This window comes from Nipponia nippon, unplaced genomic scaffold (assembly GCF_047370975.1).
Source record: "Nipponia nippon isolate SJK-2023a ecotype South Korea unplaced genomic scaffold, ASM4737097v1 scaffold_32, whole genome shotgun sequence".
NCBI lineage: Eukaryota > Metazoa > Chordata > Aves > Pelecaniformes > Threskiornithidae > Nipponia > Nipponia nippon.
In genome coordinates this window covers 186,749-287,811 of record NW_028262350.1, presented here as the reverse complement: position 1 = coordinate 287,811, position 101,063 = coordinate 186,749, and the positions used below count along the sequence as shown (strand labels likewise).

General features: G+C 45.2%; 1 protein-coding gene and 2 long non-coding RNA genes across 4 annotated transcripts; all 3 read right to left on the bottom strand.

Moving 5' to 3' along the window:
* Window positions 1–1,875: 1,875 nt before the first annotated feature.
* On the bottom strand, window positions 1,876–28,168 carry LOC148054226 (uncharacterized). Its single transcript, XR_015707475.1, has 4 exons — window positions 27,994–28,168; window positions 11,634–11,772; window positions 8,639–8,784; window positions 1,876–3,770 (listed from the first exon to the last, which is right to left on the bottom strand). It is a non-coding gene; the product is annotated as an uncharacterized LOC148054226 (long non-coding RNA).
* A 15,548-nt stretch (window positions 28,169–43,716) lies between these two features.
* LOC148054225 (uncharacterized) lies at window positions 43,717–58,157 on the bottom strand. The gene is made up of 3 exons (XR_015707476.1): window positions 58,030–58,157; window positions 45,570–45,655; window positions 43,717–44,120 (listed from the first exon to the last, which is right to left on the bottom strand). It is a non-coding gene; the product is annotated as an uncharacterized LOC148054225 (long non-coding RNA).
* Window positions 58,158–70,377: 12,220 nt separating this feature from the next.
* Window positions 70,378–98,866, bottom strand: MRC2 (mannose receptor C-type 2). 2 transcript variants are annotated; one of them, XM_087770120.1, is made up of 30 exons: window positions 98,809–98,866; window positions 86,747–87,145; window positions 86,306–86,479; window positions 85,909–86,073; window positions 85,607–85,720; window positions 84,685–84,828; window positions 83,940–84,128; window positions 82,588–82,742; window positions 82,208–82,315; window positions 79,612–79,727; window positions 79,308–79,456; window positions 78,968–79,185; window positions 78,582–78,724; window positions 78,062–78,164; window positions 77,809–77,947; window positions 77,546–77,581; window positions 77,019–77,179; window positions 76,639–76,706; window positions 76,302–76,402; window positions 76,037–76,182; window positions 75,579–75,693; window positions 75,332–75,495; window positions 75,008–75,116; window positions 74,294–74,532; window positions 74,040–74,208; window positions 73,692–73,841; window positions 73,290–73,409; window positions 72,695–72,874; window positions 72,252–72,278; window positions 70,378–71,735 (listed from the first exon to the last, which is right to left on the bottom strand). In XM_087770120.1, exons 2-30 carry the CDS (start codon window positions 86,991–86,993, stop codon window positions 71,515–71,517), a joined length of 4,170 nt encoding a protein of 1,389 aa, XP_087626246.1. In that variant the 5' UTR covers window positions 86,994–87,145; window positions 98,809–98,866; the 3' UTR covers window positions 70,378–71,514. The 2 variants fall into 2 exon arrangements, with proteins under 2 accessions (XP_087626246.1, XP_087626245.1); XM_087770119.1 differs by lacking the exon at window positions 98,809–98,866 and adding an exon at window positions 98,526–98,737.
* Between the last annotated feature and the right edge of the window lie 2,197 nt (window positions 98,867–101,063).

The following is a 101,063-nucleotide window of genomic DNA, read 5'->3' as shown; positions in this document are numbered from 1 at the left end:
AAAATAGGTAGCTGAGTGAGATTCCTTAATCCACGAACGAGATGCACACGCCTCAGTCCAGAATTCTGTGTCTGTTTAACAGAAAATACCCATTATTAAAAGAAGAACATTGTATGTCAAACTATAATTGCAATTTTGAAGGAGAGGATGTATTTATGCAGACAATAATTTAGCAACAATACCAATCCCAACATTTTCCTCTTGAGAGGCACTACAGGAGCTTTCATGATTGCATGTGATCGAGATAACATCTTGACTGAAATAATGCACCTCTGGCACACTGGGGTACAGCTATCAGAGGGCAGACAGCACTCAGTTGTAAACAAAGAAAAATCTTCATAATTGTACCTTCTGCTTTGTTAAAATGTTACAGAATTAGTATGGTCTTTACAGACAAAAGATGCCAGAATTTGTATATACGCTAGACCAAACCGGAATACCAGCTTTGGGTATTTCCCCATTCGATTATGCCAGGACCAACTTAGCTCAGTTTTTAAGAGTTCACAAGATCACTGTTCACGACTGCAGATGGCAATCAGACAAATGTTCATTTGGGGTAGGAAATGCTTCATACCATTTTCTACAGCTTTGGCACAGCTATTTATAGGCTGTGCTCAGTGGCTACTGTCACAATTTTGGATTACATGTGATGTTTATGGTCCTGAATAAAGATAAAAGATACACTGAGAGCAGCTAAAACTGCATTTCCAGTTTGTCTGTCCATTAATTAAAATTCCAGCACATTATCCTTTGTAACTTCTGTTCCAGCATTCTGGAAGGATACTATATATGGACTGGTACTTTTCTGTGATGGTCTCAGGACACAGGCAGGACAAGACTCATTGGCAGACCAACTAGTATAGTTGGAAAAATTAGAAAAGCTTTTCTGTTTTTTTTTTTTAATTTTTGCTACTTCTGCAGAGTTCAGACAAAGTTTGCTGTTAAAGGGGTCGTGCACCCCAAAAACTTGCCTCACAGTTCTAATTACTCCAATCAGTTTAAGAAAAGACATTACTTCTACTAATAAATCTTGTCCAAACTGAAGTGCCAGAAAAAGACAACCAGTTGCTGTGTTATTTTCTGCCTATCCCACCTATCCTCTCATCCCCTGGGAGAATGAGCAAGTTAGCATGTTTAGCCTAAAGAAAAGATGACGACAAGAACCTTCATATATACATAGGTCAACAGGAGACACAAGGGACTGTTTATTCTCCATGACTGCAGTGAACAGGACAAGGGCTTAAAAGGCAGCAAGGATGACTCTGATTGGAAATTAGGACTAATTTTTTTAATTGCAAGGATGGTTAAGCATTGAAATGGACTGTGTGTAAAGACTGTGATATCGCCATCAATGGAGACCTGTAAGAACAGTAAGCATTTGTCATAAATAAAATACAGTTGGGCCTGGTGTGGGCTATTGGGGTAATGACTTAGACATGCCTTGTGAAATTCATAGCAGGCCCATGAAAACAGATGCAACTTAGGAATCGGAGCAGCCGCATTTTGTGCACAGGATGAAGTAAGACACAAGGCCTGCTGCAAATTAGTATTTTCTAGATCAGCATGTCGTAAGCTTTCGGGGATATGGAAAATTAACTCTAAAAATTTCTCCCAGATGATCATGAATCTTATCATTAAAATGTTTAACTCAGGACATGATAAAGTTGATGTAAATCATATACGTTCTTTTGCGCATGCGTCAGTAGGCCATTGAAACAATTTGCAGCAGACACCTGAGGTATCTGTAAGGAAGATAACATTGCTCACCTTCACAATCAGGCTTGGGAAATCGTTAGAAAAATACCAGTTCTAAAGCAGTGATAATTATTTTACAAGTCAACAAAATTAGTAAGGCTACTTAAAGTAAAACTCTCAGAAGTTTGATAAGGTGATTTAATATGCTGTATTTTAAAGAGTACAGTTTTAGTCATAGTCATTTTTATGAAAGGGAAAAGCTTTGGTTCACTCAATTTGTTTCTGTCAAATACACTGTAACTCTTAGCGGTGATGGAATAAATGATATTTAGTGAAACTGCTAAAATAGTCCCATGTATTGCATTAACCCCTAGCAGTGCTAACAGAACATGTCAGGTTCTTTTCCAGCAGAGCATGCCTCCTGTGCAACTCACGCAATAATCAGTATAGACTTTTTTTTTTTTTTTTTACTGCTTGCCTACACCAAAATCCAAAGCGCTGTATGAGAGCGCTGGTCTGAGCAGTTATTTTGTTAACTGAACAGCAACACTGATGAAGGGGAAACAGCACAGTACCTTGTTCTGGACGTAACAGCACTGAAACGCTTCCATCCCTGTATTTATGGGTTTTAGTTTACAATAGTGAACACACTGAAATCAGTCAGGGTTTTCTCACCATCCTCAGTGGGTGAAATACCTGACCTTTAGCAGTTGGTTTAGATGGAGCTGATGATCTCAACTAAGATCTAGCAAGCACCCAGGTCCACAAAGTTTCGAGATCCCTCAGCTCCCACTGAAACGAGTTAACAGTGACAGAAACTGCCGCATTTTGCAGAAGTGAATCTCACAGCAGGAGATAGGGAAATGCCTCCCATCTGAAAATTGCTCCAAGTCAAACTACCATAAAGAGCGAAGAGGATGTCTCCATCCAGAGTTTAAACACAATAGCTGCTGAATTTTGTGTGAGAATATTTTAAAATTAAATTACTCCTATCTCCAGTAGTTCATTATCATGAACCACAGCAAAGCTCCAAATCCTTTTTTCATGACATTCCTAACTGTTTGCTCCACCCTGATTCATTTTAGGAAACTGATAAGACAGCTGTGAAAATACACCATGTAAAGCACTCTCATATTACAAACCAGCTGGCAGAATTTGCACTTTTTTTTTCTCCCAAGGGAATAAAGATTGTTGTTTATTCCACTTTTCAAAAGGCATATGAACCAAAATGTAACCTTCTCTTCATTAACCCAACTGGTATTGTTAAGTAGGTGTGTACTGATATAACATTTTGGCTTGCAATACTCAGCAAAGCAGCTGCCTCCAAACCATGTGTGGGCCATAGTCAAAAGATTTTCTTATTATGGAAGGGGGTGTGGGTCTTTCCTTTCATGATAATGCTCATCATTTCCACCGTTCCTCTTCAGTGTCTACTGTAGCCATTACCGCATTTCTCATGTGACAGCTTCCTGTCACCAGGTGATAGCTATAAAGATCTGCAAAGCTTGTGTGTTCACCCCAGTGCAGTACTGGTAATGCTTAATGGCAATTTTTTTCAGAATCATGTATCTTAAAGGCAAGAACATGATCAAGATGCAGCTTGCTTGGCCTATTATGCTTTGTTCTGTTTGTATACCTTTCCTACAGTCCTTCCCAACTGCTCTGTTATTTTACTGAAACTTCTTTCTTGCGCTTTCCTGAACTGCTGTTGTGTGCCATCAAGCTGTTGCTGTTTTACACCCTAGAGATGCCTGCAGTTCAGTGACAGATCCCTCTGCTAGAGACGTTAGCACTCTGTGATGCAGCACAGGAATCCAAATCTTCAGGACAAATGACACTATAGACATACTTGAGCTGAATTTACAAAAGTGAAAAATGATGCTTTGATGCTGCAATTCCTTTTTAACTGTTTCCTTATTTCAGTTGATCCCAGCTGTCTGCTAGCAGTCATTATTCCAACCCTTGCCTCTTTCTCATCTCTTGTTTTTTGCACTGATACTTAACAGCAGCCCACACATGAGAGAGTCATTTCTTCATCTTGGTCCAGATGTGATGCCTGCAGCCTAGACCTGCAACTGAGAAACAAAGTTTAGTAATGGACTTATAGCTTAACGAGGCAACCCTGGAGAGCTACAGATTGCTTCTGCTACCACCAGATTCGCTGTGTGCATGCTCCTGGCAAAGGATCCCAGGAATAGCTCCAAACTATCTGCATTAAAATGCATCCTGGGATGGGAAGGGCTCTCTGCCACAGCTTTCGGTCCCTTTCACTACTATTTTAGCCAGCAGCAGTGAGTGAAAATGTTCAGCAGTGAGTGACATGTTCACCTAAAGTAAATGTATCCCTCCCTTAGGATGCAAAAAACCATGGAATGCAGTTTCTACATCACCGTGTCCTCAGGATCCTGAGAAAAGGGAATTTGGGGGCTGGGTGCTGAACTGGAAGAGATGTGCTAGAGGTGCTCTGCAGCTCTGTCCCTAGGAAGGATTTCCATGCGTAAATCCCTCTGGGAATATTACTGCTTTCCTCAGCATCCCACCCTAGTTGCTTTTGAAATCTACAAAGGATTATAAGAGAACAGAACCAATGACAGCATGGCTGTCTGAAGCCTTTCTGTGGGTTTCTTTTCTGAAAGAGGGTGACTTGATAGAACAAGCCCCTTTGTATGCAACCAATTATTGCCTGAGTGCTCCAGAAGGAGTTGAAGCCCGGATAATTCAGAACACCGCTTGAGCCCTACAACTCGTGCCTGTAGCTTTGCCATGCCATTTTTTCCTTTATGAGTATCTGTTGTGTAACATCAGATACTTTGCAGTTAATTTTTTTAAGGTAAGTCATATTTGAACAGAATCAAAAATAAGCAAGAGCTAAAATATCTGCAGTGCTGGGGCTGTGCCAAACACCCACAGATTCTGTACTCTGTACTCAAGTCTTGTCAAGTAGCTCAGCACATCTTTATTCTAATCATTTACTTTCATTTTATGCCTAACAGAGAATTGTCCTGATTACTCAAGCAAAGCACAGCAAGAAAAGTACAGAAAACATTTGGTTAGCATTGGGCACTTGGTGCTGCTATCAGTACTCTGAACTCCACATCACTCTTACGTTGAAATATGTAGGCATATGTGCAATGACGCATATAGCTCCCGATTCTTCTTCCACAAAGTCTTTTAAATAAGTAGTCAGATAACTCTAAACAGAGAGGCAGCAAGAACTGTTCGAGGTTATAGCATGACTTGTACAGCTGAGAAAGGCCAACGGTTAGTAACTCTTTCTGGAGATGCAACTTGGTCCAGGATTTTCAACCTATGACCATTTACTGTCATCCTCGTGACCACGGATGTCTAGGTATTGCAGAAGATAACTAAGCAAATGCTTTTCTTTTACGTGGACAAGCTCTGCATATCTATGTAGACAGTGTCAGGTTATGTGATAAAATGCTCACCTCCACACAAAGAAAGGAGCACAGAGGAAAACTGCCAGGCAGAGAACCCCTCCAGTGAGCTAAGGGGAGAAACAGAGCACCCAGACCAGCTCCTCCCAGCGCTACTGGCTGCACCTGGGAAAGGGAGCTGCAGCAGCCTTGACTGTCGGGCTAGTGGATTTGGCCCTGTAACGGGCACCAGCCTCTGCAGACGAGTCCATGCAGCAGTCTGCTTACATGGCATTTCTCAAGGGACCATCATCACTACTGCAACATTGCTGAACTCCTTATAAAGAGTTCAAAAATCACTGCTCTAATCAGAATGGGTACAGGGTGTGAGGAGACTCTGTCTAATGAAATAAGGTCTTCAGAAAACTTAAGCATTAACAAATGCTTGTGTGTTGTGAGGAACTGAAGTGACTACTTTACTCATGTTGTAAAAAAATTAGCAATTCACCAGTAATCTGCATGCCATTTTCAAGCATGTAAAAAAAAAAAAAAACCAAAAACAACCCACCAAAAAAAACCCCAACCATAGCTTCAACACAGTGCTGTGATCACGGATGATCACTGTACCTATGACAAGTGTTGCTACACTGGGTGTTTTGAAGGCATTTGAAAGTAAGTACTCTGGCAGAGCCAGGATGGTAGTATGAAGGGAAAAAGGGAAAAAAGAAAAAAAAGATGGTAAAGGAAAAAAAAAGGTGGCAAAAAAACCTATTTGATAGCTCTCACTACAGCTGTAGCCATGGGGACATCTGCTATTATATCAGTTGGACCTGATGCAGCTGAAGCTGTTTTTTTTTCCCCAGGAACTTTCTGATAATCTCTCTGCCACAATAAAACACTCTAAACTCATAACAATATGGTAACGCAATACCCTTTATACAATGCCTTCAATGCACTGTGGCATAAGTGACTTTGCCCAAAGATATCATCATAAGCTAAAGGAAAGAGACTGGCTGCTGTGTCTAGAAAGCGCGAATTAATGCCAGCCAGGTTTTCTCCTCTCCTGTAAAAGGGCATACTGCAAACTGCTTCCCTCGAGGAAGCTCTGCAAGTGGAATTGCTGTTTGTACGCACTCCAGTTTGAAATTAAGAATGTTTCTATACTCAGTCACCATAACAGAAGGTCATCATATTTTTTCCACCTCTTCTTTTGGTGCAAATATCAAACTCAACAACAACAGCCCCTCACAAGAAACATCAGTCAACTTCTTGCTTGAATTCATGTCTGTCTTTTATAAATTTGTACTGTTGAATAATTCTTCCTATTTAAGAAAGATTTTAGGAGCAGATTTAGGGAGACAGACTTGAATCTTTTAAGAAGAAAGACTTTTAAGAAACAAAGAGTTAGCTAGTGGAGGAAGTACAGCCCAAAAGACAGCAACAACACAGATGCAGAGGAGAAGCCAACACTTTCAGAAGCGCTCAGTATTTACCTTTTCAGCTAACGTCAACACAGTACGTAGATTTTTTTTCCCCCAAGGGTTAGAACAAGTCTTGAGAATGACGGTAGAAGACCAGATTGCATGCACAAAGTATTATCAAGAGTTTGATTTTAAAGCCCCTATGACACTAGGACACTGCTCCCAGAGGTGCAAAAATGCTCGTCCAACAGTGTTCTGGTCACTCAAATTTAGGAGGTATCTTTCAAGTAGGACTTGAATACTGAGAGTCACAGTAAAGGACATGAGGAAACAACAGGGTATAGCACAGAGGCAACAAAGTTGGGCAGAGCATGAGACATGGTAAGAGCGAGTTTTAAGCACACAGAGATTAAACTAATCCAAGGGAACAATTACTCTTCCACCAAGGAAGCTCCTTGTATGCAAATGAAAAGATAATATCTTTTCTTTGCCACTTGCAGAATAAAGACACTTCCCTTGACTAGGTGATGTGCGAAGAGAGAATAAACATCATTTCTTCATCTGGAGCTCAAACAGACAAGAACCACCCCTAACTAGTTTGTTCCAATCAGAATCAGAAGAAAAACAGTAAAAGACCAGCCTGTTTCTCCCATAGATTCACTTTCCCCACACCCCAAATTCTGCTCACTTTTATAAGAGATGGAGATCATTCACACTCTTTTGCTGAATGAAAAACAGCAGCCAGGCCACTGGTATGAAGGAGAGGTGATCTGTCCGATTTGTTCCAACAAGCACCCATGATTAGGATGCACAGGGAATGTTGACCGTACCAAAACAAAGAATGTTACAATAATATGGTCAGCTCAAAGGCGGAGTCTGGAACAAGGGGAATGGCAAGACCAAGGCAAAGTCAAACAGGAAATTTATAAACTGTCCATGTTAGGGAAATGCTGAGGACTCCTGTTACCCCAGAGCAGCAGGTATACTGGACCGGTGGCTAACAAAGGTCACCGTGAATTGGTCACGATGAGTCCTCACATCTAGAGATCTGAGAGTATAACCCCCACTGCAACACTACTGCTCTTCTATGGACAGCGCTTGAAGTTTGTCTCTATCCTACCTCTTAGGTTGTCTACCCTCAGACAATAATTTACAGCAGAGGTGGCTTGCATTCTAATACTGAGTTAATGATTGAGTCTTTAAGTGTTCGTGAGGCAAGTGTTGATAAATCTGCAAAAGAGTGTGACCTGGGAGGCAAAAGTAACCTTGTAGTCCAGCTTTTGGAACAGTAGCTTCAGGAGTTGTGTCCTGAAAAAGTTTGGGTGCAGAAGATTAAAAGTTAAATCAAAGGTGAGAACAATTAACTTGAGAGGGAAAAAAAAAAAAAAAACCAAAAAACAAACACCACCAAACAATTCCCGAAATCAAACCATTCAACAGCTTAAAGTTAAGGTAGTCCTGAAAGGAAGAAGCCTGAAATAGTGCTTAAGAATTCAGATTTGAGCAGGAACTAGAATATTCCCATAGAATAGAGAATAAGCTGTGATTTCAATGTGTCCTGGTGGAGCATTACCTCTGCTTTGTTCCTTACATATGGGTAATAAATAGAGACTCCTTGTAGCTTGGTGAGATGATTTGATCAAGGCTGGATTTATTAGAATAGGAAAAGTAAGCAAACTTAAAAAAACACATCAGAGTCCAAGCAACTCTGATGGGAAACAGTCATTTGTCGAGGCAGCAGGACGATTTTTCTTTGTTGGAGGAGGACAGTGAGACCCTGGCAGGACGTACAGGGAGCCCAAGCTGGATTTATGGGAGAGAGGAGGTTCACTGAGAGGCGCACAGGGCCAGTTTTTGCTGGAAATACTTTTTCAATTATTACTCTTTTGAGCATAAGGCAGATAATTCTTACACCCTGGCGAAAAGGGACTATCTAAACTAATGGCTGGGTACCAGAATTTTTGGAAAGCCACAGAGCAGGGTACAATACATGCTGGACCTAAACTAACACAGAAAAGAACTGACCCAGGAAGTTTAAGATTTAGATACATTTTTTGTATGGCAAAAAGATACACTTAGAAGTTTTAATGTCACCTTCCGAAAGCATTCTTAATACAGGCCTTCAGTATTCAAGTTATCATCCCTTACCTTATACCTCCCTGGAAATTGCTTTTGGGGCCTTATACAATGTCTGATGCAGTCAATGGGAGTGGTTTTTGAACAACTTCCAGGACAGCCATTTCAGTTCCCTCTTGGCTGCCTTCAAAACATGCTGCAAGTTTCAGCTATGAAACCTGTGTACATGAACAGAAAAATATCTGAGCAAGTTAAAGAGGAAAACATTCTTCAAACATGCTTTGCACAGTCCGCCAGTAAGGACATAGCACAAGAGCAGCAAATGACTGAGAACACAGAAATTATTAATTCTAGTAATCCATTTCTATAGAAATAATATTTATGATATTCAAGAAGCTTTAAGAGAGAAAAAAAAAAAAAAAAAAGCTCAGCACCAGGAAAACCATTTACAAACTGCAATATTTGAGAATGATCTCATATAAAAAAAGATTAAGTGCAGCAAAACGTGTAACTGGAAATGAAAGGAAGACTGAAATGTCTTAAGATTTAGCATTTGAGGAATATATAACAGGTTGTGCCAAGAATTATTCACATACATCTGCACAATCCCCATCCATCTATTTTTATTTTTTTGTGGGCCAATAAAGAGAACTGTGTATTGTCAATCCCAAAAATAAGTGCTTAAGCTTTAAAAAACATTTGTATCACAGTACAGAAAAGAATTATTATGTTCAAGTTAACCTTTCTCACAGCTTATGCAGCTTCAGCTGTATTAGACTGAGCGCACAGCATAACCTTTTCCTCACCTTCATACAGGAACAAGAAAAACACAGAAGAAAAAGCACTGGATGATCCTAATCAGAGACCACCTTAGCCCAATCTTCCTGCTTTTGCATCCTATGAACTCTTCTCCAGGGGTTTTGCATCCTAGGTAAGCCGTTCTACCCTGTAGTATGCAGGTTTTTCAAGAGGTCACACTAGGTACGTCCATGGTCCCTGTTGGCCTCAAAAGCTCAAAGTGAAATCCTGGCTCCATTCAAATAAATAGCAAAACTCCCTTGCCTTCGAAAGACATTTCCCACTGTAAATTCCAGAGTCATTTGCAGAACTGTCCATCTGCTTAATTGTTCACCTCTGTTGTTGGTTTCTGTCAGCGTTACCTTCCCTGCATACTTAAGAGTGGATTTGCTCTAGTTACTTAGTTAATTAGCTTTCAGAGCATCTACTGTATACCAGGTAGGGGTACTTGAATGGCCATCCTATAAATAAGCTTAATAATGGCTAAATAAAATAAATGCTGAATTCTTTCCCTACAGGCAAGCTTCAAAAATTAGGGACATTTCTCCAAAGCAAGTTCTCAAACACACATTTACAACTGGCCATAAAAACCCAGAGGTAATTTTCCTGGCGGGACAGAGATTACATGGGCTAAGATTAGGCACTAGGTCTTTCCAACGTAGGCTCTACCTTTGCCACAAGATAAACGCAACACTGTGCAACCCGCTCCTCATCATGTGCCTCCTAGCCACGCAAATCATGCTTTAATTGTCCTGCATCAATACTGGCTCTTTTATATTCCCTTTCAATACAGGAAAAATCCACAATCTGACAAATGCTAATACTATAGTCCTAGACTCTCCTTATTTAAAATACTGGAGTATTACTGGTATTGACAAAACCATTCTCCAGTGGATGCCATTAAACTAGTCATTTATTCAGCCAACGCTATTTCAACGCAGCTTGTTTATTCAGTTGCCATTGACATTTCCTATAGTTTGTTTAATTCACGGCAGTGACATCTACAGGTGAGAGCGGGGCAAATTAACCCGCTTTTGAAGCTGCAACTGGCCATCAAAGCCAGCCACAGCTCCCACAGCTGTTTGCATTTGATTATAACAAAAAGGATAACTTTAACAGATTTCATTTTGGTTTTCTCTCTCTTTAGAAAACAAATGCTAAACTTCCTGGGGAATATTCAAGAGCTCACTTGCCATTACCATGAGCCATACATTAACCTCACCAGCAACAACAGGACTAAAAATCATGGTTTCTGGAACAGAGAGCTGAGCAGATGAGTGTTGCTGAGCTGTCGGGACAGTTGTTGAGAGTAGGAGCTGCCAATCTAAGGAGATTTTTGCCTTTCAGCTAACAATTTTGTTCACATGCAGTAAAGGTCCAGCCCTTTTTCCTTGCTTCCAACTGGCCTTCCAGATGCTATTTTTGCTAAGAGTTCATGACAAATCTATTCAGTACTGTAAAAAAGCCAAAGGTTCTTTACACCAGTAATTTAGCTACATCTGCCATGGCTCCATTGAAAATATCACAGCTCCACTGCTGGGGCTTTTGACAGCACAGTGTAAACACACAACTGCCAGGCAAACAAGTTAAAAGTATAATGAAAAGATAACAGCTGGAAGACAAGTCCAGTGCATTGTTCCCTCGGCTTTATGCAGTTACTTATTCTTGTGCAGTCAACTTACAGTATTTCTGAAGAAGTAATGTTTACGTGTTTTATGCATACTTTTGTCAGGGTGTTAATAACAACGCAACAGGTGATGCAAAAGAAAATGAGGTCCCTGACGAAGACAGCTCAGGCATAAGTGATGAATAAAATCAAATAGAAACCACAATTCCCTCATTTTCTATTGCTTAAATCCTTGGCTTTGCAATTCTAACACCATTTTCATTGTTTTAATGTTATTTTCTATAGTCTTTTGGTTTGTTGTTTAGAGGAAATAGGAAAAGCAAATTCTTTTTCTCTCCTCTATGCTTCATCATCAGTAGGAGAATTTGAAGAGACCAGAAAATTTTGACAAAAACATTTTTATTAGAAAAATAAGATTTCATTTAATTTCAACTGTACTTGGAAAAAGATTGCTTCCAAACATGTTTCCGGGCTTTTGTAAAGTGAGCTTTCCCTCCTGACATACGCGCACACTTCACTACTATTTTCCAAATTTTTCCAGTTGGAAGACAGTACGAATGTGTGGGAAACACTGTCAAGCTTTGGAACACTTTCCAAATGAAAATAACTTTCAGTTTTGAAAGTAACACTTGCAGTACTTACCAGGTGTTAAATATTTGACACGTTACTTTTTAAAGTGACAGTATGACCCTGAGGCTGTTTCTAGGCTATTTCAGTACAAAATGTCACGTTTCTGCTCCAAAGAAGACTATAGAGCTCTTCAAGACCAACAGCCATGTTTCTAGAATGGAAAAGAGAAGACTGCTTACATGAGGGGACATCACACCTTCCAGTCTCAACCGAGCAGTGGGGTTGAAGAATACCAGCCTTACCAACATACAGAGATACAGGTTGTCTCACAGAGATACAAGTTGTATCACTACATTATCTTAAAGATCTTTGATAAAAGACATAATAATATAAAAGTAGCTAATGCTTTTTTTTTTCCTTAATCAAGCATTAAATGCAGAACCTAAGTTATCTTATGATGAATTACGCAGTAATAACTTGACCCTGCAATAAAAATGGAAACTCAGTGGGCAGTCTGTAAACTGTAAGTTTTCCTAAAAAACAACCTGTAAATATCCGCAGAGGAAGCAGCATCCTTGGAAAGCAATGAGTCATAAATACACCGATTTCTTCATGTCTGAGAAGAAAAGGAATCCTTTAACAAAACAGAAGATAAATATTTGTGCTGGTTCTTTTTTTTTTTTTTTCTTAGATGAAGCACTCACATTGCCAGTCACTTATTCCCCGTGTGTCTTGGCTTTTGTTGTGTTTGTCTTGCTCAAAATTCATTACATCAACATTTTGCCATTAAGAGATTCCCACATAACCTGGAATGCATTCAGATGTCTCACAGGGGGATGACCATCACATAAAGAGAGCAGAGAATGTGAATATAATTTAGTCAAATGTGTATGTCTTACCAGGATGGATTCTACCCGCATAACTCATATTGAGTAGCATGCTGACTTACAAGTGGATCCATTTAACCGAATGGAATAATTTACATGATAAATTAGGGAAAGATTTTCAGCAGTGATCACCACCTGGCAAATCCATGACACTCATGAACAAACATTTTAAAATAAACTCGTAGAGTCCTGATTTTACCAGATGTTTGGCTTTTTTTTGAAATCTGGTTCTTACTATTCAATGGGAACACAGGCAGAGGAATGACAAAGAACACAGCATTGCAGATGTGTGCATACAAATATGAGGCCTCATTCCACCTGAAGCAGCATTAAGCTCATTGCATAAACAGAGTGAAAGCACTACAGCAAATAAAGGCATGACCTGCTTTATACAGGATGCCTTTCCACGCCCTTATTTCAGCTTTGTTTCTTCATGCATGTACAGAAAGGAGTGCAAGAAAGGGAATCAAGTATTAAAAGCTTCATTCTGTGAATGAGAGCTGAAGGCAGCTCACGAGTTTAAAGCACAACAAGTTGTATCTTTAGCGCTCAGCTTCAGCTTAGCTACATGCCATCTCGTCCTATAGGACACATCACCCTGCACCACGTAGGGAAGGAAGAGACGCCCCAGGAGGCACACAGGTAAGCACAGGTCCTCTGCCACTGACCCCAGCTGCGCTGTCTCCACACCTCGGCTGTCTGTTCCACAGGCAGCACTTCTGGCCGAGGTACACATTCTATTCTTGCCTCACCCCAGCTATTGCGGATGTTTACCAAGCCGATGATCTTAATCTCTCTCTTCTCTTTCCTATCTGGAGGCTTATATTCCTTTCCTAGATTGTAAACAATGCATGATATTTAGGCTTGAAATGCAGTATATGCATAGCTATAATTTTCTTACAAATGTAAGAGGTTTTTTTACCCATCTGATCCATTTCAAATACTACAGCCATTTGTAATGCATAATCACACAATACCATGTTAGTATTGAATCTTTAGCCTCACTGTGATCAAATATTTAAAATACAACTAATAAATTGAATGTAGTCTTTAACTCACTGCCACTCTATCCTTTATAACCTACAGATAAATTATACAGGCAGAATCCCTCCAGAAGTACAGAAAAGAACAGATTTTAAATTGGATTGACAGCAATGGTCATTCACAGGCAGTAAGTATCCACTCATGTATTACACAGACTGTGGGTAAATGGGAAATTGTTACCTTCAGAACTGTCAGTTCCTCAGCTGACATTTACTACAAAAGATTAAAAGAACCAGTTACAGCTGACAACAGACTGGATTGAAATTGTACAAAGTATGAAGACTTAGAATCTGGTCTGCTTCAGTGAAGGCTGGGACACATGCACCTGATTAAAATAAGGATGGTCAGTTATTTTGAAAGTGATAAAATCTGTTCTCTCAAAACAACAAAGATCAACTTTCACAATCTATTTGCTAAATAAGTGGGATGTGAAATTACTTCCCCTGACAATGAGCATTCCTGGGGGAATAGTAAATGCACAGCAAAACATAACAGAAAATTTGAAATAAAAGCACACAGGGCATTTTTAAGTGTCATCATTTGTTAATGCTGACATATGTGACTAATCACAGTCAATTTAGTGTTGATCTTAAGTTTGTCATTTTTACAAGGATTGAGTAATGTTAAATACTACTGTGGGCAGGTATGACTTATTTAAAAGAAAATTGATACAAGATATGAAGGGCCACATCTACAGCAGGTGTAACAAGTTAGTACTGCCCATTTAAGGACAGTGGAGCGATGCCAAATTAAATCATCTAGGAACCTGCCTTGCTGTATCCAAATGAATTCTTACATGCTGTTTTTAAAAAACAAACAAACAAAAACCAGTAAAAACTGTGCAACCAAAAATAATGATTGCATCTGTTTCAAGAAGTATGTGCACAAATTCATCCCAGGCTTTGGGATATATGAATTCTACAGCCAAGGTTAGTGGTTTGCCCTTGAAAAATTAAACAGATGCCTTAGGTTTGGTTTGCTTTTCCTTTTTCTTTTTTTTTACCCCAGTTAAAAGCACTGATCAGTGCCAGAGCCAGCAAACCAGAAAAGATGGACACATCATCAAATCCGGTACTTCATAGACTACCTTTGGCCTCCTTGACAAACAGCACCTAACAATCCAAACTGCAGCGTATCTATATATAACTCTGTATGCTTGTCCATGCTATCTTCTGAAATTTACTACAGGAAGGTTACTAGAGACAAGAAGTCACAATTTCTCTGCAACACCAAACATATCAAATAAGTCCTCGCTTCTCATTTTCCTTGTTCAGAGGACAGAAAGAATTGCCACCACAACAGGTCATTAACTACCTTCTTGGAACATCACATACTTAATAACCTGAGAGACTGACATATATGCCCCTGTGGTTTTCAAGACCCTATGCACTCATGGGTTGCACATGAAATGAGAAGGAATAGGTTACTCCATATGAAAGGAGGTCGTAAAGAGCATGCAATCAACTTGCTACGGGATGTTTAGGAGCTGGCTCAAATCAAGAGACTGGCAGGTTGCAACCACTGGGGATAACATGCCATTTTCTTTCCTCCTATCCAGCTGCCAGCGATAAGAAGATCCATAAAATACAAGGGAATTCACAATACAGTTCAAAACCAGCAAATCAATGTGTTTCCCTGTGATTTCATCTCAGCCTTATTCCACTGCTTTGAACATGGGCGCTATGTTGCACGCCTCAATCCGTGGGTGTGCCACTCCACACCTCACCAGGATCCCACCTCTGCAACACACACTTCAGCGGTCTTGTAACAGACACCTACTTTGGCACCCCCCATCTACAGTCTGTTGTACCTACCCTTGGCAGGTCTCTGATCAAACAAAGTCATTAAAGTTAACTTTAAACATGTGCGTAGTTCTATTGGCTTAAATAGGAGAGATTGTGTGCTTGAAGTTAATCCTTGCATAAACTATTTCCTCTTGTTCAAATCAAGGTGACTGACTGTTCTTGGCAATATAGACTATGACGCTTTATCTGTTCATCTATCAGGGGGATCTAACAGGCAACCTTGGGTAGGATATGACTACAATATAAATATTTAACACAACTTTACATTGTAATTTCATCATCCGTTTTCGTAATGATTTCCTAAGCTTTACTAATTCACATCCTCCTCCACAAGACAGGTTATTATCAAAAGCCCTCTGAAGTACAGGGAAGACAAAAACCACAAAAGGAACCAGTATCAGAGCAGAAACTAGAAAAAAACTTCCAAAAAGCATTTCAACACCTGCATTTTGGGAGGCTTGTCCTGAAGCACGACATCTGATCAGCTGCAAACTTGGGAAGCTAAGGATGCATCTCCTTTCACACAGTGCAGATGGCATCACTTTAATTACTCTTCAGCATCATGTGTTGAATGGAACTTTTTTTTTTTTTTAAATAAATGGACTGTTGTCTTCACCTTCCTGTGAATGTTCCCACATTGAACATCTAAGCGAGGGAAAGCAGAATGGGGGGAAAAATCCCCATGAAACAGGGATCTTTCTGTAGTACTCCATAGTAATTATTTCACACTAAAAAGACAAAAGTTGACAGAATGAACATATGATCAAAATCATGGGCAATATTAAAAAGCACTGGCTGCATTTCCTAGTTACAGGAGCACAGGACCAGGTTGCTTGGTAACACAGCCTGCTGGCTCCAGCCACGCTCTGCTCGGAAATCAGCCATAAAAGGAACTCCCATGCCATTGCAACGTTGCTACAGCAACGCGCAGAAGTGATGGATCCCAAGTTAGAGACACACCTTAAGCAAGAATATGTTTCCTCTCATTTTAAACGCTTTCCAACCCATAAATACATGGAGTCTGCAATTCTAAATAGCTCCCAGCAAGGCTAACTTATGGGTTTTTTTGTTAGCACTCACATCATTTGAGACTTTGCACATGTAGCAAAGCAATTAGCAAGGAAAAAAACCCAAAACATAATGTCTGCAGCACTGGATTGCAAGCAGTTCATCAAACATAAGGTACAACGCACAGCAGACATGTAACTGCATTCTTACAGTGCATTAAAGACAGAAAGAAGAGGGTACTATATCTGGTAGACACAAGCTACAGCGAAGCTGTAGGAGGTCATGTATACCAGTGGGGCCGTGCATTTAGAAAACCCAGGTTTCCGCAGCGGTGCTGCAGGCCCACCCATGCTGCTGCAGGCACACCCGTGTCACTGCAGGCCAGCCAGAAGGTGGGATCTATCTGAGTGCAGGTGTCTGCCCTGCGAGGTGTCTGTATCTGAGCAAGGCATCTGCTGCCATTTCAGCTGACAGAAGGACAGCACACATAGAGTTCAAAGCATGATTGAGTTGACCAAGCAGGGATGACTTGCAGTCAGATGGGGAAAATCACCCTTTTGGGTGATTGACCATGAACTTGCTCTCCAGGACTACTGAGTGATCCAGGATAAGTGGGTCAGATGGCGATACCCATGTTCGAGACACCCACTTTTGATCTGATAGATCCCACCCTTATGCCATCTCTCACTGCCCCACTGCACACAGTTGTAACACAGCTCTATCAGACTATCTGACAAAGACGACTAAAAGCCTGTCATGTCCTAAAAAAAGTCTGATGGGGGGGCAGTTTACTATGGCCATGTGGAAGAGTAAGTTTGTTGACTCCCAGAAGTAAATTTTCCCCTTGAAGCCAAAGAGTTACACGAGTTTGCAGGATGTCAGCTTTAACCCAATGTGCAATTCCTTTACTTCTAGCAGCTGCTGTCCACCACCTGTGCAGTGATTGCAATGCTAAACCAGACACATACTTTGACAGGGAACTTCACTTTTCAAAGTCAATCAGTGCCAGCTTGTAACAATGTCAAGTCCGCATTCATTTCACTAGTGGTAGACAGATTCTCAGGCAAATACCAAGTGCAAATGATGAGGACAGACAGCGAGCTTCTCTTTCTGTTGCTGTGACATGCCAATGATTGGCAACTGAGTACGAGGGGGGTTAACAGAAGCTGAGTCCTTTTTTTTCTGAAAATGTCTAAAACGGCCCCACGAAGCAAAATTATAAAATAATTATACTCCGCCTTGAGCTGAACACAAAAAGGTTATTCACTACCAAGCCCTAGCAACCATCTTACCCTTAAAGAAAAAGAAAGCAGACTGCCAAAGCAGTAATGAAATGACACACAACTGTTAATTTCACGTCTGTTTTTCAGAAGTCTGTAATAATAACCAGTAATTCCTTACAAAGCATCCATTCTTGTTCCCTAATTACCACCTAGGGATATTAAAAGACTTAACGACTCCCTAGCTGTATCTTTTAGGAAGATAATGTCCACTTTATTCCTTAAGTAAAAATACACAAATCTTTTTTAAGGGAAATAATCAAATTTATAAAGGCTCTATAAAAGTGCTCAAGTGGGTCCAAAGGGCTTAGGAGGACCAGTAATAACATCTGAACATACAGATGAATTCTTCTGTGGCCCAACATGAGGTGAGTTTGATGGCCTCAGCACAGTGCTTCATATCAGAAGGTCACCTTGCATAGTCTTAACAGTCCTGAGCAGAAAAGAATGAGAACTGCACTAAACCAGACAAAGCCGCACAGGTTTATGCTGTAATTAGCTGAAAATATAGAATTTCATTGTCACCATTTGCGTGTCTTTCAAGAGGACGCGTATTTATTACCAAGCAGATAGAGATCTGAAAATAATAGCAAAGGCAGGCAGGATTAGGAATAGCTCCTCTAATTGTGTTGCAACATGATGTTACCGCATAATGAAAAAGAATTCAGTTCCAGAAGCAGAAATCTCTGTGCAGCTCCTGTGATCAGCCACTTGGGAGAAAGAACTGCCTCAAAACATTGATCCTGCTGACTGACTCAGGATTGACATTAACAGATCTGCTAGTCTCATCCAGCTGCCAGCTGCTCTTATGCATGTAGGAATAAACTGGGCTACAAAGATACTTGTGGCATCAAAAAAAAAAAAAGCATATTCACATATGGTACCTACTCGACAAAAACAGATGCAGGCACATAAACATCGTGCAGTTTAAACAGGGAGAATCTTCGGTAAGCAGCCACAAACGTATGGCTACCACTCCACGTGAATTTATGCAATGCTAATATATTCTCCTCTGCAGCCAGTGCACAGTCTGCTGCAGTTCTCGGTGACAAACACTGCCTCCTTAGCACAAGACAAAGATAGACACTTCTGGTTTTAGCTCTGGAAGTCCTCACGGGACTCAGTCAGAATGATGGCTGCAAAGTCTCAGCCCCTATTTGAATTCCTGGGGCTTCCAGAACTGAGCTCAAGCTTCTGCTTTCCACAGGGCATGTGCAAGCCATTCATCAGCACACTGCAGAGCCCGGATCTAGGATGCAACGATTCAACCTTTTGCCCCTGTCATTATTCTGGTCAGCCCACACTGCTGGCCAAAATGTCAGCCCTCAATCATGGGTTTGGTCCCCAGTGCCAATTTCAGCCTGATGTTCCCTAGGAATTTTGAAATGTAACCTACCGTGCAATACCATAAACACTTTCTATTACTGTATGCTGTCTAATAAGCAATTGAATGAGCACTATGTTTTTATTTACATCTGAAAGAGCTGCAGTAAAAAAATTCTGGGCAGGCTATGCATAAATACATGAAATTGCTCCTACTTCACTAATGAACTATTGTGCGTAATAAAATTAATCTCATTCCACCCATGATATATCTGGTTTAATTTTTGAAGCAGGGAAATTCAGACACATGTAATTTGTAGAAGGGGGAGCCAAAATTCAAGAGATTCGCTTTAAATCAATCAGGCAGTTGTTTTATTTATATAGCACCCTTCGAAAAATTATCTAAAGGCACTTTACAATGCAAAAATAACTCAACTTGGCAAGCTTCCAGGAGGGTTGCTGCTGTTGACCACGCCTTAAGATACCATTTGTATGGCAAATGGGTTCCATAATCAATGCACGCTTTTTTTTACCCAGATCTGCTTCATACCCTAAAGTTACAACTACAGTCACTCTATGCAGGTATTTCTTGAGAGCTCATTCACATAGCTTGCCTGTTGGCCAAAGCCAGTTCTTCCGTGGGTTGGTAACACACCTTCCTCACACAGCTCTGCATGCTTTCAGGACAATAATATTCACTCCCATGCTCTAAGCAGGGTTCTCATTTTATTTCTGTATTTGAGGAAGAGATGGGAGCGTCTAAGCCTTTTTTGCATTCTGCATACTCTGGTGCAACACAGGTCTGTGTGTACTTTACGTAACGTGCAAGACAGATGAGCCTCAGAACTGAAGCTCACATGAAGCTTTATGTAAAATACTTGCTCAAGAGACTCAAAAACAAAGCAGAGCTCTGGGAAACAAAGCAGAGCTCTGAAGCAGAGCCTCAGGAAAAGCAGCTCTCTACCGACTTGTGCCAGCAAGCCCTGTACATTTTCATTATTTATATAGAGCTTTAGATGAGCAGAGCAATGTGCACTAGGTAAAATGTACTGTACAAATAAGAGCCAGCTCCAAACATTTACAGTCTAACGGCACCAAAGGAGCACACAAATCAATACAAAACGTACACAGGATGATGTATGGCATTTTGAGTTGGAAAGTGGCTAGAAATAGGTTCAGTCTTAAGAACCATTTTTAGAAAAAAATGGGTCTTTGTGAACTCTGCTTGGACAGCTATTCCAAGCATGTAGGAAGGCTTAGAACAAAGGAAAAAGCACAAAGCCAGCAAATGAGGAGAGAGGGAGAGAAGGATCATGAACTGTACAGGACTTGGAGAACTTAGGAAGCTAAAGGAGCTATGAAGATACATAGGGAGAGAGTGCTCAATAGCGCCTCAATGAAGTTGGAATGGATCAAGAATCTGAACCTGATGAACAAAGCAACACAAGATTATTTTAAACAAAGGACATGCCCAAGTGAAGTGAACCCTGGCATGGTTGGTTGATGTTTTGCTTTTAATTTTGAATTAGAGAGATACCCAATAGTGAATCTGGACTGTAAAGCTGTGCTATAAAATGGTATTTCAAAATAAAAACAGTAGCACAGACATTTTAATTTATGCATCTAGTCATACAGGATTAGTTTCAAACTTTTGTATTTTCTACGTGGCTTTGTTTCCTCTCTGTAGCTTTCTGAAGGAACTGTTGGGATTAGGTTCAAGCTAAAATTTAGCCTCAGCTGCCATAATCTTCACTACTGAAGAACATCTCCCAAGCATTAAAACTAGATGGACAGGAAGATCCTCAATCAGTACAATGCAACAAGTAGATTTATTCTGCAAAGCTAGATGCCAAAGGATTTTTTTCAAGTATTTTTCCACATTCTCGATAAAACTTTGTGTGTTACACAGACAGACGTGATTAACGGAGGCATCCCGTGCAAAAGCATGATTAATTTGGTACCTTTGCTAACCTGATGGTGCCCCTCCCCCAGAGTGAGTGGGATACATGCACAATTGATGACCGTACCTAAAATCCTCTTCATGGGGAGTGACATCCCTACAATAGATTAAGACCTTGACTACAGCACTATCTTTGCTGCCTGAAGATGTTAACCTTCTCTCATCTTCACTCTGCATAAAAACCTTTGTTAAATTGTGATCTTCCAACAGCTAGTTTCTGTGCTAAGCATGCAGAGCTCCTGGCATTAAGGAAAATACAACCTAGCAATAACAGCATGCACAGAAGGACAAAGACATAGCAGAATTAAGGTTGCGGTGCATGCGGTGTGTACAGTACTTATGTTTATACAATAAGGTATGTATTTAAAGGTGAAAAGCAGGATCTGTTAAGTAGTTTAACTCTCCAGTTTCTTGCTAGTATCACTTTGTGATATACTAGGTATACAGCAATACAAAAAGGCTCTGCAATAGTTTCATAGTATGTGATCAGTAGAAAACTATGTGCTCTGATGGGGAAAAAAGGATTGGCAATTGTTGGCATTGACACAAAAGGCATCACAAGATAGACCCTGAATGGCAGACAGTAAAGCCAGTGCAGGACCAGGACCTGAGACCTGCAGCATCCCAGGAGAAGCACCTGTGCAGGGCAATAGCTCCTGTCTTATGGCTGCCATCGAGTTCTAAGTATAAGAGCAACAGGGATGCTCTGCTTTTCCAAAAAAGCAAGACACCACCAGTAAAGTGACCAGTACCATCTTCCCCCTCTGAAAGACAATGTCTCTAAGTTCCTGTTAAGTTTTTCCCAACACATTGAACATCTAATTTGGGACAGAAAAAAAAAGACAGTCTGGAGCCCTTTCTTCCCCCAGGAAAGTCTGCCAATCCCTGTTACAACATGCGTCCCATAAAATTACTATTACTGCATCTGCTTCTTGGAAACAGAAGTAATGAGGTGCAAAGCTAGAAGAGGTGAGGAAAATGAAGAACCAGTCCTCCTTTGTTCTATAGGGGGAGTTATTCCTGACATTTTTGTGGGAATGATGCTCAGCAAGCTGGAATGGGAACGTGCCAGATTAGGGAAAGGAAGAACTTGCTCTATGCTCTCACCTTTGAGTTACCAGATTGCCAAAACATGCATCAATTTGTCAGAGAGAATTTAAAGCTCATTGAAGCAATTCAGAATTCCCCTTCCTCCTCTCAAGCGAGGTGGCCAGAACACAAGAGAGGAGGTGACAGAGCAAAGGGTTGGGTACAGAAAAGCCTTTCTGTGCTGAGGACTCCTTTTTTTGAAGTGACAGACTGTGCTCAATGTAAGCTGAAGGCTTTTCCTGCACTTCACAGTTGTCTGGCTGCTTTATTTTTTTTTTCCCCACATTACCTTTGGTTGTTTTCATAGAATCGTTAAGGTTGGAAAAGACCCTTAAGATCTTCGAGTCCAACCATTAAAAGCATGTTGTTAAACAGAGCTATCTTTCCCTTCTTTTCCAGGAAGAATACCCTACTTTGAGGAAATTTCAACTAATGACCACTAAAAGAAGTGAAAGCATAGGAATCAAAACCGAGAAGCTCAATCACCTCAGCAGCACTGGTTTTTTCATGAGTACAGACTATGTATATACAGTAAAAAAACAGTATAGACTGTTGTGTTTTTTTTTTCCCCCAAAGAAAAGGGCATTTTGTGCATATTTACATATATGCAATACCGTACCTACAAGACTCAAGCTTGTAATAGCCTCTCTGCTTGTGAAAACACTGCATACAAAACCTTAGGTGAGCTTGAAAACATTTTGGGAATCACTTTCAGAGGCCTGTAAACAAGACACAGAAAAATTAACTCCTTAATGTCCACAGGGGTTTTAACGTTTCTGTTTGCCTCTCCTTATAACCTTTTTCGTAAGTGAAAACACTTATGTCAGGTGCGGGGAAAAAAAAAAAATCCAGAAAAACATATTGCATTGGGGTTGGGAGAATGTAATGCACCTTTCTGCTCTTAATGAAGTTAACGCAGAGTTTATAATTGACCAAAACTAGAACATGACTGATTCAGCCAATGTCACAAACTGACACAACCACTGAATATCCTGTTTATTGTTTTTAAAGTATATTTTCTCCATTCACTGACTGATGCTCCATTAAAATTCTTGAGGCCATACCAAAAAGAAATTCTGCCAAAAGCTGCCCATTAACAAGCAATTAATATACAAGCTTTCAAGTACAAGGTTGCTCATGCCATCCCACAGAAAATATTCTTTGCCTGCTATTTCTCACTGGAGACATTTTCTGACAGAACATTCTATCTCTGCCAGGGATTTCAAAAAGTAGACTCTAATTCTCAAGAAGAATAAAGTCTGTACTTGCTCACTCTCAAAATACTTGGATTGATTAAACTTTAATCTTAAAGGCTGTTTTCTGGCCCACTTAACAACTGATGTAGTAACAGAAATGACACCGTTAGCTGTACAGCATCTGCCAGCAATCAGAACAGGGTAACAAGGCCATTCAAATATACATTGTGCATATGTCATTTGTAACATGAGGACTTGGGGGGAAGAAAAAAATTCACTTTGGGCTTGCACCATCAACATTTATAATGCGGTCTTGCTATACCCACCAGGCAATAAAGCCCCGACTTACGCAGCACAATTTCTTTGCATTGATGATTCTCATCGCAGGAAACAGTGCAGAGATGAAAACAGCCTTTGAAGAAGTTCTACTTCACATCTGACCCCTACGAGGGCAAGTGAGGGTGTAAGAAGTAGACATGGTTCTGCATTTCAGTTTCCCAATCATAATAGCTACTTACAGAGGACTGACCACGGCTATTTTTTCTTTAACCAGAGCACAGACTGAAGGTCTGAACTGGATTCCCCATCTGCTGCAGGGCTTACACAAATACGGGCTGTCTTGTGCTTGGGGTCAACCCACAACACACCCATCCTTGCAAAGTAGGCATTAACCTGCACAGCAAATCCAAGAACAAAGGCTAAAACAGAAAACCCCATCAAAAGGGCACAAATGCAACTCCACGTTCCTCAGAGGACAAAGGATTGTTGTGGTTTTCAAAGTAAAATATAGCTTATAAGAAACATCACCAAATTACTTGTTTTGCCTGGTAAAAAATAGTTTCAGACCAGAGGCAATTACTAGCCCATATCTAAGAGTCGGACAGTGTTGGAGCTTCTCCAACTGCATAATTCAGACCTGCCAAGTGTCACTCATTTAAATTGAAGCATGTAAGTTTTTTGGCTTTAATTAGCAAAACCCAAAAGCCTTCATTGCTTCAATCCTGCTATACTAGAGTTATTATCAAACTTAGACAAATGACCTTTATTACGTTAAGGGATACAGAGCTGACAAATAAAGGCTCTTTATGACAACTTCAGTTTTTGTGGTGGGCTTCTGCACATACACTTAGCCCACCATTCTGTTTATGTCCAGTAGCAAAAGCTACTGACAGTTACAGAAAGCAGAGATCCTACAGCACGCAAAGATTGTCTCACTCATCTGCCATTCTTGCTTCTGGCAACAACCAGTTAACAGGTTTCCTGAGCTGCATGTTACATTAAGACCATCGTATTATTTAGTATGGACCTATCCTCTATTGATCTGTAGAATCCCTTCTTCAACCTATGTATACTTTTGTCCTCCATGGAACTACTTCCATATTTTAATTACATAACATTTTATTAATTTGTTCATCAAAATGAACAAAAATTCTTGGGATAAAATTCAGTGGATGAAACATTGATACACTTTAATTACCTTTAATATACATGAAATAAATATACTTCTTCTAATTCCAAACATTATACCTTCTATTATAATGAATTATGTTTTAAAATCAGCTTACTCTTGCTCCTTCTTTGCTTTCTTCTTGTCTGAATTTTAAGTACAATTCAAGTACCAAGATGCAGTTTTGGTTTTAGCCAGCAGTACCGGATTTTAAAATGTTCTATGATGAAGTGCTGCTGTTCAATTTTGTATTCATCTCCAGTGTTTCTGAACTCCATCTATTCTCATTTATATTTGCACTTCAGTTTTCATGCAAGAGAATCCTGCTTTAGAACATGACAAACAAGTCGCGATCCTCTAAGAATACATCAATTCCCAGATGGTGAAAAAAAATGTAACCAGATCTTCATGTGAAGATCCAGCTCTTAAAAGATTCCCCCCTAGGCAGTGTGGAGGCCTGCAAAAAGCATGAACATAAATACCATGATATTCTGGTTTTCCCAAATACCACTGTTTTCAGCTCCATTCAAGTTCCTGTCGTGGCCACACTATAATTTTGAACAAAATAGCAGACTATTCAACTTCAGAAATAATCTGAATTCAAATGTGACTCTTCAGTGAGTCAGGTGAGGTTTGTTGCTGCTATGAAAGATTTTCTACTGTTTTGATAATGCTTTACAATCAAAATTTGCAACTGTGTGTGAGTCACTGTTGACTTAGTTTAGGACACCCTTGCAAACACAGTTATGAATCTCATAACCTTTACCCTGATATGACATTTTAAATACGTGTTATTCCCAAGGGACCGATAAGGCTGAGACCTTCCCATCTTCATAGCCCTGAGCTGGATTTTGTATTGTCTATTCCTGAAATAAAACTGCACAAAGAAGAAACCTGGGCTTTAAAAATCATTTGATACTGCTCACTCAGGGGCATGCTGGAGATATTTGGCCACACAAGAATTCTAAAAACATCTTAGGGAAGCCAAAGCTTCCTCTCAGGGCATACTCCTGATTACATGCACTGCAGGACAGCAATTTTACAATGGTATCTCTGACTTGTATGTGTTGCACACCAGAGATTCTCTTTATGATGCTAAACTATAATGAATCACACACACACACACAAAGAAAAAGGAAAAAGATAAAATGCAGAACACAGACTGACATGTAAATCCAGAGATTCATGGGTGGGATAAAGCAAGCTGAAATAACCACCTCAGGCATGTTGCTTATAGAAAGATAAAGCACTTTAAATCATATGGGTAACACCAGTTGGCTTTCCTCTGTTAGTTCTTTGCCTTTGTCATTTGCCTGGCACAATTGCTACACTAGGAAGACAGTCAGCAATGAAAACTCACTCCTGAAATAATACTGACAGAAAGGAGAAGGCAAGGTCAAAAAAGAAAAAAAACAATTTTAAAAGCCCCTAAAGATTCAATTAAAAAAAAAAAAAAAGCCACAGAAACTGAATTAATGCTTAAATGGTCAGTTCCACATCCATGATGGAAGTGAGTCTGTGATCACCTAAATTGTTACTAAAACCAGCTTGATTTCAGTGGAAAAAAAAGAGTGGGGCCCTTATTCAGCACCATAACATATTAAGAGGTAGTTGGTGTGCACGCTCTGAGCAGATGTTGCTCACAAATCCCTGCTGTTTGTGCACTGTAGATTATGGGCCAGATTTACAACAGTATTTGGGGATTTAAGCATATTACTACATGTCACATAGGATTGTCAGGAATGCCAAACAAGGTTACATCTCTTATTTAGGTTATATTATCATAGCAGTTGGAGAGTCTCCTGATGTTGTGTCTTTAACTTCTCCAGGGCAGTAAGTGCTTTACTTTTGCACACTTCATGCATCCACATGCACCAAAACCAGAATAATGATGGCAGTAAGTGCAGGAAATGGCCACAGCTACGCTGACACAAGGAAGACATTTATGTTACTCTGAAACCTGATAGTCCTTGGCAATATTCCCTCTCTACCTAATTAATATTTTTCAATTTTTTTTTTCCCTGTTTGCAACAAGAGATTGCATGAACAGTAAAAAAAATCATTAAAATAAGCCTCATGGGCTGACCTTAACGAACAAGGAAATTCCAAATTAAAGAGACACCACTGAGCTCTGGAAACCTGACAATATTAAGAACAGTGGAGGTGAACTAAGGGCAAAGTAAAGGCTTTAAATATAACTGTTCTTTGCTGGTATCTATTTTGCCCTTTTGTTCTTTTTGTCCTTGTTAGCAGGACAAAACGACAAAGCGTTAGTATGCGCCAGACGGGGTCATAGAGCAATGTCTGATATGTGTGCCATGACATGTAGCACAGCATTGGAGTACTTACGCTGCTGGGTCACTACAATTTATCAAAATTATTAATAAAACTCCTTTCTATATAGCAAAATAAGAAGATGCACCTGAGTTTAGGAACACGTGTAGTTCCATGCCACCTTACAACTCACAAGCCTGATGGTGCACTGAGTACGTTTTCCTCTGAAAGATGGGCAAGACAGAGCACAAACAAACAAAAGGTATGTCTGGATCACACCTTGGTTTAGAATTAAAAACACTGCAACTCTGTGGTTAGTCTTCTGGAAGCATTCTTTAAAAACAAACAAAAAAACCTCACCATATCCCTTCTGCTCTTGTGTAAACCTGTCTAACGCCCATGCGGATATGTCTCACAGAAACATCATGATATGTGACCAAGGTCTTGCACCAAACCAGCTCCGATACCAGCCGCTGGGTTTTCCCTCCACCAGCATCTCAGAGCCGCTACAGATACCCCAGGGCTGCAGCAGGCCCAAAGCCCCTGCAGAGGGTTGGAGGGAGGTTAGGCCTCAGTTACCTCCAGCTCCCCAGCCCTTGGGTGCTCACCAGGGGCGGGCAAAAGGGCTGAAAACACTGCAAGACAGACCCAGGCGTCCTTTGTAAGGCCCCGGGGAGAGGCACGGCCATCGCCTCAGGGCCTGGCGATGCTGGGGGCGCTGGGATCCCCGAAGGGCCCTTCCCCCTTCCTCCAAGGCCTCCGGGAAGGGACAGGCCGCGGCCTCCGCGCTGCTGAGAACCGGGGTAACAGGACGCTGAGGAGAAGCCCCCCCCCGCCCGCTCCCGGGTCACAGCCGAGGCGGCAGAGCCCCCGCCGCCCCCCGGTCACGGCGTCGCCCGCCCCGCCCGAGCGGCCGTTGGGGAGCGGCGAGGGGATCGGCTGCGCGCCAGCGGGCCCGGTTGCCGCGGCAACAGGCAGACGCCGTCCCGCGCCCAGGGACCGCCCCCGCCCCGCGAGGCGAGCGGCCACCGGCCCCGCTCCCCGCCCGGCCCCGCCGTCGCCTCCCTAGGCACGGAGGCCGCCCCGCCAGCGCTCCTCAGGGCGGGCGGCGACGCTCACCCACAGACTTGTTTTCCCGCCGGGAAACGGCCTCCACAGCTCGGCCAGGTCAGTCCTCTCGCGGCCCCCTGTCGCCTTCCCGCCGCTCCCCCGGTCCCACAGCCCGGCGGGCGCCGCCGCTCCTTCCTCCGCGCCGGCTCCAGGTGCTGCCCGACCTTCCCCGCCCCGGGGGCGGCTTCGCCCCTCGCCGAGCTCCACCTGCCTCCCGCTGGCTGCCCCGGGTGTGGTGTCCCGTCCCCCCCGCCCCGAGGGACTGCCACATGTCGGGCTGTTGTAACAGATGGCTGCGATTAAACAGCGTGATTAATGTGGAGGAACCTCTGCAGGAACTTGGCAGCAGGACAGGTGATGGTTCGCGTGGCTCCTGCTGGGTTCCCAGTTAGGTAAAGCTGAGGTGAACGAAAGTTTCTTTGTTCCCCTGTGGCATACTGCAAGACAACACATTTTGCTCACAGCCCTCTATTTAAGCTATGGATATCATCAGGCTTAAACATTTCAGTCCTTCAGAAAATTTGTATCACAGGCACAAATTAGAAAACAGGAGAGCCAGCAACACAAGCAATATCCATGGGAGATGATAGGCCCTAATGGTCCCAGCTTGCAAGCCATGCCCCTGCTCCTGAGGAAAAATAAAGCTTCCCTAGTATAGTCTGCCTAAAGAAAATAATTGGGTAATCAGTTTGACCTTAATCATATGAAGTGGGAAGATTAGCCAGACATCAAAAAAGATGAGTTGGTCTGCTATTTCTTATGCTGTATCAGCCCACCCTGGGCCACCCCCTTCCTTTTTAGCCATTCTCTGGTAGTTAAAAAGGCAGCAAATAGTCCTAAGAATGAGTTTGGCCAATCATGTACTGAAGGGTTAGGGCCAGGGTAAATCTTGCTCGATTCCACGGCTGAACAGGTGATACCCTGGCACATGAGATTTGAATTGTGTTGATACAAAGCTGCAAGTGTTACAAGCCTATTGAGTGCGGTTGCCAGCAATTTCATTGTCCCTATGACATCCATGAATTAAAGGAATGAACTAGGTAACTGTGTGATTGGGGTTGGTTTAAAACCTGCCTGCCAATCTTGCAGGCAGTAAATCTTGTTCAGCTTTTGTCAGTGTTGTTGCAAAGCCATTCGCTATCAGGTGCTTGTTAAAGGTGTGTGTAGATATACAGTGATCAAGTCACCTCTTAACCTTCGTTTCAATTAGGCTGAATAAGTTAAGCTCTTTAAACCTTACCTCATTAATGCTCGTTTCACAGGACCTGGATCATTTTTCTGGCCCTTCTTTGAACTCTCTTTAGCATTTCCACATTCTTCTTTAAGAAAAGGGATGAAAACCAGATACAATGTCTTCTTGTTCATCTCACCAATTCATTGCAGAAGCAAAAGAGAAACTTCTTGATATTCATTTTTGGGTATCCAAGGATGATCCTAAGCTGCCCCCCCTTTTTGAGGTAGCAATATATTATAGAGAGGATTTTAATTTCTTTCAGTACAGTATTTTCGTTCGGTTTGACATGCAATAGGCATAGTACAAACTCTTTCTTTAGTAGTTCATAGTCATTTGAGGGAGAGAAAAATGACCCATATGATCTGTGTTCTTGTCTGTTGTATTTTCTGGTGTTCTATGAGTAGTTTTGTTGATACCAGTATGTACAACACTGATATGCATATAGGATTGCAGGCTTTGCACTTGTGGGAGATAATACAATGAATAAATAAGGAAAAAATATGGAGACAGTGTTATTTAGGTCCCTAGGCAACTGACAGGCCTACCTCTCATTTCTGTCTTACTGATGGAAATACATTCATACACAGTACTATGAGCATGGTATTGTCTCTATAATCATGACATTAAAATAGAGATTTGTATATGTTTTTATGATGATAGATTATTAAATCCTAAATACAGACCTTAATGCCACATAACACTTAATTCTAGTCTTGTTGTTAAAAATTAAAATCATTAAGTTATGCTTTAATGTGTTTTGCAGGATGTGGCCTAAACATGGAGAGTTCCTGAATTCCAGATAGTCTTCAGCATCAGCTTCAAAAAGCAAAAAAATGGAAAGCATTCATGTTTTTCAAGCTGTATTCTACTTACACTAATACCAGCATACAGACTAACTGCAACAGACTTTCAGTGATGCAACAAGACTGAATTTGGCCCTTGGGGAATAACTTCAGCAGGTTGACTTAGGCCATCTGATATGGAAAACATTCTCGAGTGTTGGCATGTCACAGTTCTTAAAATATTAAGTCACTGAAAATGCCTATGTAAACAGAGTGTCTTAAGGAGAGAATCATAGCTTCTGGCTTCAGAGTCTCTTGCCCTTCCTTCTTATTAAATAACCATTCAGCCTCCAACGGCCTATGTTCCCCTCCCTTTTCCTTCTTCACCTCTTCCCTTACCTTATTCCTTGCAAATGAGGCCTACCTTCAGAGAACCTGTTTTACAAGGGGTAATACCATCGGACACCAGTAGCTGTACTGAGTACAACTCTGATTGCATTTTTCATTCAGGCATGGAAGCTGATGAACTGCAGAAACAGTGTTATGTGTTTTCAGTATAGCTACTAAATGGCATACATTTACAACTAGCCAGTATTGTTTTCATTTTGTGGAAACAAGTCCTTCATTTCTTTTTCTAATTCTAAAAAGTCATTCATTTTTGTATGTAAATATTAGTCCTGCAGAAAACGCCAAATCTTTATTCTTAGTTATTAAAGATGTAGGACATGAACGGCATCAGTGGAATTTTGTCCATGCTATCTTCCCAATGTGTTATAAAAAGTAAAGCATAAGGTCATTCTTTACATCCATCTTAATCCTTGTTTTCATTTCCTGAGATTGCCAAAAATCAATCAATTTATGCCAGAGAGAGAGAGGTATTTTGTTTGTCTACTACTGCTTAGCTGATGTATTTTCAATGTTACATGGGCTTTTTACACAGGTGACATTGCAGTGTGTTGCTTGAGAATAGCAGAAGTATGGAAGTGTGCTCTGAGGTTTTTATGACAAATTTTGAGAGCAAAACTTGCGTAGGTTGTGGTGTTTGAGATACTCTTACAGATTGCACATGATCACTGTATACAATGAAAGAGACTATGTTAATAGGAATACGTCATGTCTTTCACAGAGCAGGAGTTGCAGGTATGCATTAATGATCTGGTGTGAACTTTTTTTTACATCATATTTTGCCCTCTATTTGAAAATAAATAGCTTTATTTTCTATAACAATCTCTCTCTGATAATCTTTTGGGTTATTGGCAAGTCTATATAATATTTTTGGATATCAAAATATCCAAGTTGACTATTCATCTCTTTTGTTTTCACAGGTTATAATAAGGTTAATTTCTCTCTTTTCTTCTACAGATGCTAAATAGTTTAGGCAGCAAGAGAAGTAGTTCAAGATGGTTGCTAACCAACAGTTTGTTATCAGCTTTCTTGATTCCTTTGATCATTTGTGATATCAATTTTTGAAATACGTTCTCAGAATATATATTTTGCATCTAAGAAACTTTGATTTTGACATCTCCTTAGATATCTTTGATTCTTTCAGAAAAATGTTATCATGGTGCTTTCTTAAAGACTGCATTGTGCTCAATAGTCTAGGAGTTTTGCTCTTAGCACTTCTGATTTATCTCCCTAGTTATCTGTGAATATAGCTCACATTTTCTTTTCTGGTGCGTGGAACACATCTATTTTTACAGGCCAGTCAGAATATTCTCACCAGAAATTTGCATACTGCTCCTTGGATCACGCTGCTATACCTTTCTCTCGCATTATCTCTCCTTTGTTTCTAATTTAGTTGAATACAAGTGATTGAGCATCTGGATATGTTCAGAAGGTAAGATGGTATAGTGGGTAGCAAATAAATCTTTAGATGTGCAGAGAGCCTCTAAGGACACAGAGAGGGATTCTCTTTTTAACATGCAGCTCCAAATAGAGGGCAAGGTAGAGTTGCGCTATGGTGACCAGATTTTTCAATTAGAAAGATAGTGCTTTGGTATTTGCAACTTTAAAATCCCCAAAGTAAATCAGGCATATTAATGAATCCTGTGATTTGTACAGATGAAATCATGATATGAAACTACAAAGCTGCCGAACTATTTCTGTATGGTTCAAACAACCATAGGGAAAATGTCTGGTAGGTACCTTCTTTCTCCTCTTCCACACCCTCCCCTATAGGCAGGAACATGGTTTTGTTCTGCATATATTGAGTCATCCAGTTATTGTACTTGCCTTGTAATGTCATTCTCAGACATGTTAAGACAAGATTTAGCCCTCAATAATAGTTGGCACAGAACACATACTCCTTTGATGATTAGATTTAAACCAAACTACAGAAATCATTGTGTTGGCATAACAATGTATTTTGTTAAAACAATCTTTATATCCAGTCTGGAATGAGGAATACCAGGATGTGTTTATCATTCTAAGGAGAAACAGAGTGAAAATGAGTGGAGATGTAAAAGAGGATTAGTCCATAAAGCTGTAACACTGTAGTCTAAGCAAGCTTACCAAAAGGAAGCTCAGTCCGTCCTCAAGGGGTCTTTATGACTCTGTACTCCTAGCTTGCTCCTTGTGTTATTGTGGTGAGGCTGAAGACGTTGGCTAGCATACTAATCCTAGTAAAGACTTGATGAATCATCAGGGTCTAGATAATGCTCAGAAAAGAACACTAATTCTGTCCATAGTATATTTGGGATTCTGACAATATCTTACATTACTGAAGCTTCCTGTGATCGAATTGCTAGTTTCCTGTCTATGAAACTAATACTCTGTTAGACCTTGATGCCACTTATTTCCTGCTAATGAATAGACCAAGCTTATTTAAGGTAGTGGGCAATTTTGCAACTACAAGGTTTAGCATTAGTAAGACAAAACTTTAATTTGCCACCAATTGCAAGACAGCCTTTCCTTTGAATAGAATCAATTCTAGGAAAGCAAATATATTTGCTTTGTGTACAGGCTTTGATCAACTTTCGTGAGATACGAAGGACAGGAAAGAGAAGTTCATCAGCAATGCTCAGTATGTGAGGGAAATGCCATACAAGATGGATTCAGAGTCTCAGGTAGGCCAGAAAGCAATAGAGAAAACCACTACAGCATATGTTAGAAGTTATTTCCACTCGGTTATATTAAGTCTGAGAGTAGTTCTTTAGTTCTTTTAAGATGGCTATTTCTAAATTACATAACTTTTATTACCTTATATCGTAGCATTTGTAAAAAGCGACAGAAATTCACACACCGACCTTTCCATCAGCATCTTTGTTCTGTACAGAACTGCATTTATTTTATGCAGGGCTTAATAATATTTCAGTATTTTAATATATGTATTTCAAATGGATCCGTAAAGTCATATCTGCTTACTACAGTATCACAAGTAGAATTCCTGCTCCTAGCCTTAAAATATTATTTACAATTCAGTAACACTTATAACCCTTTGTAAGGATTAGGCCCCAGTAGCCCACTTGCTGTTTAAAAGACTGTGACTACTGCTAACTGCTTACTAAGCAGCGATAGCTATTCAAGAGAGCATCTGGAGCCTCTTCTGCTTCATGCATCATCAAAATAATTCTCAGCTAAATTCTGAATGCTAGTCTTTATTACTGGTAATTATGTAAGAGGCAGAGAGATCACATTATGAATTTTAGAGCCAAGATGAAATTTGAAAAGATGGCAGTTAAATCATCTGTTGATTTGCAGATTGGGCCAGTTTGATACGGAGTCACTGAAAGTAAATTTAGAACTCTGCAGAACCGTTTATACAGTCCCTCCATTGACTTGTTACACTTTAATAGATTTTTAAACTAGCTAAAATGGAAAAACTAAAGCAGTAAAGGAAACATCCAGAAAGAATGCTAGAATATGATATTGCTATACTGAAATAAGTGTATCTGTTTGCAGCTGCTATCTTATTGTCAATAATTTAAAAGCCTAAAGAGGAGGAGGGAAAATTGAGCAGTGTAGGGGCTTTTGTTAGGAACAGCACACTATACAGTCTGTCTCTGGTACGTAAATTAAGATAGTTTCTTTGGCAGGCAAGTCTCCTTACTCAAGCAGGTGCAAACTATAATATTTATGGGCAAGACTGTGAATCTATTGCTCATATTTTTGAGAAGGTATACAGAACTATTACCACCAATTTCATTATAGTTGTTCATTCTCTGTAAACAACTGCTGATCTGTAAGGGACTTGCAACCTGGGTCTGACAGCCCAATTTCTGGCAGAAGGCGTTTTCTAAGTAAATAAAGGTTGCAGGAATTAGCATTTTTTGAAGACTTTGGATGAAATTTAAGTGTTTCCATTAACTTCAGAAAAAACTTGGTTCTGACCAAGCTAGACTACTAACTAAATGCTGTAAGGGCAAACTTTGTAGCATACATTCAAATAAAGACCCAGTGAAAAAAGCATAGTTTCTTTTATTCACTTCTTTTGGGGGTAGCGCTATGAGTCCCAGGCAAGATCCAAAGGCTAGACAAACTATGCATCATTCAAATATATGTCCATAAGACCCAAACTATGAGAATTTGCTTGCTTTTTAAGTTGAGCAGTATTTTAGCTTCCTGATTTTTAGTGGAAACAGTGGTTTTTAACTTCTGCAATAGCTTTTCTAGCAATTGCACACTAAAAGCTTAACTCTGGTTTCAGAGACACAGTCATACAGGAAGTATATGTTTGTATACTGTCCAAATTCTCTGGTCATTCCACTTGATCAAACTAATGATGACAGCATTAAAATAGGAAAACCAAACCAAACACCAAATAGCTGTGCAGTCAGACTGATCATCAAGCCCACTGTGCAGTTGCACAGCAAGACCACTTGCATTGATGGCAGCATTTCTGCAGTGTTTTGGCACGAGAATAATCGGAAAACAAGTACAAGCAGTTTTTATTGTCCAGGATGAGTTTTCCTTACAAATAAGGCAAGGAGAACAGAAAACTCCATGGAAAGCATTAGCTCCCTCATTTTATAGATTTAATCTCTGGAGTTTAGCAGTGGGCATCTTTAAATACAATGCTAAGGTCCAATAAACCATTGCAGTGTTTGTTATTTATATTTACCAAGATTACTGCATTACCAGATCAGATGATAGATAATTATTCTAATCAGTGGTGAGCTTAGTCATTCAGTGGATTCACTTTTTTATAACATGATGTACCTCATAAAGAATATGGATTATGAACACTCAGACATGAGATCATATCACTCAGGTGCACAACACAGAAAAAAATTCTCTTATTCCAGCCAAATAATATGTTTTGTTCCTTAGGCATATCTGAGACAACAGAAGCAGAACAAAGAATGGGCTAAAAAAGAAACGAACACACCACACAAGGGAAAAACAGACTGGGGAAACCCAAAATTCTAGCTTTGCTACAGACAGTTATGACACACCGTGGTCATCAAGCATACCAGTCATCAGACAGGTAACTAAATTGTGGTCATACAGAACTGGCGATGCAAAAAATTCCATTTTAGAGCACCTACCTTAAAAATCCAAAAGTAAAACAGTAAACAAGCCATGAGAACTGATTTGAGGAAAATTAACTCAGGTAACAAATGCATTTTTCCGCTATGCCTGCACCCACTGCATGTTTGAGTTCCTCAAGCATGGGTCAGATTTGTGTTCATGACAAAACTGTACTGTGCTTCCACAACAGAATGAGGAAAATATAAAGCTCACCTAAACCCCTTATTGCTGAATAAGGCAAGAAGCCATTGCGTGTTACATGTTAGAAAAGTACTTACATAATGGCTGGATTAGCATCGGTAAGTCCAAGGGATCACAGTAATGCAAAAGTGATGCAGAGCTCCCTATATTATCTTTCTGTTATCCACTCTATATTTGTTCACCATCGTGTGAACCAGAACTGCAGTTCATAGTATCTGCGTTATAGGATGAGGTCTCACTGATCATCAAAAGAAGCTTGGTTATGTTTTTGCTTGAACTTGTCTTAGCGTAAGACATTGGAAACTCAAATATTCTACTATTTGTGAGGTATTAATAAAGTTTCAGTCATGCACAGCCACCAGCTGTCACAATAGTAACAGAAACTTAATTATTTTGAGTGTTCTATCCTATATAGCTGTTCATTCAAAATACAAAAGCTGGGGCACTTGACATAAAACACACTTGCTATGACCACATAAGGATTGATTCCTTTATAAAACTAGATTACAAAAAAACATTCCCAAAGTTTTTTTCACAGAACAGTGCACACCAGAAACTTTTCTTGAGTTTTACAGCTGGCAAAGACAAATGATTATAGCATATTGAGCTATGTTAATGTTTGCCTTCCTTTAAGGGAAAAGCAAGCTTTTTGTTTGGTCTTGAGTTTCACTGAAAACAACTCAGGATGGAGGGGTCTACCACAACTCATAAGTTTTTTCTTGATACAGGTTTTGTGCAAGCCTTCCCAGCCACCAGTTTGCTATGTTTCGCAGGCTAGAAATTACAGGAAAAAACAGATCTCTGAGAGATTCAAAATAAACCAGGGAAATCCTCTGGTCTTCTTTTATAGAAAAATCTAGGGAAATCTTCTATCAGTGCTAGAAATTACATGTATGAGCCCAATGAGTAGAAGTTAACTCTATCTCATAAATAGCTGTAAACAAGATTAGTTGCAAGTAAGTTGCGTTCCCCTCAGCCAGAACTTCCACTTGTTTCATCCACCTGTAGGATGATCAGCTACAGTACACCGTGTCTGATCATCATCTCTCACCAGATACCCGCTTTCCTAAAAACATCGTAAGAATGCAGAGTCTGCTGCTGCAATCATTATGCTATTTCCCAAATATCTTTTAATCTGCTGAGATCAGGATATCTGTGCTTGTTGCTGTTCATAGTCTGTTTTCCATTTGCTGTCATCGCCATAAGGAGATTCTCAGCATTAAAATGCATTAAACATGAAAACTTAGTGCTGCATCTCTCACCAGAGTATGATATTTCTCAAAACAGACATAGCTCATAGCAAAGGTTAATCTGTTTTCCAAAACATTTTTTGGTAGTTCCATTGAACGCTTGTCTTAATCCAAAGTACCCTTGAAAGTCATGTGATAGACTTTAGACATTAGAAAAACAGTCAACTTATACTAACACAAGGAGTTCTTCGGAAAATCACCGTTTTATTTATTGATTTACCAGCTAGCAATCCAGAGAATAAAAGCGAAGAAAGGCTAAACCTTCCGGTAAAGTTCCCAGGAGAGCTAAACAATACTGACTATGCCCAGGTCTATCTTGAGCATTCAGGACAGTTAAATTTCTCACTTGTGTCTAAACCCTCTCAAGAGCTACAAACATTACATATTCCCCTAGCCTACCTGTGCGGGTAATGGAGTTTCAGGGAGGAAATTTCACTGACACAGAAAAAGGGGGAGGAAACCTTGTTTCCAATCTGCTGAAACTTAAATTCCTGCACTACTTTGTCAGTCCCCAACAGCTAGATTACAACTGTATTAACTTCCTCCTTACCAGTATTTGTTTACACTCTATGCAAAGTGAACACTGTAGGTAGGAAAACTCAAGAACCCCCCCTCTAGAGACAACAGCTTAGCGGCTAGAGCGTTCATATGAAGGGGAAGCAAACCCATTTCTCCTACATCCTGAGTAAGCAGTCTACATACTAAACTATTCAGTAAGAAGATGGGATTGGGACGTTGTTTCCGTGCTTTCCTGTGTTATGGGAGAGATGCGTGGACATAGTTCCCAGAGAGGGCTAAAGGGTGTGAGTCGCAGTGTTTCAGATGTGGAAAAACTGTGTCTTGTACAGTGTGAAATTATGTCTACAGAGTAAACATTCTCTTATGTGGTTGAGTCTGTTCTCAAATCAGGTCATTACGTTTAGGTCAGAGTCATTCCCTAACGCGCATACTATTGGCAAATGCAGGTGATATTACTTTGACTTGGCTGGATTCAGGCTTTCCTATTCTACAAAGCAAAGCGATCTTACTTGAGCTTCGCAAATATTAAAACATACAATGGGTGAATGTTTTGACTGGGTGTGCGTGCCTCTCCCATATACTTTCTCTTCTAAGTGACATTGCTTTTCTAATAGTTGTATTCGGGTTTTGATGCATATTTCTGATAGTAATTTGAATACACTGCTCAATTACCAACCTCACTTCTATTTTGGTCGTTATACTGCCATCATCAGTGTATTAGGTGAACAAGATAATACGCAGTTATGACTTCTGACTCATGGGTTTTTTCCATCATATTTCCAGTGACAGAATTACATGCTACAGTGTTTTCGTCGTCGTCCCCCCCCCCCTTTTTTTTCCCCCTGCCCAAAACCCTATAGTGATATGGATGCATAGTAGAGAAGACCAAGTCAAAAACAAGCATCCAAGCATTGATAAGGAGGTCAGAAAAGGGTTTGTGACCGGCCCTACTTTCCTGAAAGTTCATTGTACCATTTTAGACTGGTCTTTGGGTAACTCTGGATTACATCTTCATCAGGCAGTAATGCAGCCTGATAGAGGTAGAGTTACAGAGTAAGAGTTGGAGTCAAGGACACGACATCCACATTATATGGATTTTAAGAGGTTTTACTCCTGCCTATTGCTCAGCTGGTCATGGGAATGAATGCTAATGACCAGCTGGAGCCTGGCTTCCAGTTAAGTTTCATCTGAAAAGAATTTTAGTATGTGCTCTCCCAGACTGCTCCACAGTAAGTGGAAACTATAGAGTTGTTTCAAAAGTACAAGGCCCAAATCTGAACAAAATGCTACTGCAGGTGCACCCTCTGTTCTCTAAATGACTCCTGTAAGTTGCACTTGAATAGGCTTGCTTTTTTAGGGTGGGTTTTGTTTTGGTTTGGTTTTGTCTTTGGGTGGCAATCAATCAATTAGAAAAGCGAACCTGAGACAACTATTTACCTAGAAGATTTTTCTTGCCACTGGTCAGTCCCTTAGTAGTGTTTAAAGTCATTTGGGTGGTTCCCAGGTAAAGTGCTGTTGCTGGTATTCATTCAGGTGCAGGACAAAGGCCATCTGGCTAACACAGAATAGCACATTGAGGAAAACTTCATTCACAATGCAAATTCTTTGCTAAATACCAATCATCTATTCAAATAGCTTGACGGAAAGTATTTTTTCAGCCCTGTGCACATTGCAGACAAGGAAGGGATACATAGCAATTTTGTTGTTGTGTGTACATACTGAAAATCAATAGATTCTTGATATTTAATGCATGAATAATCAAAGATTATAATTTTACAATTTTTAATAAAATAAACTCCATAATGAGACTACTAATTTCTATGAAGCCTATTTCGCATTCATGAAGATAGATTCTCAAATGAAAAGTAAAGAAATATTTGCATATGCTCTTTTTGGTGGAGTTACATGGAGTAAGAGCTTTGAGGAAGCATTCTAGTGTAACTGAACTTGGTTCTAGACAAACAAGCAAACAAACTCCCCTTGGCTGAGTATCTGCTAGTTCAAGCCTTTTTTTTTCCTGAAAGACTGTATCAACGCACAACATCATGTTTGCTCAGTATTTCACAGGAAAGGGTGGTGAAATGAGCAAATTCACAGTTGTTTTATGATTAGAACAGAATGAAAGACAGTGGTCCAGAGTGATCTGATGACTGGCGGGTTTCACAAGAGTCTTACCAGATAGCCCCTAAAATATGTGGATGTTTTACTTCAATATGCCAGAGGACTTTTATGCCAACAAATATATTTGGCTTGTACATATTTCATGTATTATACTACATGATAATTCTTTTACATCACACAGCTTTTCATGAAACAAAGTTTACCTTCCAGATATTTCTGTTTATCTGACTTCAAAACTATTTGGTGAGGATTCAGCTTGTTTGCATTGTTTAATACTTATTTCCAGAAGAAACCTTTCTGTTTATTAAATAAGATTTCTTCTAGTTATTGAGCTAATTCAGCAGCCTCACAATGAATGGAGCTATCTACAGGTTTATCATTCCTTTATCAAACAAAGCTTCAGTATTTTTAATTTCCAATCTATAGTATTTGTCTAAGCATTTGTTCTGCTGTTTCAAAAGTGAAATGAGAATGTTTTGTGCATTACTGACTGAAAATGTATCCATTTATACCTTTAAACCACAGGAGAGATGAATTCAGTCTTTCCCTCATCCTCACATTTGCTTTCCTCTCTTTCTCCCTGATATAGGTAATATATGTGCTTCCATTAGACCAGGTAGTCCATATTTCTGCCTTAATTATCTATTGTCCCCTCCATGTTATTGCTGCATGTTTTGGGCAGTACTTTTTTTTTTTTCCCCTCCTGTGAAAAGAATAGTTTTCTAATTTATTTCAGAATAAACGATAATGGAGATTATTTGTGAACAACAGCTCCCTCTAGTTTTTGTTCCGCTCTATTTGTTGCCAACAGGGAACTGAAACTAAAATAAATCTCCCCCTAACACAGAGATTGATCTTGATGTCTCACTTCTACATTCTGAAACACTATGTTTATAGTTTTTATCCCAAATTGAAAGCCAAATGGAATTAAAACAGTGGAACTAAGTATGTTAAAATGGACTGTGAGATTAGAAGATTATGCACACTTTATGGTCTCAGCTTAAACAAACATTAAAAGCATCTGGGTAAAAGAAAGGAAATTACAAGGTCCCTGAGAAAAGAATCTAAATCATTTTAAAATGGAATAATGTGATTCTTATTTTCTAATCTGAGGATGCAGAACACAATTATTTGTCTTTATTGACTAAAGCTTATACCCCAAGCTAGCAACTGAGCACATGTAGCTTTTCGGAATTTCTCATCCCTACTCTGCTCCTCATTTATACCATATGCTACAATAAACTACACTGCACTTCATTGACCATTCAAACTTACAGCTGTGTCGTCCAAAGCTTTGAAATAGCATCAAACACTTTGAAGGAGACCTCTAGCCCCGCAGTAGCAAGCAACAGTGAACACCCAGACTTTTGTAAGATGGTTAAATAGAAGAGCGAAGCTATAGTAGGGTGTACTAAAGACCTACTTTGGTACCAACACATTTAAAACCAGACTTAATCCTATGGTTAGCATTCCAGTTTGTGGAGAACCTACATAAAGAGAAGCTATCTGTTCTTAGCTATTTTATTTGCCAGAGAGCAAGATCTATCATCGAAAGCTTAAGTTACAAAAATAAAATGTGAAGAAAATGTGCAAAGTTTTTATGATAGGCAGTTAATCATTGAACAAGTTGTTAACATTGTGGTAAACACTCCATCCTTCAGAATATTTAAATAAGATATGACTACCTTTCTAAATTATAATATTTAGACCACAAAAACTGCACATAAAAACAAACAAAATACTCTCCAACCAAACCAACACCACACAGCACAAATAATCAAAAAGCAAAGTTAGAAAGCAATGACATTTTGAGCTCAATGGCATTTACTTCAGAACGGTTATTTTGTATTTAGGTTCTACTTCTGCTATGGAGCATTATCTTTCAACAAGTCCCTTCCACTTTCTGCCTCAGCGCTCTGAGCTCTGTAGGTGATCTGTGGGGTATAAGACTAGATGGTTATCTCCTCCACTGCTGTGCTACCTGCCAGCAAATAGTGACTGGTGAATAAAATAATATCCTTTCCTTCTTAGAAAAAAAATGAAATCATATTCCAAGAATGAAGTGAAAAATAGAAATTTATCTGAAGATTTTTAAGAAAACTGGCCTTTTCTACCAACTATCGATACAGTAAGATGGAAATTCTGTGAAATTAAAAAAAGCATGTAAAATTTATCTCCTAGGTTCTAATTCATAACAATACTGACATGCTAATCCTTTTCACTGCAGTATTTTTTACTTTAAACTTCTAATACAAGGTTTGCAAGATGTGTCGTATCAACACTTTTTTTTAAAACATAACAGGAACAGTTCACTAATCTGGATGACAAAATATTTTCTACTTCTGATTGAAACGTTGCTATGCTACTAATAAATAATGTAACATGTTGAATGTGCAATTGTGATACAGCTTAATGAAATAATCTTCATTAAAATATGCAAGTTACTACAGAAAACAATTATAATCAGGAAAGTACTTGGCAGAATCAGATCAGAGAGATGTTAGGAGACGGTACTTCAAGAAGAATTAACAATAATATTGATTATCGTTCTGAGATGCTTTCATATTTATCACCATTTTGACAGTTGCCCAACAGGAAGATGTTTCTCTCTAGTTATTAATCTCAGCTAATACACTGGCCTTTTAGCTAGATCATTAGGCATTTATCCTCTTCCACTGAAGTTTTCCTTCTTTCTTTCTAAAGAAGGTTCAGCAATCTTTTCTTCATACCGTGTAAAAGGAAGATTACATTTATACAGAATTTGCCAGATTGTGAGTAACGCATATGTTGGTACACGCTATGGCCCTTGGCTCGATCTTTCTATGTACGTATAAACAAAACCGCAATCCTCCTCTTGCACATTCTGTTCCAACTCACTGTACTAAAGATCTCTGAAAGAAGATGGGAAAGGAACCCTTTACTGCCATTAAAATTAAGATTATCAGCATAGTCTCAGTATTTGAGTTTTTACTTTCCTCTCCCTCTACATAGATATATGTAGTAGAAAATTTATTTTTTTTTCTTTAAACCCATGATCATTCAGGGAATGAATGTAGAGCTAAACTTTCACCACTGCCATACATGAACTTTCTGAATCTGCAAGAGAAAAAGGGCTTTAGGAGTTCCTTGTAGCATTTGATTAGTATAAGCAAGATGAATGTGCTTATATTGGAGAATGTTAGGTTACTACCCTTATACAAGCTTCTGAAAAAAGGATTTTACTTTCAATTACTGCTATTTAGAACAATCCAATTAAGTGCCATGATCACGAAGCAGGTAAATGTAATCAGACATAACCTGGTAAGTATTTACACAACTCCACCAATAAACCCTTGTCTCAACATGTGACATGCCTCCTTTCAGCTTCTTCTGTGTATCCAAAGACATTAAGCCAAATTATGTAAACATGTTTGTCCGTGACTGGTATAAGAAGCTGGATGTGCATGAAAGTTTGTTACATTCTTTTCAATTTTTTTTTCACTTTGGATTAACATAGCTTTTTAAATTCAAAAGTTGAAAGACTGGTACATTAGCTATTCTGCTTTTCTTTGCACATTAGTCTAGACTTAATGCTTCATGTGTAGCTGCTCCAAGAATGAAGCTGTATTACCTCCAAGAGCTTGTTATATTCTTACCCTAAACTGTGTAAGCATTGTTGAGATGTGGTAATTTGAAAATTATTTTCAGTCTTCAGCACTCAATATTTGTATTCTTATCTGAGCATCCAGTAACATAAAAAGTTACTATGTTTTATCTCTTTACATGGAATTTTTAAAGACCAGAATTAATTTGAGTGTTATTGATGAACAGATACATCTAAATGAAAAATGCTAACATCATAATGACAAAGGTCATGCCTGTCCTCTAGAATATAGAAGGCAGAATTGTTTTGTGGAACAGGAACATATGAAGTGTTTCACAATTGGACTGCCATGACTTGGTTTGAATGGCTCACATTGTAGTTCCCCTGATGATATTAACATGCAAAAGGTCACAAGTCCAGATTAGACTTGCAAGTTAACAGATCTAAAAAACTTAACAAGAAACATTCACTTGTATATCAATTTATGTCATGTTGGTACTTCCTTACATTACAAATCACAGCTTTCAGTTTTATTCCTGTAATAGTGATATCACTGGCAAGTCATCCGCAAAATAGAGTAAAGATTTTTAACAGAAGGCCTTGATTTGTATAGTTAAGAGCCCCATGCTCCAAAAAAAGAACATGAATAAAATGCAAACAAAAAATTGAAGAACAAAGTACATTATGCAGAATAAATCTGATTTCAGTACACGTTAAACAACTTGGGGGGGAGATCAGAGAAGAGAGAAGAGGAAGAGAAAGGGGTTTTCCATTTATGGACGGTGCATGTGTTTTCTTCCTGCTATTTAGAAGATTTGTTCTTATACTGCTTTATTTGTATTGCAATTTTTTTTCCTCAGAGTTGGTGATGTTCAGTCACCTCTTTTTCTTTTCTAGACCTTCAACAAATCAAAGTTTTGGAAGCGAGTGTGCATCTGTCATCAAATCTTCTGGGAACAGACCAGGCCTTAAATTTCCTGTTATAGACAATATCAGTCAAGCAGAAGTTAAAACACAACGTAAGTTTAAAAAAAGTCGAGAAAAGTATACTTGACCCAAATAAAGTCACCTCAGGTGCGTACTGGGTACAGGAAATGGAGTCATTTGTCCCATTATTAAAAGTAGCAAACTGGATGGATGCTTTGCAATTTATTTACCTTATATTACTTTGCTTTATTTATTTTCTTCATATAAACAAATTAGTTTAATAACAAAAAAGTTTCAAAATAGAGTTCACACTTGCATTTTTAGGTAATTAATTTTTAAACTGCCACACAATGGAAAATTACAAGGGCTTAGTGGTAGTATTCGGGACACACAAAACTACTTTTGGAATAAGGCATCACAGAATACACAGACATGCCTTTCAATTAATTGTAAAAAAATATGGGATCAAAGGCCAAAGAGAACACAGATCTTCCGGTCACCCTGTGTCTGCAGGGTGTAGGCAAAGTTTTGCAGTCATGTTCACTAGGCTTTTAATGAGAACAGGATCAAGTCCTTATTTCATGCAACTCTGCAGTTGGTTGAGATAAGAATGGTAATTTAAAATGGATTATTTGTGTTTAAAATTAAAAAAATAGGGAAGTTACTTATAATAGCTAATTTTATCAAACCAACAAATAAATCCTCCAGAATTTACATAGCAGCCGTTAAACAAGTTCCAATCTAACAATGTGTATGAGTAAATTCTCAGAAGACAATATGAAGTTTGCCAGGATTAGCTAATCAGTTTATTGTTTCAGTGAAGTCAGTCAGCATGTATGCCAGCAAGTTGCTTTTTAAAGTGATATTCCATTTTTAAGCACAAAGCTTAAAATATTTATAGAACAAAGATTATTCACTAAATATCATAGCAGATGGACGTTTTCTCTCTTCTTGAGGGAGACTGTGAGAACACAGCTACATCTCTGGAGACAAAAACCAGGCCCATACAGACAGAGAAAGTGTTTTGCAGGAATGACCATCTTTGCAGGTTTATATCATTGTAAAAATAGCTTGCATAAACACAAAACTATTTTGATGTTTTCTTGACATGTATAATTAAACTGGGGCTCTCCACACAATCAAAAATGCCATTGAATATTCAAGATACAGGTGTTGGGTTTTTTGCATTTTAGAGAGGAAATGGAATACATCCTCTCCTAATTCTGATTTACTGCATGTTTGCATTCCACTAACTCAAAACCAACACCATTCAGCAAAACCAAGCATTTTAAAATTAAGGTTAAGCCCATTTAAGTGCTCATTCGTGTATGTCTGAGGTAATCCCAGTTACATCAGCAGTATTTCATGTCTTTGACTTAATTTAGAACAGAAAATAGGCCTCAGGTATTTGAGGAAAAAGTATAGTCCAAATTAACTAGGGCCCTGATCTTATAACCGTGTAAGGACAAAATCTTATTTCCATACAAAGCTTCACTTACATCAACATGGAGTCTCCTGAGTAAAGGGCTGCCTTTACTTAGTCAGACGGTCATTTGCAGAGTAGGACCAGTTGTCTTTCCTTGTCCTTGCAGCCAGGGGAAAACAAGCAAACAAAAAAAGAGAGACCAGCATAGAAATAAAGCAAAATTAAATATTACTATGGACTCATATTCTTATGCATGTAACTTGCTGTTTGTCGGGGGGGGGGGGGGGGGGGCGCGGGAATCAAACTTTAATTTATCAGCAACAAGGAGTTCAAAGGAAAATTTATCTTAAAGGCCTATCCCTGTGGCCTTCCTGTCTGTTCTTTTCCTACTGCATTAGACTGAGGATATAATCTCCTACTTGCCCATCACATTCCTAATATCTTTTAGCTTCATCTTTTATTTCACATTTCAGGCATGCTTGCCTGATTATTTTACATACTTATCTGCCCCTCACAATTTGATTCTGACTATCCTCCACCATTTCAAAGACTTTATCTTTACAGCACCTGTGGGTTTGCTTGTATATCTTTTGCATTTGAGTGAGAAGCTAAGGCATAGTAAGTGATTTATATAGGTTAAGTTTTAGCAGAGCACAAAACTTAATCCAGCCATTTTATCTTCCATATGAGCATCCTGGGTATTGGTTATATTTTCCATTCAAAACTTGTTTGAGGCTAGGAGAGCTCTGTTTCTGCTGGGACCATGGGCAATGAGGCAACTGTGAGAAATAACACAGCCATTTTTCTTTCTTTGATGTCACCACCTTGGAATTACCACTTTCATCGACTTCCAGAACTCTTAAATTGCTACCTACAGAGTAAATATCTTGTTTTGAAGAAGAGAAAGAAATACTCAAACTTCTTAATACCAATGGGATTGCTATGGCCCCAGTTTACATTATCTGTTTGTTTTTTTTTTTTTTATGATGCCTTGGAGTTTAAGGTGAAATATTTATAGTTTAGACCATATTTTATTGTATAGTAGACCAAAAGAAGTACAAGAAAAACTAAATGTAACAGGAGGTGTTGCCTTCTGCACCATGTCTTAGTGAATTCTTACAAGTCGCTCCTAAGTTTCTGCATGGTTTCTCACAGTAAAAGCAGTTTACTTGACACAGCAGAGAGAAGGACACAGCCACAGTAAAATATGGGATGGCAATCACAGATAGAGCACACGTGTGTTTAAAACTGCATTACAATTGGAAATAAATACATTCAAGTGCACCCATGTAGCAAGAAGAAACATGATAAAGCAACTCCGAGCAATTTAAAAATATGCTGTATGAATGAGCAGACAGCCCAGGCAGAACAGTAGTCCAAATATCTCCTTGGGATAAAAGGCAAACACAGACTTAACAGCCAAGGGATAAAGCACCGCTGGGAGAATCCCATAGGCTGTAATTCCACACCAGCAAGTACAGTAGTATCGTCTACCGGGGTAGTAGTGTGGGTTTGATCTGAGTGATCTAACCCACAACTAAATCAGTCTGTCAGAGAGATTATTTTCTCTACCTGTAAATTATATTCTTTCCTGTGGTTTAAAGATTTTACTGCATGAGGCAATTCCACAAGAAGACACAAGAAGGTAGGCTGCCTCTCACTTCTTGGGAAGTCAGTAATCTATCATGAAGCATGAGCAGGCTGGTTTTACCCAGCCAACTTGTATTTTTGCACTAAACAAGAAGACAGGACTTGCAGTCATCTCATGAGATTTATCGCATTTCCTAATGTTTTATGTGATATTATTTGTAAGACAATAATTAAAATCTCTAAAACTTTTTTTTTTTGTTACCATAACATATGGGTTTGTGTATAAATGTTAACATACAGTGAGTTCTTTTGCAGGGTGCCCTTGAGGATTAGAACAAGCAGCAGACCTCCCCCAGAGCACATATTAAAAAATAAGCTCAGCTTCACATTCAAACTGGGGCAGATCAAAGCGCTCACTGAAAGTTTACATTACTGTGTAATAAGCGAGACAAAATTCTTAAAACTGAAAATCCCATCTCTTACATTACATAATAAAAACCCCTCAGACAAGTTGACAATGCAATTCCTGTTGCTTACATAGAGGTGGTTTCTTCTGAAACTACCTATTCAACAAAGCAAGGACCAGGTGGGTCAGAATGCATTCCAGGAAGGAGGTAAATATTAATTGGCCTTCTAGGTACCACTGCATCATTTAGTGGTATCTATTAGCGTTCTTCACATGTTCCTACACATGTCCTACCGGACAGGCAGTATTGATTTTCTGTCTGTGTTCTAGAGAAGCTCATGAATAAATTCATATTGTTAACAAGAAACGTACTAGAATTAGAATTACCAATAACTGACTGTGCTATAACATCAATACCAGGATAATATTCTTAAGCCACTCCAAACATATGTGAAACACTCAATAAAAGAGTAAAACAGTGTTTTGAGAGTTTGTTTGGTTGTTTGGTTTGGTTTTGGGGTTTTGTTTTTTTGTTTGGGTTTTTTTTGTGGTTTTTTTTTTTTAATTTTGAATGCAGATCTTGGAGTTCAACAAGATTGTGCAAGAAAATCAAGTGAAACTACATTTGAGAACAGGAAGCGATCTCAAAGGAGAAGGAGTACAACACAGTCCTCTAACCTCAGTCTAGATTGCAGAAGCCTTGAGACAAAAAACAAAATAGGAACCATTCCAGTACAAGCACCATCTCAGTCATCTCTAACTCAGTCATCCACACTGACCTCCCAGGGAACTATTGGTTCCTCCATAGCAAACAAATTGAGTGGTTCATCCTTTCTGCACCATAGAAGAGCCCCTTTTAGGTCCAGAAGGAAAAGCTTTTGTTCTATTCAGTATTTAACCATGGAAGATTCTTTTAAAGAAATGGAAGATACTGCCAATCAGTTAAAGAAAAGTCTTTCATTAGCCAATTTCCTAGTATTCTGGGACACAGGAACAAATTTAGCGAAATATATTTAGCACAAGTTGAGCAACATAGCTTGGAAGAGGGTGGAAATGACAAAAATGCATCATCAAGAGAGGGTAAATCTTCCCATTGGCCTTTAAGAGAGCACAGAGTGATGGTCACCTCTGTAGAACTACAGCAGAGGGAATCTAAGGACAGTAACAAATTATATCCTCCAGATGGAAATTGTCTAAAAGATGCAGATCATTCTGAATTTGAAGATAGGCCAAGTAATTAATCTATTAGAAAGATGCTTAATAATGTCAATTACAGAGATAGGGCTAGAGCCCATACTGATGGCAAAGAATGGCATTCTTATGAAAGCAATCAGAAATGTCAAGGTAGCTTTGTTATGACAGTTCTGTCAGCTGTTCCCAAACCACCACTGCACTCTGCACCTAACAGCCCAGGATCCTCAGCTCAGTCTGCACATAGACCCAAGTCCTCAGCAAACTGGAGCTCAGCAACATATTCTCCACAAACACTGGATTTGGATGATAGTTCAACTATACCATTGCCTATACCCTTGTCCTTTGTATGCTATAGGGACTCTTCTACTTCAGAAAGTTTTGGTTCTTCACTGCCAAGTCACAATACACCTGAAGACAGCACCTTACTGGAGAATAGCATCAATGACAGTTGGAACATTTCATCTGCCAGTGGTACCTCATACGTTGGGGAGAACTTACAAAGTTCACCTAGGTCTTCATCCCTAGATTCTTTCAGCTCAAAGTTGTTTCAGACAAGATTCACTCCTGATCTTCGTATTGCTTGCGTTTTGCACTATCAATCAGTTGCCATTCACTTTCCTAGCAGTACCTTATTTACAAAACCAAAGTAGTACAATAAGCAACACAACGCTCTCCCATTCAACAAGCACAGAGGAAGTGAAGATGCTGCAGGCAGAGCAAGAGAAACTTCAACACCATGAAAGGTGAGGAGTATATTTAATATATGTGCAAACTTTAGAATTATACATAAACACACAGTAGCTAGATCATGAATTGCAAGAAACTGCACTATAGCTAAGTGACAAACTGTGTAGATTTCAAAGTTCTATTTTTATCATAGGTTGTTTTGATACTTGACTTGTTTTAAAAAGAAAGGGCTACATTTCCCTCTTTGAAGTTTTCCATACACTTAGAAACATACAAAAATAAGTTAATAGTTCTTCCATCTGTATCTCCATCCTTATAATTCACAGCAGCTGCAACTTTCAGATGGTTCTACTAGAGACACTGAAAACCACTCAGAAAGGAGATGGTGTTTGCATCATGATGCTTCTACAAGTCACACACTCACTTGCTTTATTCCTGAACATCAGTAAACACCACTGAAGCTTTAATCAAGCTTTCTTGGGCAGAGACGTGAGGGAGATTTGTGGGTTTTGTTGTCACAGAGTTGGAGGCAAAAAATAGATTCCTCAATGTGACAGAGTCCACCACAACCCGCAAGCGTGCTCTTTGGGCTCTGGTATACATGGCTAATAGCACAGTCATAGAACTTGCCCTTTCATTCCTTTCTAAGGCTTCCCTTTGGGATAGATCCCATTTAACCAGCACTGAGTCCTTTAAGCTCAGCTTCTCTATGTATTCCAGCCATAATCAGAAGTTCAAGTTGAGACACAGCTTTGTTTGTCAAAGTTGTTTTTAATTGTTTGCTTGTCCTTTTTTCTATCTGTGGTCTAAATACAGTAATTTCTTTGACTGCAGAGACTTTCAAATAAAGGCAGAATGAAGGAGCAATAGGTTTCCCTGCTGCTTATTGTAATCAACGAGCTGCTCGCTCTGTCTCAAGAAACTGCTAAAGCAATTAGATTCAGAGATGCTATCAGGAAAAACATTTCTGTTCCCAGCTTCACTGCAAATAAACCAACTGTCTGTATTTCAAAGTTTGTCACCTATCCCGGGGACATAGCAGACAGCTAGACAGAAGTTTCAGAATGAAACTTTTCTCTTCAAAAGTTAAGGAAATTCAGAACTAGGGGTGCCACACTGTGTGGAGGTAACAATTTAGATGGAAGGAACATCTAGAGGTTTTTCCGATTTTGCACCAAAAGGTTGTAAATATTAATCTTTCCTGCTATGCCAACAGGAAGCCTCCCTTCTCTTCGGTTTCCTCAGTCTCCTGATGACATTAGTTGGAGTTAGTAAATGGTACTTGTTCTGGCCAAGAAATTTAGGAGGACATATGCCAGAAAATGGGACTAAAAATAACCAAAGGGCAGACTAGAAAGAAACTGAAAGGTAAACAGCTCTCCTGCTATTCCAGCTTTCAGACAAAAGCCTTTTCCTTCTTTCTCAGCACAGAGCATTTCTTAGCACAAACCAAACCATGGCTAGAAGGGGATGGAAAAAGAGACAAAAAAAAAAAAACAAAAAACACCCCAAAACAACATTCTGCTGGTGACATTGACTTGAAGAGTCAGGTTTTCTGAGGTGTTACATATGTAGCACCTAGGGGTATTAGTAAGCAAAGTTAAGGATGAAGATGTAACTCCATGTGGTTAAGGTTTGAATATGTGAAGTGATAAAGTCACAAATTGCTTTTTTATATTTTTACTTTTGCAGTATTAGTTAATCTAGAGTCCAATCCAAGGCTCAACATTTTTGTTGTTTAGCATTCTATTTATTAAACAGGAACCCAATCTGCTCATCAGATTTCATGCAAAAAGCACTAGGTCATAATCAGTAAATATTTTGCATGTTTTCATCCATCAGTCATAAATACAAGGCCATTAAAATGTTCTGTAGCATAACTTTTTCCCCCCCGTTTGGTTAAAATATCACTCTTTACCAAGAAATTAAATTCCCCTGCACCACCACAAATCTAGAAAGGTTTCTAGAAAGAAAGCCACTCAGGACAAATATTCAAAACTCATGCAATGCCAACACAGCTGAGAGGGGAGAGTGTTCAGCAGATACCTCCTCTCATGTTTAATAGGCAGTATTCAAACACACTCATTTTTCTCAAAGAACAGTGGCTGTATAATTCTCAATAACACATCATCAAATTTGGATTTAGAGACTATAAGGTTTTCCCTTTGAACATTTATCAGCTTTAAGGCACATATTAAGTCTAAACTGTTGGATATTATACTTCCAGGTCAACATCATGTGATAAAGGTCCTTAGTAAAATCTCTCCAAATCATAGAACCTTAGTGCAAATGTACTGCCCATTATTGAACTGTAGAGTTTGCCAAGAGCAGTGTTTGATTTCTTCCATTATGTCATAATAGTCTCCTGGCAGAAGACTCAGAAGAGGAAGATGAGTGTCGTATCTATCGGATTGCTGGAGGTTCTCCTGCAAATCCACTGCTAGAGCCACGTGGCTGTGTGGGAAGCTTGCAGTTTGTTTATCAGGAACGTCTAAAAAAATGGCTCAAAGCTAAAATAAAGTCAGGTGAGAGAGAGACACCCACAAGATATAAAACATTCTGTTGAGATGCTTCTGCTGGATTTACCTCTCAACTAGTTCTGCTGTACTAATGGAGTTGAACAAGATGAAGCCTTTAAATTTACTCAAAGGACACATTTAACTCTTAGCTTGATCACCATGGTAGCATTTTTCTGTAGCACAAGCATTCTCAGTGAAATGAGAGTAGATATTAATGTCTTTGATGAGGCTACTGGTACATAGTGAGCGGATCACCAAAACCAAAACCATAATTTTCTAGTGCTTGGTTTAGATTAAAACAAGATCTTTGATATTAAGTGCTGAAAGATTTAATGAGCCAATCTACAGCAATTAGTAGTATCAGGCAAACATCAAATTTTGCAGGGATCATAAACTGCACATGTAAGACTTAAGAGGTAAAAGAAATGTTTGAATGACAAAAACCATAAAATGAGATTAAATGTGCAAAGCGTTGGCAGAATTCAAATGCGGAGGGGAGAAGGAATATGAACAGGATGAATTTTCGCATTCAGGAAGGTGACTCCCAGCCAGAGAACAGTCCTGTTGATTATTCTTTGATTTCACCCTCACTTATGTCAGCATGCCTTTTTTTTTTTTTCTTTTTTTCTCTAAGCACTATTCTTGCTGTGCCATTTCTAGTTCCATTCTGAATGAAGATTATCATCAGTGATGTTATATCGCTGTAAGTTTAGATTATAACTGCATTTTCACAATATAGACCCTATCTTTATCAAGAAATTGAAGGTAGTTACAACACAAGTTGGTTTGGGTTTTTTTTTTTTTTTAAAAGATGCATTTTACAGTTTTTGTTAAGCACTTAGGTATACTATGGCTTCTGAAATTCCTAAGCAAGTTGTATAATTTTCAACTTACTCCTTTTAAGTAAGCACTTCAAAATACACATTTAAAAAGCCACCATCAGATAATAACCAGAGAATTAACCTCCAGAAAGGATATAAATAGGTATATGATATAGACACACACCCTAACCTAGTGTAGATTGTGTAAAATGCCAATCCTGTACACGAGAAGATAATAGCTTATGCCAGCTTTGTTTCTTCAGTCTTAAAAGGCAGATGATATCGGTGAAATCCTGTGTACTTGGTTCCCTGCCAGGTCTTGTTCATTTAAATTCCTGGCTTGCCCCCAGCTTAGGGAAGTGAGTCACATTTCCCAAACCTTCCCCAAATTCTATCCTCGTAGAATAATTTAAGTTTCCCCTCAGTGCTAGTTGGCAGAATATGGGGATGTGATCCTGTTCAGAGAGAGTTCCTTGGATAGTTTGGGCACCGGAACAAGAAAAGAGATGGTGGTATGCCAAGCAATGAAAGAACTAAGCAGAACCATGTCCTAAGGAGCATGTTTGAGGAGATATCAATCTTAACAAGCAGAAGTTTTGCTTCTGGTTAGTGAAGTGTGTGGGGAGGGTTTCTTTGTTTGGTTTTTTTTGTTGTTGTTGTTGTTTCTGTTATTTTTTTGTTTCTGTTTTTTTTTTTTTTTAAGCAGGCCATCTGTGCACATGGAAAGCGGGGCTTTTTCCTCTTTAGAGGTTTTTGTTACGCATCTTCCTTTAGAAGAAAAGGGGAAAAGAGAATTGGTTTATAGCATGGGGGTGTATCCATTTATTTTGTGGCACTCAAATGAAATTCATTGTTGTCTTAAAAACAACAAGGGGAAGGTGCAAGTATACAATTCCAGGCACTTCCTTGGCTTTGCTGTTACTGACAAGGCCTTAGATGGAGGTTTATGCATGTAGTCCATTATTGCATTTTACATCAGTGTGGCTCATGATCCCTGCCGTTTTATTCCATAAAAACTACAGATTTTGCCATTTAAAAGCAAACAAAAAAAAATCCAGCACAGCCATATACCACACAGAACTTAGCAGAAGACTATTCCAATTATCCCTACTATTACATGTGTTTAGTATAAAAAATGCTGTGGCTTCAGATGATTCAGAAGAATTGCAATAAAAAGATAGCAATCTGTAGAAAACAGTTTTAAAATTAAAAAAATTCCTCGTTCCAATTTTATAACGGGCACGATGTAGTTTAAGGTTAAAGACTTAATTTTTTGCCTTATTGCAGGGGCTGATCTGGAGACTGTGAAGACCTGTGAGCTGTGCAAGCAGAACCTGATAATTGATGTGGACAACTTAAACATGAATGCATATTACAGAAATCACGAACAGCCATGGGTAAAAAACTGCCTCTCTTCAGATAAGAGTCCATAATCCTATTTTGATACTGCTGCCTTGCAATATTTCAGTGTGTAGTGAATATCCGAAGGCTTTGCATAGAGAAAACCTGTAATTAAGTGTGACAATGGAAAAAAATCTTGTTTGTTCTGTAGATACAACATTGCAGGACAGAAGCAGATTAAAGGAAAGCATCCAAGGATTTCATTGTTTGTCCTTCACAACATTACGTAAGATGCGGAATTTAACAAACTAAGCAACTGAAGAATATAAACATCTTTCCATTAGGGTGTTGTTTTTTTGTTTGTTTTGTTTTTTCTTTTTTTAAATAAAACACAGAATTTTAAAGAAAGAAATACAGAAATAAGGGACAGAAATATTGAAACTAAGAGCCTCCTTTTTTTAATGATAGCCAAGGATACTCTGTTTTCTGAGAAATTAATCTTACCAAAGCCAGATGTATTGATTTCATTATAAGGTGATGCTAGTATTGAGGAAAGAGATCAACATGCTCAGCAACCAAAGAAAATCTTCTTGGTAAGATGTCAAAACACTATTATTGAATTTTAATGCGCAAATTCTATTACTTCATTGTTACTGACAAGTTTCCATGACCCTAGGGAGTTCAAGTCATGGACAGGACCCCACTACGTAAGCTGTAAGTAAATAACACATTAGAACAAGGCCTTTTAGCAAATTGCAATAGAAGTTGCCTTCTCCAGAAGTCTTGCAAATGTCTTGGCTTTCCTCAGAGTGCCTGGAAGGAGTTTCAGTCCCCACTTCTACACAGCCTTTCTAGTACTAGCTGTCAAGTAACAAGGCTTGCACATGAACCATGTGGACACAGTTCAGTTTTGAAGCTTTTAAGTACTTCACAGAATTTGAACTGATGCCTGTATCAGAGTCTAGTTTGATAATTCAGCATATCATGCTTACACGTTCCACACAAGGAGAAACTGCAAGGCTCATTTTCCCCCCGAGGCATTTTAAAAATGGGATGAATTGCAAGGGTGAGTAATTGCTAGAGTATTTAGAGTAATTAAGATTATACATGGTGTTGCTTTCTTGAGGTGGTTTATATCATGTTATACTGCTGTACTTTTAGGGTATTATTTATGATGCATTCCTAGTGATGCCAGAAGCTTCTAAAACATATGGTTTGGTGCCCTTTTCAGCATTTCTACTCATCTAAATAAATAATTCAATGTGCCATAGTCTTTCCTATCAGCTAGGAGAAGATGCATAATCTGGTAGAAATGTCTTTCTCAAATTATTTGCAGTAAACAGTGTATATTTCCCCATCTGCATGCCTTCAGGCCTTACTCACTCATAAAAAAAAGTAAATGATTTCCCAGAATGCTTTGACAGAAGCATTCACCAGCAAACTATTTTCTAGATGAATGATTTGCCACTATGCTGTAAGATACATATGAACAGAAAGCCTTTTACTTAGGCTTACTTAGACACTCATTGAAAGCCTAAAAGAGAACAACATGGCTTGAGATGTCCAAAAGAAATACAGAAATTTAAGGGAAAAAGGTGGAGAAAGATGCAACAGTTGAAAGAACAATTTGAGGAGAATTTAGAAACATGCTAGAGCATAGAATACTATAGCACAAAGAAGATGCCACCCCAGTTACAGCCTTTCCCAGGTGTACCAGAATACCTAACCCATGAGAGGGACACACCACCACCTCCAAGCCACCTAAACAAAAAAACAAACCAAACAAAAAAAACCCTGTTTTGATCAAAGTCCCGAAGAGCATGAAGAATTCAAGGTTAAGGGTGATGCTGCTTCCTGCATCCCATGCTGGCTGGTCCTGCCTCTTCCTACTCAGTGTTTTTAAAAAGATGATGGTACTTCTTGGGAACACTATTAGTAGCCTTAAGGTAGCTTTCAGCGAGCTTGGATTTACATTCAGCATTCAACGTGTTCCTTCTGGAAGTGCACACATACAAAAATCCCTTCTCCTCCTCTCTGCCATTCTCCCTCTCCCCTCTCTCATGTAAGTGCAGATGCGCTTACATGTTCACATCATTTTTTGTCTCTAATCAGTGGAATACAGCCATCCCTGACTTGCAACGAGGGCTACTATTCCATGCCAGCAATACAGTGTATTTACAGGGGAAATAATGACTAATTTCTATAGTTTGTTTCACTATTGGCAGCTAGCACTTTAATTACAGCAGCAAAATGCAAACAAAACACTTGTTTGTCGAGATCAAGACAAAATAAATGTTTTGTCCTGAGGGTTGATTGGATTCACTATTTAAAAAAAAATGTATTCAATTAGAACCATAGTGTGGAAATTTGGGGAGGCAAAAATCAACTGCCCCCAGTGGAATGCAGCATTTTATTTTGTGACAGTTACAAGTGCCATGAAGTCTTCAGTACCTACAGGCAGTCAAGATTTCTTGCTGTATCTCACTGAGAACTGACACTTTTAGAAGTAGTTCATCCCTGTTTTATGATCTGTTTAAGGAAAGCGTAACGCTATCTAGATCTGCACCTGGTTTCCTGAAGTGCCAGGATTTTCCTTAGAGACTTTCTATCTAGGAATGCAGAAAATTCACTCCTTGTTTTTCATATTAGTGATTATTATCTACATTGTAGTTGATCTAAATTAAAAAAGAAGGCAGCCACCTTCTCCCCAAAACCACACACGCACCACAGTTCTGGATAGCACATCTGTAGTTTTAATTGCACCATCTTGTTTTCCTTTTAATTGCTGCTTGGTATTTGCCATTGCTCGTGTCAAATCAGTACTTCACATTTGTTTTCTTCCTGGTGAGCTATACCAATCTTTACTAATATGTGCTAGAATAGACCCATTTCTCTTGCCAAGTTCCATTCTGGACAAGTATTGTACTTGCACAGTATTACATCCTATGCTCCATTTTATACCTGAGGCCAGACTAAATGTCAATGTTTTAGTTACTTATGTTCAAACCCATCATTCTTTCCTTTTTAACAGGATATTGTCTCAGTAAAACTAGCAACCGTGCATTTTTGCAGGGTTTTGCAGGACTCAAAGTCTAAGAGAACTCCCTCAGCATCATCCCTCCCTTGGGAAGATGCTGAATCCCCACAATAGGCCAACAGCTGTGAGCATTACTAGTAAGAAAGATTATCACATACAACATTAATTGTGAAAATAATCCAGAGTTAATAAGTTAATTGCATTCAGTAAATCAGAGATACTCAGCCCACAGCCTTTTTAACTGAATATGGCTCATATACAACTCCCTTCCTTCTGAAGGCCTCTCAGATGCGGACAGGAACAGCAACATGTTAAGTAAATTGTTTTGGTCACCCCCCTCCATCCTAGGCTCTTTCTTGAGGCTCCAATCCTATTACAGTACTAGAAATAAAATGCAAAATCATGTGCTACATGCTGAGTTGTGACAGGCACATACATATGCATCCATAACTAACTGTCACTCATATGCCTCGCAATAGCAGAGCCTTCATTTTGGTTATGCCTTTCCAACCACGTGCTGGAGCATGCCAGCTGCCACTCAGGCCAGCCAGGCTGCACTGGACTCCTCTCACTCGGATGCTTAGCATGTAACTGCAGGGCACCTGCTTTTTAGTCATGTTATATAAGAAATGTCAATTAAACACAGGAACTATACAGCCTATCCCAGCCACTAGACAGGTTATCGCTACTACAACATCGCCTAAGACCATAGTCAGTTCTAGCATCTTTGTGTAGTTCAGCAGAAGGTAGTCACCAAGAGTGAAAACTACAGAGTTGTTTTTTACATACAGGCACAGCATGAACTAACAGATTCAGGTCTCTATCTTGGACTACGTCACCTTTACAAACAGATTTGCAAAACTCATGAGACTAAGCTACATCCTGATCACCAGAAAAACAGTAAGAAAAGTAGTGAAAATAACAGTGCTTCCAGTTACCTTGTAGTTATGGCCCATCCTCACTACTTTTTTCTGAGAGTTACAGCAGTTTACTCTTCCTCTTTTGCTGTCAAGCTCTTTAATCGACACAGAACCAGCAAAGTATTTCCAAGCAGACCTTCCTTTTCAAAAACCAGCCAGTAAACTTCTGTTGTGCAGTTTCATTACAGGTGTAGACTGTAATCACACCTGATCCTTATATCCTTCTTGACATCCTAATACAAGGTAGTTAATTTCCTTGTTGTCTTCCAATTATTTAAATGACCTTTACAGTGGTTTTAGCAGCTTAACAAAAGTCACCCGTGCTCACCAGTCATAACATTAAAATTTTTTTTAGAAGAGATTCTGAGTAACTTTTGGGATTGTATAGTATATACCTGGAAAAGGCACCTGGAACGACTGAGGAATAACTGTAATGACTTTTTTGACAGTGCTAATTTAAATGAGTACAGACATATCCCCACCAGCTTTTCTGGTTGATGTTAACTAGTTACCAACTCCTTTCAATAGTTTTGGCAGCGATGCATTAGGGAAGCTTCATTAAACTAAGGGTGAAAATGAGGGGTTTGATGAGGCCTTTTTGCCAGCACTCCTCCTGATGGTAAGCATCTCAACCCATGTGAAAGGTTTTCTTGGCTGTAGGCAAATACTGTTTCCATCGTCTTGAGAGATACTTCATTATTCCACTTATTTCAGGCATGCAGACAGGAAGAGTTAGAATAATATTTGTGGTGCTGTCATTTGTGACCAAGTCAGTGGGTCAGCACTATGGACATGTCAAATTAAAAGATATATCCCTTGTCTTAACTTGTTATGAATTGCAAAGCTGCAGATGGAACTTTCCAGTTAATTGTCAGGCAAACTCTACGTGAAACTAGGATTGTGTTCTGTACCTTGCAAAGCTCTCTGGAATGACATTTTTTATGTTTTTAAATTCATATAACATCTTTTCACTGGAGCATTATGATTGTAGTTGAGCTGATCTAAAAAAAGGTCACATCAGCTGATCCAGTGGCTGCTTGTGGCTTGTCTGAAGTCTTTCATCAGTCATCTTGAAACTGCAGGACTGTCTGGAGGTTGGGAGGGATTTTAATTAGAACCCAGGCTATGATATGCTGGATTCTTGTGATTCCTTTCTAGTCTTGCCATTTTGAAATATCCAGTCTAAAATAATACTGACATAGTGATAAGAATAATTATTTTCCTTCTATTGTTGTTATGATATGTTTACCCTTACAATTAGTGGGTATTTCTGGCTTAGTTATGGCTGAACATCATTAAAACCAAGACAAGACAAAACAACTAAAAAAAAAAACCAAAGAACTAAGCAACAGTTTTCTCCTGACAAATCATCAGTCCAGATGAGAAAACAAAAAGTAAAATAATACTTTTGGATGTAGCACATAAACCACCTGTCTGTGGTGCATCAGGACCTGGCATTTCCACAAGCTACCTCTCATTTTGACTATCTGTTATAATAAATAATTTTAAAAACTTTCCGTTTGCCATTCAGAAAGCTTAATGCAGCCACAGTACCAGCTGAAGTCAGCGAAGAATTCAGCACTTCCAAAAACTGGGCAAAAGAAGGGGGATTAATCTCTGCTCATTTTAGACAGTACAAAGTCAACATCAGTTGGCCACAATTTTGTTATCATCTGTGCAGAGAAAAAGGCAAGTCTGAGATACAGAAATATTCTATTCTATTCTAGATATGGTTCATCTTACCTTGGGAAAAGTGACTTAAACTGGGCACGTGAGCCTTGCTGTAGAGACCCTTGTCTTTTTAAAGGCATGACTAGGCTATATATAAATACCTATGTTGCAGACATGAAGTGGAGCAGACAGATCACAGTCATAGCGGGTCATGCTAGTTAGTGTAAAAATGAATCAAAGAAAGACAGTCACCTAAAATCACTGGCAAACCCATAGGCAAAATTTTCAACTTCTTAAAATTTGAGTTCAGGTGCGAGATACCAAATCATGTAACCAGTGAGAGAATTAGGCATGGAATCTGCTCTTGTGGGTAGGTCTCTGGCATGGTGCAGTAGCTGGACAGAATTACAGCTAGAATGAGTCTGGTTTCTGAGCAACCTCAATTATCTGTTAATGGCCTAGCATTACATGGTCAAATGTGCTCTAAATTAGTCTAACTCCCTCTCCTGTAATATAAGCCAAGCTCATCTGATGTGAGACATTTACTGCAAGCGGGATAAATAGTACAAAATGCTGAAAATTTTTATTTGCCATGATTTTCCTAAAACCTTCAGGAATTGAAGTGTCAAATGATACAATACTGCAGCAGTCAGAGGTTACAGATGGCCTTGTTAAAAACTCTCCTAAAGAAGTCTGTCAGCAAGAGGCAAACATGAAAGAGAAACTACTTTCAAACACTTCAGAGAGAATACTGAATTAAAACAGAGACCCACGGGAGTAGTTCAATGAAGCTTTTCACAATCATTCGTTAGTTAGTCATTCAAATATTTTAATACAGAATCACATACATTCATTTTTTAAGTATGTGTGTGTTTTGATAGCTGCGTCAGCCCACTTGATGTAAATAGATCATAGGAGGAAAAATAAATGAGCAGTCCCCCAAAGGTGGCACAGAGGTAGAACATGCCATGCCACTTGATGGACAATTAATGAGGGTTTGATCCTATTTTTTCAAACATTTACCATCAGTGCTCTTCTGCTGTTGGGCTGCTTGCATTGTTTAACCTTCCCTCCTGTGCAGGTCCGCGTTAATATGGTTTGGATGGGGAACGGCAAGTGAAACGCATGAGCCTCCAGCTGTACGAGACCTTTGGGCTTTGAAAAAAAAAATCCTGTCCACCCCCCCCAGTGTCACTCTTAAGTTCAAAGGAACAACAGAGGCTTTCCCATACTCTAGGTGCCATCCTGTGATGAAGAGGCAGAAGACCTTTAGCTGAAACAACCACACAGGTTGCATCAGCAAGATGCCATGTTCTTGCATCTCTCCTCTTTCAAAGTCTTCTTTCGGATTGAAGTTGGAAATGAAAAATACCAAGTCCAGATGCCAAGCGCTCTCCCACATGTATCTCAGAAGAACACATTACTCCTAGGTTTGAGTTCAATCGTACTTCTGAAAGTTTGAGTGTTATAAGCACAAAACCATTATTAAATCCATATAAATCTGAGGGTCTTGTAGTTTTTCCCCATGTATAAATTTTATTTTAGAAGCCAACAATTTAAAACAAGATCAGAAATCATGAAAACTAATCTACAACCTTAGACTTTCTTGTCTTAGGACTAGCTACTTAAATGAAGCAAGTCTTTTAAAAATACAGTAAAATATAGATTAATTGAGTAAAATTTAATGGCAAATGAGACAGTGGTATCTGTTTACAAGTCATTTTGATATTGAGAGTAATCTAAAGCTTTACTGTATCTTAAGTAGTAATTTCCTCATTTCTCCTGTTTTTAAGCATTTCCATGCTTTAATTTTATTTTTTTAAAAATATTCTCTTTGCTTTTTCTAGCTATATGAGCTTGTATGTCTAATCAGTGTTAAAATGGGAAAGCTTTATTAATCTTGGTTGCCTTTCTCCTAGTTGCTCAAGACAGCCTAAAGCAGAGGAAAATGAAAGTAAGCTTTGGAGCTTAAAACTCACTTTTACAAAATTCTTGTTTAATTGTTCTCATTAAATATGCAAGATCTCATGAATTGGCAAGAGGGACTTAGATATAAAAGAGACACATTAAACATCAACATGTGGGAGGAAAAAATTCAGGAAATGCAAGTTTCAGAAATTAGGAAAATTTACATGATATCAAATGTACAGTAAAGATATTTAATTGAAGTTCCTCACAAAAATAATGAGCAATGAAAAAAAGAAAAAACCCACAGTGTACAAGTCCTAGCTGTTGGGCTTTAGTCCTTTAATTCTTTAAAAGTCTATTGCAGTAAAACTTGATTTGTTACGCACTTGGTGTGCTAGCACTCCCCCTGATTATTTGATTCAGTAAGATGTTAAATTGCCTTTACCAGCATTTATAAGCTTTTTCTGGAACATCTAAAAAGAAGGCTGGCATCCTGTTAAAGACTTTATTCATTTAATAAGGCTTTTCTTTTCAACTAGTTTTGTTTTAACAAAGTCACTGTGTTTTCTTTCCTTTGAGCTGATCAGGAAATTCTACATACCCATCCAGTTTTAAAGAGAAATGCTAACAGCAAGACTTTGACATATGTAAAACAGGGCAATGAACTGGATTATTTTTTTAAGATGTAATCACAAACTCTAAGAAAATGCTTTGCTTTTACTTGCAAAATAATCTTGGATTCTGTGGGTTAGAAAATTGAGTGCTTACTCACGCAGCTGGTCCCTATGATGTCAAAGAGCATGTCTACATCAAATATCGAGGAGGAGCCCGAAGCTATTTTCCACACTAGGTTCCGTGTCTGAACAAACAGCAAGTGAAGCCTCGTCCTGAGAAAGCTTCCGGCATTTGTTTCTGCTGTTTCAGGGTTCAAGATCTAGAACCATATTAAGCCCTGGGATATTTAGGTGGCCACCCCTGCTGAGCTCAGAAGGATATCAAAAGGAAGCTGGGACTCCTAACCCAGTGAAAAAAAAAAAAAAAATCCCAATTTTAATTTTTCTTACCTTCATGAAACATTCCAGACAGGAATTTTAAAGAGGTGCTAGTACTACTGACTAAAAAAATATGTCTTCAGCAGTCTGAAACAGTCTTTGTTCTTCAACAAAAAGTTTCAGTCTGTGCCCCCTTTTCCCACCCTTTCAAACTCCATATCGCCTTGCAGCTTTTTCCTAAGCATGACCATTAGTCATGATAGTCTTCTTCAATCCTACAGTGCTTCTAAGTTTATAGCAATATCCCTGGAATATCTTCTGTGAACAATGGGGTTTTTAAATGAATTAATGAGAAGAAAAGCACAATTCAAAAAGGTAGTTAAGATACTTATTTGAATTTATTTATACTTCTTTGCTATCATCTGGTAAGTTAGGGCTCATTCAATTCCCATATCCAAGAGTAACTTAGTTTACATTTGTTCTTTGCTTTGTAATTGTAAAACTACCACCTCCAAAATTTCTAGCCACAACCTTGGCTTTGACCTTGAAGTTAAACTATTCATTACAGAGATATTTTAGCCATTTTCCATTACAAAGATATTTTTCTTTGTCTCAACTCTGATTTTGTAATGGGTATTTAAACAAAGTAAACTTCATATTTAGATAAGTTGTGTAGACAATGATTATTGGCTAAGAAGAGATTAACTCCCCATTTCTGATATAAATGCTGGCTGCATTGCATTACAGAACAGAGAGTCTTGTCCCTCAGCCAATAGGAAGGACTTGTATTTTTCTCAAAGGTAGAAATAAAATTAAAATAAAAGGGTAAGGCATCTTGCTCTGGTAAATCATTTATTAACTTTAGCATGTTAATATTCTCCAGAGATGTGAATTGCCTTCTTTGGCCAAGCCAGCCACTTTTCCTTCACCTTCTAGGCCCTATTACAATTCATTGCCTGGGATTAGTGAACAGAGAAATGAGAATGCATATTTTAAAGAGATGTTTTATCAGTGAATGACAGGTATTTGCTGTCTTGCAGATCCATTTACTGAGGAGCTGATGACGAGGTATGAAATCATGATGCTGCTGCTAAAGAAAGGTTCTCTGATTTCCAACATGCCAGTTACAGGAAAAATACCACATATAAACAGGATTTAAAAACTTGTAATGCCTGGGAACAATGCTAAATGCCAAATGAGTTATTTCATTCTAGAGGAAGACTGCAGATCTTATGTTTATAACACAGCTAATATTCTCATAGCAAACCTCTTTCAGCTGGAGCGAGTTTCGTTTCTTTGTTGGGCTTGCTTCCACGTCCATGGTTTTTTGCCAAAGGAGAGCTCTTTCAGTACTGTCAGCTGGGGCTACAGTGACACCTAGTAACTGCTTGGCTAATTACAGCTGAGCTTTTCCCAGGCTCTATCCAGCCTGTTAGCTCCAGCAGTGAGAAATTCCTCATCCACAGCAGCATTTGCCTTTTGCATTACTAGCATATCATCTTCGATTGCCATGGGAGCCAGTGCTCAGAGCTGAATAGTCTCAAGCACTGAGAAACAGCAATTTACTTGCTTATGCTGACACATTCCTTAGAATATAAAAATCATGCCTTGAATCAGACGTTTTAATTAATTAGTGATAGTATCACTTCTAAAGAGACCTTCCTGCATGCTTTCTACATTTTACGTTATCCCCCAGATGGCCACTATGCCAGCAGTTCATTCCCCAGAAGAAACACATCTGGTAGTTATCTTATTGGACAGACTAAATTTACTTCTTATATAATATTTAAGAGTTAAGTAACAATTCAAATGGTATAGATTTGACAAACACATCAAAAAGAAAACTGCATTTTCAGCTGTATTGTAAATAATAACCAAGGTAATCTAAGAGCAGGACTTCGCGGTTTTTGCATGATTTGCAACCAGTGACTTGAAAAGGTTTTCCACATATTAAAACTTAATAACAGTACCGTAAGAATTTCAAAATTCCCACTTAAGGAAAAAAGATGCTGAGGCACTGGGCACTCGAGTGGTTTCCACAGTGTTTAGAAGATGTTTATGTGCAATGAGGAGAGACCATACTTTCTGCCTTACCGTACTTTCCCACAGTAATTCAAACTGTAAAGCTGAAGGCTATGTCAAATAATAAATATCTTTTGAAGGTTGGGGAAGCTGTTGTATCCTCAGATGGGCAGCAAAACTGAGCTCAGAAGGGGTTGCACAGGTGCCTTGGCGAGCAGAACAGCAAGCTAGTAGTGCAGATAACTGGCAATCAAAATAATTACTCAGTGATTGTTCTCTACTTCCAAGCTTAAGAGAAAGCAAAGACATTTCATCTTGTTAAGTTCAGTTAGTATTTTTCTCGTTGATGAAGAAAGGTATTCTAAAACACCCTTCTTTCTTCATTTACAGATGCTGGCTCTGAGAAAAACAGATAAAATTCTCATGACATTGAAATTCCATCAAGAAGCCTTTATATCGAGTACCCTTTTCATTGTTTTTTATACCCCTGCTTTTCTCCTACTGTAATTAAAGCCAAAACAAGTGTGTTTATGTCACACAGTCCTTTTTGTAGTCCTACTGATGTCTTTCAAAAGTCCAAACAGTTACTGCTAATTACTTTAAAAGACCACAGGGCAAGGTAACTAAGTAGTGAAGTCAACATGGCATTTCTATTGATTACGTCCTAAAACCAACTTACCTAATTGGAAACAGTTGGCTAGTAAGTTGGGTTTTTAACTGACCTCCTTTAACCTTTAAAATCACAAGCTATGGAGATGCCTGTGGTTCCTTTACTGTGTGTTTTGAGTCACATGTAATACTGACATTCTTTGCTTCTGAGGTTTCTTCTGATTAGAGCTTGAGCTTATAGAGTGACATGATCCTGTACACAGCTTACAGCCAAAAGGTCCAAAGCACACTTTTACATCTGTTGATTGAATGCATATGACAACAAACCATCGAGTGCATTGCCTTCAGCTTGAGTGGGATGAACCTTCGGTAAAGTTCTTGTATTTAACGCTCTCTTTCTTTAACAGCTAGCGTGGCCTCAACAAAGAGGTTATTCCTTTGTTTTAGAGGGGAGAATGAAGGCAGAAAACCAGTTACTCAGATCTTGACTTGAATGCTGACATACAAAGATACTGAGTGGAATCCATGCAAAACAACTAGAAAATACTGCTGCTGTTTGAAAGCAAAGATAGGAAGGAGCCCGGAGGCTTCACTGTACTGTACAGCAAGAAGCCTGGGGTATTTGTATCTCAGCAAAAAATTGGATTGATCGGTACAAATTTGCTGTATGAATTCTTTCCAGCTACGCTCAGATTTGTACATGAACCTTCTGAATTCTTATCTGATTAACACATTTCCTAACTAACTTCTCATTTCCACATAAACTTGAAATATATTACTCAACAAATTATAATTCTTTTTATTGTCTGTGATGAGAGGGTGTAATTTTGCAAGTTTTAAGGCACTTAATATGCTGCTTGCTAACACTGTGCTGGTTATTGTCCATCACTGGAAATCTGATCTGCATGCGTGGCTGTGCTCACTAGTCTCCAAGTTGGTCTTTACAAACTATGTACTAACTGCATGAGTTAGAAGGTAACTATTAAACATGAACTATACATGATAATATGACTGATAACCATCCCAAGTGAAGAGTACCTAGTATATTTGTGATTATTCCTGAACAAAATTACTTACTAAGCAGACACTGTATTCACAGAACATTGCATTCCTTCTTTATCCAGCAAAGATTAATAACTTCTGAGTCAGCCTTATGCCTGGATTCGGGGAATGAGGAAAAAAAGATCTTGTGGTTACTTGTGTTGCACAAACTGGTTCTTTTCAGAGTAGCGGTTTTTAGCATGGGGTGAAATGAAAACATCTGCCAACTGCACTTTGCTTCAAAAAGGCACTGGCCACTGGTGACAGTCCATACACGCCATATGTACTCAGCAGCTCTGAGGAGCCCCAGTCTTTGATATGCTACAGCCACTGAGCGTTTTCTTTTTCCTGAACATTTAACACTGAATTCTCACCGCCGCAAGCACTGCTGTGTCAGATCCGAGTGGTAGAGCAGGCTCAGCCCAGTGGACTCCTCACCCTTTCTGTGCACGCTGCTGGCTATAGCTTGTAGTCAAAACAGCCGGCATGTCTTTAGAAGAGCCAAGCATGGCATAACTGCTTCTGCACTGCATGTACCATAAGGCTCCCAAATACATTTGAGCACTTCCCACATCCTCTGGATACTGGGACCATCTCAGTGCAGGGCTAAAAGTATTCAACACAGATGACAACCAAGTCCTAAGCAGCTTAGGTGTGCTTTTATCTATCAGTGCAGCCAAAATCGAAGGAATTAGCCTCTTAGGGTAGGATTCTGCTCACCTAACATCAGGTGCGATGTAGACGCTACAGCTCAGCTAGCTGCCCCAGCCTTCTTTTTTTATTCAAGAGAAAAGGGCGCTTTAGGTCACCATTCATCTGACCCAGTTCAGACCTACTAGTGCCCAGTGAGTGCATCAGAGCTGACTACGACAGGAGCCTAAGGCTATGCCAGCAGCCCAAGTTGACTTGGATTTATCAGACGAAGCCCACCTTTTGAGTCCAGGTGTGGTGTGCTGGACTTCTTAGACATGTTATAAATTCCTTCTGAAAATAAACCCGACATTCCTCTTCAAAACCCTTACCACTAGTCCACAGTCCAGGGGCTGGCGAGAAGCACACCTGCCAATGGCTAATTTCAGAGTGTCCTAGTTGCCAGACTCGGAGGTGTTGCCTTCCCTCTGCCTGATACCTAAGCAGTCAGTAGGGAAATTAAAGGGGATTAAAATAATGAGGCTATTTTGTATCCTTCTCCAGACGAACCCAGCCTGAACCAGACCTCATGGAATTTTCTAATGACTTCCTTAAAATGCATGTGCTCAATTCAAGTTTAGAAGAGCAGATAAAAGGTGGAGACTCTTCATCTCCATGAGAAAGGGCCTTTGGTTACTACGATTTTCTCCAAAGGCTGCATTTATTTTAAATTAAAAAAAAAATAAAGTGCATTCTGTGCTTCACTGTTTAAAATCAGCAGTGCAATTTTCACTGGGCTTCCTTTGAAGAGAAACCACATACCTGAATTCAGATCAGGTCACCCTGAGAGTGTTTAAGCTCCAGAATGAGGATGACTCGAGTGTCCTTTCCCTTGCTGCAGTGCAGTGTCGCTCAGCATTATTGCCACTGCTGTTTGCAATTAAACGGAGCAGCCCTTGCTGCCCCACCGCCAGCTCCTCTCACCTCTCAGGTGAAAAACAAAAGAGGAAAATCACATTCCTTCAAAGGCATCCTGAGAGCTTCTGCTCCAAGCGCTGTGCTCTTGACCAAACAGGCAAAACCAAATGGCCACGGCGAACCAGAGGGAAACTTTGTTGAGATCTCATCTCACCCAACCACATCAGTGTAGTGGGGGAGCAGGGAAGGTGTTGGGTCTGCCCCCAGGGAAGGGAGTGGTGGGTGCGGGCAGCCCCAGGCTACCGAAGGGATGGGGGGAAGCCCTGAAGCAGAAGGAGGCAAGAAAACAGCACCCTGAGCAGATGCAGTGCAAGCAGGGGGAAGCCTTGTGTGCAGAAACGCTGCCAGCGGCTGCCCCTGATGCAATGCCCGTGCTCTATGCCAGCAGGACGCTGCCAAACTCACTGCTTCAGAAGTGCTCTTGTGCAACGCCTTTGGTGCAGCTTGCACCCGCAGTCTTCCTCCACTGGCAGTGCCCGGGAATGCTGCAGTTTGGTGCTACGATAGTCACATCCACTGTTCACTGCTCCAGTACAAGCTACGGGATGGAGCAGGTTCAGCTGGATTACAGCCCCATCTCCCAACCCTTGGTGAGAAACAGAAGTTTCAGTGCTTTTCCAAGGACCCTGCTCAATCTGACATCCTTCTTGAACACAGGAGTCATCCACAAGTAAACATTGCCCATTCTCCTTCATCTTCTCCCTCCAGCCAACTCTTCTAACGACAACCAGCAGAGGAGAGGCACCACACCCACGGGACACGCAACCAAGCAATGCCAAGAATTAATACAACACCCCGCAACCGTGTCCCCCCCCTGCCCCGGGCAGCCTTTGAGCCTCTTCTGCTAGAGACAGGTAGGTGTAATTTCAGCTTTATGTTTGCTACTTGTTAGGGACACAGGGAAAGACAAGGTTTGTTTTTCCCACATAAAAGGGAAAAAAAAAAAAAAAAAAGGGAAGAAAATACTTGGGGAAGGAAATTTTATTTCCAAGCTTCTAAAAGGATCTTACAAACCACAGAGAGTAAAAAAATGCAAACCTATATATATATATTTATATATATATATATATATATATATATAAAAAAAGACAGGGTCCTTGTAAAAGCAATTCTTCACATTATTCTAATGGTGATAGGAAATACCACTTAACCATATATGTGTTTTTCCCGTAATCCTGATCACTGCTGACAGCTGACAAAACTCTTCTCATACAAAATTTCTCCTAGACTGTACAGGTTTCTTTTCTTGAAAGCAAAGGAGAAGAATAGAGAACAAATTAATCAAGGAGGAAAAAAAAAAAAAATTCTCTTGAACAAGATGTTCCCAGGTAGGGCTGTGTGAAAACCAGGTGCAATCCCTCCTGCACGGTGACGGGACCTCCTTCCTAACCCCCAGCACTCCATGTCTCTCTTTGGCACGGGCTTTCTTCCAGCGCCAATAACTCACCACTGCCCCAGCTGTACCCCCTGTCCTTCCCTGCACCCACCTTGCCCAGGGTCTCATGCACTTCTCCAAATGAGGCCCAAGCCTGCCTGGCTGCACCCCTCGACCTCAGCACCGCTCTTTGCCCACTCCTTCCCACCAATCCTAACTTCAACCTTTATTCTTTAGAACTTCCTAACAGCTCTGCTCATCCAGGAGGAGTTAATCCAGGACCCCCATCCCCACCAGCAGTGCAGCTTCCAGCTCAGCATCCCTCCTGCTATTCCAACCATGCCTGCAGCAGGGATGCCAGCGCACTCCAAGCTTCCTGCTTGGTACATCAACGCCCATTGGGGATGAGGAGGAATTCAGGCTCGGCTTTTCAGGATCCAGAACCCACGTCAGGAAGCCATGGGCCAGTGGACAAAAATCAACAGCTCCAAACCAGAAAGGTCCTCAGAAAATAAATGCGGAGAAAGCCAAGAGAGAGAAACAGAGCTGGGGCAGCTCCGTGCGCTCCAGATTCTCCCTTGCCCTGAAACGTCATGGTGGCTTTTGGACATTGCCAGAAAGTAAACAAAACCCCAGTGATCCCTTGTTCCCCTATCCCACCCCCCAACAGTTTTTTAAACACTTAATGTCCAGCTTAAGTGAAATCAACAGATTTTAAAATCCACACAGGTGTCAAAAAGGACAGTAACAAAAATTATCTAGTTCCCATTGTCGTCACAACAACAACAACAAAAAAAACAAACAAAACCCATCTCGAGCCTTGGAGGCAGAGGGCTAAATGCAACTTCTCTTGAACGGGCTGTGCCGCCCCACTTCAGAGGTCTAAGGGGCTCTTTGGGTCCCATTCCCAGCAGGGAACCCCCCTCGGGGCCAGAATGTCTCTCGCTGTCTCCAGGCATCTTCTGTTCTGACCCCAGCACCGGGGATGCTGCTGCAGGCAGCTGATGGAGGATGGCTCAGCCCCAGGGCCTGCCAGCTCCTCCCTGCACAGCTCTAAAGCCAGGCAGGGGCTTAGCCCCGCACCGCCTTTCTCCTACTCCACTACACGTAAAACAGGCAACCACAAACACCCCAGCCAGCTGTGTGAAAGAACGTATATATTCAGCACGCACTCAATACAGTATAGCAAAAAAAGCTATCATTTCCTTAAAAAAAAAAAAAAAAACAAAACCAAAACAAACCACCACCACCAAACTTTCAAAGTAACCACCAAAGCTTCCAAATTGCTCCCCACCCTACAGCCCTGACGCTCGTCCTTCTGCGAACAAGGCAACCAGCGGCAAGCGACCCCAGCCCCGTGCCGTCCCTGCCCAGCAAGGGATGCAGGGTGGCCCTGGCTCTCCCGCAGCACCTTGTGCCACAGCACCCAGCTCCTCCGGCAGAGCCTTGGAGTGCTGAGGACGTTCCCGCCGGGGAGGGGCCCGGCCAGCGGTTTGCTCTGGTGCCATCACGTGCAGTTATTTGTGGGGGGACACACACCAAAGTAACAGAAAGCAGGGCGAGCTCTGGCTGCCAGCTTGGGGGGGGAGCAGCCACAGCCTCACCAGGGCTGGATGCAGCCCTACGGATGTGCCAGGGAGGAGAGGGGGTCCCATCGCTGATGCTGGGGGAGCCCACGCTGACTGCTGCAACAGCATCTCCACTGCTTTCTGCCAGAGGTGGGGGACGAGGCCGAGGAGGGGGAGAGGAGCAGCACAGCGGCAGGGACAGGGGGCTTGCAGGGCCCTCGCCACTGTGTGCGGAGGGGAGGTAGATCGTCTTTAGAGACCTCTTGCCCAGGAGAATGTCTTCTCGGACACCAGCTCGGTTCCTGTGGGGAACGAGCCCGTTGCAGGGCCCTGAACACCCGCGCTCGCCTTCTCCCAAGGGGAAGGTGTCTCAGAGCCTGTTCACGCCGCCAGAAAGCTCTCGGAACTGGGAGGGCAACTTTCCTCAAAACTTTTTAGCCCTGAAACTGCCTCCATGGCTGCTGCAGGTACACTCCCAGCAGCTGGGGACAAGCCTGGAGGTGGCGGCAGTGACCAACGGGGCAGGAGGGACCCCAGCTCCCTCTGCTCACCCACGTGGCCGGACCCCAACTGCGACCCCAGCCCCTCTCCCTGCCCTGCCGCAATGGTCCCACTGCCGCCCCTGCCCCATGTGCCGTGGGGATAGCATGTGTGATGCTCTCCATCCTCCCCCCTCCCCAAGTCCCCGTCCCCAGCGTCCCCCCTGCCGTTAGTCTTGCTGCTCGTTCATCTCCATGTCTGACACCAGGATGTTCTTCTCGGCGGATTCGCTGGGGTTGGAGGCGGTGCGGCTGTACCGGGCGCTCTCAAAGGCGCCCCGCTCCGTGCTCCGCCGACGCTTGTACAGGTAGATGGCAACACCCAGGACAGTGCACAGCGCCAGCGTTGACAGCACCACCACTGCGATGGCCGTTGTGTTCTCTGGCAGAGCTGCAGGGAGGGGAAAAAGCCAGTGAAAGGCAGCCTGCCGTCTCCTGCCATCTCATCCCGCAAGAGGGGCTTTGGCTGGTGGGCCTCCAGCTGGATGGGGGCTCTCGGGCAGGATGGGTCAGAGCAGGACAGGACTGGAGTCTGCTTTGGTGTTTTGGGGACATCCTGCCCGTGGCAGAGCTCCAAGGGCTAGGCAGCCTCTCTGGGTTGCTCCTGATGCCTGAACATCTGGCAGCTGCCTGGAATGGATCTTTGAGATCCCACCAGCAGGTGCAGTGTCTGTCCGCCAGCCTGGCCCAGGACCACGGGCAAGGGCAGGGGAGTCCAGCAAAGAGCTGGCCAGATGCACTCCTCCATAGAGGGATGGCTCCTGCTGCTGGGGAGTCCTAACCCAGGGCCAAAGTCACCTGGAAATGGGATTTCCCACCCACAAACACCATTTCTCTGGCTGCAGCACGGCCCTCCAGTGCCAGTTCCTGGTCCTGGTGCTGTGCCCAGGCTAACAGTGCAACTCACCTGCCCTGGAAAAGCTGCTCTCCTCCACTGCAATGGCAACACAGACAGATGAGTGCACAGCCACGGCACCCTCCCCTCTTCCCAGCACCGGCATCACTGGCCCTGTGTCCTCCGCTGCTCCCAGAGCCACATCACACAGACACCAGGTGATGCACAGCCACGGGGGACCTCTGGTTCTGCTCCACCACCACCCCACCAGGCTCATCCTGCCCCGAGGTGCTGACCCGGCCACTGAGATGTGCACAACCCACCCAAGCTCCACTGAGCCCAGTGGGGGCCTGCAGACCCCAGCACTGGCCCCTACTATCACCCTACACTGGAACTGCCCAAAACACATGGCTGGTGCTGCCAGTGGGACAGAGCTCTGCCCTGAAGCACCCTGCCTGGCCCCCCAAGTCACCCCACATCAGCCCAGACACCTCAGAGAGCATGGGGGCCCCTACCTCGGGGGATCTTGCAGATGACCCCCATGGTGACGTTGGTGCAGGAGCCCAAGCGCCACACGCCGTTGCTGCTCTGGATCCAGTAGCAGCTGTTCTGGCTGAGCATGCTGGGCCCTGTGTCATGCTGGCCCCAGTTGGAGTAGTTCACGGCAGTGTTGTCATGCCAAACCAAGGTGCCACCTGGGAAATGGAAGAATTAGTTCTGGAGAGGCTGAAGCGAACACCCCATCTTTGCCCCCAGTTCAGAAAGCACAGGAAGGTGTGATGGGGCGACGGGGAGGTGTGATGGGGCGACGGGGAGGTGTGATGGGGCGACGGGGAGGACCAGCGGCTGCAGAGCACCTTCCGGAGCCTGCAGGCTCCAGCGCCTTGGGGGAGGCTCTAGGCTTGAAAGCCACTACTCCCATCCCACCAAGCCAGAGGAGGACACAGATGGCATGTCCAGCATGGCCTGAGGCAACGGGGCTCCTGGTCACACCATGGCATGAGCCCCCCACACTAGTCCCTCACCAAGGGCTTCCTCTGCTCACTGCAGACCTGGTGGGAATTCATGGTGTTGCCTAAGGGGGATAAAACCTTGTTCCTTCCTTTGTACCTTTGGGGTTGAAGGTCATGCCCAGCCAGGCACCCCTGGACGGGCCCTCGTATGCCTGGAGGTGCTCCCACACGAAGACATTTTCCATCTCATCCTGGATGGACAACACCGTGCCACCAACTGCAGAGGAAGGAGTGTCAGGGAAGAGCCCAGAGCTTGGAGGATAGACCTCAGGAGCAGCAGTGCCTGGGAGGACAAAGCTGAAGAACCACACACAAACCACGTGGGAGTTGGGGAACCCCAACATATAACAGCAAGGAGGAGACGATGGCTGACCAAGGCTGGACATGGGCCCAGGGACAGAGGTCCCATTCATGCACCCACAGGCATCTTGGGGACCCCATTCCCTTCCATTTCCAAGGGTGTGTCAGCCCCCTCTGGCCACCACAGACTCCCCTGTACCTTTCTGGCACCTCCTCATGGCATCTTTCTGCCCCAGGGTGATCTCCATGTGGAAGGTGTAGCAGTGGTCCCGGAAGGGGATCCAGGATGAGTCCTCCAGCGACTTGGGGCAGCTGCCGCTGTAGCTCCACTTGTGCATGCGAGGGGTACCTGGGGAGCACACAGTGCATTGGGGATGAGTGGGGGGGGGCATAGGGTGTCAGGGTCTCACAGCATGTTGGGGCACCCAGCCCTGCAGGGATGCACACAGAGTCCCAGAAGATCCCTAGTGGGATGTCACCTCCGACCATTAGGTGCTCCCCACCCGGTCTGTCTCCCGCCGAGCCCCCGTGCCCCCCCAGCCAGCACCTGCTCGGAACTGGCAGATGCCCCCCTGCAGCTTGGTGTCGCAGCTGGCCGTGCGCCAGCTCCCGTCCGCATCCATGTAGGAGCAGCCGGCAACCTGCTGGGGCTCCCCATCCTGCCAGTTGGCGTAGAAGAGGTTCTCCTCTGTCAGCCACGAGTAGCTCCGGCCTCCCTGGAGAATCAAGGGGAGGAGAAGCTGGGGGACTTCCACAACCCCCTGGGGAATCTCACCCCGGGTGCCTGCCCCCTTCCCTCACCTCATTGTTGGCCAACCCGATCCAGAGTGGAGCCCGCAGGCTGCTGACGGCCTGGGTGAGGAAAGCCTGGCTGTAGGGGTCAGGGATGGTGGCCAGGGTGGTGTTGAGGGTCTCGCAGAGCAGCAGCGCCTCGTGCCACCTGAGAGGTTTCTGCAGGATGCGGTAAGTGCTGTTGTGGTAAAAGAGGGTGCCGGTGGGCGAGGGGGAGTACGGCATCCGCGCAGGGCTCAGGGATGGGTCTGGGGGAGCAAAGAGACACAGTCAGAGGGCATAGAGGACACTCCTGCATCCCAGGGGGTCACCCCCTTACCCATCCCCCTCCCAAGCTGGGGTGTCTCCGGCAGCACTGTGCACAGGGCACAGGCACCTGGGGACATTCCGGTGCAACCAGGGAGGGCAGAGAGGCCACATCCCCAGAGGTGATGAGTGGTGACATCCTGGTGCCATCCCCACCTTGGGGCTGTCCATCAGCACGCATGTCCCTATGGGACTCGCAGAGCCCGGTTAGTGTGCACAGGTTTGGGGGTGCCCCACAAACTGCTGGGAACAGGGACCCCCTCCAAGTCAAACCCATGTCCCCAAGCTCCCCCAGCACCCTGAGCTCATCTCCCCGAGCTCCCTGGCCACGGCCCCACCACAACATGGGGCACTGGGCAGCGGTGGCAGGTCCCCAGTGAGCAGAGATTGGGGCAGTCCCCCCTGCCTCCCCACTACCTATGCTCCGCTGGCAGATGTAGCCGTGCTTCTCCTCCAGGCAGCTCCGGTCGTCCCAACGCCCTGTGAAGTGGGGGGGCAAACCGTGCCACACCACCACGCAGTTGGTCTGCACAGCCAAGTCACAAGGTCAGCACTGCCCTTAGCATTGTCATCCCACCCCCACGGACACCTCCACCCCAGGGAGCCCCACCCCACAGGGTCAGATCCTGCTCTGCCTTTGGAGAGCCACCCTGGCAGGCTAAAACCTTCCATCCTCATGGTGGGACACGGGGCTGAGACCTTCCCAGGGGATGGGGAATGCTATGGAGAGGTCTCACTCACCGGCTTGTCGCGGGGGCTGGAGGTGCTGCAGCCTGAGGGCTCGCCAGGCGCCCAGCTCACGTGCCGCAGAGGCTCACCCTCCACCCACTGGAACTCCCTCTGAGCATCATGGAGGCCAATCCAGAGGTCGAAGGAGATGTTGGGCAGCATGGACGTGATGAAAGCTGCAAGCAACAAGCAAGGCACTGAGGACCACCCCCCACAGGTCCCAAGCCAGAAGGGCTGGTGGGGGTTGGGGGGGACCTACCCTGCTCCAGGGGGCTGGCGATGGTGGCCAGGACAGCGCCCTGGCTCTCGCATGCCTGCTTCGCCTCTGGCCACTTCACTATCTCGGCTTTGTCATGACCGTTGAAGCTGAAACACTGTACAGGCCAGGGCATGGGATGGTCCAGGGGGTGCAGCTGCCCCCCCCCCCGCCCCGAGCCCTGCACCTTCCCCACTCACCTACCCTCTGGAGCCCCATTCTGCCCCAATGGCCCTTCTCCCCTTTGCACCCTCGACCCCGTCAGCCCCCCACCCTCTCTTGCACCCACACCCCGTGGCACACCTCTCCCGCATCCCTGTGCATGCAGCCCCCAGCATTTCCCCAAGAACATGTATACGTGTTCCTCCCGACCCCATCATTTCTCAGCCTCCCCCCTCTGCCTTGGAGGGGCTGGGGGAGGCAGGCAGGAGGCAGCCGTCCCCTCTCCATCCCCTCCATACCTTGCTGAGAAAAGGAAACCAGCCGCGAGGACAGCCCCCACTCGCAGGAGCAGGCAGCGGTGGGAGGGAAGGCTTCGCAGCCGTCCCGTTGTTCCGCTTGCAGATGTAGGGCAGTGCTGTCAGGCACTTCTGGTCCCCCCAGTCCTCTGCGGGGAGGGATAGGCCCCACATGACCCCCCAGCCGCAATGGGGTAGGGGTGTCTCTGCTCAGCCTGTGGCCCCCAGTCCCTCCAGAGCCCCAGTACAGCCAGATCCGGCCCCTCACCTCTGCTGGCCGTCATGTACACACACTTCTTGTCCTTGTTGATGGGCCGGGGCTTGCCTGGCGCCCAGGAGACGAAGTTGAGGAGGGACCCATCGGACCACCTGGGAAAGGCACCGGCGGGAGCACGAGGCCAAGCGGTGACTTGGCAAATATAACCACAGTTGCATGCCCTAACTGGGAGCATGTCCCACCACTGCCCTCTCTTGGGTGAGGAACCTCCATCACAGCACCCCAGGATGAGATCCCAGAGATGCAGGTGCTGAGCCACAGTGCTCTGAGAGCCGGGGATGGTGGCATGGGGACGTGCAGGAATGCAGTGGCTCGGTCACCAACTTACTTGAACCTCCCGTCGCTCTCGTAGGTGTGCAGCCCAATCCACCAGTGCTGCTCCTGGCCCCTGGAGAACTGCACGCCCAGAGAGGACACATCAGTGCCCTGCAAGGACCAGGTGTCTTTGGGGACAACCACGGCCATGGGGACCGGGCAGCCCCCCTGCAGCTTGCACCATGGCAAAAAGCATCACTTTGCTGAGTCCCAAACCCGCACCCAGGCACTGGGACCTGCCACCACCGCACAAGACCCTTTGTGACCCCAGCAGAGCCTGGCTGTCCTCAAATAACGTCCCTCCAGCAAACGATGAAAGAAGCCAGGGAGGAAGCAGCCCAGGGAGGCAGCGGAGCCTGTTGGTGCCCAAGGAAGTCCCTATCCCCCTGGTACCTTCTTCAGGTTCTGGCCCAGGAAACGCAGCTCAGCCTCACTGTGCACTGACGCCAGCTCCGCGTGGAACCAGCTGCAGATGCGCTGTGCCTGCACCCATGTCGAGTGGTGCTCGAAGAACTTGTACTCGGCCTCCTGGTACTTCATCCACTCTTTGCTGCCTGCAGGCAGGGACCGGTGTCACGCCGTGGCTGTGCCACCCCCTGCCGCAGCCACCAGCGCCCGCCACCCTGTCCCTCGGTCCCCGACAGGTTGGGCTGCTTTGCTTTTGCTCCTCTCCTGCAGCTGAGGGGCTTGATCCTGCCCAGTCCCTGCAGGCATTCCCTGCAGCCATGTTGCACAGCAAGGGGCAGCAGGATGCCTGGGCTCCCCTCTCTCCTACAACCCTACACAGGATCCGTCCTCCTCCGGATAATGCTGCAAGGATGCCCCACACAGACCACACCTCACTCACGCATGCGATGGGGTGGCAGACACCCGGGGAGGACAGTCTATACTGGACAGACACAGGGCCGTGGCCAACGTACCTTGGGTCGTGATCTCTGGCTCCTTCACGTCAGCACCTGGTGAAGGGGCAAGGAGAGGCTGTCAGCGAGATGCCCTCCCAAATTCCCCCGGGGATGGACAGCACCTCTCCTACCTCCTGAATTAGAACTCATCCTCCCATAAAAGTGCAACCTTTGGAAGGGAGGTGACAGAGGGTCCCCCTGCACCAGCTCCACCGTCCCACAGCCCATCCTCTGCCAGGTTATTCAAAGCTGAAGGGTTTGGGGGCCTCTTCACTAGGCACCTTTGGGCAGTTTGCAGATCCAGTCCAGCTGGGCTTCGCACTGCATTGGCATCCACTGCAGGGAGGCCAGGTCCAGCACCGCGCAGGTCCGGATATCATCATCATCATAGTTACTGCGGTCAAAGTTGTGGTAGAAAAACTGGGGGGTTGAGAGAGATAGGTGGTGTTGGGCGTTTCCACCAGCGCTGGATTTGCCCCCCGTGCACCCCAAATGCCAACTGGAGTCATCTTGCCGAAAACTCCCTGGACTCACCCCCAGCCCGTCGCTCCACCTCCAGCTCCTGTCCCCTGCAGGGTCCCGCCGGTTCAGGCCGATCCAGAACCAGTGCTGCTCGTGGAGCTCCGGCTCAGACTCCCTGCGGGGAGCCAGGGGGAAGGGTGAGAACACAACCCCCCCCAAACGAGAGGTTTTTTATATTAATATTTATATAGAAATATATAATCTGGCCTTTTTTTGTTTGTTTTCAAAGCCCGCTGTCTCCACAACACCCAAAGGCAGGAGCTTGAATAACAGGCACAACAGCTCAGGCCTGAAGGAGTTTTAAACCCAAGCTCTGTCCCCAGATTACACTGAATTTCCTGCACTTCTCCCACATCCCCTCTTCAGTGTAGCCAGACCAACTGATGCACCTTCTGCACAGAAGTTCGTGCTCAGAGAGCCACATCCATGCCCCGTCCACCCATCCACATGTGCCAGAGCACAGGGAGGGCTGTGGGCTCATGCCAAGCACACTTGGGCAGCAGGAGATGCACTGGCACAGCCAGCCTCTCACCCGAAAATCTTGTTGAGGGTGTTGGCAACAAAGTGCTCCTCCTCATAACTGCCCAGGCTGAGCAGCTGGGCCCCCAGCTCCCGGCAAAACTCCTGTGCTGCGATCCATGTCTTCTTCTCTTGCAGTTTTTCAAAGTTGAACACCTAGGGAGGGAGGAACCAGCAGCAGAGGGTGCTCAGCACCAGGAGAGGAGCAGAGCATCATCCCCACCCCACAGGCAGCAGCATCCTGGGGCACGCTGCCACCACCCAGCCCAAACCAGGCTCATGGGGTCGGGGCTGCCCTTTGCAAACACCAAACCATGCTCCTTCACCCCTCCACACCAGTGAGGAGGCACATGCACCCTCACAACGGCCAGGGCAAACCCCCTCCAGCACCCCTTTTACCTTGTAGCAGTGACGGAGCTTGGAGTCGGAACTCCATCCTGGGGGGCAGGTGGCGGCGAGGCTGGGTGTGGGGTAGGGACTGGGCAGCTCAGGGTTGACTGGCGTGCCCAAGTTCTGCCGGCAGATGTACTTGGCCTTGAAGGTGCTGCAGTTCTTCACTTCCCACAGCCCCATGGAGCTGCCGGTGGCCAGAGCCACGCAGCCGCCCTTGTTGTAACCTGGAGTGCTCACGGGAGCAGGGAGGATGCCAGCCTTAGGGTCAGACCGTGCCCGGCAACAGAGCCAGCACCCACCCTGCATGGAGGGGACATTCTCATTGCACCCGCAGCTGCCCCCTTACCGGGCTGGTCACGGTTCCAGTGGGTGTACATGACCTCATCACCACTCAGCCAGCGGAAAGCGCCCGTCTCATTGATGTCTTGCAGTGCTGTCCAAAAATACTCCCCGTCCCAGCCATAGATGAGGCTGCTGACGTAGGCCTGCTCGAACCTGGAGAGGTGGCAAGAGCAGGCGATGCTGCGAGCTGAGATGCCAAGCAACCTGCGATGCGCCAGCCCTTGTGTGCAAAGCCCAACTGTTGGGTCACACCCTTCCATGGGGGGCTCGTTTTGGGGCAAATCCACCACCACCGGCGTGGTACTGACCTGTTGGTGATGGTGACCAGCGTGGAGCCGTAGTCGGAGCACATCTTGCGGGCATCGCTGTAGGGGACACGGTCCTCGCCCAGCCAGAAGCAGGAGGGGCTGTGCCACTTCCAGCCCTGGGGACGGGTGACAGGGGATGTCCGCCACCGCTCACCCCAGCCCTCCCCAGAAGGATGGGAGCAAACCCGGGGGGCGAGAGCAATGTCCCACATCCCCTGCCACCACCTCCACCTTCCGCTGGGAGGTCTCCTGCCCCTGGCCGCCCTGGCTTGACCCTGTTCAGCTTTGAGCTCTAACAAGCCCCTGGCCACAGGGGACATGGCTGCAAGGAAAACAAACACCCAGGCAGCTTCAAAGCCAGGGAAACGGCTCTCCCTGCCAACGTCCAGCCCCGGCCGGGGCGCAGGGAGGGGAACACAATCCTCCTCTATACGCCGCGGGGCTGAATCCAGAGCAAGTCCCACTGCAGCGTGCTTTAATCCCCCACCTTGTTGATGTTGGAGCCTCTCCGGGGCTGGAGACACAATAGTGCCTGTTTTCTGACAGAGCAGGGAGTGGGGCGGCCCCGGGGCTGGCAGCGGCAGTGCAGGGAGGGACATGGGGGCTCATCTGCGAGAAGGGGACATGCACGTGATGGAAGAGCAAGCCAGGGTGGGAAGGGTGAAAGGGGCTCAGCCATGGAGGCAAGTGGCCCCAGGCTCAGGGACCCTCCTGGCACGGTGGGAAGCATCACCGGGGTTTTACTCCTGGGTCCCCGGGCATTGGAAGGACAGTGGTGGACATGTGCCATCTGCAGCATCATCAGCACAGTGGGGACGGAAGCAGGAGTGCAGCTTTGGGAGACCAAGAGGAAAATGGCCCCAAATCCCATTTTTTTTTTTCCCCAAGTTCCTGCAGCCTTTCCCCAAAGTTAGCAAACCCAGGTATGGACCCACCGGCTGGTTCCTGTCAGAAACAGCATGAATGCCCCTGAGCAGCCAGGAAAGGGGCCCAGCATGGGACAGTGCAGGTCCCCAATGTCCCCAGAGGGGTCTGGATGGCCCCAGAGGGGTCTCCAACGAGCCCTGGGCCTCAGCATCACTAAAACCACACGGGTGCTCTCCCACACACCGAGTGCCACAGCAAGCTCCTGTGATCCAAAAAGGGGCCAGGATGGGACCATCAACCCCAACTGCTGCCTCCGGCTCCTGATCCTGGCATGCCCCCGCATCACTCTCCGGCTCCGCCTTCCCCATTGCCCAAACCTTCATCTCCCATCGCTTCCGTTAAGGCTGTTCCAAACATAAAGGGGTTTTGGAAAGGGGGAGAAAAAGCAACAAAGCCACCAAGAAAAACCAGCAGAGTGGCCGGAGAGGACCAGGACCAATCCTCTAAGCAAGATGCTGCCTCCTTTCCATCAACCTCTGCATCTGGGTGGGAAATGGCCCCGTTGAGGATAAGGAGGGGGAGGAAGGATGGGAAAAGGTCTTTCCTTCATTCACTTATCTCTCCCCGTTTGTTTCCCAGCAGGTGCATCTCTGCTGGGCACCCAAGGCCAGGGTAAGACTGTAGCTGCAGAGACAGCAGGGAGTTAAATCTGCATGGGGACATCCTGTTAGTCCTCAGGACTGCTGCGGGGACAAGCAGACGGGTGGCGGTGGCACATCACCACCAAGCACCTCGTCCCCAGCATCCACCAACACTGGGGCTCCTCCAGCTCCAGCTGGCAGCCCCCCGAATCTGGCCCAGCGTGCCAGCTAACCCAGCTGCCATGCTCACGCCAAGCTCACGCAGAGCCAAGCCACTGCTGTGGTTTGTCTCTGCTGCAACCTGGGAGGAGCCGCCTGTGCAGCCCAGCAGCACCTCTGGGAGCTGGCCCGGAGGGTCTGCTTGCTAGTCCAAGCACGAGCATGCACTGGCTTGCTCTGAAATGCTGGGAGACGTTCAAGAGCGGCAGCAATGCCAGGCTCGCTGCTTGAAGACTTTGCAAAGAGGCACAAAAGCAACTTCCCAGCAAGCGTGGGAACAGGGCAGCCTCAGCCCTGCTTGACAGCTGGGGAAACTGAGGCAGAGCATGGACTGGGTAAGAACCCGCTGGTTTGGTGGCTGTGTCCCCAAAACGCCTGTATCCTGCCCAGAGAACACAGCCTGCCATCGTGGGGCCTGGCAGCTGCCTCTCTGTATCCTGCCCAGAGAACACAGCCTGCCATCGTGGGGCTGGCAGCTGCCTCTGTCCCGCTGGCCTCCCGCACAGAGGAGCTCTGCTGCTGGGTTTTGGCACGGAGAGAGGCAAGGGGAAAAAAAAAAAAAAAAAAAAAAGAACGTCCCTGCTGGCAACCAAGCCAGCCCAAGGGGGAGGATCTTGGACGCTGGAGACATGCGTTTTGTCCCAATTTCTTCCCACAGCCTCATGCAACCACAGAAGTGAGGGGCTCAACAGCCCTGGAATGCTCTGTTGTGCCAGCAGCCCCTGGGCACAGACATGCAGCTCTGGGTGCTACTCATCAGGGCTCCCCAAAATGGTTTTGGGGAGAGGTCCCCTGCGACCCCAAAGCCCTGAGCATCAGGCAGAGCCATGGAGCAGCTAGAGCCACCTCCCGCCCCAGATCTCTCTCACCTTTCGGCACCCATGGTCATCCTCCTCCTTCTCCTGGCTCACTCGACCGGGCTTTTTGCAGATGGATGGCAGGGTCTGGTTGCATGGGCTGTCGTTCCACCTCCCTTCCTGCAAAGGGTGGAAAAGAGCAGGATTGAGCCCAGCCAACAACCCCGGGAACTCCCCAGCCCATCCAGCCCTACACTGGGTCCACAGACCTTCCTTCCCTATATCAAATCCCCAAGGATGCTGTGCTGGATCCTTCCCATCCCAACAGCCAGGATGAGACGTGTTCAACCCCAGCTGGAGATGCCTCCCGAGGTATCCCTTCCCTGGCCATGAGGATACTGCAGTGCTCTCTGCAGAGGTACAGGATGAACCCTCCTGCCCCGGGCTCTCACCGGTCCCCAGATGGTCACACAGTCTTCCAGGCTGTCACGGAAGTTGTTGGGCTCGAAGGGGTGCCAGTAGGTGAACCTCACGGGCGTCCCATCTGACCACTCGAAGTTCATCTGTAGCTTGAGGTCATTTAGGCCAATCCAGAGCTCCTCCACATCTGCCGAGACAGGAGGGTCAGGGGGTGAAATTCCCTCTCCCTGGCTGAAACCTTGCAGAAACCCCTGCCTATGACATGAGCCCCTGTGATGGGACAGTGCCTCTGCAAAGCACCTGACAAAACCCTGCCACAGGGCTCAGCCCCTAACCCCAGCGGTGCCAGCAGGCAGGAGAGGGCAGGGCAGGGGAGGGGAGCTCCTGCCTGCAAGGACAGACCTGCAGAAGGGAAAACACAGGGACATTTGCCAGCAGTTTTCAGAGAGGTGCTGGCAGCAGCAGAATGGTAAAAGTCTGGACCCACAGGCTCAGGTCCAGTGAGCTAAAGGTTTTCAACCATTCCCTCCCATCCCATCCCAGTCTGCTCCAGGCCTGGGGGCGCCGGCACATCCCCCTCCTTCCTCCACCCTCCTATGGCTCCTGCCTCCCTCAGCATTAACTCCCTTCAGCTCCCAGCCCCTCCCTGGTCCCCGCTGAAGTCTGGGTACCCTGACGTCCCCACAGCGGGTTTCGCTGCCAGGCTCTTTCTCTGCAGAGCACGGTCAGGCTGCGGGCTTGAGGGAGTGCATAATTTGGCCGGAGGGGCTGCACTCATATGGGAACAGCAAAACCCAAGCTGAGGGTGACCCTAATGAGAGGTGGCACAAGCGGGATCCAGAGGATGGTGGCATAGGTGCTCCGCCATACAACTGCGTGATTGCTTGGGCTGAAAGTTCCCAAGTACCACCCCAGCTCCGACACATCCTGATGTGGAAAACTTCAAGTCAATTACACCTGGGTGAAGCCAGAACCGGAAAAAAAACCTGGGACGCCCTAGGCAGGAGTTCCCCCTTCATTTGACCTGCTGTGGGGGACACTCACGTCCTGGGCAGATTTAGCAGTAAGAGGTCCAGCCTCCTCCAGCAAGCCCAGCAGGACTTTTTTTCCCATCTTTTTCTACATTAACAAACTGGGACTGGTGCCATTCCCAGCTGCAGCTGCATATTTTCTTCCTTGGCACTGCAGGCTCCCAGGAACAGCTTTTACATTTGCTGGATGGAGGATGTGCCCGGGGCATGGGCTCCTCCAACCTGGGGTCTCCACTCCCTTCACAGCCACAAATTAATTCAACTTTGCAGCCTCCATCACAAAGAAGCAACCCTTCTGTCAACCCCAAAATGGGACAGGAAGGGTGCTGCTGACACAGCAGGCTCCCCCTTACCTTGCTTGATCTGCTTGGTGACGAACTCCAGCTCAGAGAGGGTGTGGATGCTGACCAGGTCCCCCCCGCTCCGCAGGCAGGTTTTCTTCGCCTCCTGCCAGCTCTTCTTCTCTCCCACCAGTCGGTAGCAGTTGGACTGGAAGGGCTGCCAGCTGGGCTCGCAGTCCACCCTCACCTCCGACCACGAGTCTGCCAGGACAAGAAGCAGCCTGAGGGCTCCTGTCCTGCTCTCCAACCCTCTCCTTGGCAGGGAGGGGACCATGGAGAAGGGACCACAGTCTCACAGGCTGCTCAGGAGACCAAGCCAAAGCAACAGTGGGAAAGCTACGGCCAAAATGTAACACACAATGGCAAGGTGTGGGCAATAGTGCCTTTAGAGCTCAAAACAAAATCCCCTTTGTTTGCAGAGGAGCGATGGCAGAGCAGAGCAGAGAGCACCCCATCCCCTGGGGACCACAGGGGACCTCCCGCTGCTCTTGATTCCTCCCCTACCACCCAACCTGTAACTGCACCGAGTGCTTCTCAGGGCATGCTCCTCAGGGAGGACTTTTTCCAAATCTAGGCAACCCTGGGGAGCTCAACCACTGCTCTGCACATCCAGGGCACCAGCAAGCTGGGGACACCATGGGCATCTCCATGGACTGCTCTGGCACTTGGACAGCATCCCTGACTGGGATGGGACGGGAGCACACCTGGCTGGGATACGGGGCTACCCATTCCTGGTGCAACTCATTCCCCCGCTCACCTGTCAAGAAGGGGTCAGTGGTGGCGTTGGGCTTCTTCTTGCAGACGTAGGGGAGGGCAATGCCGCAGTCGCGGTTCTGCCAGCCCCCGGATGACTCGGTGCGGATCACCCCACAGTTCTCCTCGCTGGGGTTGTCGGGCTGGTCTGGAAAGCAGGGTGGGTGGGGGGGTGGACATGCTGCTGAGGAGCTGGTGGGGCCAGGGCAGAGCTGCCAATGCTGCCCACGCAGGCAGGGCACTGCACGATGGCTAGCACTGGCAAGGTGCAGCTCTCCTTGCTCCAACACCAGTAAAGACCTATTTATTTTGTTATTTTGCACGATGAAGACATGACCTCACATGCCCTGGATTATTTACTGTGCCTCGATGCACAAGGACCTGGAGCATCACTATTTTACCTACAAATGTTGGATGGCAGTTGCGGGGGACACAGTACCAGACCTCAACTGTTCCCGCCTGTCCCCACACCTCCTCCTGGGGTATCACTGTCCCCATGAGTGCCTCTGGGTGACAGCACCAGGCATGGCCAAAGCAGCCCTCTCAACAGGTCCTTCTGCCCCCTGAGCATCCCAGGGTTAGAGATGGGCGTCTGCAGTTGGGGACCACTCTGCAGTTGCACTCCAGCACCGAGCTGGGATGCAACAACCCACCAAACAAGGGTGCTCAACCCAGGTTATCCACAGGGCTGCTGAGGGTTTGCAGAGGATCAGTTTCCCCTCCGGCACCCTGGGTCTCCCCCTCCAGCTCCATGGATGTCCCAGGCTGCTCTGCAGCCCCACGGGGGTCTCCATGCCCAGGCAGCAAGAAGACACCCCACGGCAGCCCAGGCCACCTCCCCTGCCATGGTGCCATCTCCAGTGGTCACAGACTGTTCCTCCCCCCCCCCCCCCCCCCATCACCATCATAACCCCCCTCCAGCTCACCACTCTCCCAGTTGAGGTACTTGAGGGGTGAGTTGTCCGACCACTGCCAGCCTCCATTGATGTCCAGGTCATTGAGCCCAATCCAGAGTGTGGAGCTGTACCCTGTCAGCAGCCCTGGGACCAATGCAGCCAGAGGGGCAGGATCAGTTCCCCCAGCCCCAGCTCAACCCACAGCCTGTCACCATCCCCAAACCAACCACATGGGACAGGGAGAGCAACCTGGCACCGGCAATGGCCATGGTACCACCGGCTCTGCCCTGGGTGAGGAGGACGGGTGCACAGCCAGGCTGCCATTGTCTCACCGTTGATATAAGTCTGCTCGTGGATCTCGGTGATGCTGAGCAGGTTGGCCCCTTGCTGCTCACAGCTATTCCAGGCCTCCCGCCACGAAAGCGTTGACTGGAAGTTGAACTGGTAGCAGCTATTGGTGAGGTGGTCCTTGTCCCAGAAGGTCTCACAGTCGTTACCTGCAGGGATGAGAACGGTGTGCACCTGATGCAGCCCCATCCATGGCTCCAAAAACCCCCCAATAACCCTCAAAAGCCAGATAACAAGGAGTCAGTGGGGTTGCTCTGGCACCGCAGGCTGCTCGTGGGAGGAGGGATGAGCCAGGAGGGAAGGGGAGAGGCAGGAAAGCCCCCAGGAGGGATGAACATGGGGTTTCTGCTTTTCCCTGTGGGACACGTCCCCCCCACTTACTCTTTATGGGGCAGAAGCCCCATTGCTCATCCTTGCCATAGTCCTGGGTGGTGGCACACCAGAGATGTCCATCCTCCCGCCCTGTGCTGGTGCACTCATGAAACCACTGGTTGTCATACTTGAAGGGGATGGTGCATGGCTTCCCATGTGAGTTGCCCTGGATGGTGTAAATCTCTGTGGGGAAAGAAGAACCATTGTTTGAGGCTATGTCTACAGCGGGCTGGAGGGAGGTTTGGGGTGAGGGGTGCAGGTTGGCTCAATGCAGGGGTGCCTGTTCCCTGGGGCTGATCCCCATTGCCCCAGTCCTGCCTCGTTTTGCAGCCCCAGCGAGCTGGGACCAAGCTTCCCAGGCAGGACCTGACTGCTGCAGCACTGTGGCCTCAGTTCCCGTTTTGGGGCTGGTTTGGGTTACAGGATAAAACTAATAAAACAAGGCTTTACCTGAGTACGGCACAGAGCACAGATCCTCCTCAGTGCCGTACGTCCTCCACTGCGAGCCATGTGCCTGGTCCCCTCTGTCCAGGGAGGAATTGCCCGGGCGGGCTCCAAGATGCTGTGAGAGCTGCTCCCCGAGGCCACGGCAGCTCCAGCGCATGTTGACGGACTCACGGTCGCACTCGTAGGTGGCCAAGGGGTGCAGCCCCACCGTGGCATTGGCTCCATGCCACGACACCCCCAGGCACTGCATGGCCCCCACGTTGAAGAGGCGATTTCGTGAGACCCATTTCCACTGATGGGCTGGGGCGCTGGTGTTGCAGCCCTTGGCGAGTCTCACCAGCGAGTCCTTCGTCTCCAGGCAGCCCTGTGCACCCGTATTGTAGATGAGGAAGACTTTGGAGTCTGGAGAAAAAACAGGGGGAAAGGGTTAAAGCACCACTGGGGATTCGGCATTGTGCCACACATCGTCCTTAGCCCTGCCAGAGCACCCTGGCCCCCCTTCCATGCACAGCAAGTTACGGGGTGCATCCCTGTGCACAGCACCCAGCATGCCAGGGACCACCGCTTCCCTGCAGAAATAACCCCAAGGTTTGCTCCAATGCCCATTCTCAGGGTGATGGGCTCCGGGCAGGGTGACATGGATGGGTGTTTGCACCAAGTGTGGCATCCCCGCAAAGCACCAGCAAGCAGCTTTCAGGCATCAGAGCCAGCGCAAAGAGCTCGCCCACTCCAACAGCATCATCAGACCTGTTCAAAATTGAGTTCCTATCAGCAGCACCTGGCCTCAGCATTCTGAGGCATCACAACAAGCCCCACGCCGGCACCGGAGGAGCCCATGCCAACGGCTTCGGCACTGACATCTGCTCTGGGTGGAGAAAAAAATAGCAGGGAAATAGAGAGCACATCCATCATTTTTAGGTGTATTTGGGGATCTGTTAAAAAAAAACTGCAGAGCAAACAAGAACTTCAGGAGAAGGTCTCCCATCGCATGAACAGGGCATGATGGAAAACGTCTGCATGCAGCCACGGCTCCCACAGGCATGGCCCCAGCCCCAGCAAATATGAAACATCACATTGGGACCCTCTGAAATCCCAGCCCAGGCATTGCGAGGCAGTAGCAGAGCTAGGGGAATCGCTGTCAGCAGATAAAGCGCTCATGCAGCTGCAGAGGGGAGAAAGGCTGATCTCAACCCTGGCTCAATGCATGTCCCATGGTCCTGCCCACTGTGACAGCCCAACCCTGCATCTCCATGGCAATTCCCCGACCCCCAGCATCACCAAGGGCCACCCCAGCACATTAGTCCATCTCAAAACCTGTATAAACCAGTAAACCCAGGACATTATACTGGGACACATTGCTCCAGCTGGCATGTAATTTTTAAAAGATACTTTATTTCTCCAATGCACGTTTCTAAGCTAAAAAGCTACCCCCAGGCTCCGCGCAGCTGCTTCTTGCCCCAGCAAAAAGCTGCCCAAAGCAGCGCATCAAGATGACTTTTGTTGGGTTTTTTTTGTTTTAAAAGTGACCCATTTTTCTTCCACCACAAGCATTCACCAGAAGTCAAAACTAACTCACAGGCCCTGCTATATTTAGGTTTGGTTTGCTTTGGTTTTTTGCCACTGTATGAATTTTTTGGGGCTGAAAAGGTTTTCATTTCCTGTTCCCCCGCAACCTCACCCTGCCCCAGCTATGTTGTTACAGGCAGCTCCAGCACATTCGAGCAACAAACATCTTGGCTCAGTGAACCTTCCTGACTTGTCTCTGAAAGGAAAAAAGAAATGGAGGAAGAAAGACACCCCCATTTCACTTCAGAGCTTCAGCATTGACCCAGCTCCAGGAAAGACATGATGTAAAAGGCCCGTTCCCCAGCTGAGATGACATCAGTGATGACCTCAAATAAACAAGTGAAGCCTGTTCACATGGCAATCTCTGAGGAGCAGACTCTGCACGTGCAACAGAAAAAGGCAACAACTGGAAGAAGAAACATTTAATTTCTCAGAAAATATTTTTCAAATCATGGCAAGTGAGAAAAGCAAAAATTCAGATGGGGCCGATTTTGGCTGGCTGAAGTTCAGGTCCCTTAAACTGGTGCTGGCTTGATCCTGACCTGGACATCAGGAGACCAGCTCATCCCGCCAGCAAACAGCCATCTCACCATGCCAGCATCACCCATGGCATCACCCAGCCATCACTCTCCCGTTCCTGCATGCAGTGAGGGGTGGTGTAACCTACCACCAGCACCAGGGATGGGGTCTTTAAGCACTTTAAGCACTTCTGCGGTGATGCAGCATCAGTGCCACAACCCGCTGGACCCAAGCACCAGCACTCGGGCAGGATGAGGCCTCCCTGGGTCACAGGCTGCGCCGCAAGGAGGTAAACACCAGCACTTTGATACTAGGAATAGAAAAAGCACTGCCGCAGCCATTAGCAGCAGGGGTCAGCAACGGGACACCCTTCTCTGCTTATCTGCTAACCCGGCTTTGTAAAAAAATTAATAGCACATTGGAAAAGTCCTGGAGCCAGCCCCAGGAGTCAGTGTCAGGGTGCTCAGTGCCACATCAGGGCCGTGCAGCACCATGCTCGATGCAGCCATGCAGCAGCACAGTGCTCAGAGGAAACTGTCCAGACTGGAGGGGGCAGCCCCAGGGCCGGAAAAGCAAAAAATATCATTTTACTCTAAAAAGAGAAAAGCTGGAGGTAGGAAATTATAGGCTAAGGATTTTGGGCTGCCCCCACACCCCACAGGCAGCTCAGCCCACAGCTCCTTTGCTCGAAGCAGGCAGCAGAGGGCACCAAATGTATCCCCCCTGGTCCCTGCTGAGTCCTGGAGGAATGGGAAAGCTTTAGCACCAGCTCAGCCCTTGCACCTCCCCAGTGCTTCTCCCCTGGCAAAAAATGCAATGCACCGATGATGGGGAGCCGCTGCCAGCAAGGCTGGAGCCAGAGGGGACAACCAGCACGAGCTCAACACATATCAACAAAGGCACATGCTGTGCTTCACCCAAAATACGCTATTCTTTCACTTATTTATAGGAAATTTGGGGCTGACTTGACCCCCGTTGGTGTCCATGGCACTGGCAGCTGCGCTTGGACAGGCCCCCTGATGCACTGAAAGGAGATTTCAACCTCCTTGACCCCAGCCCCCTGGCACAGCTGAGCCCAATGGGCTTCGATGCCTGCGGAGGAAACAGCTCCCCAGGGAACAGCCAGTCTTTTTTTCAGTGGTGCTGCTTGCTTCTGCCAAATCTGGGCTCTTCCCAACCATCTCCCAGCTGCCACTTGTGGAGAAACCTCTGAAACATGGCAGCAGGGGCCATGACACAGAGCACCAGCCTGGCTGCGGCTGGCTCCAGCTCCACCAACAATGCTCAGCACTGAAACCAAGCACCTGAGTGAACTCCCCCTGCTCCCACCCGGCTGCTGATGAATGGGATGGATGAGGAGTTGCACAGGTTGGGGCAAGTTTGTATCAATGAATCCCTTTGCCCAACCTGGTATCCCACAGAGCAAATCCAGCCCTCACAGGAGGCAGCTCCAGAGAAGCATCCCAGCAGGACTGGAAATGTCCCCATCCCTTCCAGGGCCCCCTCTCCTGCACTGCCCTCTGCAGCCATGGCACAGCTATGTGCAACTCCTTTCAGAGATGCTTCCTGAGTGTTTGGACCCACCTGTGGGCCTGAAACCCCACCGGCAGTGCTTCCCAAACACCCTCCAACTATGGAAACCCAACCACGGCAAACACCGGCAGATCCTTCCCAAAGAGGAGCTGTCGCAGGATGAAGAGTACTGGAAAATGCAACTGCTGGATGCTCTGCCTGGAATTACCAAAATTAAACCAGGATCTGATAAGCACTGGGGTAGGCACCCTGCACACCCCATGCCTGTCCCTCCTGCATCTTACATCCTTCGAGCAAGGCCAGCTCAGAGCAGCTCTGCTCCACTGTGTCCCACTCCTCCTCCTCTGTGGAGGAACTGTGAAAGCAAAGCGAAAACTCACGCTTTCAGCAGGATGCTGTCTTGTCCCAGCCACGCAGGCACCTGGATGCTGGCTTACTGGTATGAGCGTGGAAACCAGCTGGTGGTACGAGGCAGCATAATGGTGGGGACAGCAGGGAGCTGGGGTCTGCAAGTGAGACACTGGCTCTGCCCACAGAAATGCTCTCGTCTCTCACGTGGGAAATACCAGAATGCTCGCGCTCCGGCACACTGGGAGAAATCTGTCTTGGCACCAGCGGCTGAAGGCTGCAGAGATAGAGAAGCTGTGACCCTTTGGGGCAGTCCTCAAAGGAGTTTTACACCCCATCCCTGGCCCCAGATTCTCTTTTTTTTTAATTAAAAAAAAGTAAGTTTTTAGCCAGCAGAAAAGTCTGAATTGAAGGGAACTCAGCTCAATCCTTCCCACAATGGCTTTACCACCCCACAGCAAATAAGGAAAGCACTGCAACGTACAATTTTGGAGAACATGGGTAGGACCAGATGAGAGAGGCAACAGAGGATGGGGAGGCTCCAGGGGACAGAGTTGGCCATCGGTGCCGGTAGACGTAGAAAGCACAACAGCACAACACAGAGGGGCATTCTCAGCACCACCCTGCCCCGAGCACATCCCAGCCCAGCCACCCACACCAGGACACCTAAAGCACCTCTGCTCCATTGCATTTGTCACCCTCCCATCACCAGCAACAAATGCAGGGAGCAAATTTAAGAGAGGACTGAAGCTACAGCTGGACCCCGGTCCCAGTTATCCTGGGCTGGAGCAGCTCCAGGGCTCTGGCCACAATTTCATCCAACTGCAGCCAAAAGCAAACGCTGGCCCCAGCATGCCAGTGCCACTCTGGCTCTGAGCCCGTGTCCCCTGCCACCCTCTTGGCTCCTCTGCAAGGGTCATCGCGGCACCCATTTGATGGCAGAGCCCTTCATGCAGCTCTGGGGCTGCACTGGGGCTCAGCCCTGTCCTGCAACCGCCCTGGTGAAGGTGCTCCCTGCCAAGTGCTCTCGCTCAGGATTGCCCTTTATTTCGTGTGTCCCAAAAAACCTGGCTCCGAGCCCCTCGTGCAGGGGGCTGAGCATGCACAGAGCAACGAGGACAATTCCCTCCTCAAAGGTTTCTGCACCTCAGACACAGCCACAGATGTGGTCTGCTCTAAACCACCCAGCAAAGGCAGCATATCCTCAAAGCACAGCATGGTGCCCCAGCCATGGCAGCAAACTGCACTCCATCAGAGCTCTGAGACCCAGGAACTCCTCAGGGGCTGCAGACCCCTGTGCGAGGAAAGAAAGCCTACTAATAAACACTTTCATTTGGACTTGTGAGGCCATGCTAAAGTTTTACCCATAACATCCTGCAGCAAGAAACCCACCCTTCATCCACATGCTGCATGAAGAAATCTTTCAGCCTGAACCTCCTGGTTTCATGTGCTCTCACCCACTGGAAAACAGGGCATAGCAGTCCCAAGCCACCTGCTCCAAACCGCCAGCTTTTCAGCCCATTATTGCTGCCCAAGGGTGAGCAGCGGCTCTGAAACCCACACCACTCCGAAACCCATGCCGCACCAATGGAAGAAAAGCTGCGGGAAGTGGCAGCTCATTCACAATAAACAAGGTTGGGATGTACCAAGCCTGGGGGGAAGATCAGCAACAGAGAAGCAAAACCCCCTGGAATAAAAAGAACAGAAAAAGAACCAAAAAAAGTGTTGCTCATTGAATACAGGAGGGTCTCACCTTACAGAGCAAGCCTCTGCCAGGCTCAGCTTGCACAGCACTGCAGGAGGGGAGGGAACTGCCAGGACAGGGAGAGACCCAGCCCAAAAATTCACCTTCTGGTGATGTTTGGGAGTGCAGAACCGCAGGGCTGCACCCCAGCACTGCACCCAGCTGGCTCCACTGATGGATGCTGCAGGGGCACAGAAAAGCCCCCAGCTCCATCTTGAATTCCATATTATTGGATTAAATATTCCTCTGAAGCAAAACGCCCTTTCTGGAAAGAAGCTCCCAGCAAAGCCCAGCATTACCACTGCTGGCATCTGCACCCCCAGCAGTCAGTCCAGGCATGGTTGATGCCATCCCCAAGGCCTCAGCATGGAGAAGAGCAAAAGCATGGCCATTGCCATAAAAAGCAGCAAATTTTGGCCTGAGGAAGCAGCCTGTGTGTCCCTCCGAGGCCTGGGAAAGGGAAGCAGTGATAAGAAAAGTAGCAGCTGTACCCATGGGTGCTCCCACCAGCAGAGCTGGAGCACCCCTGTTGCCATTGACCACAGGGTACAAGAGCAGCCCCAGCCCACAGGGAGGACACCACTGATCTACCTTGCCCCCAGGCCACTTTTGGGCATCGATAAACTCTATGCAACCCCTTAAAAAGGAACTTCAGATTTAAAAAAGTAATAAAAGGGAAGGAAATGCAGACAGTATCAGCAGCCTCAGGGCACGCTGTAAGCTTCTGGCTCAGAATGGGGCACTGGTGTTGCTCCCTGTCTGCTCAAGAATGGATGGCACACACCTCTGATGCCCCTAAATTAGAAGTTTGCACCAAAACAGCAATGCTGCCCAACGTTCCGCAGGCTCGTCCTGGCCCAGCACATCCCCCGGGGTCAGCTGGGGCCAGACTCAGCCAGAAGCAGCTCTGTGTGCTCCAAGCCAAGCTCCAGAATAAAAGAGGGTGATTGTTGTTTTGTTTTTTAAAAATAAACCTCAGGGAATAAGGAGCAGATCTCTTGTTACAGTGAAAAAAGCAAAGCTTCTGATTGTGGGTGTGAAGTACCAGGACCTGCACTTGGAGCCGAGAAACTCCTCTTGGCTCGCCCAGCAGCGTGGAAAGAAACCGCTGTTTATATGGTGGGAGCTACACGAGATGAGCTCCTTACTTGGCCGCGACCATGAAGGCTACCTACCACCCTGCTTACTCTCTGCTGCCTTGCAAAGATTTTGGATGGGGTCCACATACCACCTTTCAGCCTCTTTGCAGACATTAGTAAGTCCATTCTCCCCACACCCTGCTCGGGATGCAGAGAAATAAATGTTTTCCATGGGGGATGCTTGCCTGTGGGCAGCTCAAGTGACTCCCCCACAGCCGTGGCAGGGGACAAGGGAGCCAGGAGCCCCCCCACCCGCCCTCCTGTATGCAGCAAAGGGTGGAAGGAGGTAAATTTTCCCCAAATTTTCCCCAGACTCTCTCCAGGCTCCAGCCCTGCAGTGGCTGCACACATCCAGAGGTGGAAATCCCAGGTTTGCCAACTCCCTGGGAATGCAGGGAGAGGAAGGCAGCGCCATCCAACAGGCTCCAGCCAGGGATGGAGGAGCGTGATGGACCCACTGAGAGCACAGTGGGAAGTGGCAAAGGACAGGGGTCCCCCAGCTGCCGCCGGCCAGACGATTCCCCCCAGGATGCAATGGCTGGGCTCCCTGTGAATGTCCTGTCCCACGTACGTCTTCTCACCCAGCCATAAAATCCTGGCAGTGACGGCCACGGCCCTGGGGACCGCTCTGGCCCCGGCTCAACTGACCACCCCCAATTTGCTCATCCTGAAGCATCGCCCACCAGCACCATAGATCCCCTTGGCCAGCAAATTCATGGCCACCACCAGGGGCATGATGTGACATGCAGGACAGCCCCAAGACATGTCGCCATAGACACGGTTCCAGCAGAGTTGGCTGAAAACTACCAAATTTTTCAACACTACTAAAGAAACTCCCCAAAAAAAGAAGTAAAAAAAAAAGAAGATCCAGAGATTTTTCCTCCCTTGTTTCTCCAGCACCGTTCCTGATATTAACACCCTGAGCGGCACCATCAGTGGCCCAGGACCTGGGATGCCCCTTTTTCACCAAGACCAAGCACATCTACGCAGCAAGGATCAGACCCCTGGTGTCTTACAGCTTCTTCTTCTTTTTTTTTTTTTTTTTTTAATTAAAATGATGTTTAACATGAAGCTTTTCTCCCCGGGTGTTCTTTGCTTGCCTTGTGCCCAGCACTCAAGGGCAAGACCAGGGTAAATGGGGCTGTTCCCTACAGAGCCCCAAGTCACAGTGTCTGGATTCAGGCAGAGGAAAAGGCTCGGTCTCCCTATTCCTGGCCTCAGCACCATCCTGGAAACACAACGTTTTACACCGAAAATCCCATTTACGTCCCTGTTGCAACAGCATGAGGTACAGCACAGGACTGAGCTCTTGCCAGGATGGGGATGAAGGGAGCATCATGCTTGAAAAACACCCTGTGTCCCCTGCCAAACAGCCAAACCTTCGCTCCGGGGCTAAAGAATACTCCCAAGAATTTGCAAGTCAATCCACTAATCATTTTCTAATCCTTAATTAACTAAAGATGGGTCCTTTAAGAAAAAGAGCATCGGTGTGGGTCTCTTCTGGGCTCCAAGCAATCTTAAGAATGAGAAAAATGTCGATGCTCTGCAGTCTCGCTACAGTTCAAATTAATTAAAATCCTGCTCCTCAGCCATACGTGAAGAACAAAATTTTACAGATTGCTTAAAAAAAACACCTTTGAGGAAGTCACTGGGGCGGGATGGGCTGCAAGGGCGACCGCCACACACGCTCCCACTCCCACCCGAGAACCAATTGCACGTGATGCAGCCAAGCAGGGTGCAATGCACCCGGCGAGCAGCACCAGGACCTCAGGCAGAGCTGCCGACACAGTTAACAGCCCTTTGCTACCCTTCTCTGAGCACCCACCAAGGTACTGGAGCCAGAGACTCCTGCTACAGATTCATCAGCCAGAAAAGATGATTAGCAGACTGCTATTATACCACCTCAGCAGCCATTTGCTTTGATTTCAGGGCAAACAGTTTCCCTGGAGAATATTTAAGGAAGAGGGAAGGCAGGAGCGTGCCTCTGCCCCACAGGGAAAGGTGCAAAATCCAGCCAGAAATAAAGCCAAAGAGAGAAACCTGCAACGTGGCTTCCACCATCACTGGGACCTCACGCCTGAAAACGCCTTCTCACGTGCCAGCAAAGTGTCCTGGGGCAGCACCTTCATGTGGGAAGCACCTTCATGTGCACCACTCTGGGTGGCTTTGGGAGAAGGGGACAGTTTTGCACCAAAGGCTAAATCTCTTGCTTTTCATTCTTGCGCAAGCAGCCATCCCTCTCCCCACCGCCTTGTCCCTGTACCGCCTGGCTGGCTGCTGAGGCTGCAAGCGTGCCAGGGCGGCGAGGTCCCTGGCCATCCCCTGTGCCCTGCCAGGCACAGAGGCACTGTGCTTTTAGCAGCAAAGCCTACACCTCCATTCCCCTTTCCTGCTCCCAAATAATCCAAAGACGATCGAGTTATAATTTCTTGGAGGTGCATTTGCTGTGCAACAAGCTATTTCCATTGCAAAGAGGAAAACAGGGAGGGAGCTTCATGCAAAGGCTGTTCTGTTTGTTTTACAGGCTGTAAATTCTTCCTTGGGTCCCTTTCGCCCCCTCCTCTCGCCACAAAGCCGATACAGCAGCTGCGCTTGGTCCCGCACAGGGCACTGAACGGGCAGAGAAGCTGATCCAAAGCACAGGCAGGGCCACATCCCCGCACCAACACAGGGACCTCACCCCGCCTGCAGCCACAGTGAGATGGGAGCTGCTGCCTCAGTTTCCCCAAGACAGGCCCGTGGGTGCTCAAGTAAAGCTGCAGAGATGGGGCAGCCAGTGGTGATATCCCACTGAGGAGCCACAAACCTCCTGCCAAAAGCCCTGCTCCAGCTTCCCAGCTGTCCCGGAGGTGAGGATTTGGCACGAACCCCTCAAGGAAGCGTCGGACCCCAGGGAAAGCAATGCTGTCTGCTGTGCCAGCCCTCAAGGCCCCCACCGAGAGCATCCTTGCAAAGAGCACTTGCTCAAGGGATGCTTGGGACTAACCCATCCTGATCCCAAAATCCCAGCGAGGATCCTTTCTGAGCTGCAAAGCCAGCCTGGTGCTGGGGGACCTCGGATGTGGCACCTCCTTCGGTGCCATCCCCTGCCCCCTTTGTGAGCCAGGTCTGAGCCAGGGGCAATGCAGGGGAGAGCAGCGGAAAATTGGGGATAGGGTGGGGGGGAAGAGTTGAGGGTGTTTGCACCCACTCGCCAGTGGGATGCTCAGTGGGAGCAGCACAGCACCACGGGCTAGAGGCAGCTCAAAGCCACCTTGTTCCTCACTCTGAGCTGGTGTGGGGTCGGCTGCCACTGCGCTCCCGCCTCACCACCACGAACTGTCAGGACAGAGGTGCCTCTGTCCTCGGGCAGGCAAGGGGGACTCGCCAGACCTGGATCCCACTGACATTTTTCAGGGCAAAACAGCCAGAATCAGTCCTTGAAGGTAGCTAAGCCCTGCTGAAATCAAGTAACCCCCTTAAAACCCGCAAAAGGAGGAATTCACATCCCTCAAGGAAATTATGGGGAGGTTTAACAGGAATTCAGCTGCGGAATGTTGGGGGTTCAGCTGAGATGTCTCCAAGCAGCAGCAAACCCTGGCACCATTCTCCTGTATGGGGGGTCTCCTTCGCCATCACCTCCTCCCTTCTCCATCTTCTAGACAAGCAGTTTCTCCCAGCCATGCATCTCCTCTCCTGGGCTGGATCCCTCGCCTGGCACAGGACGGTCTCCCAACGGTATCACACGACAAAGTGACGGTATCACACCACAAAGTGACGGCAACCCTGGCTCTGCCCCTTGTGATGCTCAGCCCCTGGCGGCTGCTGGGCTGGGGGGTAGAGGGGAAAGTGGGGGACAAGGCGGAAGGAAGGGAACAGTGCCCTCCCATGCTGCTGTTTCCAAATCTGCTTTGGATTTGCCAAACGTACTCTAATAAAATAGGCCAAGGGTTTACAGTTGTTATTGTTCAGGCAAAAGCAGCCAATTTAGCTTTTTTTTTTGTTTTGTTAAGTTTTCTCAATAGGGCCAAATTAATCCAAGGAAGCAACAAAAGCAGTTCCTTGCTTCTGTGCTAGACTATCCTGGGGTAAAAAGTGTCTCAAATGGCGATTCCAGGGGCCGTCCCGAGGAGCCTCAGGCATCTGGCACATGGTGTCTTCAGAAGGTTTAAAAAAAAAAAAAACAACAACCCGTTGACTTTATTGTGAGAAGTTACGGGAAAAAAAAAAAAAAGGAAGTCTGCAAAGAGCCACTCGGGCCCCGATCCCGTGGGGCACTCTTCTATAGGATTAACCCGTCGGGGTGTGGGGGGGCGGGATGGGAGAGGGAGGAAACCTCCAACAAAACACTTCGGCCTCTTCCCGACCTCCCCCTCCGCAAACTGCCCTCCCCGGGGAGACAAAAGGCCGGAGCGGGACTGCGGGGCGCTGCGGGCCGGCGGCCGCCCCCGGCCCCCCGCCGCCCCCGCCGGAGCCGCCCTGGGCCCCCCCCGCAGCCGCGGAAGCGTTTCCGCTGGGCTAGCCAGCCGCTGCGTGGCCGCACGGCGCGGGGAGGTAAACTAAAAATAAATAAAAGCGAGCGAAAACGCGGCGGAACGGGGAGAAAACACAACACGGCGGAACGAACCCCGGCCGAAGGAAGATGAAGTAAAACAAACCACGATAAAAGCAAATAAAACATCCCAGGAGGAAATAAACTGGAGCGATGCGAACCGCGCCAGAGCGGAGCGGCCCGACCCCCTCGCCGCCGCCGGGGTCCCGCCGCCGCCCCCCTCCGCGGGCAGTGCCCCGCGGAGCCGCGCTGGGGGTGCCGAGCCCGTCATGGGGGGGCTCCCCCACCTCCCGCCGCGCTGGTTTCATCCCCCCCCCCCAATAAGAATTAAAACGCGGAAAACAGGGGGGGTTGGAGGAAGGGGGGGGGGGGTCCGGCAGGAGGAGGGAGGCGCGGTCCCACCTGGGTGCGCAGCGCCGAGCACCAGCTGGAGGCCGAGGAGGCAGCAAAGGGGGCCGCGGAGGGGCCGCGGTCCCGTCGAGCCGCGCCCCATGCCCGGCGCTGCCCCGCTCCGCTCTGCTCGGGGCCTCGCTACTCCCTCGGCGGGGCCGAGGGACGGCGGAGAGGCGGGCGGGCGCGGAGGGAGACGGAGGAGGAGGAGGAGAAGGAGGGACACCGAAAAGAGAGAGGGAGGGGAGAAGGGAGGAAAAAAAAGGTTAAAAAAATAAATTAAAAAAAAAAAAACCTAAGAGTGTGCGCCGGCCTCAGACACTGCGTCAGCGGGAGCCGCGCTGCCCTCGCCGGTGGGCCCAGCCCAAAAACGCGGCGGGGGGAGCGGGGAGGCGGGGGCTGGGGCCGGCCGGGGGCTCCGCCGAGGGAGCGGCCGCGACCCGGGCGCGGCGAGGGCTCCCCGTCCCGCTGCAGACCGCCGGGGCTCGGCGGCGCTGGTGGGGAGCGGTGGGGTTTGGGAGTGAAGCAGGGGGATGGCAGGACCGGTGCACAGCCTGGCCACTGTGGGCCTGTAAACCCCCGGGGAGGGCTGGCTCCCCCCGCACAGGGGCCAGGCAGCATTCCCCTGAGCCCCAGGCAGCTCCGATGCCCCTGGATCGAGGCCGAGGGTGCGTGGGAGATGGCCATGATGCTGCCAGTCCCACGTCGGGTCTCGCTGCATTGCGAGCGAGTGCCTTCCCCTGCCCGGGACCTCAGCGTGGGAGTCCAGGTCCGCTGGCGAGAGGAGCCAAGGGCTGCTGCGAGCTGCTGCCGTGCATTTTGGGTTGCACTTCTAGGTGTTTGAGGGGGTTATTTCATCTCAAGTACATTATTGCTGAGCCAGCCCAGCTGAATCGTCCTTCATCCACCCCTGTGGCATAGAGCTGGGCAGCTCCTGTCTCACTTGTGGATGGGGGATGCTGAGGTTGGACACAGCTCATTGCACCTTCCACTTGCACTGCCCAGGGAGCAGCCTCGTCCCTCCAGCCGTGGCGGGTGCAGAGCTCTGGCTTCCCAGTACTCTGCTGAGGAGCATGGGGTGAAGAGCACCACATGATATCCAATGTGGATATATCCCAAATCCAAGATCTGAATATAACAGACTTTTAAAAACTTTTAAATATTTTTTAAACTTTTTTTTTTCACCTCCCCTCTACACAGGGCTGCCCAGCCCCCCAAAAGCCACGCAAAGAAGGCAGTGTACATGGAAAACACTGGAAATGAGCATTTTCCCAGCTTTATACGGCCATTGGGCTGTGTGTTTCCATGCAAGGAGGCCCACTGCCACAGGAGGCACATGGGCACTGCGGATTCTTGCTCAGGGGGGTTTTCTTTGGTGCCTAAAAGCCATTCACACCTTAAAAACCACCAGCACCAAAACAGCACAGCTGCTCACCTCCTCTCAGAAGTCTGGCTGGAGGTAACAGGTTAGATGAGGCACCTGGAGGGGATTCAGCATCACAATTTGCATGAACCAAATAAAAGCCCCAAATCCCTGAAACCTGAGAGGAAAAAAATCCCCATTGGGCAGCCAGGCACTGCTCAGGCAGTGGCTCAGCTGGGCATTACACTGCCCAGCTGCTGGAGAGCCGGTTCTCCTCCATTTCTGGAGTGATCAAGAAAGCTTTAAGTGAGGTGGGAACACTCATGGCATGGTGCAAAGATTTGGTTGCACTGGTGTGGAAAGGGTGATCCTGTGGTGCCCATCCCATGGGAGCAACCCCAAGGATGTGGGAGCCTCACCTCCTCCTCAAGCTCTCCAAGGATTTGGCCAGTGCAGGGCGAGGCACATCAGACCTTGACACACAGACACTGCCATGCAAAATTCAGGCAAGAGAATGCTTTTAATCAGGCCACGAGGATGGCGGCGCTCCCTCAAGCAGGGAGCAGGATCTGGCCCCAAGACAGCATGACGCGGCGGGACATGTGTAAGCCAGCCACGTGTTGTTTGGCCATTCTTGCAAAAATAAATGAATCTGTTGTTTCCCAGCAAGGCAGGAAGGACCTGCAGACAAGTGCCAGGATGGGCTTTGGGGATGCAAACCCTCTAGGGGGGGCCCAATTAAGCACATCAGCATCTGGGCTGTTGGATTTTTTTAAGACAGGGATTATTTTTTAATTGAGGCAGTGCTGGGAGAACAGCCTCGTTCGCCCTCCATGGCTGGATGCACGCCAGGGGCTGCCCATGGGAAGTGAGCATGACAGCCCGGAGGAGAGGAGGGAATTGCCTAGATCCTCGCTCCCATCCCTAAACCTTGGAGACCACTCCTGCGGGATGCCACCCACCGAGGTGCCAGCGGCTGGACGTGATGGAGCCATGAAGTCCCACGAGTGGGACCCTCCATCCATCCCAGAGACAAACCTGACATCCCTTTCCCAGGAGGCAAATCCCGTTCAAAGGAGGGGATGTGGCAGAGCTGAAAGGCTTCGCATCCCATGGAGCATCGCCACCTCCTGGGCTGGTTCATCCCATGTCTTGGAGGCTCCTATGCTGCCTGTGATTAGAAGATA

What these genes read in the sequence shown, in the direction of transcription:
- MRC2 (XM_087770119.1), bottom strand. Translation starts at nt 98,616, where the DNA reads ATGGGGCGCGGCTCGACGGGACCGCGGCCCCTCCGCGGCCCCCTTTGC. An exon ending in GCTCGGCGCTGCGCACCCAG is followed by an intron (nt 87,146 to 98,525) that starts GTGGGACCGCGC and finishes TTTTTTCTCCAG; the next exon opens with ACTCCAAAGTCTTCCTCATC. An exon ending in CCAGCCCCCGCGACAAGCCG is followed by an intron (nt 75,117 to 75,331) that starts GTGAGTGAGACC and finishes TTGGCTGTGCAG; the next exon opens with ACCAACTGCGTGGTGGTGTG.